This window comes from Pseudoliparis swirei, chromosome 1 (assembly GCF_029220125.1).
Source record: "Pseudoliparis swirei isolate HS2019 ecotype Mariana Trench chromosome 1, NWPU_hadal_v1, whole genome shotgun sequence".
Classification (NCBI taxonomy): Eukaryota; Metazoa; Chordata; class Actinopteri; order Perciformes; family Liparidae; genus Pseudoliparis; species Pseudoliparis swirei.
In genome coordinates, this window is record NC_079388.1 from 7588784 (window position 1) to 7710764 (window position 121981).

At 43.5% G+C, this 121981-nt stretch overlaps 8 protein-coding genes and 3 long non-coding RNA genes across 23 annotated transcripts; 5 read left to right on the top strand and 6 right to left on the bottom strand.

Moving 5' to 3' along the window:
- Positions 1-7329: 7329 nt before the first annotated feature.
- On the top strand, positions 7330-24741 carry LOC130194854 (adhesion G protein-coupled receptor B1-like). Its single transcript, XM_056416033.1, has 31 exons — positions 7330-8032; positions 8940-9089; positions 9177-9275; positions 9376-9540; positions 9653-9817; positions 10882-11046; positions 11168-11332; positions 11436-11537; positions 11651-11757; positions 11876-12070; positions 12194-12262; positions 13215-13323; positions 13779-13922; positions 14014-14083; positions 14282-14384; positions 14796-14839; positions 16927-17053; positions 20940-21043; positions 21175-21277; positions 21423-21573; positions 21685-21754; positions 21866-21932; positions 22047-22132; positions 22321-22492; positions 22614-22709; positions 22827-22866; positions 23050-23672; positions 23797-23832; positions 23947-24051; positions 24285-24335; positions 24562-24741. Exons 1-31 carry the CDS (start codon positions 7330-7332, stop codon positions 24739-24741), a joined length of 4566 nt encoding a protein of 1521 aa, XP_056272008.1.
- A 12005-nt stretch (positions 24742-36746) lies between these two features.
- Positions 36747-39153, top strand: atp5if1a (ATP synthase inhibitory factor subunit 1a). Its single transcript, XM_056438069.1, has 3 exons — positions 36747-36948; positions 37864-37976; positions 38871-39153. The coding sequence occupies exons 1-3, from the start codon at positions 36877-36879 to the stop codon at positions 39010-39012; spliced, it is 327 nt and encodes a 108-aa protein (XP_056294044.1). The 5' UTR covers positions 36747-36876; the 3' UTR covers positions 39013-39153.
- Positions 39154-39537: 384 nt separating this feature from the next.
- Positions 39538-46649, top strand: LOC130208416 (heterogeneous nuclear ribonucleoprotein R-like). 6 transcript variants are annotated; one of them, XR_008834453.1, is made up of 14 exons: positions 39539-39754; positions 40242-40402; positions 40491-40609; positions 40697-40804; positions 40919-41032; positions 41154-41330; positions 41549-41684; positions 41795-42000; positions 42272-42421; positions 42508-42629; positions 42722-43260; positions 45197-46059; positions 46203-46263; positions 46561-46649. XR_008834453.1 is itself a non-coding variant. In XM_056437836.1 (12 exons), exons 2-12 carry the CDS (start codon positions 40246-40248, stop codon positions 45229-45231), a joined length of 1863 nt encoding a protein of 620 aa, XP_056293811.1. In that variant the 5' UTR covers positions 39538-39754; positions 40242-40245; the 3' UTR covers positions 45232-45257. The 6 variants fall into 6 exon arrangements, 3 of the variants coding, with proteins under 3 accessions (XP_056293811.1, XP_056293539.1, XP_056293623.1); XR_008834444.1 differs by having other exon boundaries at positions 45197-45257; positions 45925-46263; XR_008834440.1 differs by having other exon boundaries at positions 45197-46263.
- Positions 46650-47662: 1013 nt separating this feature from the next.
- dnajc8 (DnaJ (Hsp40) homolog, subfamily C, member 8) lies at positions 47663-51446 on the top strand. The gene is made up of 9 exons (XM_056437950.1): positions 47663-47762; positions 48291-48392; positions 48895-48951; positions 49071-49137; positions 49333-49427; positions 49551-49622; positions 50122-50213; positions 50823-50898; positions 50998-51446. Exons 1-9 carry the CDS (start codon positions 47691-47693, stop codon positions 51118-51120), a joined length of 756 nt encoding a protein of 251 aa, XP_056293925.1. The 5' UTR covers positions 47663-47690; the 3' UTR covers positions 51121-51446.
- Positions 51447-55104: 3658 nt separating this feature from the next.
- clk2a (CDC-like kinase 2a) lies at positions 55105-65530 on the bottom strand. Of its 6 annotated transcripts, none has more exons than XM_056414175.1 (13): positions 65389-65525; positions 64112-64326; positions 63657-63942; positions 62435-62525; positions 61529-61595; positions 60862-60978; positions 60523-60689; positions 60004-60098; positions 59584-59710; positions 56993-57075; positions 56740-56819; positions 56566-56656; positions 55105-56405 (listed from the first exon to the last, which is right to left on the bottom strand). In XM_056414175.1, exons 2-13 carry the CDS (start codon positions 64321-64323, stop codon positions 56217-56219), a joined length of 1605 nt encoding a protein of 534 aa, XP_056270150.1. In that variant the 5' UTR covers positions 64324-64326; positions 65389-65525; the 3' UTR covers positions 55105-56216. The 6 variants fall into 6 exon arrangements, with proteins under 6 accessions (XP_056270150.1, XP_056270138.1, XP_056270128.1 ...); XM_056414163.1 differs by having other exon boundaries at positions 59584-59713; positions 64112-64323; positions 65389-65521; XM_056414153.1 differs by having other exon boundaries at positions 59584-59713; positions 65389-65520.
- Positions 65531-66448: 918 nt separating this feature from the next.
- On the bottom strand, positions 66449-67327 carry LOC130195967 (uncharacterized). The gene is made up of 3 exons (XR_008832140.1): positions 67099-67327; positions 66857-66978; positions 66449-66762 (listed from the first exon to the last, which is right to left on the bottom strand). It is a non-coding gene; the product is annotated as an uncharacterized LOC130195967 (long non-coding RNA).
- Positions 67328-73782: 6455 nt separating this feature from the next.
- LOC130192620 (histone-lysine N-methyltransferase SETDB1-B-like) lies at positions 73783-78712 on the bottom strand. Its single transcript, XM_056412716.1, has 8 exons — positions 78424-78712; positions 77642-77746; positions 77028-77372; positions 76742-76909; positions 76103-76304; positions 75916-75989; positions 74984-75174; positions 73783-74894 (listed from the first exon to the last, which is right to left on the bottom strand). Exons 2-8 carry the CDS (start codon positions 77739-77741, stop codon positions 74787-74789), a joined length of 1188 nt encoding a protein of 395 aa, XP_056268691.1. The 5' UTR covers positions 77742-77746; positions 78424-78712; the 3' UTR covers positions 73783-74786.
- A 207-nt stretch (positions 78713-78919) lies between these two features.
- Positions 78920-80792, bottom strand: LOC130195680 (uncharacterized). The gene is made up of 2 exons (XR_008832109.1): positions 80488-80792; positions 78920-79915 (listed from the first exon to the last, which is right to left on the bottom strand). It is a non-coding gene; the product is annotated as an uncharacterized LOC130195680 (long non-coding RNA).
- A 469-nt stretch (positions 80793-81261) lies between these two features.
- cers2a (ceramide synthase 2a) lies at positions 81262-94492 on the bottom strand. 3 transcript variants are annotated; one of them, XM_056415352.1, is made up of 11 exons: positions 94115-94492; positions 88228-88401; positions 87980-88097; positions 87640-87758; positions 86591-86648; positions 86268-86318; positions 85995-86087; positions 85098-85226; positions 84756-84862; positions 83888-84041; positions 81262-83794 (listed from the first exon to the last, which is right to left on the bottom strand). In XM_056415352.1, the coding sequence occupies exons 2-11, from the start codon at positions 88398-88400 to the stop codon at positions 83648-83650; spliced, it is 1149 nt and encodes a 382-aa protein (XP_056271327.1). In that variant the 5' UTR covers position 88401; positions 94115-94492; the 3' UTR covers positions 81262-83647. The 3 variants fall into 3 exon arrangements, with proteins under 3 accessions (XP_056271327.1, XP_056271253.1, XP_056271411.1); XM_056415278.1 differs by having other exon boundaries at positions 94105-94492; XM_056415436.1 differs by lacking the exon at positions 94115-94492 and adding an exon at positions 93151-93317.
- On the top strand, positions 88409-96772 carry LOC130194457 (uncharacterized). Its single transcript, XR_008831848.1, has 2 exons — positions 88409-91554; positions 95387-96772. It is a non-coding gene; the product is annotated as an uncharacterized LOC130194457 (long non-coding RNA).
- celf3a (cugbp, Elav-like family member 3a) lies at positions 96387-121383 on the bottom strand. The gene is given in 15 exon segments (XM_056415159.1): positions 96387-97596; positions 99686-99818; positions 99973-100116; positions 101397-101501; positions 102069-102128; positions 102389-102538; positions 104305-104449; positions 105553-105605; positions 105608-105695; positions 106171-106250; positions 107449-107577; positions 109140-109188; positions 118446-118528; positions 120164-120316; positions 121190-121383. Coding segments are annotated over 13 exon segments (1359 nt in total). The 5' UTR covers positions 120309-120316; positions 121190-121383; the 3' UTR covers positions 96387-97596; positions 99686-99690.
- Between the last annotated feature and the right edge of the window lie 598 nt (positions 121384-121981).

Sequence of the window (121981 nt, forward strand, 5' to 3'; positions counted from 1 at the left end):
ATTGGATGTCACACAAAGACCTTTTATTTTGCAAAAATGTCTATACAATGAGGAGGCTGTGGTTAATTTGATTAATGTCATTAAATATGAATGAGAGGCTGAGAAATGAAACTTTTCTCCCAGGTTAGTTTCCTCGGTGACTCAGAAGGTTGATGAGCTGCTGCAGTTGTTCTTTATGTGCTGGACTGAGCCCTCCTAACCGAGTGGAGCTCTGCCTTGTTGGTGAACAGTGATTTGCAGACACAGGTCATGGTAATTACTTCTTGGAGAAGCACCAACTCTACCGTGTTTGCTCAATTTCTGCTATATACTGTTGGAAAGTGAGAGAGAATCGAAGCCACCAACAGAAGGAAAAACAAATTTAATTCAAAAAATCCTCTGGATCACTCTTCCGGTGACTCTCCCTCTTTCTTCCTCTTGCAGATTACTCATCATATTAAAGCGGCAGCAGGTGTCCAGTATGAAACAGTTGGATTTTAAACACCTGCTTCTTGCACAATACATAACAGGGATGCAACATACTGACACAGTTGACTCGGTTATACAAGCACCTGTAGAATACACACTTTGCTACCGTCGATGTTCTACCATTAAGTTGACGCCAAATGGAAAAAGGTAAGTGCAGACGACAAGCTGAACATCAGTCACTTCAAACTAGGCGTCAAAATGTAAGCTTAAGCTTCTTCAAGCCTCTTTGTGTTCCCTTAAACTGCAGCAGATCGCGCTCTGTAACACCTACAGCCTTCAGATTGTGAAACACATGTACCCTCGCACTACACTCACCATGCAAATGACTTAGAATCTGCATATAAAAGGGAATTAGTACATCTCATTATTTTAATATCCGTCTCCATACTTAACAGTGTATGTGAGGTGAACAGCCAACTGTGTGTTTAAAGTAAATGTGACTATAACAGTCTGATTATAAAAAGTGCGCATATTTATTAATTGTTTACAATAATTTATTTCCATATCCTATATATTGGTGTCTCTCTCTGATGAATAAACTGTCCTCTCTTCTCTGCTGGTTTACACATGAGAACACAGGCACACAGTGTCTCTAAACAGCACCATCTAGGGCCCCGGTACCAGCATTGCTGCAAGGAACATGAAGGAAAAAGAAGATTCAGATATTGTATCACTTAATTTTGTGTAACTCAAGCATGACCCGTTCTGATGGAGTCCCAAACCCAACACCATTGGCCCATTGTCGAAAAAAGAAAAGAGCTGAAATGATGGAGAAACCCCTTTTCATCGTCACCGATATGATCATCTGAGCCTGTTGCAGTTTTTACACCAACATCGAACAATCCCAGAAAGTCTCTCCCACCCCAGTGAGCAACCTACATGCTGTGATACAGCACGTTGCGGGGATTTGCCTTTTTTTGGGCACTTGAGTGCTTCATCCTGCCTCCGAAACACTCGCGTAGTGAGAGGGCTGTCCTGGCTGCCGTGGAGTGGAGTGCGGAGGCGAGAGGGTCAGTGGTGATTCCTTGAAACGTTCTCTCTCTCTCACTTATGTGGGCATTTGTTTATGTAACTGCCTGCGGCGGCCTACGCCTCCCTCTAAAGGGAGCCCTGAACAAACCAGCAGGCGTTCAATGTTCAAATAAGCAGGTGCAACTACTTGGGTGTAGGTTTTATTGGAATTACATGTATAAGCATGTTGTGTGTATTTTATGGTTACAGCCACTTTAGCTGTGTGCATAACATGCTCACACTCTGGTTCAGTTGGAGGTGAAATGAACTGAAGTTTAGCAGTAGACAAATGAGCAAAGAGACTCTCGTATGTGTAGTCTCATTTTTACACTGTGAGACAAATATTTTAGGGACATGAACCAGTTTATAGGGGTCGTCTCTTACTGGATTACACATGGTAAGAGACATTAACCCGGTTCTTAAGGCTGGTTGGGTTTAGGGTATGCGTTGATAGATCATTCAACGAGCTACAAGAAACACCCAGCTCACTAACAGAGATGGTAATGTACATTCATGACTAATATCAAATAAAAGCAGGGTAAAAGCAAGGTTAGAATAAACTCAAAAGGATTGTAATACAGAATATCCTTCGATGTAGTCTACATCTCTACGAAGTGTGATAATGTCTTTTAAGGGAACTGACCAGTGTGATGAGACAGTACGAATGTGTGGGATCAATTCATAGTGTGTGACACGCAGCTCTACGTATGTACGACATTACTTACTGTGGACGTTTTATCGTGACACATTTCACCGTGAGGCTGTACACGAGCGTGAAGCACAGCCCGTTCATTGTTCTCTCGTGGTGCCAACGTCACAACCCTGCTTGTTGACTACAAATGACAAATGCAATTTATCAGCAGCTGTTCTCACAACTCATAACCGAGCAACTCACTGAGGGGATTTGGGTTGTCTCTCTGCACGCTGATATATCCGCGCTGCGGGGATGACAATAGGAAAACAAGACGGCGTAATAACTACAAGACACATGTTCTGCACCAGCATCCTTGTAAAAGACTTTCACATGACTTGTCATTGCATGAAGTGACAGTGACAGTTTCGATGATTAGATTGAGTTATACCATTAATTGTTGAGAAAAGTATCCTAACAATTATGACTTTTATAGGCTTTGTTATATCAAGTAGTCTATGTTTTTCCCAAGAATAGATGTAAAGGTTTTTTGGGAAATAAATAATGTGTATGTGTTGACCTAGTTGGCCGTTGTGTCTCTGTAACAGCAACCTGACACTGCGCGTTCAACTCTGGATACATGTGCTGAAAATGAAGCATAATTTCCAGCCCCGCAGGTCACCGTAACCACTGAGCTATAAGGGGACGAACGCTCAGCCCAGGACCGATGCATACTCTGAATCTAAAAGTGTCTTAAATTGATGCACCAGGCAAAATGGAAATTACTTTTTCATGTTGATGTTACCTAATTTCCCAATAAGTAGGATCTAAAAATTACCATGCCACCACAGACGCCTCCCTCCCACCAGGCTCAGTTTGCTTCATGAGACTGTGGGACAATAATAAGGAGAAAGAGCAAAGACTGACGATCACTCATCATCTGTTTCTCTGTTTTCCTGACTTGTTGTTTTGACAGTGATTTGTTCATTCTAGATATCTCTCTCTTTCTCTCTCTGAAGAAGCCCATTGGTGTAATGTCCTTCCTTTCACACTTTGAGAACCCAGATCTGCCCACATCCCCTGGGGGGGGGGGGGGGAGAGAGAGAGAGAGAGAGCTTCACCTTAATTCCTGTGTGCACATGGTTGTTTGTGTATGTGTGTGTGTGTGTGTTTCTTTTTGAGAAGCGGGGGGGGGGGGGGGGGGGGTGCAGCCAGACGGATGGAGTGTGCTTGCTCTCCTGCATTACTGAACCGTCTGCGCCTCGCCTCTACTTTCTATTGGATGAGGAGATACTGTCGGCGATGACAACCGCCGGAACAGGCATGCTCTGTGCACACCGACACCCCAACGTGACTACACAATTACTCCGATTGCCTTTGAATTAACCCTGAGGAGATAAACCCCTTAGTACTTCAAGTAACCTGTAGCCTGAATACATTACGTGTCTCAAAGTATATGTGTATTACATGAAAATGCGTTGGAGATATACAACTGTTGCTTTTCAATGAACAAATAAGCTATAATATTAATATTTCATTTTCACTAATATATCCTCCCGTTGCCAGGGCTAAGCCAAACGACACGTGCAATGTTTGCAAACATGTGCATCTCACATGTCCCCTGACCCATGAGCATCACCCTTTTCCATCCTGCACACCGATCCCGCTGATCCTCCTTCCGGTGCCTTTGGCTCTACGTTGATATCTGCGTAGTCTGCTCTTCGTAATCGTTTGTCTCTGTCTCCATGCACAGATCCCTCCCTTCTCCTCACATTCAAAGCCCCTCCCCTTCCTCCTCCGCGTGCGCTTACATAGTCATTCTCACACTTTGCACACGCGCGCGCGCTCGCGTGCACGCCGACACTTCTCCCCCGCACACTCCCCCCGTTGGTCGGTGCTGGCTCATTCGCTTCAGTACGCCATCCACGCACATGACTCGGACTCCAGGCAGGGGGGGGGCGGGGTAGGATATATACCTCGGAGAGGAGGCCACAAGCTTCACTGAGAAAGGACCCACTTGCAGTGCAAGGACCACAAGCGAGAAGACTCCGAAGCCGGGAGTAGAAGTACCAACATTTATTTTGGAGCCTAGAGAGAAAAGACAATCGATACCACATCTTTTTGGTTCGAGGGACTGTCTGCTGGAGCTCCGATACAACCAATTCGACATTTCGCTTTACGCCAGTTTCTCTGGACATAGCAGCTAAACAAAGTTGGTAGTAAACTCTTTGGAGTTTGGTTAGAGTCACTATTATTTCTTCGCTTGTGAGAGTGGACTGCACTGAAACTTGGGATCGACCCGTCTGGGGTCGGGCTTGGACCTGGCGCATCCTTTTTTGCAGCTTTTGAACACAGATCTGAAGACTTCCGAGTCGAGTCAGACTTTTGAGGACAAGCTGCGCGGCTGCCACCGGAGCCCAGCTCCAACACACCGGCGCGACCGGACAGAGACGTCCTAGACACGTGTTCAAGGTAAGGAAAGACCACGAGCCTTTCTTTTGGTGGCTTTTCCCTGTATCTGTGCATGTCTGGTTCCTGAGAAACAAAGTGAGGATGACGCGCGCTGCAGCTTCGGACTTGGTTTCTGTCGCTGTCCGTGGTGCTGAAGCTCTCTATTGCATCGCTCTGAGCTCTCTGGTCGCCATAACGTCTGTTTCTTTTCAGATTTTATTTTTTTATTGATGGTTACAACAGCACATCGTACCATTACGGTAGTGATGCCGATCCCACAGCTCAGCAGCAGAGAGTTGGAGACAGCAGCAACAGGTTGCTGCTGTCTCCAACTTTCTGATTTTCCTCACTCAAATTACTTGACGTGTTGGGCAGTGGTTGTGGAGGATGCTGCAACGTAATGACCTGCATGATGTGAATCCATACAGTTTCATGTCAGGCGTCTGCTGTTCAACGAGGATGCTTCTGCAGCGATGTCTTCACACCCTCGAACATTCTCCTCGTATAGGCAGTTAAATGAAACCCTGCTTTGATCATAGTGTTGATCAACTTGCAAGGAAGGAAATATTCCTGCATTGTAGAATACCCCATAGAGCTACACCATGGTTCATTTATATGGCTTTGTAAAGAAATCTGAATCTGAACAAACACACATAATCTTTAAGTGATCTGCAGTGATGTTTTGCTGCTCATTGTTTTTGCTGTCATATTTATTTGCAGTAAAGCTGCCAAGTCGTCCAGTTTCTTGCACACATGTGCAAGTAACGGCACCGGGCACAGCAGAAGAGAGAGCGATTAATTAGTGGATGATGGATGACCTGTAATGGCTGTACACTTTTATTCAGTTCACTCAATCAGGTCATTCAAACAGAAAAGCTTGTCACAATTTACCAGACTGGCTGCAAAATCAGATGTTCAGATGCATTAATAGTTATCAGTCTGTGTACTTCAACTGCAGGTTGTTGTATATTTTCACAGCGTTCTGGTTCAGTCAGGATTAATTACTTAACCATCTGCACACAGTTAACTGCAGCCAGTAGAAAATCCCACATCTCATCAAATTCATCACATTTCTAATGTGCAACTTGTTTCTGTTAGTTATACACAGAATATGAACTGTGTTTCTGTGCTCCTGCACGACTGTGCACGGCTTAAATGGAAAGCATGCCGCTGATGGCAATATCGCAGTTATTTACTGCTTATCAAACCAAATCTGCAACAAAAAGAAACTGTCTCCGGATACAAACAGCCCACTTTTTGTGTTGCCTGCTTTGCTGAATTGTTGTTGACAACCGCAAATCAAGAGAAGGGGAGAGAAAGGTCGGGAAGGAGGGAGGGAAAAAGTGAGAGACCGTGAAAAAGAGTTCTCCTACGACAGCTGGACCTCTTTCTTTTCACTGCGTGCCTCATCGTATGCCCATTCATGGAGCTTCCGGTTGTTGGGAGGCGGGAGAGATACACCCACCTGCACAAAGCAGAGGTCTCTGCTGCGTTGCTCACCGAGAGGGAGGGAGCCATGTGAGGAATGTAATTATGAGTTATGTTCCGGAAAAGTGCAGGTGCATCTCACAGTGACTGTCGCTGTAGGCATCAGTTGTTCTGCAATGCCCCTTCTTTGGGATCAACCCCCCAGTCGTGTACAGAACACGCAGCCATGTGTTTTACGTATTAAATAACATCTTCCTTCATACGGACATTACTGTCTGTTCCACTCACAGCAAAAGTGACAGTGACAAAAGAAAAGAATGAAACAGAAAAATCGAGAAGGAAAATAAATCCTGAATGCCTGGGAAAGATGTTGCTGAGCAACAGTGTTTCCTCCTCTCCTCTGTGCTCCAAGGAGCCTCCAACATCATTTCAGTCAGTCAGTTCAGGTACTGAGACCTCACTATGGACTCTCTCTCTCTCCAGGGAGGGTCAGTCACTCAGAGTGTAGGTGAAAACCACATGAAGTTTGCAGGATTAATTTTGTGCATAGAAATTATTAGAGTTTTAAGAATTAAATTGTAGTTGAATTTAGTGATGCATTTTTGTTCACGTGCATGCATTCGAATGAATATGCACGAGTGACATGTGTCACTCTAGATGCATATTTAATTTAACTGCACTCTGGTATGCAATGCATGAAACATTTCCAAAGCAATTTGAGGCGCCACAGCGTGGATGCAAAGTAACCATTTCTCTTGTTTACTGCTCAATAGGAGGAACGCTTTGCACAAATAGTGGAACTAATGGGCATCTCTGGTTGCTAGTGGCAATGCTTCTACGGACGTCAGACTGACGCACATGGGTTGCAGTGCAGTTCGGTGTGTGGGAGGAAAGAGCTTGGAAATACCAGCCTGCTGTGAAGGACTGTAATTGCAGTGTCGGAGCAATCATGTCCTGAAGAACTGGGCATTTTAAATCACTGAATCTGCCTCGGCTATGATACTGATCAGCGGCAAATCCATGATGCATAAATACCAGCTCAACAATAGGTCCAATTAAAATGCATCTCTTAAATATTGTGAGGAAAAAATGCTTTTCATTTGCAGAGCTCTCATCCTGCATACTGATGTGTATGTGGGGTGTTTTGGGGGTATTATTGAGAAGTTGGAGCACTCTGACAGATGTTTTCCTCTTTTTCATTCCCTGTTTCTCTGCAGCTCCTTTATTGATTCCCTAAAGTCTGCGAATCCAACAGTTCTTCAAAGGAGTTTCACAGATTCCGCAAAATATCTAAAGTGTAGGAATTTTACATTAAAAAAGTAGTCATCTGAGCTGACCCAATGGCGTGGTCACCTCTTACCGGCCCCTGCGTGGCCCTCGTACTCGTCTTCTTCGGTTTGACCTCCTGCACTCCCTCCGGCCCAGCTTCTGCCACCTGTGCCACGCTGGAACAGAGTCGCTTCTTTGGTGTGTTTTCCTCGACGACCGTCCTGCACTCCACGCCGTGCTCGTGGACCCTGCAGAACCCCGATCCCCGCCGCTACACCGTCTACATGAAGATCACCAAGCCAACCGACTCCTGCGTGCCGCGTCAAATCAAGACCTTCCAGTTTGACTCCTTCATCGAGACCTCCCGCACCTATCTGGGCATGGAGAGCTTCGACGAGGTCGTCCGGCTGTGCGACGCGTCGACCACTGTCACCTACCTGGAGTCCACCAAGCAGTTCCTGCAGATCCGCAAGGTGACCACGAGGAACGGCGTGGAGATGGTGGAGGGGCAGAATGATGTCAGTGAGTTCAAGCCTGAGTTTCTGGTCGTGGGGAAAAGGAACCCAAGCATGCCCGCCTGCCAGATGCTGTGCCAGTGGCTGGAGAAGTGCCTGTCCAGTAGCACCCATGATTATCCCTGTGGCATCATGAACACACCATGCCAGTGCTGGGAGGCCCCGAAGAGGAAGCCAGGGAGCTGCTACAGAGGCGGCGTCTACGTTGAGAAATGCTTTTCTGTTTCCCGTGACAGCATCCGCGAAACTGAGATCATCAGTAAGTTTGTAACATCTTTGGTTATTTACTTCTAGAGTGAATTGAAGTGAAATGTTAAAAAAAAAAAATGAAAGAAAAAAAACTAAATTCTCCAAAAATCGAGCCTTTAAAGAAACAAACAGAAAGTATGTTCCCCCCCGTCTGCTGTGTTGTCTTGTAATGACATCCATCAGGCAGGATCGGGGGGGATCATGTTCTCCGAGACACCACGGCTCTGCAGGCGGTCTCCAGACCTGTTGTCTCTCCCTGTTTGAGTGTTAGGAGATGCTGAGGCTAATGATCCATGTCTGTAGAGCAAGGGCACATGTTTAGGATGTGCACTTCGCCGCCACAAAGTAATGAGAAGTAAATCAAAGGTGTTAGACTAACTGTGCGTCTTCGAGCCTCATTGGCAAGACGGCCTGAACCGCACACATCTCCAGCTCGCCATTTTGTACAAGGAATGCATCTAACGCTTGGCAAGGAGTCTGGGCTGTGGGGAGGGATAGAGGGCATGTGTGTGTGTTAGGGTGGGGGGGGGGGGGGTTTGAAGAGAGCACAAAGACCTCACAGTCAGCTGGTAGCGGAAATGTAAGTGCAGCACTTGTGGTCGTCATAGCAACGCACCTGTCATCCATACACACCACTCTGCACCGGTTCACACAAATTGGTAAAAAGCAAACTATCACCATTTCAAAATGCATCATCTGTCGGGCTGAGTGCTCGGTTCTGCTCACAAAGTCTCGTCCTCGCTCCTTCTCGGCAAATAGGACAATTATACTCCCTGTTTCTGTATTTTAAGCTTTACGAGGGAGGATATTTCACTCTTTTTTGTGTTTACTTTTTAACTGGGGTAACTGTAATTGCTCGCAAAACAATATTTGTTTCCAACCTTGCTCAAAATCTCTCCTCTTATCTCTTCCCGCAGAAGGCTGGGCTGGGTGGGGCCGCTGGTCAGCATGCAGCCAGGAATGCGATGGTGGAGTTCAGGTGCGCAGCCGAGCCTGTCAGCCCGAGGACCGCGTGTGCGAAGGAACCGTTGAAGAGGGACGGGCCTGCAACCCTCAGCCCTGCATTGGTAAGGCCACCTGTCCTTTAGTCATTAGGGTGTGAGCACTCGGCTCCCATTCAATGCAATAATCATGCAATTGTCTAATTCTCTCAGGCAAAGAGCGCAACAGGAGCCAGGGTCTGCGAGCCATCGTCGGTTTGAAGAGAGACAATGCTGATGATTCTCACCATGGAGTCGTTGCAACCCAAACAGGTGAGAAGAAGTTCTTGTAAATGGACGTTTGAAACACTCTCTGCATTGCAATTGTTGAGGGCTTGGTGGGCTGACCCTCTAATTCATGTGTTTTTCTAAGTAGATTCTAAGACAGATGAGTGGTCCCCCTGGAGCGCTTGTTCAATCACCTGCGGAGAAGGGTGGCAGAGCCGCACCCGCGTCTGCGCCACTTCCTCCTTCATCACACAGTGCACCGGCCCGCTGCGTGAGAACCGGCCCTGCAACAACACCGCCGTCTGCCCCGGTGAGCGCCCGGTTTTTGTTTCACTCGTTATCTTGAACATTCCGACCCTGTAGCGGGTTTGCGATGCTGAACTTCCATCGTCATATCATGGCTCTGTGTTACCCCTGTGTAGTGGACGGTGCTTGGGACGAGTGGACCCCCTGGAGCCTGTGCTCATCCACATGCGGCCGTGGTTATCGTGATCGTACCCGCACGTGCAAGCAGCCCCAGAATGGAGGAGAGCCTTGCCGCGGCCCCACAAGACAAACCAAGTTCTGCAACATCGCTGTCTGCCCAGGTGAGTCATGGAACTCTTCTTATTGCACACTTGTGGTTTGATGTTATACAGTATGAGGCGTACAAATACAAATAAATGTTTTTAAAAAACAGATACTATTTCTTAATAAAACAACAGTATTATTATTGTGCCAGTTTGTTCTTGTATTACCATGTTTAAAAACCCATGACAACGGGTCTGGCTGACACACCGCTTACTGAGTCCTCGATGAGCGATAATTAAGCAACTCATTGGCATCCCCATCATCACACATGCAGTAGCAGGTTGACATTACATCTGACGCATTTACAGAATAAAAGCCTCTTTGGGGATGAGTCAGTGGCTTTATGTGAACCGAATGTGACTCATGCTGTGCTCATGGTCACCCAATTTATGAGAAGTCTTCTTTATTCTGCCACCTACTTGAGTGCATTCAAGATTTGACTCATTTTAAAGTCGCTGCTGCAGTTTTTTATGTTAGTTTTTGCCAACTTTTGTGGTAGTTACTATTAACACGCTAGTGGGAAGGGATTTCTTTATCTATTCAAAAGTAAAAGTCTGTGTTGCAATTCCATGTTACCATCAGCAGATGTCTCCCTGCGCAACAGCTGAATTACTAGTGTCTCAAAGGGAGGCTCTGCAGTCATTACTGAGGGATGATTACGCTTCCCATTTGAAACTGAACGGCTTACACAATTGAGTCGTCCATAATGGCCCTTTCAGCACAATGTTTTCCATTTGGACCAATTTAACTTTTATTAAGACTTTGCACTTTATTTCATCTAATTTACTCAACAGTGTTAGAAGTTTTGTTTTACTATTTAAGGCTTTTATTCCACCAAAATAAATCTGGAATATGAAAAGTGTTTGCATGTGGCCAATCGGTATTCCTTTACATGTATGTTCCTATGCCTTTCATTTAAAAAATAGCCACTTTAGAGTTGTTTTTTACAGCGGCATTGCTTCTCAGGGAGATTGGTATATTGGTCCAACAGTATAATGTCTGTGGCCTGAAGGTCCATCTTCTCCTCGGGCTCGCTGTAACTCTATGCGTCTCTTTTTGTGTATCCTCTACCGCCCTCTAGTGGACGGATCCTGGAATGAGTGGTCTGTGTGGAGCGCATGCACCACGTCTTGCTCCAATGGCACCATGCAGAGAATCCGGGAGTGCAACGGGCCGTCCTACGGGGGCTCCGAGTGCCACGGCAGCTGGAAAGATTCAGACACATGCTTCCTGAAAGAATGCCCTGGTAAAATAAACAACAACAACAACAACATAAACAAATGCACTTCTGTTTCAGTCACTCTCCAAATAAAAGATCAATAAAGTGTGCATGTCTAGAGTTCATGGAGTGAAATGTTCTTTTTTAGTTGATGGACGCTGGCATGCATGGAGCTCTTGGAGCAGCTGCAGCAAGACTTGCGGTGGCGGCGCCCAGCAGAGACAGAGAGTCTGTGAGGGGCCCTTCTTTGGTGGAGAGCCTTGCCCTGGGGAAAAGGGAGAGCAGAAGCGTTGCAATGAGAAGAGATGCCCTGGTGAGTGCCTCCATCACAATGCACAAAGATGGCCACACCGCATGACTGTCCAATTAGGAAGAAGAGAGTACTTATCCTTCTACTTATCCGTGGTACTTTATAGAGCCCCATGAGATCTGCCCTGAGCAGAACACCGGAGATGTCGTGTGGAAGAAAACCCCCGCCGGAGACATGGCTGCCATCGCCTGCCCCGCTGATGCTTCAGGTACAGACACAGCGAGAATCGCGCCACGCTTTGTCTGTTCTCCTTGTACGTGTTATTCTGTTTATCATACCCCATTATGTCAACTACAAGTTTGTATTTTCTCTCGTACACAGGTCTGATTTTGCGCCGGTGCACTCTGGACGCTGTAGGTCTCGCCTCCTGGGAGAGCCCGACTCACATCAAGTGTGTCTCCAGGAACTACGAGAACATTCAGATGATGGTACGCCCCACATATGGACCCTAATTCAAATCGGTTGTGTCCTCACACACAGCGTATTTCCCAGTCAAACCAGCGAATGTCAAAGATTCAGATTAACCTCTTGACCTTTCTTCTGCAGTCGAGGGACTACAACTCCAAAGCGCAGACGGGACAGAGCATCGACGGGGTCAGCGAGGTGATTTCACGCCTGAGAGTCTCCTCCGATGAGGGCGCCCAGTACAGCGGAGACCTCTTGGCTGTCATGGAGATCCTGAAGAACACCACTGAACAGTACAAGGCCACCGGCCTGAGATTGAGTAACGCTGACATTGAGGTAAGCCAAAGCCTGTTCATATCAGTGAATAATATAATGCAGCAGTCTTTGACCAACAATAGTTTCTAATGAAGCGAGACGTGGTACCTTCTCACACTTCTGCCTCCATTTAATGATCTGCAGAACTACGTCCAGACAATCAGCAACTTACTGAAGGAGGAACATCGTGACAAATGGGAAGAGGCACAACTGGTACGTGTTTAGAGAGTGTGTGTGTGTGTGTGTGTGTGTGTGTGATCCAGAGTGAATGTGAGCAGGGGAGAAAATAAGTCTGTTATTGCTAATGTTCCTGCGGTGACAAGTAAAGCATTAAAAGCATTAAATTACACGTCTGGAGCGCAACTTATCATCTAGTTTGACCTTTTTATTTCGATTTGTTCATTACAAGCAACATAAACCCAGATGTACTTTCTTCAAATCAAATTAGTGTTAAGTTCAGTAGTAACTACTATAATGGAGTTCCCTGAGAAGATAAGCAAGTGTAGAAAAGTTACACAAATTAAAGACTCCCACTGGCGGGTAAGTGCATATTTGTGTTTAAATTGGAAACTGGATTTCGAGTTTCAAAGGCCACTGCGACAAGAGAACGCTTCAAGGTGAAAGGGGAGGGAGGGAGAGAAAGAGATAAAGAGTGAGATTGAATCACGGAGAATCACGACTCCCACTTTGCAATCTGTGAGTCTTTATGCCAGCCTACGTACCGATGGTCGTTAAGAGGAGCCACGGACAGCACATCGCATACAAGAACACACCTTGCGCCCACATCGCTGCAGCTCTGCGTCAGAGACACGCACGTCAGGCAGCCCTCCCTTCCACCGAGCGAGAAGGAGAAGACAAGAAGAAAAAAACCACAGTATGAATCAACAGTCTGCCCATTTATGGCCTTAAGGAAGTTCCTAGGTTGCATAGCAGCAAGCAGTGTTTCTTTTTTTCTGTCCAGCGCTTAGTGCTCTGAAAGAATAAGTACAGGCTGCACTGACATAAGAGTAGGACATCCAGATATGGGCATGTTATCAATAAGCGGTGGCCAATTAATGCTAATTGTGTAAATTGCATATAATGAATGAGCACCCTCCCCTTTTTACCCATTGTCCCTCTTTCTGACTTTTCCTCCGTTCCTTTTCTTTTTTTCTCTTTCATCCAGATGGGCGCCAACATGAAGGAGTTCCTCCGCCTTGTCGAGGACTCTGTGAACATGATCGGTATGCAAATGAGCGGCTTTCAGGACATCTACGAAGTCACCGAGAATTTAGGTGAGCCCTAATTTCCCACTGCCAGCTGCTCTCTGCTCGTGTCTCATCAGGATGATGTGTCCCATATAGGCAGCCGCATGCATCAGTTATCCCTGTGACAGTGTCCAGGCCATCAGCTTTACCATATTATATTATTGCCATCTCCAAAACGTTAAGCAGGCATCTTTTGCATTGCACACATTTGGCTTCTACACGAATATCAATCTGTCAAACACTGAAAATAACTGTAAACTTTACATTCTTCAGTCACTCTCTGTGACTGTGGTCTCAGTGAAGCCGACATTCTCACAGGATGTCGTTGAGTGACTACTGCGCTCAGACACACGTGACGCATCAGACCAAAATGTCCTTGGCGTTCGTCGACTGTTCATCCAACACAGTGTCCAACAAAGCTGTGACCTCTAAGTGCTGCTCACTAACCAAGCCCTCAATTTCTCAATCTCTGTCCTCCTCAGTGCTGAGCATCCACAAGCGCCCGACGACCGCCAACTCCAACTTTACCTTCCCCGTGAAAGGCTGGAGGGGCATGCTGGACTGGGTCAGGACCTCTGAGGAGAAGATCTCCGTGTCCCGTGACGCCCTGCCCATTGGACAAGCTGGTAAGACGAGACAGACGTCGACGTTTTCTGCGCCAACCAATGTGCAGTCTTGTGAATTTGAGAGTAATCCGGCCCTTTTCGCTCTTTCCAGATGGCAACGATGCTTTTGTGACCGGCATCGTCCTTTACAGAAACCTTGCCTCTATTCTGTCCTTCCAGAGGTAATTTGATTACTTTTACTGCTTTTACATGTATCCAACTGGCCCTTTTTGAAATACATGTTATCATCACCAGATGGCGCCTCACTCCCTGCACATTCACTCCCCGTGTTCTCACTTGCACCTTCATTGTGCGACCCTGACCATATGCAGTCAACCATAAGGACGACACTGACTGTGCAATGTTCTCCTCCTCCACAGCAACACCACCCTCATCAACTCCAAGGTGGTGACAGTGATCGTCAACCCCAGCCCGTCTCACCTGTCCACCCCCATTGAGATCGAGTTCCCCCACCTCCACAATGTAAGTCCCTAATGCTTACCCAATCTAATGGAGCCCTACGAAAAATACCCCCCCCCCCCCCACCCCTCCCTCTCTGGGTGTTTGCTCGCCGCGGTGCACAGAGCCTGACATTCTGTTGACATTTGCAGTGACACTGTGACTTTTACTTATACTTGTGTCGTTTGAAACCCGGCAAAGATCACAGCTAAACCAAACAGCCAGTTGGCGATGCTGAAAAATTCATGCGCAATAATTAGTTCCTGCAAGAAGCTGTTTTTAGTTGTGCGTGTGCATTACGGCAGAGGGTGCAGAGAAATGTGGGCAGGTGGCTGGCAGCAAGTTGTTGCATCTCACACGTCTAGAGTATGCCACCCCATCCTACACATTTCCAAAGACTCCTCACACTGACTCTCTTTTTTCTTTCTTTTTTAGGGCACCATGAATGAGACGTGCCTCTCATGGGACGAGAGTGAAACGTAAGTGTTGACCGCAGTGGTTTTTCTTTGTGCGTCCAACCATCGCTCACATCTATTGTGTGTCCCGGGTGGCCATGTGAGCCACTCTGGCGCTTGTTGTTGTTTGTCTCCTCGCTTGTCGCCGACGTCAGTCCCGCATCTGTCACTGCATAAGATCATGCACCCCACCTTAGAATCACCGGAGAGAGGGAGCACTCGTGTTTCATCCTTTTTTCATATCAATGGTTGCCGACCAGGAGGACAAAGCAATGCCACAACATGGTGACCCCATCTCTCCTAGCCAGAAGGCTTCCCCTCGGCAGTCTGACATTCTCTCCTGCATGAGGCATATATAACAACCTCAGTGGATCTAGTTGAGTGACACTTCATTCTGCTGAAGGAAAAGCTCACAGGCATCACTTGGCACCTCATTACATTCACCAGTGAGTGAACCCATCGCAGCGTCCTCACAGGTCACGCTGCAGTGTCAATCTAAAGACAACGACAGCCATCCCTTCGCCTCCGAGTCCTGTTCACATGTCACCGCTGGGGTTAATGACTTTGGCGCGTAGAGAGGAGAGTTTATGAAGATGCTCAGATGCATTTGAACAACTTATAACAGGAGCTGCTGCTAGCCCGGATCAGTCAGCCACAGGCCCACTTTGCCCTCCTGAAGAATACACTGGTGGACCATTAGCATTTAGATAGTTGTGTACACTTGTGGACGACAGATAAGAAATGGAAATGCAGCTGAATACCCCCCACACCTTCTTATATAACTAGTCCAAGCAATAGCAAAAGCAAAAATGACGTGAAGGAGAATCTATGATACCTCTGGATGGAGGGCAAAGTGCCTCTGGTCAAATTAGATTATTTTTTGATAGAGGATGTGATTAATGGGGGGGATCGAGACAGTCAGATGGCAGTTTGGGGTCAATGCTTCTTTGCAGAGCTGCATATGTCTGATAACAGGAAATACTCCATTAGCTCATCCACCAATTAACTTTAATCAGATGGATACAGATAAAATGCTCCGCAGCTTTTTGTGACGCAATATAGGAGCAAATTATAGGGCCACACTCGCTTCTTTTGGCTGTCTTTGCATCACGCAACATTAAACCCGTCTGCATGATACGACAGCTCAAACACGGCGCACATTAAACTGTTCAGCCAAGCCTGCTTGGACACCATTCCAGTTAACCGCCATGATGACTTTGCCCCGCGGCCGAGTAGGTCCACCAGGCTGGACCTACTGGCTCCTCTGCCTTCACCAGTCAGTCGCAGCCTGAGGGCGCCGCTCGTGGCCTCGGCCTCCTCTGGGCTCACTAGGGTCTGAACCCAAACACACAAAGGCAGATCTCAGCACAAGTTGTGTGCAAAATGTTGGGGATTCAGGGATTTGGAGAAGTTAATTTGTCATCAGACTATGAGTGCATCTCATTTACTCAGATGGCCTCAATGAAGCACTTATTGATTTTAGTTTTTGCTTGTACGGTGATCATTTCGGCAAAGTATTATTAAAGCTGATCACTGCAGATACTTTAGATGTATTATGTGAAAAGTAATTTATATTATTAAGTGTTAGACTGCATAAATACCAACAGGAATCAGTGAAGTGTAGACTGTGGAAGACCTATGGGAATTACACTATCTTCACATTCCCCTCCATCTTTGTCAAAAGAGGGAACATGTTGTCTTTTGTCCCCCCCCCCCCCCCCCAGTGCACAGGCCAAGTGTTGCCAATCATCTCATGTCTGCTGAGGAAAGATTGCCCACAATAAGAAATTATCCAGATTATGCTAATAATGAGATTTATGAAGACCGATCATCATTAATCACGGTGCAGGTGGCTGTTAATCATTACATGTGAATATACATCATCATGCTTTTCCTGTGGGTCATTGGACATGATATGTATTACTCTCATACTGGATCACACATATTTAAGTATTATAATGGAACATAGCGATGGTTATGTGTGTGGATTAACATGCGACTCCGATTGGCCATGTTCTAAAAACCATATGATGAGAATGTGACATTCACATGAGAGCGTTGTCAGAGCGCTCCTCTCACAGCCCGTCCTTTCCCTCTCCTTCCCTCTACAGTTCCTCTCTGCTCGGCTCTTGGTCTGCTCGGAGCTGCAGAGCGGTCCCCGTTCATTCATTCAGAACCAAATGCGTGTGTGACAGCCTCTCCACTTTCGCCATCTTAGCGCGCGTCAACTTCGACTCGGTAAGTCCTCTTGTCTTTTCACAATGTGATCGTGGGTTTTTCTCTTTTATTTAAATGTTCCGTGTGAATGCGGCGCGTGCAGTGTGGACGTGTGCAGGACTTGTTGTTTTCGTGCGCTCTGCGGTCCGCCTGCACCTCTTTGTCTCCGCGCAGTGCTCGTGCTGATCGGATGAATTACAGCATTTATACAAACAAGCGAGCAACATGTTGATGTGGAGGAATTGCCTTTCGGTTTTAAAACGGAAGACGTGATGAATTGCACATTGTCGATTGTGCATCGATTGGTGCTTCGGTGCTTGCAATCAATCAGCTGCATAATCGACTAAATATATATGATCGCCCCTTTGGGAAATAGCGTATGCGGTTGCTTGCATGACAAATATGGAAAATGGAAACCGATTTTTTCCAATCACTTTTTGATTATTGTTTAATCTGGCTTTGTATTTCATTTCCGATTATGCATGTTTTTTGTATTATGCATGTCAGATTGAGTCAACAGTTAGTGCAGGGGGGCTTGTTTGCTCTGCATTGATTACCGACATTTGTCATCACGCATCAAGATATTTCATGCGCAAAGACAATGTGTTGGCTCGAGAGCTGCTCGTTCTCCAGTTGCCGTGGCAACGCGGTTTCTGCAGCGCAAACTCGGTCTGTGTGATTCTTGATAGCTGCGATTCTGATGAAAACACACACACACACACACAGACACACAGACAGACAGAGACACAATCCCTGAACAACAGAAGAAACGGTCCATCTCCACTTTGCATCTGACTGCTGCTGCACACATATATAAACAATCAACAAATGTCTATTAGTTTGATAAAATGCACATTTAAAATGTGCATTTTGGTTAATTTTAGCCTTTTATTTAGTGTGCTTTAGTGGCCAAACAGCTCATGAATATGGACTGCAGTGTTTTTCTGCTGCTATAAGCCCATTCTCCGGCTTGCTTTCTCCCCAACCTGTTGTTTTCATGTAAGATTTTATTTGAACAGCGCCTCCCATATTTGTCATAGACTGCACATTCCCCCTCCTTTCAACCTCCCGCAACAGTAAAAAGGCAGCTGCGCCTATCACTCCAGTCTGCCAGTATCTCTGAATTCACCCGCCCTTCCTCATCCCCCTGCTTCCTCTTCAGCCACAGCGGAGAGGCTGGAAATGCCAGAGGTGGACCAATGAGAGACAGACGTCTGGTAATGCATAGATGGTTCTTTCCAGCTCTCCGGCCATCCTTTTGATGTGTGCCATGGACATTTTCAATTGCGTCTTTCTACAAGCCGTGTGAAAAACACCATCGAGAGGCAGAGAAAGAGAGAGAGAGAGAGAGAAAGGAGGTGTAAAAAACAGTCAGATACTGCAGTGTGTTAGCGCTCATTCGATATGGTCTGATTCCAGGAGTCCTGTACACTCAAAAAAACGATTCAAGCCCTTCTTAGAGGTGACACATTTAAATATTGTTTGATACATTTAAATAAATCAATTACAAAACGAAGATATTTATTTTGAATGGGTGTAACACAAAATGTATGAATACTTTCATTTATTAGATTTATTTAGGTTACACTCACAAAAACGATTCAAGCCCTTCTTCGAGGTGACACATTTAAATCTTGTTTGATACATTTAAATAAATCAATTACAAAAATAGATATTTATATTTAATGGGTGTAACACAAAATGTATGAATTCTTTCATTTGTTAGATGGTGTGCATATCAACTCAAAATAAATGTGTTTCATTGAGGACTACCCTTTGCGCATGCGCCAGCTGAAAATCAGTTGTTTACAAGGTGAAGACACTTTCAGGGCTGTACGGTGGTGTAGTGGCTAGCACTGTCGCCTCAAAGCCAAAGGTCTGTGGGTTCAATTCCCAGTTGGGGCTTTCCTTCTGTGTGGAGTTTTCTTAGTTCGTTAGTTAGTTTATATTTTGAGTTGGACAAACACAAATTAATTTAATTTAATGAATATCGTTATTTTATTTTAGATGTATTTGATACAAATGAGTTGGACTAACTTAATTACATTGTATTGCACTGATGTGCTAAATTTGAGTTGGAGTTGCATATAATTATTGGATGGAAAACCTGCCAACAATTTAATTGAGTTCATCCAATGAGTCATTTCTTTGAGTGTAGCCTCATGTGTGTTGGAAGCACGGTGGTCCAGTGGGAGCAGCCCACACAGTTATAACAGATGCCCTTGAACACTGGGTTATTCAATTAAATAAATAAAACCTGCACATTGGTTGAAAAGGAGAACATGTGATCTGGTCAAGGACAGGCAGAAGACATGCTTCATATTTAGGTCAAACTGGCTGTCACTCAGAGGCCCATGGTGCAAGCGTCAACCTAGATATCGAGATCGGGAACAGAGGGAACAGAACACACTGTATCGTCCTTGTTATTTTTCTTCTCTCCCCAGACTCAGTAAAGGCTGAAGCAAAGGGACAGCTCACCACACACTGCTATCTGCCATCTGTTTTGGGGCGCTTCTGATGTAGTTGGATAGATTTTTAAACAAATTTGCCACACTAAATTAGTCTTTGGCTGTCTGTGAGCCGGACTCCACCAGCTGTGCTTGGGTATCAGAAAAGCCTCTTCGGAGCACGTATAGAGGTGGAGAGAAACAGTCATTTGAAGATCAGTATTGCGCCCTTTAAATCAGCAATGGCAAATGCAGTTGAAACCATGCTTCACTTACGCCTGCAATATGAGGATCTACAGCCATCATAAATCAAACGAAGGCCAAAGCAGAATGTGTTCCTTCGCCCTCTATCTGCGCTAATTGGATACCTGCAGATTTATTAGATCTGAGGACATTCTCACCTTTTGGAATCCTGTCCACCCTCCATGCGTCATCACAAATATAATCACACATTTGTCAATTATCTAAAGCCTGAACCGTTTTCATCCAGCTCACACATCTTGCGGCGATGATAACTCAGAGGTGTTGGATGTAACTCAAAGTCGTATTAAAGCCACTAGAGTAGGTGTAAGATGGATAAGGATTACAGGTGCAGTGAAACCACACAATTGGCTGCTGGGAGTTTGCAGGTGTGATAGCCAGGTAGCGAGGGCTTTGTGAAGTCTCAAGGAGCTGAGATTTGTGTGTGCGGCAGTGACCCGTCTGCCCTCCAGGTGATCGAGCAGCAGGGAAGACAATCCCTCCGCGGTTTCCTCCGCCAGAGATTCGGTGCGAGGGCTGTTTGAAACATGGGACGGTCGCCGCCGCTGGCAGTGGCAGGCGCTGAACTGCTGTCAGGAATCAGAAGGCGTGGTGGTGGCAGATTAATGCTCAGGTGATAATGGTCCAGCTGTCCACTCCTGCAGAGACGGGCGAGGGGCTGCTGCTCGACCCATAAACACCAGCGGGGAAAAGATTGTAAAACACAGCTAAAGGCGAGAGAAAACGAGTAGCTGAGGATGTCCGTGAGCCATCAGAAGGCTGCTGTAGCAGCTCACACTAATAACTGACCACAGCAACCATGAGCTGCCCCCTGGGAATTGAAAAAAACCCTCCTTTGCTCAGTGGAGAGAGATATATGTGCAGTATCCTCCTCGCCTCATTTGCTGACACAAAAGCTCTCTGGAGAGACGCAGTGACCCCGACCATTTGTTTGGTTGGCCGCTCCGTCTTTCTGACACGTTCACCTTGGGGTCACCTTGCCTCAGCCGTGGCCTGATTGTGCCATTCAACTGTTTGCCTACAGGGAGCTGTCTGCTCTTCCAGATAGCGCACACCTAGAGGCTTTGAAAATGCACACGCCTTTGTTTGTGTGTGTGTGTGTGTGTGTGTGGATCTCAGTGCTGGTTTCCGCTCTGAATAAATGTGTGTTTTTTAAATCAGCTCTAAGACGCATATGTTGTCTTGTCTCCTCTCTGCAGATCATGGACAAGTCACTGCTCCCGTCCGTGACTCTCATCGTCGGCTGTGGGGTCTCGTCTCTCACCCTGCTGCTCCTCATCATCATCTACGTCTCCGTGTGGAAGTAAGTAACCCCGCCAGCAAAGTCCGCCATGTTGGCCTCAAACGTTATATACACTGCGCACTCTGGTTTGTCTCTCCTCTACGCGCTCATCTCTAAACTCGTTCTTTTCCTCTCCCTTTGAAAAACTCTAGGTACATCCGCTCCGAGCGCTCCGTTATCCTCATCAACTTCTGCCTCTCCATTATATGCTCCAATGCCCTCATTCTGATCGGACAAACTCAGACTCGCAACAAGGTACGGCACTCTTCCAACCAATTGCAACCTCTCTTTTTAAACCTCTTTGAAACTCACTGCTTTGGGGATTTTGGAAGCAGCAGCGCCATTGACACAGATTTCTCATCTTTCCTCTCCATCCCTCGTTCCCTCTGGGCTCTCACAGGTGGTGTGTACTCTCGTTGCTGCTCTCCTGCACTTCTTTTTCCTCTCCTCTTTCTGCTGGGTGCTGACAGAAGCTTGGCAGTCCTACATGGCTGTCACTGGTCGTCTGCGCAACCGCATCATCCGCAAGCGCTTCTTGTGCTTAGGCTGGGGTAAGAGCAGCTGTCTTTCTTTCTCTCCTTTTGCAGCATTTTTCTCGCAAGCTTTTTACCTTCTCAGGCTCTAACTTTCCATCTCCCCTTTGCATCATTTCTATCTTTCAGGCCTTCCTGCACTGGTGGTGGCTGTGTCTGTGGGTTTCACCAAAGCCAAGGGATACGGCACCGTCAACTAGTGAGTTCACTCTCAACCTTTCCCTTTTTTGGGGCTTTCTCTTTTCTCTTCATTTATTCTGCAACGCTCTTCTTTTCGCTCAATCATTGATGTTCTTCTTGTCTTGTGTAGCTGCTGGCTGTCTCTTGAGGGCGGACTCCTCTACTCCTTTGTTGGCCCTGCTGCAGCTGTTGTTTTGGTAAGTTTTCCGACTTTGGCATTCCCCAATCCATCACAATGCGTAGTCTGCTTGTGTAAATGCATTACCTGTTATTACATTGTCTCATCCAATTTGTTCCCCTTCCAATCCCAGGTGAACATGGTCATTGGTATTCTGGTCTTCAACAAGCTGGTATCCAAGGACGGCATCACCGACGTGAAGCTGAAGGAGAGAGCAGGGTAGGTCTTATTGATCCTCTGTGTACACCAGAGTGTTGTGCTTATCGCCCTCATCAGTGCCATTACAGGGATATTGATGATGTGCTTTGATATCAAGCCTCACAATCAAACAACAGGAGGGAATAGAGCAGAGAAACAGAAGTCCAATGCAGCTTTTCTGATTCTAATCGGTTGTTTTTCTCCTGCAGAGCGTCCCTGTGGAGCTCCTGCGTGGTTCTGCCCCTCTTGGCCCTCACCTGGATGTCTGCCGTCCTGGCCATCACCGACCGCCGCTCGGCCCTCTTCCAGATCCTCTTTGCCGTCTTCGACTCTCTGGAGGGCTTCATCATTGTCATGGTTCACTGCATCCTGCGTAGAGAGGTACGGGACAACATTTAGACAGAATAAAGGAACAGAAATGTAAAGGAATGTAGTTTCTGGATGAGGTCACATGAGTTGTGATCTGAATGCAATTTCCTGAAGTTTTCCCTTCATCCATTAGGTTCAAGAAGCTGTAAAGTGCAGAGTAGTCGACCGCAAGGACGACGGCACTGGAGATTCTGGCAGTTCCCATCACAATGCCAACCCCCAGCTTATGGTAAATGTCTTGGCTTATTGCCTTTTTAATGTCTTGAGTGCCTTTGATCATTATCCCTAAATGAATATGTGCATACATTTCATGCACTGATAGAAAATGTTATTATTCTTTTATCAGCAGTCTGACAATGAAAAGGAGAGAGATTCAAGCAGACAAGGTGAGCCCCTTTTACCTCAGCGTTTTCTCTCATGCTCTTAACCATTTTCCCATGTGCATTTAAATTTCTGTGAGCCTTGCACTTAAAACATCTGATCATGCATAAAAAGATAACACAATTTTTGTCAAGCATGTCATGGTTCTTTTATGGTTTTTAACTCTCTCGTACCATTTCTCCAAAAAGGAATGAAGAGTTCCTCTGAAGAGAAAATGCCTCCACCTCAGATGCCTCTTCCCATGGGCTCCAACTTCCACACCCTGCCATCCAACCCGAGTAAGAGCCACATGCAGGCACTCCCCGAATATTCCAGCCACACCCTCACCCTGAAGAGAGAGAAGAGCCGACTGGCGGGAGGAATCAACCCATCCTGCGGGAAACCCGTGTACGTCTGCGAGGGGGAGCTTTTCCAGCAGCTGGACGTCGATCTCGCTCGGGCTCAGGCCGAGGGAAGCATCTCCGACGGCAGCAGCTACGTCCTCATACCCAACACCACCTCCACCCTGAGGTCCAAGCCCAAGGATGACCCCACGAAATACAACATCAGCGTGGAGCAGCTGCCACAGGCCAGACTGATGCACCTCAGCGGGCCCTTTGCCGAGCCCCAGGCGGCCTTCGGGATCAAGTCCATGCCCCTGGACCAGGTCAGCGTGTCGTACTCGGAGAGAGACTCGCCCATCCAGAACATCCACAACATGTCCAGCGAGTCTCACATCACCCACAGCAGCCTGGAGAACACCTTTGAGTCCATGAACTCCATGATGTCCAAGAGTGAGACCATCTCCACCCTGTCCATGAGCTCCTTGGAGGTAAGAGGAGATGGAATAGTGTGACCTTTTGCAGAATATTTGTGTTATGCATTATGGTGCGATATATTTAACATCGATCTGAAACTAAACCAACTTTCTTTTGTCTTTCGTTATTTTTTTGCAGAGGCAGAAATCCCGTTATGCTGAGTTGGACTTTGAGGTAAATATTGTTTGGAATCTGGCTTTTAAAAACAAAATGACTGTAATGTATATTAAATGTTTTACAGTGAGCATTTATTTTGAGACTAAACATTTTTTTCATTGTCTTCCCCAGAAAATAATGCACACAAAGAAACGCCACCAGAACATGTTCCAGGACCTAAACAGGAAGCACCATCACGCTGAGAAAGACAGGGAGTCACCTGCTTCTGACAGCAAGGTAACGCATCATCATCATATGAGGCTCACCACTCATTTGCATAGGCATTCATTGTCAGGAGATGCAGAACAAAATATGGGACACACAACAAAGGCAATTATAAAGTTAAACACAATCTACTTTAATGTAATACGGACCTTATAAAACAACCAGCGATGTGTGTATTGAACTATGGTTGTCATGACTTTGAGGTCATTTGATTAAGGATGTATTCTCTTCCTTCCTTCTTGCAGTCTGTGAGATGGAGTGTGTCTTCAGGAGGAAGTGACAAAACGAACCACAGTGTGAGTGTTTATATACAAACTCACAATCTCAAATTGTACTGCCAGACAATCAGATATTACACTTGCCTCAAGGAGGAATAATTTCCCCTAATGACCACATTACTTTCATTATTAGAAAAGCACCTCTGATGTAATGAAACCCATTACATTTTGATTAAATCAGGATGTTGCTATGGGCTGATGGCTGACACCAGTGTTAAAGTGCCTCCTCTTTGTTCCTCAACAGGACAAACAGCAGGGTCCTCTGGAGAGGCCGTGGGAGGGGGTCCGGGTCATACAGCAGTCGCCCCCTGCATGGGTGCGTAAAGACCTGGAGCCCATTGTCGACTCTGTGGAGTGGGAGAAGGCCGGCACCACCATCCCTCTGGTGGGACAGGACATCATCGACCTGCAGACAGAGGTCTGAGGGAGAGGAGGGGGGCTAGAGAAGCCACCTGATTTCACCTCGTTCACCTTTTTGGTTAAAAAATGGGATCCTGTAAGGATGGAGTAATGGAAACCGAGGATGGGAGAAAGTAGGTCCCAGAATGAATGTCTTCAAACCCTCAACCAGAGCAGGAAGGAAGAGAAGGAAGGAGTGATGGAGGAGTGGTGGTGGTTGGATGTTTAATGTAGCTTCTCTATGAGGACTTAGAGCATCTTGTGTCAGAGTGCTCTGAATGCCAATGGGTTAGTGGAGCGATCGGTGGTTTCCATTGACCAGGACTGGCTATGGTTCCATTAACACTTCAATGGGGGTTTCCTGAACTCTTCAGCCTGGGCTCAGAAGATGTGGTCCACACGTCTGTGCTTCTTTTTTGCTTCAACTCAACTTTGGAGAAAAACAAGTTGCTTCTAGGGAGGAAAACGCGTAAACTCTTTGGCCGCTCCTCTTCCCACCGAGTTACCTTCCACAATAGGACGAGGCAAGAGAGCATAAGGGACCAGTTTCACGCTTGGGAGTCCAACACACTGCACTTTAGTAGAAGGGCACCCATATTCTTTTCACACCTGGAACTGCTTCAAACAGCCTGAAATGAGCCTCTTCCATGGGACTCTCTGTACTGAGAACATCTCGAGAGCAGGCTTCATCATATTGGTGGAGCTTCTCACTGCTGTTTTCACCATGGTGGTTATTACTCCAATGATTATTTTCATGATGATGAATGATTAGCATATTTTGATTCATCATCCCCTTATATTTTGATTCATCATCCCCCTCGTGACTGTGAGACACGACTTATATTGTTTTTGTGCTCCAGCATCAGGCTCTAAAATAAAAAATAAATGCAATGCAACTTGGCATGTGTTGTGAGCCCACGTGGACTCATCGGGACGAACACACATTGAGTTTGATGGAGGAGATTAGTTACCCAAAATGTCTCCAGCATTCTGATTCAATACCAGCACCAGGATAAACACAGACTCTCACCCAGGAAGAGCAGTGCACTCTGGAGAAACGCTGGGTCAAAATGTGAGGAGGTGTGGGGGCCCACACACACACCATCAGCTGGCACAAGATGCAGGCTCTTCCATGTCGTACATGTGGATTCAAGGGGTCAGCGAGACCTTTCATCAGTGCCCTTTTGTTTCTCAGCCCTGCGGGACTCCTGGAGCGAGCAGAGGCTCCTGGCGCTGATTTGACTTCCAGAGCAGCGCCGGGTCCTCGAGACTTTAACACATTTGTGTTGTCCGCCATCAGCGTGAACTAGTGCAATATGATGGGCGCTTGATGATCAAGCAACACCGAATTTTTTTCTTCACAATGTTTCGACACTTTTATACCATCTTCCTCGTATTTACAGAGCATATAGATGCATTCTGAAAATATTGTATTACAAATCTGTATTAGTAATTCAAGGAATTTATTCACTAGAGATTTGTTAGCGCAAAACTCCATATTTGGAGTTCTTTGTGACAGGTAGATAATAGTACCTATATAGAATGAATGATAGCCTATGAGTATAAACTGTGCTTCAGGATATTTGTTATTACTCTCCGCCTTGTAGCGTTGGGTAATTGAACCTCATGTCTCTGTAACATTGTGTTTTTGATAACCTTGTCAGTAACTCGATATATGTACTACCAGCTAAATTCCCTTTCCAAAAAAAGTCCCATGTTCTACCCTCAGCCCCGATCATATCTCGAGTTACTTCTCCTGAATACCCATTTGTATCTTCTTGTTAGTATTCTGTTTTACCTCCTGTCAATGCACAGTTTTCACAGCACAAAATGAATGTGACCTATTTCTAATAAAAACAAAACTATATTACATGAAGAATCAGATCCTTTATTATTGGCATGCAGACACATTATAAGGGTGAAATACAAGTTGCAGATATTTAAAGGACGAAAAACAGATCAGGACCTAAAAATGAAAGTTAAAAAGTAAAATCGCTATCATACAAGCTGAAATTATTAGATGGGCGATTTCTTTCTTTTTTTCGTTCCACCTCACAAATAAACACATTATAATGGTGAAATACAACTCTAAATTGTATACGGCGATATGCAGGAAATGAGACATTACATATAGAAATGGATTTTGAACCCATGCGGTTTTAAAAGCCTCTGGCAACCATTTGACGGTCTAAATATAGTCGTGATGTGCAGGTACAACAACAGCAATCTCTTAAGATGATAAAAGTGCAATTCTCCTCTGATCTATTTTCAAGCTTTGCAGAGAGGCAAATCATTAAAGAGGGAACAGACTGCGAAGTTGAGTAATGAGAAAACAAATAAATTTGACAGGGGCCAGAATCTGATTGTGACCTCTTTAAAAATAGGACATGTTGTCGACAGTTTAAATTTAGTTCTGCCAGCTTTGTCTGCAGTACTGCGACTCTGCTTTCTCTCTCCTCCATATAATCAGCTCTTGTTCTCCATTTTAATTGAACCAGCTGTAATTCTGCTGCAAGGCATACGCAAAATGAGATTTACATTCTCCATTTGTTAAGCGCTGCTCATTTGTGAAGTCAACTGCAGAGCAGAGCGGCTTGTGTGCAAATGATGCTTTATGATGCCATTGATCCCTGCATTTCACCGCATATATATATTATATTATATTAGTCACTGTGGCCCTTCATTATTCGTATTTTTTTATACCAATCAGTGAGCAAGAAGACAGACTAAAAATGGAAAATTTGGTACTGAGACAGACAGAATAGATAACATGCAAAAAAGGGGGAAAGTGCAAACATGTTCCTGTGTGCACATATGAAAATTATAGTATTTAAATGTTAAAGTGCATTTAAAACAATCTTTATTCAGCTATGTTTTAGTTTTTTTAAGCTTGAATATGCAGCCTGGCTCCATCATGACATACAACATCCCCTTAAGGTACAATTGGTTGCAACTGCTAATTATACTAACATTAACACACATATACAGTTTGTATGAAGCCACAAAGACACCTAGACTATTGCCTGTTTAATATCTTCAAGGATCCTCTCTCTCCTCAACAGCCATGATTAAATCCAATCCAAATCACAATAATTAGTCTCTCTCTCTCTCTCTCTGTGTGTGTGTGTGTGTGTGTGTGTGTGTGTGTGTGTGTGTGTGTGTGTGTGTGTGTGTGTGTGTGTGTGTGTGTGTGTGTGCGCCTGAAAAACAGAGTCCCAATGCTAATAACATCCTAAAGCTGTTGATGACTAACCAACCCCCATCCTCCGACACACACACACACACACACACACACAACTCTCACTTCTCATCTCAACCCCCTACCGCTCACGACGTGAAATCCAGTATCAATTAGCACCTTGCTGGCAGTAACAGCGAGGTCCTGGCTGTCTCTTAATTGAAGGCTGTTGCTATAGAAACAGCAGATGTTAATCCTAATCCTAATAAAAGCATTACAAACCACAATTCCAGCAATAGCACTATTTTTGTTTTTTTGAAAAAATTTTCTTTTAAAAATTTAAAAAAGGGAAAAGAAAAAACCCCTTTAACCCAGGAATTTTTCCCTTGGGGGTCGGGTTTTTCCCGAGGGGGCCTTCCAAAAAGGGGCCCGGGGGCCACCCCGGGGGCCCGCCCCCAAAACCCCCCCAAAAAAGGGGTTTTCCCCCAGAGGGGGGGGGGTTTGGACCCTTAGCAATTTGGGGGAAAAACCCTAATTGGGCGGGGGAAAAGAAACCCAATTTGTTCAAAAAAAACCCCCCCGGGGGGAAAAAAAAGGGGGTTTTCGGCCCTCTGGAAGTTTTTTTTCCCCTTTTGGGTTCAGTCCCTTTTTTTTTAAAAGGGGACTTTTTTAAGGGGAAAGGACTCAAAAAGGAAAAGGAAGTGGCCCAAAACCCCAAAAGAAAAAAATAAAAAAAAAAAAGGGGAAAAGGCAAATTATTTAAAACTTTAATTAAAAAAAATTTGTTTTTTTGAAAAGGCCGGGGCCCCGTTTTTCCCGGTTCCCGAAATTTGGGCCCTGGGGCAAGAACCCTTAAGGGAAACTTAAAGGGTTTTTTAAAAAAAAACCCCAAAAAAAATTTTTTAGTTTTTAACCCCTTTCCAAAATTTTTTAAAAAAAATTTTAAAAACCCTTCGGAAAGGCTTTTTGGGGTTTGGGGGGTTTTGCCCGGGGGCCCTTTTTTTACCCCCCTAAAGGGGAAAAGGCTTCTTGTGTAAATAAAGTTTTGGAGAGTTCAAAAAGAATTGTAGGGGGTAAAGAAGACCTTTTTAATTTAAAATTTTCCTTTTCGGGTTTTATTTGGGGTTTTTTTTTTTTTTTAACCATTTTTTTGGGGTAGGGGGGGGGAAATTTTTGGGGTTTGGTTTTGAAAAGGGAAATAAGGGCCTAAATTTCGTATTAAATTTTTTTTTGTTTTTTTTAAAAAACCCAAAAGGCGAAACTAAAATTTTAAAATTTTTATTTGAAATTTTTAAAAAAATTAAAACCGTGAAAAAGTTTTCTTTTCGGGGCAAATTTAAAAGGGTTTGGGTTTTTGGAGAAATTTTAACCCCTTAAATTTGGGGGAAGGGGTGGGTTCGTTTTCCGCCCAAAAAAGGGGGAAATTAGCAAAAAGGGGGAAAACCCCTTTCAATTTTCCCAAAAAGGGGGTTTTTTATCCCCCTTGGTATTTTGTTTAAATATTTCCCCCCCCCCAAGCTTTCCCAAAAAGGGGGGGCCCTTAAATTTGTTTTTTTAAATGGGGGAAATCCACAGAGAAAAAAAAGGGGGGAAAGCGGGGAAAAATTGGGAACCCCGGAGGGGGAAAGGGGGAAAGGGGGTCCGGGTTTGGCAAAAATGCCCTTTTGGGAAAAAGGGGTTTTTTTGGGGAATGGGTGTGGGGGGAAGGGATTTTAGAACCCCCCCCAAAAACCCCGAAAGGGGGGGGCCCACACTTTCCACAAAAGGGGGGGAAAAGGGGGGAACCCAATTTTTGGGGGAAATGGACCCCCCAAATTTTGGTGAAAAAACCCGGGGGGAAAAAAAAAAAACCCAAATTTTTAACCCCATTAAAAAATTTAAAGGGCCCCATTCCCCAAATTTTTCCACCTTTTAAAAAATTTTTCCTAAAAAACTCCCTGAACAGGGGCCTCCTTTTAGAACCCAAAACCCCCCGGGGTTTTTTAAAAAAGCCCTTTGGGAAACCCAAGGAAAAAAGGGTGGGTTTGGGGCCCAGGGGCCCCTTTTTCCCCCGGGGCCCTTTTTTTCCCCTGGGAGAAAAAAACCCAATGGGGTCCCGAAGGGAAAACCCCAAAAGGGGGTATTCCCGTTTGCCCCCCTTTTGTGATTTTTTTTTAAACTGGAAAAACTCCAAATTTTTTTTCCCAAAAAACCCCGGCAAAGTAAAAAAAAAATTTTGGGGAAAATTAAATTTTTTTGGTTTTAAAAAAATATTTAAAAACTCAAATTTTCTGGGGTCTTTTAGAAATTTTTTTCCAAAACTTGGGGTTTTGGGAACACAAAAACCTTTTAACTCTTTTTTCCTACCCTTTTGAAAAGTTTAAAAAAAAAAAATTTCCCTTTTTGGGACAAAATTTAAGAAATTTTCTTTTGCTTAAATTTTTAAGGTTTTTTTGGCTTTTAAATTTGGCCCCCCTATTTTGAAAAAAAACGGGGTTTTTTTTTTAAAAGGGTTTGTTTTGGGTTTTTTTTTAAACTAATTTTCCCAGTTTTTTTTTTGGGGGCGGGTTTCATGCCATTTTTTTTAAATTTAAATTTGTTTTAATAAAAATTTTAAGGGGTCAAAATTTTAAAAACTAAATTTTTATAAAACTAATTTCCCGGGGAAATTTTTTTTTCCCCCCCGGCGGCCTTGAAAGGGGGTTTGGGCAAAAACCCCCAAATTTAAATTTGAGGTGCCAGGAACCCTTTTTTTTTAAAATTAACCAAAAATTTTGTTTTTAGGAAACGGTTTTCCTTTCCAAAGTTTTTTCAAACGGGGCCTATAGGCCCCCCCTTTTTTAAGGGGCGGGGTTTCCCCTTTTTTAAGCCAAAAATAAGGGGCAAATTGGGAAAAAAGGTTTTTGGGTTAAGCTGAAGGTTTAACTGTTTTTTTCCTTTTTGTAAATGGGAATTAAAAAAAAAGGGGTTCCACTTTAACCCTTTCAAAAAATTTTTTGGGTTTAATTTTTTGGGTTTTGGGAAAAAGAACCAAACTTTTTGAAAAATCGGAAATGAAAACCCTTTTTTTGTTTTGGTTGGGGTTTTTCCCCAAAACATGCCCTTTATTTTTTTAAAAAGGTTTAAAAAACTTTTTTTTTTTGGGAAAGAAATTTTGGTTAAAACCCGAAAAAAGGGGCCCCTTCCCCCCCCCCTTTGGGGTTTGAAAGGTTTGGGGTGGGCCCTTTTTTAAGGGAAACCGGGGGAAAATCCCGGGGTTTTTTTGGACCCTTCCGTCCTTTTTTTATTTTAAAGGGAAAAATTTTTTTTTTTTTAAAGGAAATTTTAAATAAAATTGGGGGGGGTTTTTTTAATTAAAAAAGGGGGCTTTTAAGGGGTTCCCAAAAATTTCCCCTTTTTTTAGAGGAAAAACCCTCCATTTCTAAAATTTTTTTTCCCAAAGTTTTGGAAAATTTTTAAATTTTGAGGGAAATTTTTCTTTTTTTTTAAACCAGAAAGTTTTTTTTTAAAAAGGCCTTTTAAACCCCAAAAAGGTTCCCTTTTTGGGGAAAAAAAGGGGGCCCTTTTTGGGGAAATTTGTTTTTAAAGGGGGGCATTTTTTTTTTTAAATAAATAATTTGACCCGTTTTTCCCATTTTTCCCTTCCCCCCAAAATTTTTTTTTTAAAAAAAATTTTAAAAAAAGCGGTAATTTTTTATTAGAAAATAAAAACCCCCTTTTTTTTGGGTTGTCTAAAAAAAATTTGTAACCCCCCTTTCCCCCAAGGGCAAAACCTTTCGGGGTTTTTTGGACCCTTTAATTGCAGGGAAAAGCTTTTCCCCAATTAAAAAATTTTCCCATAAAGGGGGCCGGGCCCCCCCCCCTTTTTTTGGGTTAAAAAAACATTAAGTTTTTTTTTTTAAAGTTCCCTTTTTTGGCTTTTAAGGGTTTCCCTTTACCCAAAATGTTTTTTATTTAATGTTAAAATTTCCCCCCCGGGGAGACCCTTGAATTTTTTAAAATTTTTCATTTTTACAGAAATAAAGAAGTTTGTTTTTTGTTTTCCCCTTTTCCCGGTTCCCGGGCCCCTTTGGTTTACCCCGGAAGGGGGAAAAAAAGGGCCCCTGTTCCCACCCCCCCCAACCCCCGGGGTAAGGTCCCAAACAACCGGTTTACAAATTTTTTTTTTGTTTGGGGCTGGAAAGGGGGTTTTTAAAGCCTTTTTTTTTTGGGTTTCCAAAAAATTTCCCCCCTTTTTGGGGGGGGGAAAAATTTGGGTTAAAAAATGGGCCCTTGGGCCCCTTTTAATTTTGGGTTTTTCCCTTTAACCCGGGGGAAAAAAAAGATTTTGGGCCTTTTTTTATCATGAATCCCGAAGGGGGGGCCCCAAAAAGGGGGTTTTCCCCCTTTGTTTTAAATTTCCCGGGGGCCCCTTTGGGGGAATAGGGAAAGCCCTTGTTCCCCAAAGGGTCCGTCTTTGAAAATTCCCAAACCTTTTGGTCCCCCCAGGCTCCAAATGGCCAACCCAAGGGGTTTTCCCATTTTTTTGGGTGTTGGGGGAAAAAAAATTTTTTTCTTTTTTAAAAAATTTGGGATCAACCCTTCCCCAAAGGGGGGGCCCGCCTTTGGGTTTTTTTCGCCCCGTCCCAAATTTTAAAAGGGGAAAATCAACCCCTGCCAAAAATCCTTTACGGAGGTTTTTAAAAGCCAAAACCACCCCGGGGGCCCCCCGGGCCCCTTTTTTAAAGCCTTGTTTTTGTTCCAAAGAAAGACGGGGGCCTTTAAAAAAGGTGGGTTTTCCCCCCTTTCCCCAATCAACCCTTTGAGGCGGCCCCCCAAATTGGGAAAAAAGGGGTTTTTAAGGGCCCCGGTTAAAAAAAATTTTGTTTAAAAAGTTTTTAAATTTTTGGGGAGGGGCTGTTGCCCAACCCTTTTTGGGTTTTTTACCCCAGTTGTCCGGGCCCCTTCGGGGTAAAAAGGTTCCCGGGGGGAAAATTTCAAACCCCCAAAATTTTTAAAGGGGGGAAATCTTTTAAGGTAAAAACCCAAAAAATTTGGTTCCCCCCCAAAAACTTTTTTGGTTTTAAAGGGCCCGGTTTCTGGGAAACTTGGAAAACCCTTTTTTTAACCCCAAAAAGGCAAAAGGGGGAAAAAGGGTAAAAAAAAAACCCCTTTGGGCCCGGACAAAAGGGGTTTTGGGGCCCTTTTTTGGGGAAATCCAAAGGGGGGCCCCGGCTTTTTTCTAAAAATAGGGTTTGCCAAAATTTTAAATTTTTTAACGGTTTTTTAATTAATATCGCGCTTTTTTCCCAATTTGGGGTTTTGTAATGAACAAAAATGGGGTAATCCTTTCAAGGCAAAAACATTGGTTCAAGTTATAAAAGCCTGGTTGTCGTTCATTGTCACTAAAAGTTCTGACGGGGTTTCAAAGACCATGAGGGTCAAACTCTAAAATCGTTAACAAAGGTACCAAATTGATCAAGGAATTGAAAATTTCCCTTTTTCTTTAAATTTTACTTTAAATGGCAAAAAGGAACCGAAAAATTGGTCCAACCAATAAATAATGTTAGCATTTCAGGTTACCCGAACCCCCAAATAATACAAAGCTTTAAAGTATTGGTTTTAATATACTTAAGTTAATTACCCACGTATTTAGGTTTTCGTAAGAAAATTATTTTTTGGTACATGCAAAGGGAAAAAACTAGCCCTATCGTATTTTAAATTTAACGATACATTCTCGTTAAGGGGCCCTCCATTGGAGGCCCCCGGCTCAACAACCGTGAACCAAGCTGAAGTTTTGGATGCTGCTTCAGGGAAAAGGTTGTTTAAATTTTTCGCGGTTACTTTGGGGGACAGTAAAAATGGAACTTTCTTTCTTTGCAGCCGTTGAATCTGATTATTTTGTAATCAAACGCCTTGTTGTTTCAGGCCCGGCCTTCCAATAGACAAGTGGGAAAAATGAAATCAGCAGAAACCCGCAATTGAAATGCCAGGAACCGGTCAATAACTAAGTTTGTCCCAAATTTGGAGTCAGGATAACGTCTTTCTAAAATCTTAAGGTATGTGACCCTTTTATGTGTTATCAGTTGTCGAAAGTTTTGGTTTTGGGCCTAAGACTTAAACTTGAAATGTGAATGGTTGTATATTAAGTTCAAGCGTACCGTTCATATGAAACCGGGGGCCAAACAAAGGTAATTGCTCGTTTGGGGAACCCCAAAGGGAATTCCCAGGTGTTATTAAGGTAAAGCTAAACTTATGATCATTTGGGAATAAATGAACCCTGAAGTTTTTTTTCCGTGTGTTAAAACTTTGTTCTTTGTTGGTTTCTTGGACATGTAACCTTTGGTCCATGCCGCCCATTCTCGTGCCCCCTTTGGACTTTTTTTGGCCTGACTATTAAAAGTTTTTGTTTTCCTGTTGAAAATTGGGTTATTGGGTTTTTTTAAACCGAATCGCATGAAATATGGCGGGATAATTGGTTATTATCCGGGGACCATTTGATTAGATTTTGGGATCGATCGGATCAAAGGTCAAGGTCAAGGTCATGAAAAGGTCAACATCTTCTTGAATCGCATGAAATTTGGTGGGATGATTGATTATTTTACGGGGACCATTTGATTCGATTTTGGGATCAATCGGGTCAAAGGTCAAGGCCATGGAAAGGTCAAAATCTTCTTTTTACCATAGCATGGTCAATTTTTATCCAATTGGCATGCAACTAATGCCAAAATGTTCATAATTCAATGCCCACTCTTGTGATATGCGAAGGTATGCGCTCTACCGAGTGCCCATTCTAGTTCATATTGAGTCCATCCTATTTCTCTGCGCCTGTGCCTCACCCGACAAGACACTGACAGAAGAAAGGTATTAACATTTTTATAAATAGTAATAAAAAGTAATCAAAAATGTATAAAAAATAATAAATAGTAAAAAAGTAATAAAGTAATACAAATTACAAAAGTAATAAAACGTGAAGTAATAAAAACTAAAAAAGTAATAAAAAGAAGGGGGGGAAAGTAATAAAGTAGCGAGGTTCATTCTAAACTAATAGGAAAACCAAATACAAAGTAATTTAGTTGGTATGAGTCTGCATTAATCTTGCTGCATCTGGTCAGGTCACAGTCAGGAGAAAATGCGGAAAGATGCGCGAGATCTGGCACATGTGCAAAGGGTAGTGCCCAATTAAACACATTTATATTATTATTTTGCGTTGATATACACACCATCTAACCTAAATATATCTAAATGAAAGTATTCCTACATTTTGTGTTAAACCCACTAAATATAAATATCTATATTTTTGTAATTGATTTAATTAAATATATTAAACCATATTTAAATGTGTCACCTCTAAGAAGGGCTTGAATCGTTTTTTTGAATGTATGCTTCCCCTTTGAATAAAGCCTTCCGCTCATCATGGTAATTGAACTTAAACAGCTTTGACAGGATGCAACATGTCATCACTCCAGCCTCCCCCTCTGCATTTGCTCGTTGAGCATCAGCTCTACAGTATTCAGACAATGAAAGGGGAGTGTCAGGCACTAACGACTGGCTCATACGACACTGTGCTGGCCTGTGCATTGTCGGGCAGGGAGGACTCTTTATCAGTGCCATTATAACTCATCTGTACTAAACACCAATCACCTCCCTTTACTGTGCAAAGCTTCCCTTTGTGCTGCTGAGTGTGTCTCATCCAGCAGTTCACAGATGAGCACCGGGTCTCATCCTTTCAAGTTATAAGCCCACAACACTATGACGTCAGAGGTCTTCAGACAGTGCTTACAACATATTAGCATGGCATTAATTATATTGGTTTGTGCAACTTTTCAGAAGTGATCAAAATGACGGAAAACAAAAGAGGGGAAATCTGTGTATGTCGTATTGTTTAACCCTTGTGTTGCCTTTGGGTCATTTTGACCCGATTCAATGTTTCACCCTCCTGTTACCTTTATATTTACTAACATATTTTACCCTTTGGGTTCAATTTGACGCCAGCAATTAAAACCTCCAGAAAATTATTAGAATTAATATTGTTTTCCAAGTTTAAGTGTGAGGCACTTTATGTTTGTTTGTTGACTACCTTAAGAACACCGACATTAAACATTGAATGGGGTCAAATTAATCCGAAGGCGGGGGGAGGGTGTAATATTGATTCGGGTCAAAATGACCCGAAGGCAACACAAGGGTTAAGGCTTATAAGTCAAGTTAATTATGATGAGCTTGTTTTCCTACTGACACACTTATCTGGCTTGGACTTGAGACCTGGTTTGAGGATCTGTGTATGCTGCAAAGTTTTTAAACAGGAATCATTGGTTGCAAAGATGGCTGGTTGAACAGTTCTCAAGTTGTACCTATAGTGCTCCTTTATTTTAATAAAACTGCTGTGGGAGACACAATATAGGACTAAAATACTAATAATTCCCACCATGGAATATGAAACATTCATACCGTGTTAGATAGCAACAACAAAAAATAAAGTTTCCTGGAAAGATATATTTCCTTTATTGCTAATCACAGGGGAAATGGCAATGCTGAATAACCCATATACTTCAAATAAAAAATTATAACGAATTGTTTGTGATATCCAGTGAGCATTTCATTCAGAGCAGAGCATGTCAGTTAATGTATACACTGGATTTGTATTCTTTGGCCAAGCAAATTTAAAATAATAAATGTTCCAACAATAACTGAGTTACTTGGGTATGAATGTTTCATTTCAAATACAAAAATACGTAATTGTATCCAACCTGTAGCCTATGCGCGCGTGGTCTAACAGTTTGCAGCTGTTGACGCGGTTGAAGTGTAACCTTACATTTAACCCGTAGCTACAAAGGCCACTGCACATAACTCCTGCAGTTCTCCGCCCTCGCCGCCCGGCGGCAGCAACGCACCCGCAGAAGGAGCCGGTTCTCCTGCAATACATTCATGAGACATTTATTTAACATTTCCGCATTTCGAGTTGGTGCAGAAGAAACACTGAAGTGGCCTCTGCCCCGTTGCAGCTGCCCCTAACAACACGGCATCATGTCGCGGCTTCTCCTCAGAGCAGACGTACGGAGATCCGTCGCCTCTCAGATTAGAATGGCGTCTGATCAGGTAACGCAACGTGACCGTTGACTTCTTGAACGTTAGCATTAGCTCGCTGCTGTCAGTAAAGTTGTTGCTATGGGACAGGGTTAGCCCGGCTAGCGAGCTAGTCGTTAGCTCGTGCGGTCAGGGGTCCACTTAGTGTGCGCGTGCACTTGATGACCTCTCTGAGTGTCGCGCGTCACAACTGTCGCGTGTTTTGCTTACACGGCCCCCATGTGGCGTCAGACATGTTGCGAATCATCCCTCGCTGAACGCAAGAAGTGTCCGTTACTAGTAACGTTGTGGTTTTTTAAAGTTACTCCAGTAGTTGAAGCATTAGTCTGGATCTTAATGAAATGACCTCTTGTGAAATGCTCGCCGTGTTCTGACGCAGCGAAGTGTCCGCGACCGTTGAGGAGCAGTTAGACTAACAATGACGTGGATCATTAAGACATTAAATGTGTTTCATCATGTCGTCCCGGAAGGCTTGTTTTCTGTTGCTGTTGCCGAGGTTGCGTAATAAAGAGTTAACTTAGGACAACGTTGTTGTGTTTTTGATGTATCGATTTATTTGCCTAAATAAGTTGAAATACATACACATTTGTTCTATTGTAAATAATACCATGTGTCCAGCTTGATTACTTTGTTTACTTGCGCCACGAAAAAATAGTCTGGACAACTTTCGTTTAAGTACCAACAACAAATGCATTGCTTATATTTTAGGTTTGCTCAATTAGCAAAAAAAGGATAAATGATTTTTTGTGTGTGCTAATTTGTTAAATAAGTATGCTTAATGGACTGCATGTATATGACATCGTTCCACCTTATTCGACAACGTGCTTCACCTCTTCGCCTCTTATTTACCTATTCAAAAGCACATCGTACACCTGCTGGCGGTGAATTGTGAGGCTTCATTCTGCTGCTTTTTTCTGCTTCTTCCAGCTTGGCGAGTTAGGCAAAGGCGCAGGCAAAGGTGGAGGCGGAGGAGGCGCTGTGAGGGCGGCAGGGGGTGCATTTGGAAAACGAGAAGTGGCAGAGGAGGAGCGGTACTTCAGGTGAGATGGGCGCACAGGCAGGCCAACCAGGTCCCAGACCCTTTCCCAAAACATTAGAAAAGGGTCCCCCATCGCCACTCATTGGCATGTTTCTTTAATGACACAGGCACTACACAGTGCACCAGCACCCACCCCACACACACACACACACAACCACCGTACTCTGTATGACAGCTAGACATATATAAAGAGGTTTTTATTGTTATACAACGACATTTCGTTTGATGGCCCACAGCCAGCTAGTAGCAGCAAACAACAGAGATAGACAAATACAAGATACAAATACACAAGGATAAATATGTACAGATACAAATTGACAAGAGGAATAAAACATTTAAAAAATGTTACCAAGTAAAAAAAGATAGATGTGTGCGTTTGTTTTCAAAGTGCACTTGTGTAAAATGTCATGTTTCTCAGTAATGTTGTTATATTTTAGCAGATATATATATATATACACACACACACGTGCCTTTTTAAGGTCGTCAGATAGCTATTGTCGTCATACATACGTCCTCATATGTTCACGGCTGTGGTTCAGCAAGTCGATTAGGTTGTTTACTATCTTCAAATCGTCCGTTCAGTTTCCTCCAGTCCCCATGTGGATGTGTCCTTGGGCCAGACACTGAACTCCCAATTGCTCCAAGCGTTGTTCTGCGCCATCGGTGTGTTGATGTTGATGAGATTAGTATCAGATGTGCAGGTGGCACCTCCTCGGCTTTGCGAATAAAGTGGTCACAAGATTTGAAAGTCACTCTATAAATGCAAGTCGATTTACCATTCAAACTACTGGCCTCCACGGAGCCCCGCCAGAGTCTAAAATTGGCACTAAGGAAAAGCATGAGATTATGAGTAACCTGATGAGCCCAATTTTGTCATCACTGTTTGCACCTGTAGGCAGAAGGAGAAGGAGCAGACGGAGGCGCTGAGGAAGCATCACATGGAGGAGATTGACCACCACAAAAAGGAGATTGAGCGCCTACAAAAGGAGATTGACCGTCACATTGGGAAAATCAGAAAGCTGAAGCATGATGACTAAAGCTGATGTGATTTCTTTTTCCGACCGTCTGATTGCCAATTTAATCGTTATGCAATAATGATGTATTCACTGCTTGTCAAGGCAGGTCCTGAGTGACACTGGCGTCATAAATACCAATAAAGCCCTTAATTTTTGACATTTCATGAACGCTTTTGAACATGTGCATCTTTGTATACCTCTTTATTGTTTTCAAATGCCAGGTGTGTATTGGGATTTGAGTAACTCTAGTTGTTGGAATAATTAGTCTGGCCCTGAACATCGACTGCATCATGTAGTTTAATAGTTGATGAAGCGCTCGCTTTGATTCACAGCGCTTCCCGATTAGTTTGATTGTGGAAGACATTTAGCTGGGATGCAACTCTTCTCCAGGACTGTTCAAATAAATCAAATCTACTTCGTAAAGTAAGCGTATGTCTTACATTAGGGTCGGGGTTGTGTTGTCTTTGCATTGTATACGTGCTCAACATAAAGGCTCACGAGTCAGACTCGAGCACTGCGCGGTTGAGTGAAAACAAGTCAAACCCAGCACACCCGCCCCTCGGCGCGCTGATCACATCTCGCGATGATTGCGCGGCAGTTGCGTTGTTCGGGCGAGCCGACGACGAGACTATAGCTGTCTGGAAATTTGTCTCGTGGTTTAGACTAAAAGGTATTATTCATATTGGACATTTTGTATACCCGCGACCAGATACTCGTAACCGCATTTTACCGCGCGCCACTGTCCGTGTCCCGAATCAGAGCGGTGAGTGTTGCTAGCTATCTGTTTGCAGCTCATAGCAGCATGTTTGTGTGTCTGAGCGCTGCACGGCGAGGCCTAAGTACAAGCCAGCCAGCCTGCTCGGCAATGTTATTCTTAGCTCGAGATGAATTTTAAAAAATGCTCGGGGTTTTGTTCTGAAATCTGTTAAAAAAAAAATATATGCATCCGACTGTTGTGAGCTGCGCGCGGCAAAAGAGCGCGTGCACGTAAATGTGAAAATAAAATGTGTCAACCTCGTTAGCTCGCTGCATGTGAAGGGGGCGGGACGGTAACGCTAGCTGTCGGCGTGTTGTGTTACCTACAAGTCAGATCGCATCCATACTTTTGAAGAATATTTGCAGAAAAATGAATTTAAACATGTTTGGAGAGTGACAATAAAAAAAAATCAGTATCTGACCTCATGAAGAAGACAACCCTGTGTGCAACTTTCAGTGAATGCGGTGTGTGTTTCTTCGTTGCTGTTGCACAGGACGATGTCTGATGCTGAGGTGAACGGCAGCTCCGCTCCGGTGAAAGAGGAAGAGGAGCCCATGGATGTGGCCACCACGCACACAGAGAACTACCAGACGCTGGTGGATGCCGGGCTGCCCCAGAAAGTAGCTGAAAGTCTAGATAACATCTTCCAGACAGGTGGGCGGTGGTTGTTTGTTGACTCAAAGAGCTTTGAGGTGTCACTACTGTAGCCGAGCCTGGTAAGAAACACGCTTTGTAATTGTAGGCTTGGTGGAGTATGTTGACCTGGACGAAAGGGCCATTGATGCACTGCGTGAATTCAATGAGGAGGGAGCGCTTACTGTGCTGCAACAATTCAAGGAGAGTGACCTGTCCCACGTACAGGTAACTACCTGGAGCAATTGCGTCCCTGTTTGTCTTTGATTGGCTTTTCCTATCAAGTAACCTGATTCTTTTGTTTTATTTATGTAGAATAAAAGTGCTTTCCTTTGTGGAGTGATGAAGACTTACAGACAGAGAGAAAAACAAGGAAGTAAAGTACAAGAGTCCACTAAGGGCCCAGATGAAGCAAAAATAAAGGTAAACAAAGTCATGTGACTGAGCTTTTTGTGTGCAGAAGGTCATAATTAATGTCATATGAACATGTCTGCAGCCATTCAATCCAGTTAATGTTGTTTTTTCTGTGCTTTTCAGGCTCTGTTGGAGAGGACCAGATATACCCTGGATGTCACCACAGGGCAGAGGAAATATGGAGGTCCCCCGCCTGATGATGTGTTCAAAGGAATACAACCAGGGATTGGAACTGAGGTAGATCAATTATTGATATGTATATATCTATCTGTGCTGCAGTGTTATTCAGAATCCTCCAGAACATGCTGCATATTGGACTTAACAAATCCTTCAACTTCCCTTTTCTCTTCTTCATCAGGTGTTTGTTGGAAAAATCCCAAGGGATTTATATGAAGATGAGCTGGTGCCTCTGTTTGAGTCTGCTGGTCCCATCTGGGACCTGAGGCTCATGATGGACCCTCTCTCTGGTCAGAATAGAGGCTATGCCTTCATTACCTACTGCAATAAGGACGATGCACAAAAGGCTGTAAAGCTTGTAAGTAGAATAGCACGACTTTGGAAGAAGCATCTCACACCACATAACAACAGAGTTAGTTTTAAAGGAAAACTCTATCGACGTTTTGAAATGAATTGATCTCTGGAGTGTAACTTTAAAAACATGAACATAATTAAAGCTTCAAATTGCTAAGTGCTTTATGTTGCTGTTCATGTAGAATGGATTTCACAGTTTGTGGCTCCCCGTTTTATTTTCAGTGTGATAACCATGAAATCCGCTCTGGCAAGTACTTGGGAGTGTGTATATCTGTTGCAAACAATCGCCTGTTTGTTGGATCAATTCCAAAGAACAAGACAAGGGAAAGTATATTGGAAGACTTTGGAAAAGTTACAGGTCAGTTAATAAAAAGCCAAATTTGTCTCAGAAACTCATTTAAAACAAATCCTCAGTCATAAAGGACGATATACATGCCAAGTTAGAGATAATGTTGTTTTATTGCACAGAGGGTCTCCAAGAGGTGATATTGTACCACCAGCCAGATGACAAGAAGAAAAACCGTGGCTTCTGCTTCCTGGAGTACGAGGATCACAAGTCCGCAGCACAGGCTCGCCGCCGCCTCATGAGTGGCAAGGTCAAGGTGTGGGGGAACCCCGTCACTGTGGAGTGGGCCGATCCTGTGGCCGAGCCAGACGCTGAGGTCATGGCCAAGGTTAGTCTTCTGTCTTTCTCTTTCAGGGCTGTATTCATGTCAGCTGAGCAGAGGATGAAGTTGTTCTCCCTCTGTAATCCGAGCTTTCCTTGCTGTCTGGACATAGCGGGCGGTGTGCCTATTTTAGTGCACGTCGGGGACCGTTGGTGACTTTTGGTCACCCAGTGGCGACCTCACATCCGCCGCTCTGCAACGCCGTCCCGACTGACTGTCGTTGCACAAGCGTAGCACCCCCTCTCCGTCAGCACTTACACCACTTGTCTTTTTATAGGTCAAGGTGCTTTTTGTGAGGAAACTGGCCACAGCAGTGACTGAAGAGCTCCTTGAAAAAACCTTCTCTCAGTTTGGAAAGCTGGAGCGAGTTAAGAAATTGAAAGACTACGCTTTTGTCCATTTTGAGGAAAGGGATGCTGCCGTAAAGGTGGGTTGTTCATGTTTTGGACGAGATATTTTGCACCTCTGTTGATTCTGCGTATTTTACAGTTATGGATTGTTTTATTTGGTTAGGCAATGGATGAGATGAATGGAAAAGAGCTAGGAGGAGAGGAAATTGAGATAGTTCTGGCAAAGCCTCCAGACAAGAAGAGGAAAGAGCGCCAAGCAGCTCGGCAGACCACCAGGAATTCGGGGTGAGGGACAGAGACATGTGGCTGGCAACTGCCCGACATCTCTCATAGGGAACGCATTAAATGTGAGTCTATCTCCCCTCCCCCCTCTACAGGTATGATGACTACTACTACTACCCACCTCCACGCATGCCGCCACCCGGCCGAGGCAGGGGTCGTGGTGGCCGGGGGGGGTATGCCTATCCACCAGATTACTATGGCTATGATGACTACTATGATGACTACTATGGCTATGACTATCATGACTACCGTGGTGGCTATGAAGACCCTTACTACAGCTACGAAGAAGTGTACACCATGAGGGGCCGTGGCGCTCGTCCCAGCAGGGGGGGGCCTCCTCCACCTAGATCCCGTGGAGCACCCCCGGCACGAGGTCGGGGTGGCTACGCCCAAAGAGGGCCCCCCATCGGTGGTCCAAGAGGTGGCCGAGGAGGGCGTGGTACCCCTTTCCAGCAACAGAGGGGTCGCGGTCCTCGCGGGGCCAGGGGAAATCGCGGCGGTAACGTGGGCGGAAAGAGGAAGGCCGACGTGTTCAACCAGCCTGACTCCAAGCGCCGCCAGACCAACAACCAACAGAACTGGGGGTCCCAGCCCATCGCCCAGCAGCCTCTGCAGCAAGGGGCCGACTATTCCGGTAACTATGGTTACAGTAATGACGTGGAGTTTTCACAGGATTCTTATGGGCAGCAGTGGAAGTAGATGCTCCCAAAGGTATTTGGCAAGTGGCAACAACAACAACAACAAAAGAGAAAAACAACAGTAAAAAAAAAAAAAAAAAGTGATTGGCCACAATTTTTTGATTGACTTTTTATCCTTCACCCCTCATGAAAAAAAAATCTGTATATATCTGAAAAAACGGACAGACTCCAGAATTGGCTCAAGATGATTGGCTGCAAAGCCTTTTGGCTGAAGAACGGAACGTAACCGTTGTGAATCATTTCTTACTCCTACGGTAACATTGGGACACGTGTCTTTAAAAAAAAAGAACACACACAAAACACTTTTATTCTTACGTTTTGTTCCTGATTCTCTTAAAGCCAACAATGAACATTTACTAAAAAAGTGGACATTCATTCTCAAAAGTCTGAGAGGACGTTAAATAGTGGTATTGCCTAGCAGGACGTTTTTGCCCATGCCCCTTTCCTCCTTCCCCTTCTTGTACTCCCCTTTATTTGTGGTTTCTCATAGTTGCTTAGAGACTTGCTTGTAAATAAATGCATATGGTTAGAGCTTCATACTTCATTATTTGCAATGGTGGAGAAAAGAATCCACAGGAAGGAAGACATCGAAGTTTTGTAATGTTCAAAGTGTATGCCTAGCATTTCTAGAGATAGACAAATTGTGTTGTTTTTTTTAAACTGATACCATAACTTCCTATGTTTTCTTTAAACTTGCCCAATAGAATTTGGTTTGGCTTACCTTAAGAGCCATAGCAGTTTGTCCTGATGTTCTTTGTATTTATAACTTTTACGTTTGTTTCGTTTCAATAAAACTAAGCTGAGCATCAGTCACATGTCAGATACTCAAATTCAGTGTTGTCATTCGGTATTTGACTATCAATTCCCGTATATCTGGATGAAGATCTTCTTTTCCAAGTCAAATTTCTTTTGTCTCAAAGACTGACATTGCACAAGAGAATTTGATGGTTTTGGATGAACACAGGATTTTAACCCTTTTAATTTTCAGTGCACGTTGCATCAGACTTCAGTCATTTCCTGCACTCAGAATTTAAATTGTGAAGATTAAAGCAATACAAATGACTGTTAAAGGACCAAACATTTGGCAATTTTGACAATTACTCAAGATTGTACCTGTCTATCAACATGTGTGTGTGCACAGGTGAACAGTGTATGCTTTAGTAGATTTGAGCTTCCCCTCACTAAATGCTATTCATGAAGAAAAGGAAAACAGAGAGCTCCTCTCAGTGATTTTTTGTTTAAATTGATTCTGTTTCTAAAATACCAGCCAGAGAAACATTATTGGGACGCAGCCAAAGAAACTAATTTGTTGTGCAGAAGCATAGAAATGTGTTTAACAGATGATTATGGGATGCCGTTGGTGCAGTAGAAGTGATTCAGTAGAAGAAAGCATGGATTCTTTTCACAGGTGTGAATTTGCTGTGCCTTGCAACTCCAGACTTTGTTTATTGTTTCACACCTTTTCTAACCTGAAAGGTGTTTATGAAGGCAGGCTGACATTTACTGAAGCATATACTATGTTTACCTGTTAACACAAACTTTCCAGGCATGGACAGTCCTGTATAATTGGTGAAATGTCCCTGGTGTGGTCCTGGTACTGACAACCCTAACAACAGTTCGAACACATTTGAATGGATTTGTATTTGTGTGCCGAGTTGTTCCCAATTCATCTCTTTGATTTTTTTTCTAAAACAATCTGGACATCGTCTCAACCATCTGCGCTCCTTTTCGAGGATACCAAGGATCTGACCATCCAAGGGGTTAAAATTCTAAAACATGCCATATAGCAAGCCACCACCACCTGTGAGAATGTGTTGACTTTATTGGTGCCTTTTGTTTCATGTGTCTGTCCTCTTATTCCAACCTGCCTAGGTGGAGAAGCATTGAGAGCGGCACCACTAGAATGAGGAACTCACCTGAACGGTACTCAAGGGTGAGCTAGCCTTGCACAGAGTACTGTCTCCTCTCCTGTAGCCATTTGTAATCACTGGAGAAACACTAGCCTTAATTCTACTTTGTTCTTTACCTTGTTTCCTGACTAATGTAATGCACTACAAATCAAGCTTAGCAGTGGGAGTGTGATTGTGTGTGTGTTTTTTCCAGGATATGAAGAACACAGCTCACTAAAGTTGACTAGAATCATTGGAAATGTTCAAATTCATTGTTCCAGCATGCTTCTAGGTTTTTAGAGAACACAGGAGCCGTGCATATTTCCTTCACAGCAGTGCTTATTTTTCCCTGAATGCCAATTGAAAAGTTGTGTAAAAATTTAGAGCCAAATGGCTGCTTCTTTTGACTGAATTAAACAGCCAGGGGGCATACAGTCAAGGATTTGGTAAGCGCTATAAAACCCTGCAAAACATGTGTTGCCCGTCTTTGCTCAATGCACCAAAGCCACGCCTCAGTTGTCTGCACACATTCTGTGAATGGAGGGTGGTGGTGGGCATTTCCCCTCCAATGCCACTAGAGGTAGCACCGCGAGAGATCCATTGTTCCTTTTATGCGACGCTGCTTTCACTGTCCATTTTCTGAGCTGAAACTGTGCTAATTAATACACATGTATCAAGTAGATGAGCTGCAATTGTAATTTATTCAAATAGCTGGACGGATCCTCAATGAAAAACTGATTGGATTGGCCGGCCGATGTTTGAATGGCTGTGCCTCCAAAACAGATGTCTGTACCCTTGAACGCCACCAGATGGCAGTAGTAGTCCTCCAGTGTTCATAATGCACAGGTAAGACTGAAATAGGAAGCAGTGTTGTGTAAGAAAGCTCATTGTATCACACATTTTGGTATGTATTGCAGTGCCATCATTGCGTTTCCTTTCCAGTTTCTCATGTCAGAACTGTGTCTTTATATGTTGCCTCTTGTCACCAGGCAGTAAAGCAGCTGCCCGCATCCATGTGAATGAGTTCACACAAATGGAAGTGACTGATTGGTAAGATTGTTCATTATCTGTACTCATGCTCAGAAGGTCTCAACATGTTTCTTCTTTTACCTTTTGATATAATTTGGAACGTAATATTCAATGTTCTGACCCGTTTACTTCCCAGAGACAATGTGTTCTGTAAGGTTTACATTTAGTTTTTCAGAATATTAACTCCGCATCCGGTCAACTCTTTTTCCGTGATAGATGCATTGCATCATGTTAAAGATGATACCGTCTGTCTCTCTGTTCATGTTGATGCTGAGAAGCTGATTGACCAAGACATGCCCTCATCTGTCCCTCTTCTAGCTCAGTCACGAGACCGTCCTCATCAAACTCGTTGCAGGGTTTCTCGTCCCTCCGAGTGAACTCCTTACTGGACACTTGAGGTCACGGGAACACAAACGGGCGTCCCTGTTCCCAGCTTGGCAGACTGCACAGGTGAGGAATACCTTAGTGCAGCTACTCTTGTATAGCAGAACGGGCTTGTATAAGAGTTTGGGCTTGTTTTTGTGTTGCTCGGACCAACTTCTTAAGTCGCAATTGATGTAAATGTCACATTAAAAAGTTTTATTTGTTTGATTTTCCAACAAAAGTGGTCACCTCTATAATCTGGGATTCATTAGAGGTGTGAAGAGGAGTGCATTAGACTTGGACGTCCTAAAAATGCCTTTTTATTGTTATGGTTAATGTCTTTCCACCTGCTCCAAAAGTGTAGGAGCTCCAGTTGATGGACATTTCATAATAAATGACATGTTGCTCTTGATTGTTTAATACATGTTAATACCCAAGTAAATGTGTGTTTGTGTATGTATGTTTCAATAATCACACGGACCTTGTTATAAATCATCTAACTGTGTTCAACTTTTATCAGGGAAGTCATTTTGGTTTGGTGCACCGTCATGGAGTTCAGTCGTGGTTTCTATCCAAGTGATGAACACGTTGCTTTTTGCAAACTACACCAGCCTAACCTACTGTACCTGTCAGTGGACTCCAGTACCGATCCGGTTCCAATCACAATCCTGGTTTTACATTTTTATTTTATTTTGAAAAATGCAGCAGTGAATGTATGATGTAGGAAACTCAAAGCAAGCCTCTGTTGTTCTTCTGGTTGGTCTCTAAAAGAAAAATGTGGATCCAACCAAACTTCTCCAAGTAGAGCAATCTGCCATTTCTCCCGACAAGTGATAAGAGACGCACCCTTTATGTGCACGATAACTGCTATTATCCCGCAATATTTATCCCTTTAACCCCATGAAACGAAAACAACGAGTCATTCTAACGTCACGTTGAGTTTTTGTGATCTAATGACGTAACGATAACGTTCAACGCGTCCGTGAAGCTCGTCTTCCCTCCGGCGGCTCCGTGGAGCGATTTGCATTAAGTAGACCGCATGGTCACGTGATGCTGCGACGTCACATGTAAATCGGGGGGGGAAGATGGCGGCCGCCGGCGGAGAACCGTCTGCCGAAAATGTGTCGGATGAATTATTTCAAAAGTTTTACACGGAGGTACGATACGCCTTGTGTGTGTTCTTACGGTGTCGCTCGCGCGCCATGCGTTAGCCGAAGTTGCGCAACAGCGCTCGCGCTGCTTCCTTCACAGGCCTCGCAGACGTTACCGTCGGCTAACGTCCACAAGCTAACGGCTAGCGACATGTTCTGTGGGCAGTCGCGTCCGTCGGGTGCGTTCAGGGCACCGCGGAAGAGCGCCGGTGTGTTTCTACTGGTCCTTTTTTTCTCGACTCCCACGAGTCACGTACTCGTCTCCGGGCCGGGGAGGGGGGGAGGGGCTCAGCCCGCGTCGCTAGCAGCTTCTGCTCGTCGCTGTGTGTCCGGGGCTCGAGCAGCTCGGCGGGTCTCATGCTTCTCGAATGAATGCGGTCGGATCCCCAGAAGAGCTGCAGAGCCGCCTCCTGCTTCATCGCATGAGCGAGGACGTCGCCAGAAGAAAGACCGAGTAGCACACCAGCAGCTTCAGGTGGACCCTGCACGCAGACTCTGCTTGTGTTTTGAAAGTTGCCATTGTGTGTCTACCAGGTGAAGCAGATCGAGAGGAGAGACTCTGTGCTCACCAACAAGCAGCAGATCGAGAGGCTGCTCAGACCCGGCTCGTCCTACTTCAACCTCAACCCCTTTGAGGTACGAGCCCCACCAAGTTGTCTATTAAGAGCCATTATTCATGTTGGATGCCAGTCAGAGTGGTTGGACCCAATGGCAACTTTGATATAACTAAGTAATGATGTTAAATGTCTCAAAAGTAATAATATAAATATATCATTACTTGATAACCGACTAGCATGATTGATCAATGCAGTGGGCGTTCAATTCTTGACTTAATGGGTCAGACGTTCGTCTTCGTTTTGTTAACATTGCAACCATCTAGAATTCCCAAAATGGTGTCAGTAAAAGGGAAGAACTCCACCCATCAAAAGCTGCAAAACAAATACCCTGTGTTGATCTATTTTGGATGAATTGTTTTTACAATAGGCCGACAAATACGCTGAAGTCAAGCACTCATAAAAGTACCAGTCACCAGTGCTCTCGTAAAACGATTTGATTCCCTAAAGATAATGATCGTAGATTCTCTTTGGATAAACATACCTATGTTGAATACACTTCCCAATCTTCACATCATGTCCAGGTGCTGCAAATTGATGCTGAGGCAACAGACGATGAATTGAAGAAAAGATTTCGGGCGGTGAGCTGAAAAGATAAATAATTACATTTGATCAGTTTCCTCTGTGAACACCTGATTTGGTGATGGAGCCGTACTGTTTGTTCTCTAATTCCTAATATTTTGTATTTTTTTACCTGCAGTTGTCCATTTTGGTGCATCCAGACAAAAATCAGGATGATCAAATCAGATCACAGAAAGCCTTTGAAGGTACATTACCTACATCCCGGACTATTTTTAATGTTGTGAATATACATCTGCTGAACTTGTGTATTTTCCCAATTTGTGTTTTTTGCTGACGTTGATAGACACCGTCAATAGGACGTCCAGCGTCTTCCTCTTGCGCATGCTGTCGGTAGGTGGACAGCAAAGCTTTAGTTTCACCTGAATGTCTCACTGTTCTAGCGGTGGACAAGGCATACAAGCTCCTCCTGGAGCCGGATCAGAGGAAGAGGGCCATGGATGTGGTCAATGCGGGACAAGAATACGTGGAGCACAACGTGAGACGCCACGCGCTTCCTCACCGTTCACGTGTTCAGGGCCTTTGGCCTCCACGTTACTCGGCTCTCTTAACTTTGTTCGTCTTATAACTTAATATTCTGCCGACGTGTGCTCCCAAACAGGTAAAGGAGAAAAAGAAACAGTTAAAGAAGGATGGGAAGTCGACTAATATCGAGGAGGACGACCCTGACATGGTGAGTCAAGGTTATAGAAAGACGTACCTGGATATTAGTGGGGGGTTTTTATGTGATCAAATCTTTGATTGGTTTTCGAGATATGCACATGCAAAGCAAACAATGTACACATTGTACGTATACAAAGGTACAAGAAAGGGAAAAAATATATATATATGGATAGACATGCAAAAACCTGCACACATATTAACATATATATGCACATACCTGCACACCCTAATACATACACACACATAAATACTGTTAATGTACCCCCCTCCCACTGTTGGCGACGCCCACCCCCTCATACATATCCAGATGTTATATAAGTGAATGTTTTATATTATGTTAGACATTAGTGGTTTAAAAAAAGATTTATTATAGTTTCAGTCAAGATGGTATTTGGTGTTTTTGGTGATCACTGTAAAAACATTAAAGCATTGTGTCTTATCAGTTGAATATTTTGACCGGTACTATAGTGAATACTTTTAAGGGTTCTAAACGACTTGTACTTTTCCAGTTCAAGCAAGCCGTGTACAAACAGACCATGAAGCTGTTCGCAGAGCTCGAAATCAAGAGGAAGGAAAGGGAAGCAAAGGACATGCACGAAAGGTAAATGACTCTCACTGTGTGTTTACAATGGATTCAAAAGACTAACTTTGTTCTTTTTCACGTCTGAATCATGTAAATTGTGACTAATATCTGAAACGCCGTTAATTCGTGTTCATGCCGTACCGCTGTTGTCCGTAGCATTATGTGTTTGGGTTGTTCGTCTCTTCGTACGCACACTCGTGAACCCGATGCCGCTGGAATGCCGGGTGGCCGTTTCTTCAAGTTTGCCGCAAACATCTGCTTGGAGTCGAGAATGAATCGATTCTGCCGTCAAACGTCAAGGTCACTGTGACCTCTATGCATCCCAGGCTCGAGACTTTCTTCAAATGTGGTGCTAATGTCCCCGTGCACTCAAGGACAAACTGATTCAATTTGAAGTCAACGGGCGAGGTCACCGTGACATCATGAAACGCGTTTTGGGCCATAATTCAACAATTTGTATGTTTTGTTTTTTTATCTGGGAATTTAACACAAATGTCTACTTAATAGGTAAACGGAGTATTTTTGGACAGATGAATGTAACCTGCAACTTGACTGGTTGGAGGCGGCATCCATACAACTGAGGTGGTAACTTAGTTTATTCTTTTTTTCCCCCACTTAATTTACCAGGAAAAGGGCAAGAGAGGAAGAAATAGAGACGGCAGAGAAAGCGAAGCGGGACAGAGAATGGCAGAAAAACTTTGAGGTGTGTTTCTCCACAACCGCGGTGACCTTTTTAAATTGAGACATGATTGCTTTTTGTCATTTTCTGAAATGACCATGCTTTGGTACCACATTTTGCCAGGAAACGAGAGATGGGCGTGTGGACAGTTGGAGGTCCTTCCAGGCCAAAGGCAAAAAGACCAAGGAAAAAAAGAACCGGTCCTTCCTCAAGCCCCCGAAAGTCAAGATGGAACAGCGGGAATGATGCCGCGAAGCGGGACTTTTAGAGTAAACCCACCGTTATGAAACACCCAGTTCTGTGTCCTCACCGCCTCGCCTTGTCTGCAATCAGCTGTGAAGTCATCACAGTCATCGGGATACTTGTCGTACGAAAACTTCCTCATCCTGACAAACGTAGTTTTGTACTTGGTTTTCTAATGTACAGATCTGTGATCTGGACCCAAAGATCATACCTGCCTCATGTAAGAAAGTCAAATGATGGATCCTCCTCTTCCGTAACTGAAAAAATGTGGTTTGTCATTGTTTTTTGTTTTGTTTTTTTAACTAAATAAAGCTTGGTGTTAAAAAGCCTACCTTACATTGTTCTTCAAAACTGAGTCTAAAATGTGCAGGAGCTAAACCGGTAAGTTTGACTGATTGGGAGTTGTTACCCAAAAGGTATGCAGCATTGGTCTTCAGGATCTGGTTGTCATAGATACGACGCAGATACACAACTTGGAAATATGCTATCGGAGCAGAACAGGAACATTTCTGGACCGTCGTGCAGTTAAAATACGGCTACAGTACAAATGCAGGTTTTGCATTGTGTGTCTTAGTTCTGCATGTCTTGGATGTGTTTTCAATATGTCTGAAAACATCTGACTGGTATGTTGCACATTTCTTATTTATGTTGAATAAAATCAAATGACCTGTTTAGTTTCTGCTTTGGATTTTAAATTATAATAAATAATGGAAGCCGCTCAGGAGAGAGCAATCACTAAAACTCAATGATCTGCAACAAAGAAGAACATGAACACACACACAGCAATATGTTCTCATGTTGCCTTCATTTCTTTTTCTAAATGTCAATGAAGTAAAAAAAAAAAACCTGAATATCATCGACCAACATTTACAGTTAGCACATTAAATCAACTTTTAGTCTTCTACAAAACGGTCTCATTTCTGTCCAAATGAGCACAATTCACTGTACAAAGACACAAGGACTCACCTGCGTGCCGGATCTCCTGTCGACGCAATCGGCTGAGCGCGTTGCTTCCAGTACATGTGGAGAAACACCGGTCACCGGCTTGGTCTTATGGGGATTTGACTGGCGACTCCCTGATCCTCAAACAGGATTAGCTGAAGACGTAAGAGTTCATCTCATTAGCGGCGGTCCAGTTTGTTTCATAACATAAGGACACTGGGAACCAGTTTGAAAGAGGTCAATAACAGCTGTACCCATAGTCTGTTTTTTTAAAAGTATTTCACAATGAAATAGCCCTCTGTTTAATACTATCACTTTTTGCCAGGAAGGAGATAGTTTAGTATGTCACTAAAAGATCAAAAAGTTGTGAAACCACAGTACAGTTGGCCACATATTTAATAATATGCCATTAAAAGTCAGTTTATGACAGAAAAGTCATAATGAAGTTGTCATTGAAGTCTCAGTATAGTATGTCACTAAAGAAAAATCAGTCGCGTATGTCGAGTACAGCACGTTATAGGAATGACAACAACAAAAAGTATTGCATGTCAAAAGCCATGTCAATGTCTAAGGTCATGAAAAAAGCATAAAGTAGCGTGTATATGTAACATGTATAAGTAGCATGGATAAGTAACATGTATATGTAACATGTATATGTAACATGTATAAGTAGCATGTATATGTAACATGTATAAGTAGCATGTATATGTAACATGTATATGTAACATGTATATGCAACATGTATATATATCATGTATATATAGCATGTATATATAACATGTATATGTAGCATGTATATGTAACATGTATATGTAACATGTATATATAGCATGTATATGTAACATGTATATGCAACATGTATATATATCATGTATATATAGCATGTATATATAACATGTATATGTAACATGTATAAGTAGCATGTATATGTAACATGTATATATAGCATGTATATGTAACATGTATATATAGCATGTATATGTGACATGTATATGTAAAGTATGCCAAAAAAGTGGATGTGGATGTGAAAATTGGAAGATTTCCTCCAGACGTTCCCGAGATATCACGTTCACAAAATGGGATGAAAGTACCGAGAACTTCAACACAGAAGGCCTTCAGTTAGTATGTTAATATAATATAGCATTACATAAATATAGTCTAGTTTCAAATAGAAAAGTATAGTATATAATATATAGTATGTCATAAGTCTGTCCCAGACCACTGAGCCTCACGGAGCCCAGCATGACGATGTCTTAAGGACACTTGGTGTCCTTTGCCAATATCTGGTCTCGACGCCGACAGCCGCAGATCATATTTAGTGTGTCAGAAACATTCCTTGACAGAAAGAATGAAGACCGGGAGGTCAACATAGCGGCAGATGGGAAGGCTTATGTGACGACACCTGTTGCAGATCTTGTTTTTGGGTTTCCACTCTTCCTGTCCCGAGACGGCTTAACTTAAGTTTTGGAAGCAAGTGAGAAAGAGAGATTAGTTCCCAACCGTAATTACCTCTCGATAAATGAAGGAGAAGATGAAGCATACAATCAGTGTTGGGCAAGTTACTGAAAATTAGTAATTAGTTACAGTTACTAGTTACTTCTTTTAAAAGTAATTTAATTACTTTACTAGTTACTGTATATCAAAAGTAATTAGTTACTAGGGAAAGTAACTTTTAAGTTACTTTTGTCTGCTTTTTTAATGTAATGAACAGTACTGAACAGTCAAACACAATAAACATATGTTGTAGACCTATTTATTGCAATCAACAGGGCAACAGGCCTTCAAATCAAGCAGTAGTACAAAAGTCCCTTTTAATACTTAACTTAATACAAAATAACTGTCTCAGTCATTTAACAGTGTTTTTTTTACCACATTAGGCCCAATGAAATAAAAGTGATTGGCCTACAGTATTAACACTAATTAAAAGAGAAAACAAAGGTGCCTTGAGGTGCTGCATATAATTGAGGGGGGGGGGGGGGTGCTAGTGAGAGTGTGCTCACCTGTGTGCGCGGATGTGTCGACGTGTACGTGCTGATCTGGAGTCAGTTTGGTAGGATAAATAAATTATTTCATTTTAAAATATGGATTTTTATTTAAAGATATTCATGTAATTTGCATGCAAAATAGGTCTACCCGAACCAGCGGACAAAAAATTCAACCCGCGGCAACACTTCAAAAGTAGCCCAATTCCGCGGGAAAACCGCGGACCTGGCAACACTGGAAGTGGCTGTCAATCACAGTGTGGCACCGTGCGTGCTGGTCGAGGGGGCGTGCCTGTGATTGGCGGAGTAGAGGGGAGGCGGGGTTAACCTGCCGGAAAACGGGAGTTAAGGGTGGTTGACGGGAACCGTTGTTGTTGATGTTCGCGCTGCTGAGCCGAGAGGAGCAGCTGTCTGTGTTGGTGGATGCCCAATAAAGGGAGGAATAATAACGTCGTCCCGTCTCCGTGTCATCAGTCCATAACGTCCGAGACGTTACAATATCATTGCGCCACCAAGGTCCTGCGATGTCACATCAGAAGCAGCTAAAGTAGCCTAGCTTGTCTTCTTGTCTGCAAGTGTTCATTTTTCACAAAAGAGAGTAACGCGAGTAACGAACTCATTTAAATTTCAGTAATTGTAACTGCGTTAGTTGATTAAAAAAATACTTCGTTACATACTCGTTACCGCTAAAAGTAGTGGAATTACAGTAACGCGTTACTTTGCGTTACTCCCAACACTGCATACAATACCTTCACACGTGAGCAGCTGGGGGACTCGTCGGCAAAATAAAAAATAGTTTGACGGACAAAGATTGTGAGACCCGTCAGAAAACACCAGCGAGACATGAACCCCGTCACCCAACCGTCTGCTGTCTGAGCATGAGCTACTTCTACAACCACAAGTTATAACCTCTTTTTGTCAATACTATTCAAGCAATATATTTCTCTGCATTCATTTTAAAGACCGATGACTGAGTTCACTTTAAATAGAACGATGAAGAGACCCCGTTACACGTGTTTGGACACCCGGCCGGTGAGATCAGAGACGGACTCGGACACAGTGGTGTAAAGACAGAGCGCCTCCCTTCCGCTACCAGAGGCCAACCCCGATACTGAGCACCATAAGCCTTTGGTCAGGAGGACTTTACTTTAATTCTACACAATCGTACATATATACAGTTGTATACGCTTTTAATTTCATACAAAAAAACCAGACAAGGCATGTACAGGTGTGTGGGGGGGGGGTGTTGGGGTTTATGACCTATAAGAACGTAAATAAATACCGGCAACAGGAGTCACGTGCGGCTCGTCATCTACAACCAGGAGTTGTGTGTGTGTGTGTGCTTCACCTAAATAAGAGACCTCGGGTCGGACGCAATGACACGCGGGGAAAAAAAGGCAGTTCATGTTTTGTGTGTTTAAAAGTACGCAAGAATATCCCCATGACTAACGCCGGGCCATTCAGTGAGCAAAACATCAACGCCTCACTCGCCCAAAAGCATTGAATAAAGAAAGAAACAGAACTATCAATAAGACAGACCACAAAGGCCTGTGTGTGTGTGTGTGTGTGTCACCATCATCATCTCATTGGCAAATAACAGACCCATCGACCCACGATTAAGGGCAAGACTCCATATAAGGGAGAATCCTTTTCCACATACAGGCAGAAACATGAGAAAAGAACAAAACGTAAACAAGCCGCGTACAGCTCCATCTCCTTTCCGTGGACTTCAGAGCAGGAAGACTTCTCCCAAACCGAGCTGTGGTTTCGTAGTGCTTATTTCCTTATGAAGGGGGATTATTTTGCTTCATGCTGATGAACGTGATAGTCGGACGGACGGAAGGTCGTCTGGGAGTCAAAAGGAAGACGGCCGCTGCATAGAGGGCTACTTTGGGTACAAACATTCTTCCATATAATCGTCCTCTATTCAGGCGGCGACGGCTATAAAATACTTTCCAACTCTTCCAGTCATTTTTATTATTTTTGGTCTCTGCTGCAGAAGCATCCGTCTCGCGGCTGCAGAGGTGGACGTCAGAGGAGCGAGGAGTCAAGGTGTCCATGCTTTAACGACAAACGACAGAAAACACCGGCGGCTCCGTTTAATTCGACGGTTCACCAGCTCCTGATAGAAAAGACTTCATCTCCCCCGTCGTTCAGTCTCTGGAGGCTCGTGGGTCACCGGCTGATGTCCCGGTTGCCTTCCCAGTTTTTGCTGCTTCCCGCCTCGCTTATCGTCCCGCTCTCGAAGAAAGGGTGCTTGAGGGAGTCGGCCAGCGCCAGCCTCTTGGAGGGCTCGTACTCCAGCATGCCCTCGATGAGGTCAAACAGCTGGTGGTGGTTCTCCGCCTCCGACAGCAAGTACCTCTGACGGCGGAGCAAGAGGAAGAAACGAGAGAGTAAGAGGAATGCCGAGATACTCGTGGAAAGAACTGCAGAGCAAAAAAATTTTAACGTTTCCGTTCCTACAGCACAAAGCACTATTTTGTTATTTCATTCTCTTCCGCTTTAAAACCATCAATCTTACCCGCAGCGGTTTGCAGTTTTCTCTGACGTATTTCCCCGCTGAGGAGATCTCGTCCCAGTCCAGGCGGCCTCGGTAAAAATACTTCTGCTTTCTGAGACGGTTCGGAGGAAGAGAAGTTGTATTAATGTGCGTCGCAGGCTCCTTTAGTACTTTGCCGAGTTTGCGTGTTCTCACCTCGTCTTACGAATCATCCTCGAGGGCACTGGTCCCAGGATTCTCTCCATCATGGCCAAATGCTCCCTGTTGTCATGAGTCTGAAAGCAATGTGAAGATTGGTGGAGAAGTTAATCGGGGGTTAACTACAGCTGGTGCATACCGCTCAAAGACAGTCAGAGCGAACGCATATCAGAGTAGAGAGGTGGCCTCAGAGGGCCAAAGGGTTCTCAGTGAGGTCTGACGGAGGCCGAAGCCTCGGCTGCGTGCGTACCTGAAACAAGGTGAAGCCCAGGTAGAACTCAAACAGGATGCAGCCGATGCTCCACACGTCACAGGGATGGCTCCAGCCCAGCTCTGAGGGACGACCACATGCAGTGAATAAATGACATCTACAACGAGAATAACCACGTTGAGGAGGTACGCCTCGGCCAGCCGGTCAAGACACAGTTTGCATCCCTGTCTGTCCGGTACGTCACCAGATCTTATCCCACTGGACATTTGAGTTCAATTGTCATCACGGCTCACGACGATCTTTTGTTCGCCTCCCTGAACCGCCCCGAAATGAATGTGGACCGCCCCGACATTTCAGATCCGGTTTTTTCTACATTGTCATATTTTTAAAATCATACATCAACCACCATCGTCGTCAGTAGGTAGTCACATGGTGTTGCTGCTGCCGAGTTTTGACTCCTCAGATTAACGTTATGGTTCAACCCTGTAAACCCGTCGGCTGCTGTCATGTTACCGTCAGTCGAACATTAGCGAACTGGTAACGTTTCCGTTAATACCAGCACGCGCCAGAGTCCCATTGACCTGGTGCGTCTGCTCATGCTGTCAAAGAAGGTTCATGGAGATGGTGTGCTGCAGCTAACAGAACTTTTATTGCCATTTATTAACTTTTTCAACTCTTGTTTGAGATGTCAATTTCATTTCAAAATTGAATCTTGTATCATTCCTGGTCCTTTTTTCTGGCACCGGGACCACAGGAGGTCCTTAAACCGAGCTCAGATGGTCATAAATAGCGCATCGGTTCCAAACAAAGGACGAGCGGACAACCTGAATACATAACGCCTCTGGCTGCCGCCGGCGTGGAGGCCGGACGCCGCGTCAGATGAGCAGACGACTGCAGCCTGGAGTCGATGCGTGAAAACTAGGGCTGTCAGCGATAACGCGTTAATCTATGAGATTAATTTGGCCGCGATTAACGCACTAAAATATTTTAACGCAATTAACGCAACTTTGTTTTCTTCCGGTGTCGTTGAAGTTTTTGCACTCCTCTGAGTGTCAAGCCGCGGCAGTCCGCCTCCTTCCTCCCGTCTGCTCCTCGATATTCACAGAGAAGCAGAGGGCGACGTGTCGGTGACGCGGGGCGGAAGGTGCAGGGGACTTCTTTTTTTTGTTGCTCCGCCCCGATGCGCGCGCACACACGCCGGCATGGAGCTCTGCGGCGCGCGAGACGGAGAGCCGAGTAGAGTGACCGACACGTGGAGACAGAATGACATGCTGCTGTAGAGACGACAAACAACAGATGTTTAGTTTAATAAAAGAAGAAAGACGTCTTTAAGGAAAGAACCTTACATTACTTCTACTGTAATCTGGCGCTATAGAGAACATGACAGGGCGGCGGGGCCTCACCCTGATAGAATGGTGGGGGGAACACTGGCATGTGTCACACGCAAAAGCCTTTAAAAGGTGAATTTACATTGTTTTGTAAAATCGCGAAAATGAGCCCAGACTCCAGAGGGTTAACGTGACATATTTGTCAGTTTACCAAGGCCACTGGTTCTGCTGTTCAGTGTTAAAGATGACAGGACCAACGGGGTCTCTAATACACCTTGTTTACTAATCTGATGTTTTACTGAAGAAACAATTTATCATCCACGATATTAAATACCTCACTGGCACTTTATAGGTAGGAGCCTCTTTGAAAACACAGCTCTGTGTGAAGTTTTGTCTTTAAAAAAGAATACAATTAAACAAGTGTCTAAAATACACGCTGTCTGAAGGGATTACTCGTTCATTTAGAAGATTTAGTCTGTAGAAGAAAAAAAAACTTTTAATCGCGATTAATGAATTTCAAAATGTGCGATTAATTAGTTAAATTTTTTTAATCGATTGACAGCCCTAGTGAAAACATCATACAAAACTATTCCAAGAAAAGATTACAACCTAGAGGGCATTATGTCATAGGCTAGTACTGTTGTGTCAATTGGTACGCCTTTCATTAACTGGGCCAAATACTTTAGATATTTATATTTTTTTCTCTTAACATTGCCCAAAAGAAAGAAAGACAATATTTTAATGACCTACTTAACGTGCACTCAACGACGACGCCGAGACCTCCCTACCCTATCGTAGTCGGGACGACACACATCTCCCATCAGGACCGAGGGGTTGGTTAAGTTTGCTGTTTTCTTTTCCAAAAAGCAAATATTACATCCGTTGGCATTTGTAATGTGCAGCGCGTCCCTGCATAGTGAGGGCTAGTGCACTCTGCTGGAGGAACCCTGTGATGACGTCATTTCAGAATTCCTCAAGCAGCACTTTCTGAATTTTATTCTTTAAAATCGGCAGAGCTAATGATCGATGCAAAGAGCCGACTGACTTTTCAGCAGAGATATACTGTGCGTGTTTCAACTTGTGGCGCGCAGCTCGTTTCGACAGGAACCTGCAGGTAAGTCGACGGAGCAAAGCAGGAACGACAACTGACTTGTGCCGACTAAAACGAATCGTTTCCCCGTTGAATGTCTGGGAATATTTCAATTGGAACTGAGACCGTGGAGCGAGGTTGACACAATCAGAAAATAATCAGGAAATCCATTCTAAAAATGTGTGTCTGCAACTATTTCTGCACATCCTTACCTAGGATGACCTCGGGGGCCCGGTAATGCCGCGTGGACACGATGGTGCTGTGGTGCTCGTGGTCAAAAGTCGCACTGCCAAAGTCCACCACGCGTACTGCCGTGATCTTGACCATCCGCTCTTCTCGCTTCTGACCGGAAGAACACAGCAGTTCTCAGAACAGTTTTGATGGACTTTCCCACCGAGCATTATGCAAAACATCGTCTGTACGTAAGCGCGTTTCTGGGAAAATGTTTGAACGCCTGCGGCTGGGTGAGAGGAGACCTTCGAGCCATTTATATTAGCAACGTTTGCACAACGGTTCAACAAAGTTCAGTAGCGTAGTAAAAGCGGTATTCTTCAGTTTGCAACCGAGCTGCCGTGCCCAAACACAAGAATGTCTTTCACCTTTTTTCCCCTTTGTCGTCTATCGTTTCTTACCTTCTCGACGTCGAAGGACATCGTAAAGTCTGAGTTGACGAATAGGATGTTCTCCGGCTTTAAGTCTGTGTGCGTCAGCTTATTGTCGTGGAGAACTAAACAGAAGGAGCATGAGTAAAGGGGTTATTCATGCAGTGTGCCGATCCGAATTTCTTTCAGATTAGACGATGTATAATGATGATAATAATAAAGATATGGTGTCATAAATAAAACGGGGTATGACTATGATTAAAAACATCTGGCATAGTACAAATCCACATCATATTTGAGAGGTTAATTCTTAAGACACCCACTCTCGCCGTGCAATGTGTCGGTAACTGATGAAGACGCAGCATTAGAGTAACGGTGTGTTTGTTCTACACTCATCAAGACAGAAATACTTGAATGCAAAAAGACACAAGTTTAAGTTACTCTCTTTGTCTACACTGAATAATACAATACATTTGTACACAAGTTGTCTTTGTACTAAAAACCAGGACATACACAAATTTAAAAGGACATTAAAAACGAAGAACTTACACTTCACAGCAAGACAGATTTGGTAGGCCATATGTCGGACCTGGCCAATCGAATAGGGCAGGTAGTTGTTTTCCTTTAGGAAGTCGAAGGTGCTGAGCGCTAGCAGCTCAAAGGAGATACACATGTGACCGTGGTAGTCGAACCAGTCATACATCTGTACACACAGGCTGCAAGACAAACAGACACAGAGGGTTTACAGGGATCTAGTGGATCATTTAGGTTCAGCTGAATCAAATCACATTTTCGCAGAGTAAAATCTGGCCCAATAGTCCTTGGTAAGTGATGAAAGCTGCCAGGAAAGTTAAAGGGTTGAAAGTTTATTTAGAATTCAGAACTCACAATTTGTTATCAGGGTCCTTTTCATTGATCTTCTCGAGCACATTTATCTCTAGGCGAGCTGCTTCCTTGTACTTCTCCACATTTTTGATAATTTTCAGAGCTACAGAGGCTCCGCCCCTGTGGAACACACAATAGTATGAGGCCAAAAACAGGAAATACCTCACTTTGAGTCCTAGAAAAGGGCTTTACTGAATTCCAGATATAAAAGTGAAATAATTCAACTTTACAGTAAACACATACAACTTAATAACATGACCCGTGACAGCAACGTGTCTGATATTATAGTTACAGTATAAGACGGGAACATGAGAAGTCCCTGCTTTGAAAAGCATCTTGATAATGCAGCTCCAGTCATGAACAAAGTATCTGAAAGTGTAACTTTCTGAAGGCCATGTTCCATAATGAATCCAACAGTCACATGAGGCCAGGAAACAACAGAGCTGTGGCGCCTGCAGTGGACTGCACCGTGTTATCAACAGAGGGAGCCTCCAAAGCTGTAGAAATCGGCTATTTTCAAATTTAGGTTAAAAATAAGGGTTGCATTTTATTTTCCTGAACTTATTCGGCTAAATTCCTACTCACAAGTCACGACACAAATAAATGTGTTTCTAAAAAAAAACAAGCACGGTGAGCAGATGACAGCGTTTCCGTGTCAACCGATGCGTACCTGCGATGGTCTATGCACTGCATCACCCTCCCAAAGGTGCCTTCCCCCAAAGTGCTGACAATCTCATCTGCAACACAGAGACAAAGGGAAGAGAAGGAGGGCGGGGACAGAGAGAACCAAAGCATTAGACATGTGGACTTAAGCAGTTAGACAGTAGGCCAAAATGCAGACAGGCGTATCAATTCTAGCACCCGTCCCTTTTTCAAATGGCTGCCTGTCCAATCGGGCAGGCTAGAGACAAGGTGAAATAATCTAGGGGAAGGATGTGCATTGCACTATGATACATGTGAAGAAAATAAGGGAGCAAATGTAAATATGACCAATTTGCAGTCAGCGGAAATAAGATGTGGCTGTTTTTGCCCCAAAGGACAAAAGTGGTGTTGTGCAAAACAGAAACAATGATTAGACTTTCTACTGAACATTGCATGACACTGAAAATGACAAACGTGTCACACCCACTGTCTAGATGTGCGCTGGTTGTACGAGGAAGATATTAAAAGTGATGTGCATGTTAGATGTCTACAAAACAAATAAAAGAAAGAAGAAAATCCCCGAAACCCTCGTAGTGCAAAAATAGCTATTTTACGCCACAGATATAGAACTGTAACTGAGTTTTAATCTGCAACGCGACAGAGACGATGTCTGGAAATGGGATTCTACGTTTGGGAGAGTCGAGTAACCTGTGAAACACAGAAAATGCTCCAAAGCGTAAAATCCTAGGACAAAAAGGAGACGGTATCTAGTCCCTCTCAAATTCTTCGACACTCTTGCAATCCACCCTGCTGTTTCAGCTAGAGCGAAGAGCATTCTAGCACGGCATCATCAGGCACTCCCATGTCATGTAAATGCTCTATGCTTTAAAACTCATATGGAGAATGGTTACGATAGAGTAGTGGCAGTGAGTACATCTCTCTTGCAGGACGTCCCCACTCCGACAGATCAGGTGCCCTTCCTCGTCGTCCCTCACACTCAGTGCCCGCGTCTGGCTGTCGCTCCGCTGTTTTCACACCCAAACCGCCATCAGCCGGCCGAGACACGACCGGAGGGAACAGGGGATTTTCAGGGGCAGCCGCAGCAATGGCGTCAGGCCGCACAGGTAGACGAGGAGGGAAGAGGAGGGTGTTGGTGGTAGTTGTGGTTGTAGGTGGGTTTGGTGGTCATGGGGCGATTCACGCATGACACCACGTGAAGCAAATATATATAACGATAGGGATATAGTGCAAGGGAACAAGTCAAAGATTACATGTTGTCCTCTGATCCTCCCCTCCCTCTATCGTAAACCACAGCTGCTTACAAACAGGGAAGCAACTGGCATATCTATTCATCAACGCAAAAACCAATAAAAACAGTAATATAACTAAAGCAAACTTATGAGGTTGACTTTTCAGAGCAAATAAGATGGGGAAAAAATGAGAACCATATGTTATCAAGCAGGTACTATTTAAAGATAACCCCCAGCATATAGACTACATAAAATTCAACCCCTTCCTAACTTAAATGTATATTACTTATTACACGTGTGGTCAAATTTAACCTAGACCAAAAAATTGACAAATCAGACATGTCACATGTCAATAAGTTCTAAGAAAAGCCTGCATGTTATTTCAACCTAAATGTTGCAGTGTTTGGTAGAACATTTTCACTTTTTTCAGGCTTTCTGCACTAAAGTTCACAAGTGGCCAACCGACTGTTACCACTATTAGGCCTTTTACAAAAGAAGTGACAACACACACTTCCTTATGAAAGGTAGGGCCGCTGGCACGAATGAAGTGTGACTAGGTGTAACTAGGCTTCCAAAGAAAAAGTACGAAAAAATGGGATGAGCATGTGTCTGAAGAGCATTAAGAATTAGTGCTCGATCATCAATGAACTACTGAAAAAGTGTCTATAAAAATGAAAATGCTCTGCCAAAAAGAAATGCCAATTTCAGCAAAAACCCACCGATACAAAAAAACCTCCGAAAGGATGAAGACAAATCATAAAGATTTTACTACTTACCAATTCCTGGGGCTGTGGGGAGGAAATGGTTAGAGAAAGACAGAGACAGAAAGAGCTGATTGGAAGAGACAGATGGAAGGAGAGAGGATGAGGAGAGTTAAAGCACAAGCTCAGGACTGGCTGTACTCACCGAGGAGGATGGGCTATAGGACCTGGTTCTACGCCGCCTTCGTTTGTGCTTACGCCTGCTGCCTTTCCGCCGGTACGACTCGTCTCGTTCGCGCACCCTCTCGCGGCCGCGGCGGTAGTCGAACAGGTTTGGGGAGAAGTCGCGTGGATAGTAACTTTCAGTGGCTCCATGTGGCTCCCTTTCTCTTTCGCGGTCTGGATCACGGTTCTGATCCAAGCGCCTGTATCCCTCGCAGTATCTTCGGTCAAATGGCCGTTGCTCCGTTGAGCGTTTATCATAGCTACGACTGCAAGATTGGACAGAGGCCGACATTGTAAGACTGACAACCAACCGAAGCACCCCCAAACCAAAACATATATGCAGTTGGTACTTGTGGAAGAGAATTATTACCGTGGTATGTCAAAGTATAGTGTATCAGTTCGACCAAATGTGTCTCGCTATCCACAGAAACATACCTCCTCGAGTGCACAAAGCTTCCTTCCTGTCTGTGTCCCCGTCCTCTTCTGTCCCGGTCCCGGTCTCTGTCCCGGTCTCTGTCTCTGTCACTGCTGGAGGAGTAAGACGGCGATCTTCTGTGCCGGTGTCTTCGCCCTCTGTCTCTGTAGCGGTCTTGGTAGCTGTTGCGGCTGTCTCTGTCCGAAGACGAGTACCGTCGAGTGTGAGGCATCTGCTGGATTGTTGTGACAAACAAAACATTCTTGAGAATTTTAAAAAAACCTGCCATTTAAAGTCCATTAAATGCTTGTAGAATTAAAAACTACAGGGAACAACCGAAGATCCCTTTTCGTATTTACTCCCGTTTCCATTTTGCTTCCTCAGAAATATTCCCATCAGTGGGACAGCTATACCCAGTCAGACACCAAGTGACTTGTGGTGGGCCATTGCCAGAAACAAGAACAGATTTAGCCAGCCGGAAACACACCTTGTAAAACATACGCATACATTCGTAGGAGAAGCGTTACCGACATTGTTCGTGACAGCTAAACTCGGATCCCTCGGGCTGATCGACGACACGAGCTTGGTTCACCGAGCATTGGTGCAAGCCCTGGTTGTGTGACGATACGTTTGAACACAGCCAAGCGCAGAACCACAACAACTTTTACGAGCGTACAGATGAAGCATGCAGCCGACCCAACTGAGCACGAATAGCTGCAGCGAGAGGCATCGGAAGTATGTGCACAGAGAAGAGAGATGCATTTTAATAACCCTGTTGCATGATCACAGTGGACGTTAACTGTTCACTCCCCGCGGGTTAGCGTGAACACCGCGTTACGGCAAACAAGTGTTCGTATCACTCGACTACTTTCACCGTCATGACACCTCCAGCTCAGCTTAAATAAGCCTCAGCCATAACTACACAGCATCGTTTTGCGGTTCATAATACGCGTCTAATAACGTGAGTTGCTAACGTTGAAAGCGAGTCTCCTACCGTGTAGCGCCAAGACGTCGAAGACACTAACGCCCGTTCATGTCCGTGAACACGGGAGACACGAAGACCGAGTCACGTCCCCTCTTTTAAACACTAACAAACTCCCAACTAACTGACAAACGAGAGCCGCTCGCTGGCTCGTTAGCTCGCTCCGCTAACGCGAGCTAACGTAAATACCCGCCATCTTAGCTTAGCTGCGTTCCTCCGCGAGCAAAACAAGACTTTCGCTCGCCGTCGCACCGAGCGCGCGCTCGTGATGCGGCTCGCGTTAACGGCTCTTAACGGCTCGCTGGTCGCGGTTACCGTTTTAGCAGCGAGGCCTGTGCGTTTGTCCCACAAGAAATCCGTGATTGCGGTCCAGTTTTCTCTTTTTATCTTGTCGCCGGCTCGGCGTTGAGAGCTCTAGCAGCCAGTGGTGTAGCTGTTCGCTCGTTCTGGTTCAGACTGGTGGGAACGCCTCCGAGCGGCCGACATGTCATTCACCGACACATGACCGGCGAGCGCCACACGCAGAGCCCGCAGGAGCCGCCAGGAGCCGCCGGTCATTCACTAGCGGACCGGTCACTGCGCGAACTTACCTGAGCCTTTCCCTACAATGTGTAGAGTTTGGACTCATCCAAGACATTTGCATAACAATATGTTTACTATATCTATACTTTTATATTTGGCACGTTCACTTATGTTTTACTTATCTAACATGTTTACTAAGTTTGTTGACTTTTTAAATCGTTTTTTATTGACTTTTTCATCATTTTGACTTTCCAAGAGTGATATTATTTTCATCATGTCAGAATCAGAAATGTATTTATTGCCAAGTAGGTTTACACCTACCTGGAATTTGTTCTGGTGTATAGGTGCATAGTGAACATAAAATGAACATAAAACATACAAACACAATAAGTACTATACAAACACAATAAGTACTACAATACAAAAAGCAGGGCAGGAGTGTAAAAGTGCATTTGCAATGTTCAGTGTGCAAAGTAGTGTGTGCATAACACAGGCTTGAGGCGGGATAAGTGACCACGTCAGGTGGGGGTCCGAGCCTTGTTCATGAGGCCCGGACCCCCACCGGTCCAGCATTGTTATCTAATTATTTCTTCCATGCTTTGGATTTATGTATACTCATGTCATACATGTTGTTTGTTACATGACATGTCATTTAGCAGACGCTTTTATCCAAAGCAACTTACAATAAGTGCATCAACCGATAGTACAAACTCAGGACTACAAGAATCCATACATTTATTCAAGGAAGGCAAAGTGCCATTTCAGTGCCACTGAAGTGCTAATGTGTTTTTTAATCCAGATATCCAGATATGTTTTTAGTTTCCGTCTTAGTTAATGGATCAAATAAACGTGATGAAAATTCGACAACTCATTTTTATTTCAGAAAACAAACAACAATAAAAACATTCATGTTTAAAAGAACAATGCACACTCAGCCATATACACTGTATTTACACTGTATATGACTGATTATGGCTGATATAACGCTAAAATGCTCTCAACCAAGCTTGGCCAGAAGACAACTGATGTGTGGATTCCCTCTGGCCCTAAAAGACCTAAAAATCATTTTTAGTGTATTCTTGGTGAGCAACTGTGAATCGATGAGACACCATCTTGGAACGCAGCATCCACTTCTCATCCCATCCCAGTGTGCCGACTTGGATGACTCTGATGTTTACAAGACAGGGAAATACAGAAGCGATAAATAAGATCGTAGAAGTAACTTAAATAATGATTTTATGAGTGTTAGAATTTAATTTACCATCAACTTGGAGATGTATTCTTCTGCCCCTTATCGTTTTTCAACTCCACAGGATCCTTCATAGTATTCATCTGTTCCAAGCATGGGGACCCTCGATAGATCCACTCCTTATTTTCATCCGTCTAAGATTGATGACACAAACACTAATAAGAGTCACGCAGTCCGAATAAATATAACAGGGACAAATAACACCAAGAATCCAGTTGGAAAGAGTTTAAAGAATGATTTTCTTGTATACTGACCGACACAACAACCTGTATCAGGCTGCAGTCCATGAGCCGCACCACACAACTCTGCGGGACTCCTTCAAGTTCCACATTAATTGTCTGTCCAACCCTGAAGTGGGTCTGGGGTGGGTAAGGCCAGTTCTTCATATACCCATTGATGAAATCCTTGTGGAAGCCATCTGGAATATCGTCCAAAGGGTTTTTTACTGCGGGAGGGAAAAGTAAAGAACGGTCAGTCACTCCGCTTATTGGCGTTATAATAGTACTTACTTAGTCTAAAATGTCCAGAGTTGATCATTTCTATTGAGGAAAAAACAATTTAGGGTAAAAAAATTTCCTCCAAAATTCAAAAACCGGGGAGGGATCCAAAAGGGGGAATTAGACTTTTTATTTTTCCAGGAAAAGGGAAAAGGGGTAAAAAGGGGGAAAAGGGGAAAGGGGGCAAGATGGGCAAAAAAGGGGTTTTTTCCCCCAAAAAACCTCCCCCCTTTTTAAAAAGGAAAAATGGGGTTTTAATTTTCCCCCAAAAAAACCAGGGCCCCCTTTTTCCCCCCCCGGGGAAACCCAGGAAAGGGGTTTTTCCCATTAAAAATTTTTTTCAGCCGGCCCCAAAAAACCCCAAGGGAAAAAAAGGGTTTTCCTAACCCGAAAAAGTTTTGAGGGTTTTTTTTTTTTAAAAAAACCCCGGGGAAAATAAATTGGTTCCCCCGGGGGTTTGTTTTGTTTTTTTTTAAAAAAAACTTTTTAAGCTTTAAAATCTTAAAAAAAACTATCGGACAAACGGAAATTTTGGGATTTTTTCTTTCAATCGGTTTTTACCCAAAAATTGTTTAAAGGAAATTTCCCGGGGGGTTTTTTTGAAAAACTTTTTTTTTTTTTTTTTTTTTTTTTTTAATTTTAAAAAATAAAAGTTTTAAAAGCCCCTTTTTTTTTTGGTTTTAAAAAATATTAAAAGGAACAAAGGGGAATTTGACAAAGGGAGCCCCCAAAAAAAAGCAAAGGCTCTGGTTTTCATTTTTTTCCCAAAAAAAACGGTTTCCCTTTCCCCCAAAAAAAATTTCCCCGGGGCTTTAAAAATTTTTTAAAAAATTCAAAAAAAAGGTTTTCCTCTTTTGGGTTTTTTAAAAAAAACCTGGGCCGTTTAAAATTTAAAAAAACTTTTTAGTTTTAAAAAAAATACCCCGTTTTATTTCCTTTTGGGGGAAAAAAAAAAAAATAATAAAAGGAAAAAATTACTAAAAAATTTAATTAAAAAGAAAACAAAAACCCAAAAATAGTTTATTTTTAAAATTTTTTAAAAAATCAAAATTTTTTTAAAAAAAAAAATTTTTAAAACCCAAAAAGTTGAAAAATTTAAATAAATTTTATTTAAAAAAAAGGGTTTTTGGGAAAAAAAAGGAATTTCAAAAAGAAAAAACCGGTTTTAACTTTGGTAAACAATCGGGAAAAAAAAACGTTTTCAAAATACATTTTTGGGAAGAACATGTTTAAAGGTTTTTGGTTTTTAAAGTAAAAGAAATTCTGATTTAAAAATTATAGAAAAAAATTTTTTTTTAAAAATTTTTTTTACGTAAAATTTTTTTAACATTTTAAGGAAAATGAAAAATTTTTAAAGTATAAAAAATTTTTAAATTGTTTTAAAGTATAATAAATTTTGTAAAAAAAACCCTTTTGGGAAATATTAATTAAAAATTAAAATTTCAAGAAGTTAAATATTTAAAAAAATGATAAAAAAGGGTTTTAGGGCCCCAAAAGAAAAATTGAATTTGGTTGAAGCCTAATTTTGGGTTTTAAAAACTTAAAAAAAAAGGGAGTCAAATAGAAAGAAGGATAAAAAAAGTTTTGTCCCAAACCCCGCCCCGGGAAATGGGAAAAAAAAAGGGAAAGGGGGTTTTCCCCAAAAAAAAAAGGGAAAACATTTTTAAAAAAATGAAAGGGATTAGAATTTAATTATTAACTTTTTAGATTTTTGTTTACTTTAAAAATTAAATTTTTAGCCAAGAAAAAAAATTAAAATAAAAAGGAAAATTTAAAAAAAAAATTAAGTTTAAAAATTTTTTTAAAAAATTTTTAAATTTTTTTACTTTTAATTTTTTTAAAAATTAAAAAAATTATTTCCCTTTTTAATAAAAAACAAATTTAAATAAAATAATTCTTTTTTGGGAAAAGGGTTTTTAAAAACAGTTTTAAAATTAAATTTTTAATTAAAAAATTGTTTTTTTTAAAGTTTTTTAAATTTAAATGAAAATATTCCCCCAGGGCCAAAAAAAAACCCCAAAAAAGGGGAAAAAAGGGGTCCCGGAAGGGGCCCCTTCGTTGTTGGGGGAAAATTTTTTAAAAAAATTTTTTAAAAGAAATTTTAAAATTTTTATTCCCCCCAAAACGCCCCCGGGGACCCAAAAAGGGGAAAAAGGCCCCCCCATTTCTCCAAAGGGCCGGGGCCCCGGTCCCATTGGGTAGAAAAATTCCTTTCGAAAAGGGAAAACGGGGGGTGGGGGAACCCAAAAAGACTGTTGGTTTGTTTTGGGGAAAAATCTTTTTCCCCCGGTTTTAAAAATTAAAAGTAAAAAGGAAATTTTCCCCCAAGATTAAACCCCCAAAATGGGGGGAAAATAAAAAAATTTTAAAAGTTTAACCCAAAAAAAAATTTAGTAAAAGTTCTTTTGTTTTTTAAAAAATAAATTTTTAAAATTTCCAAAATATTTTAATTAAATAAAAGGTTCTAAAATTTAAAAAAAAAAGGGGCCCATGTTTGGGGTTAAAAGGCAAAAAAAAAAAAAGGGAGCCCCCCCCTTTTTTTAAAACAGGCCCCCAAACCCAAAAAACTTTTTAAAAAACCCCTTTAAAATTTTTTTTAATTATAAAAAAAACGTTCATTTTAAAAAATTTTTTACCCCCAAAAACCCCGGGGATAAAAGGGGGGGGGGCCCCCCCAAAAACCCAAAAAGGGAAAAAAAGGGTTTTTTGGGAGGGCCAAAAATTTAAAGGGGCTTATAATTTTCCTTTTTTTAAAAAAGGCGGCAAAGGGGGGGGTTTTGGGGGGGTTTTTTAAATAAAAAAAAGGAAAATTTTTGGGGTCTTAAATCTCAAAAAGGCGGGGGAAAAAAATAAAAGCCCGGCCCCAAATCCCCCGGGAAAAGGGTTTCAAAGGGGTTTTTAAAAAAAATTCCTGGGGTTTTGGGGGGGTGGCATTCAGGGAAACGGGGAAATAAAAGGGAAAAAAAGGGGTTTAAAGAAACCTTTTGGGGTTTTCCAAACCTTCTTTGGGGAGCCCAAAAAAAATTTAATCTTTCCCTTTTTAAAAAAGGGCCCCAAACCCCCTGGGGACCCCCGGGTCAGACGGGGGCCCCAAAAACCGGGGTTTTTTTAAAAGGGTTTTTCCCAGGATAAAAAGAACTATTTTTTAAAAATTGGGGGGGGGCCCGGTTTTAAATTTTTGTTTTCCCCGCCCTAAAAGGGGGTTAATCCCAAAACCCCTTTTTTATAAATCCCTCCCAAAATTTCCCCGGGGGCGCCCGGGGGGTCCCTTTCGGGCAAAAAAAAAAGGGGCCCAAAAAGCCCGAGAAAAAACCCCTCCCCTCACCAAAGCCCTTTTTTTTATTTCTTCCCCCTTTTTTCCTAATCTTACCCGGGGATTTTTTGACATTTTAAAAAGTTGGTTTCCCCCAAACCCCCCTTCGGGGGAAAAAACCCGGGGAGACGGCGGGGAAAAATTTTGCGAGCCCCCTTCCGTTTTACCCGCCAAACCCAATTTTTTTAATTTTCCCCCCTTTAAACCCTTTCTTTTTTTAAAAATTAAATTTAAAGTTTCGGGGTTTCCCTAAAAAAAGAAAAACTGGGCGGGGGGGGGGTTTGGGGTAGGGGTTTTGAGTTTTCCCCCCCCGGGTACCTGCGGCCCGGGCTCCCCCAAAAACTGTTGGGTTTGGCTACCCAAATTGAGGGGAAAAGGGGGAAAACCCAAAACCCGGGAAAAAAAGGTTCGGGGGGGGAAAAAGGGTTTTGGGGGGGGCCCCCGCTTTGGGGCCAAACAAGGTGAGCCCCCCAAGCCCCAAATTTGGGGCCCCCGCTTAAAAAAAAAATCAAATTAAAAAACCAAGGGGGTTTGGGGGTTTGCCCCAACCCTTTTGGTCAAACCCTACCCCGGATTTTAAAAAGCCCTAAGGGCCCCCCCCCCATAAGGGAGGGAACAAAAGGGTTTTACAAAGCTTTTTAAAAACCCCCCCGTGATTAACAAAAATCTAAAAGGTTTTTGGGGCCCGGGGTTTTAAACCCCCAGAAAGGGGTTAAAAGCCGCCAAAAACGGGGGGCCCCAATTGCGGGGGGGGGGGGGGCGGGGGTAATTTTTCAACCTTTTTATCCTTTAAAAAAAGGGGGGGTTTTTTAAAAAAACCCCAATTTTTTTAAATTTTTTCCCGGCGAAGGGACCCCGCCGGCGCCGCCCCTGGCGCCCCGGGGGAGAAAGGGGCGTTTCGGGAGGGCGAAAACACCCCCTTTTTTCTTGGGGGCCATTCCCTTTTAAACCAAAACCGGGGTAAAGGGGGGGGCCCCATTGGCTGCCCCCTTTTCGCCCCGTTTTTAAAAAAAAAGGGCCCAAGGGGAAAATTTTGGGGTTTTTTTGGGGGCCCCACCCAAAAGGGTGGGGTTCCCCAAGCCAAAAAAATTTTTTAAAAAGGAGAAAATAAGGGGGGCCCGAAAAGGGGTTTTTTTTTAAAAAAAAATTTTGCTTTTTTGTTTCCCGGGCCAAAAACATTGTTTCTTTTCCCGGTTTAAAAATTTAATTTTTTCCCCACCCTTTAAGTTTTTGAAACCAAATTTTGGTTTTTAAAAAGGGGTTTAAAAAACTTTTTTTCCCTGGAAAAATTTTTTAAAAAAGGAAAGGAAAAATTTTTCCCCCGGGGTTTTGTTTTAAAAATTTTGTTAAATGTTTAAGGGAACCCTTTGAAAATTAAACTTAAGAAAAAACCCTTTAAGGTTAAAAAATTTAAAAGGGGAATTTGTTTATTAACTGGGCATCTAAAAATTTTAAAAAAAAACCCAAGAAAAAAAAGGGCCCAAGGCACTAAAGGCCAAACCCCCTTTATTTTCCCAAAACCCAAAGGGAAAAAAAAAAGGGTCCCAATTTAATCCGGGGACCCCGCCCCCTAGGGGGACCCCCCTCGGGGGAATTTTCTCTTTCAAAGAAAAAAACCCCGGTTTTGAATTTTTAAACGGCCAAGTTTGGGACCCTGGCCCCCAAATTTTTTTAAATTTCCCATTTCTGATTTAATTTTAAAAGGGGAAAACTTTTTTGGCCCCAAAAAAATTTTGGAAATTTGGGTTTTAAAGGGCCCACTTTAAAAAATTTAAAAAAAAATTTTTTCAAAACCCAACCCCCCCGGGTAAAACTGGGGGGGCCCAAATATAAAAAATTTTTAAATTTGGGTTTCCCTTTTTGCCCCCGGGCCTCCTTTAGGCCCAAAAGGTTTGGGTTTTGTTTCAAAAACCCCCGGGGAAATTTACCCCGGTCCTGCCTTTTTTGCCCCTTCCCAAAAAAGAAAAAGGGGGGCCAAAATTTGAAAAAATTTTTACCCTTTTTCCTTTGTTTAGGTTTTTTTAAAAATGAACTGGGGTTAAAACCCGGCCTTTTTAAATTTTTTTAAACCCAAACCAGAGGGCTTAAAAGGGTTTTTGGGGCCAAACCAAAAAACCCCTTTTTAGTTTTTTGGGCTAAAAGGGGAAAGAAAAATTGGGAAAAAAATTTTTGGTTTTAAAACGGGCCCCAAACTGGGCCAAAAAGGAAGGTTTTGGGTTAATTTGGTTGCCAAAAAAATTTTTTTCGAAATTTCCCAAAAGTTTTTTTGGGTTCTTTAAAAATTGACTTATTAAAAACTTTTTTCCCTCCTCAATTAAGGGAAAGGGCCGAAGTTGGGGAAAACCAAAAAGGGAAATTTTTTGCTTTCCCCCCCGAACACGAACCGGGGAAAACCCACCGGGAAAAAATTTTTACAAAAGTCAAAAAAACGGTCCTTTAAAAGGGAAAAAAAAAAAAAGGGTTTTTTAATTAAAAAAAAGGGCTTTCTTCAGAGGCGTCCGATAACACACAAACATTCACAGAAAGTGAGTATAGTATGTAAGGGAGGGGGAGAAAAGTGACTCCATTGCATTATGGTATGTTTGAATTAGAGAAGGCTGACTTACAAATAAGGTGGCTATAAGGTTCTGGGTCTCATCGGCAGATTCATAAGCAGAAGGCCGCAGGAGGCCGATAAGAGCTCGATAAACCTTGTACCACGAACACCTCTTTTCGTCTTGCATATAACATGCAGCAGAATGCAGTATCAGTACATTTTTTCAATTCGGCTTCTGAAAGTCTCCAGGCTTCCTAGGTGCCTGTTTTTGACCTGCACCTTTTAGAATAACCTGTATATTCTTATAAAGTGCTGTGTCTCTCGAAGTTCCTTCTTCATCAATTTCTTCAGCATTCTGCGGTCGACGAGAAGAAACTACACTTGCTTAAAAACTAACGTATCTTATTTAGTTCCATCATGTGTACGTCTGGGTGACGTGGCATTATGACAATATGATAGTGATAATTACAGATAATAGTGGGTTTACAATAACCTGCATGTTGTCATGACATCAACAGTGTTTAGTTATGAATGTGTGACGGAGCAGGATCGGGACACAAAGGTTTGTAAAGCATTCATGAAGATACACAAATGACTTTCTAACAGTTCCTGATGTTTATTATTCCTGTTTTGACTTACGCCAAATCATCAACATTATAAACTGGTACACGGTTATTCATGTATGAAAAACCAGAGCTAAACAATGAGAGTTTAAAAAAGAATTATTGCTGAAAAAGGTCAAAACGTTTTGCCGTCTTGGCTCCACGAGGTGGAACCAGCTCCATCACCGAGGAGAACGCCCCCGCTCGCTGCACTACGGCCCATCAAATAAAACATTGAAAACATATTTGAGGAAGTTGATTAACCTGCATATTGTTTGAGCACCTTTTGTTGTTGTCCCCACATGGGGAAATGTACCGGTCTGGAAAAATGTGTCAGCGTATCAATTTGTATTTAATGTAATTAGGACATATCCAAATAAAATTAAACTGAAGAATATGTTGCAAACATATTTACTGTGACAGCTTCCCAGCACTCAACATCCACAAAACAAATAAATGCACAATTTAAATTGTGGGTCCGAGTGTCACGCTGTGAAAAAGTGAAATAAAGATTAAACAGGAAGCCAATATTCTTGTCTTCGACATGCAAAGTTGCTCGTTTAAATTTCAAGGTGTGGTGTGCAGGATGTGGCCTCATCTTGAGTTCCTGGGTGCCAACCGTAGAGGAGAACTATGGCGGATCGTCCTCCCCTAAATATAACAAACTGGTCTTAAGATTAATTCCTATTTCTGGAAAAAAAACTTGTTCACCATGTCATAATGGTGTACAACTTCAGCTCGAAGTGCAACAACCCACCAAACAGCTATATGAGAAGCACAGAAGCAAAGCAGATTGGATTAAATAACCGTCTCGAGTCATTCATGTGCGCTTAACTCATTATTTGCACATCTTATTATGAGCGGATATTGTTTAGTTATTAACCTTTCCTAAAGAAAATCCAATGGCACATATTAGGGAAAATGTAGTACATTTTTCTATTCATGGTTTGTATTCCAAAGTCATTTCATGATACGTTTCTGTGTCCCTGGGCTTTCAGTCCGAATCATTCTCGCGCTCTTCCGCTCCTTTCATTTCCAAAAATCTTGCCATGTGTTCCAGCCTCATGGAGCCTCGATGGATCCACTCCTTATGTTGAGTATCCTGAGAGTGACAAAAACAACTACATTTTACCAGAGAGGTTGAAACAAATACAACACCAATACTTTAAACAAGTGCTATCTGATACTGACCTTAAAAACAACCTGCATCAAGCTGCAGTCGAGCATTTGCACCTGGCACCTCTGCTGGGCTCCATGTAGTTCGGCGTTGAGGCTCTGTCCAGCCCGGTACTGGGTTAAATGGGGGAACGGCCAGTCCTTCAGATATTGCGTCATGAAGGACTTGTGAGGACTTTCTGGAATGTCATCCAGAGCAACTTCCACTGTCAGGAAAACAAACAAAGAGTCTGAAATACTAACACTGCAGTGGGAACGGTTACAATCTGCATTCAGTTCAGGCTCTACTGTAGTCACAGGTATTCCTCAACATGACACCCTCTCTCTTGAAGAGCTTGAAGAGACCGAATGAGAAACAGATATTAAACAAAGTAACCCCCTTGTCTTTCTTCACTGGCCTCCATGCTGCTTTTTACTGTTTAGTAGCTCTGCTTGGCGACTTTTTATACTTGCAAGGTTAAAGGAGGCTATTCCCCTTCTTTTGTAACCCCCAAGTTGAATATATATATATATCTATAAATATGATGTTTATTTTGGTGGGGAAAGGGTATTACTGAAATGTCTAAAAGGATCCATCTGCAGTCTTGCAGGCTACTACACGACACACCTCCGGAGATCTTTCAGGGTTAACACATTTATTTGAACCTAAACGAAGTATTTTATTGCTTCAACCTAACAAAGCAGTTTTGCACCAATTTTAAATGCCATTAGATTCAGCCATATACATATATATATATACACACATATATATATAAAATGGATACGTAAAACAAAATAAGGAAATAGAAATTAATGGTGCATCTCTAATCAGTTTTAGATAAGTCTTGTTCTCTCTGTAGTAGAGATAATAGTAAAGGCCGTGAACAGGATATGAGAATTCACAGTAACGCACGGCACAGTTGTATTTGGGTGTGGAAAAAAAGTGAGTGTGAAACCGCCAAACTTACGTGGTCTGCACACCAGGTGAAATAAAGGTAAGCCCACATAGACTGGCATGTGACCATCCAAAAAGACCAAGAACCTAGAAAATGTAAGTAAATTACACTCAATCAAACCGTACCTAAAGCATTTAGATCGTGGGGAGGTCATAGGTTCTCCAATATGATGAACATGAACACTCATTCAATCACACACCGTAAGCGGTTCTTTCTGCTGGGGAGCTCCGCCAAAATACCCGGCCGGAACTGGAGCTTGTTGTCCTGACAGCGGACCACCACGCGGGCGCCGACAAACAGCTGCTCCAGCTGCGGTGTGGTGTCGAAGGCGATGTGGTGGCCGGACACGAGGCTCTTCCCCTTTTCGTCAAAACTAACTTTGTACTTCACCCGTCCATCTTCTGCAAATAACAAAAAGGTTGATGAGTTAAATCCCCATTGTTTCATACTTTACGTCAAGGTTCTTCAAATTATTTACCCAACTGTTCTCCCTGATCTTACAGTGCTGCATGTAAAACATATGTGGTGGCTACATTTGCATGTACATTTATTTTAGTTTAGACCCCACCACATTTACCCAAATCTCCTTTTAATGTCTTCAAAATATAATTTGGAAGAGTCCAAAACAAATCATCAATTTTTTGTCAACTAACCAGTTAATTAACTATTTATTTCAGCACAAATAATTATACACCAGCCTTCACAAAGTTTGTTTATAATAAGTTCAACCAACAGTAAGTATATCAAATAATACTTAAGTAAAAGCTCAGATGTTAAATAAATACATACTGAATAAAAAGGCACAATTTACTGCCAAAAAGATGCATATTATTCTTACCCTTTGTTATTATATCTAATATTTTCCCACGTTGCCATCTCATGGATCTCTTCCTGCCCAGGACCACAGTGTTCACTGTGACCTCTTCTTCTGGCAAGTTGGGCCGGCTCTTTGTGGTTTCATTGGAGCAATGGGCAAAAGCCGATGATATTATTACAGGGGGCCCTCCTGACAATGTGGAAAAACACAAAATATTCATCTTGAAATGTATAAACTTGAGCGATTGTAACGAACGAATGACTGGTCATGAGCGATAGGGATGTTCATGTTCAGATCATAGCATTACCATTGAGGTTGTTGTGGTTGATGACCATCCTGCCCGTGTGTGATGGAGCAATGCGTTTTAAAGATTTCCTTTTGTTTTGTGAAAGCGAAAAATCAGAATCACAAGAATCATCTTCTGGTTCCAACTGCATATCGGAATCAGAGCTGCTGAGGGAGTCGTCTTCGCTGTAGAACTGCTGAGGCGTCGGTGGTCGCAGAGCGCTGATCTTATATTCAGGGAGCCGGGTCAAGACCACCACTGCTTTTTTTACATTGAGCAAGTCTGAACCGTCCTTCAATTGCGTCTCCTTGATGGGAGTTACATTTGTGGAGTGAACAGACGTGCATGGGAAATCTGACATATAATCTGCAAAGAAAAAAGCATTGGTGAAATTGTGGCTTGCAAAGAAAAACAGAACAAAGAACCTCCAGGCAACTATCTTGAAAACCGATGCATTGCTTGAATAATTTGTTTGCTTTTTAAATATGAGAATTTGGAGCTCGTTTCAAAGCTCAGATATATTGTTTACAACTTTTTCATTACAATTTAAGGACAACACTTTTTTTTATAAATGAGACAATTAATTACCAAGAATGTTATGTTATTGTATGTCAATTAAAACCATTATGTTTTACCTTCATCCTCTCTTTCTTCATCTCTCTTTGTCTCGTTTTCTACCCTCATGTTGAACATCTGGAGCTCCGGTATGCTTGTCTCCATCTCGTCAACTTCCATAATCACTGTAACACACACACGGTTAAAATAAGGGTTTGAACTCCAGCATATAACTCAGGTGTAAGGACACAAATTGCACAATGCATGCCCACACTAGTGTTGGCATGGACACTAAGCGGTCTGATGTCATCTTATAGCTCTTCAGTCAATATGTGCAAGTATCTGCATGTATGTTAATACATTAATCCATCAAATAGATTAATATAATTACCTTTACATATAAATTACAATCCAGTATTACCGAAATAAACCACAAAACAATTGTTTAGCTGCCATTTCCTGACACTTCAACTTGCTCTGGATGACGACTTTTATTTTCAAAGTAAAACCCAAATAGTTGTCAACCTTTGTTTGTCGTGACGTTAACTAACAGCATAAAGAGGTGCGTTGACAGCCTGTAGACACGAGGTCAGTTACGGTGAGGACAGGTTGACGTTATCGCAGGAGAGGACTGACATTACAGGAGCTTTGGTGTGTTCGGCCGTCTTTATTTTGACATTTCACCAGATGATTAATGTAGGTGATTAGATGACCACATATTAGAAGACCAGTCATGCAACGCTACTTAATAATAATAATAATAAGAAATAAAATTTCTATAGCGCTTTTCATAGTACTCAAAGACGCTTAGTCTCGTTTCATGCTGACGGTTGGTCAATACTAAACTATCAACTGACCCTACCTGACGTGTCCTTCCTGCCACAGTGCAGGCAAGCCAGCCTTTGTTGATGATCTTCCGCACCACCGGAAGCCAGCCTAGCCGTCAGGATAGCAACGATGGCAAACAGCACGAGCTGCCGCTAGAAATACGATAGCTTTAACTGTCGGGTTTGTGTCACGAATATAAAAGAAAAAATAAGCGAACATTTCTTCAAAACTGATTATTATAATACACTGAACGGCACATAATTCGTATTATAAAAGCTTTCTCCATTTTGGACTTCTGTTGTTATGCAGTTAGCTAGGTTGCATCCGCGATGTGGTGCTCGTACTTCTTCTTCTTCGCTGGTGTTGTTGCTGATGCTTCTTCTTCTTCTTCTTCTTTAAAGTGGGAGCACACATGGCTCAATGCCGCCACCAGCTGGTATGAAGTGGATGGATGGCTTCGGGTAATAAACCAGAGGGTGTCTTTCTGATTTATAAGGGACGCTCAAAAATAATACTCACACATTCAGAGGTGAGCTGACATGCAAACAGTTTATTGTAAAGCTTTCCAAATGTAATTTATGTTTTTGCCGTTTTAATGTCCTCTTTAAACAAAGGATTGGTGCGATGTGCCGGGTAGCTGTGAGCCGACTGGAGAGGGTTCAGGTCTCTTCAGAGAAGAACATGAAGTAGTCTCTGCTATTCTATGGACAGATTTACAGTGAGTGGTCACAGACATGTACATGTTGTAACTTATTTTAAGAATGCTCACTATGTATTTGTTTTATATATTCTATTATATGACATATTTAAAAAATAAAGAAATGTGTAATAATATAAATAGAAATATGCTCTTAAGATTGGCTTGTTATTAACAGATCATTATCAGGAACAAACAAACGGGACAAGGACACTGTTGTTTTGACGGACTTCTTTGAATTTCTGTCTGGTTCAGGTCTCGGTCCCCTGGGAGGTCCATGGAGTGATCCACCCATTGGTTATTTGAAATGTATTTAAGACAGAAGCACTCACACACACCCCGATACATGTCCTGTCACTTCCATGAGAGTGTAGCCCAACGACAACTTCTTTTTGTTCAGAAGTGGTCCGTCTCATGTGTGATGTGGACTTCGAATCCATTCAAAACTGCCTGGTCTAAAACTATAATACAGCAGTGAGAGTGAGTCCTGCATAGTTACTGGTTGATGCCCCCCCCCACCCCTCTTCTCTCTTAGGTGATCTGCTCCTCCTGGTAGGTGGAGGTGGAGATGGAGCCGTAGGGATCCAATACAGTCTGGGCACAGCGCACCACCTTCACCAGCAGGAAGAAAAATAGCAGGAAGAGGAAGAAGATGGCGAAGCCCAGGTCCACGTCGACCTCAAACTGTGGAGCGGGACGAGGAGCCTGGTCCATGTGGGCGATGAGGATCCTCCTTTCACTGTTTTCCATGTAAGCTCAGCACCACCACTCTCGGAGAAGGACAGGCGTGGGCATGGCTGCTCTGGAGGTGATGGGGTTTAGGCTACACCTGATGCCAGGAATACAAAGCAGAAAAACATACAGAGAAATTACAGCTTCTGAATGCCGATACATGAATCCTGTTATTTAAAGCATGTCTGCATTGTTCCTTGTTTAATTATGATACCTTAACATGTCATCTCTGGTTTTTTTTGTTTTTTGTTGAGGCCTGCAATTATATTAATTACACATTCCAGATAATTTTTTCAGTAACATGATCATCACACTATGCTGGAAAGATATTCTCTATAAATTGTTTGTTTGGTCAACAGTCCAAACCCCAAATATACTTGGTTCACCATCACATTAAACAAATACAAATGTTAAATTTTATAGGATCTGGAACCAGAGAAAGTTTGATATGTTAACTTCAGGTTTCAATAAAACAGATTAGGTGACATCAATTATGGAAACTTGATAAAAAACAAATATCGACTTTTAAAAAACGTGTCCAAAGACATTCAGCTTCACCACAAGCTCACGAAGTTGTCATCAGTGTAAAATCTGACAGCAGCACATGCCTTCAGAGAACCGCGATGATCAAAAACCTAATGAAAGACGTTCCCTTCATTTAAAACTCACCAGTCTGCGTCGTCACCAGCGGCGTGTCGCCGCGTCTCTCCGACCCCAAAGCTTTTAAACGCGCTCATCGCGTCTTCACCTCGGCTCCCTCCGAGCTTCCTCCTGACTCCAGTTACATAAGACGGGCATCCGTTACAGAAGACTTCGTTGCCCCGCCCCTCTCATGATCATCACAGGAAAAATGAGCACAGACGCGCGAGACACCCAAGCATGCAGTTGGGCCTCGCGACCTCCCCCTGGCATGTAAAGCCTTTATTAATACTTAAGCAGGAATTGAATAACAGTCGACAAGGCTCACGAGTGAATCAAACACCCCGCCGTCTTTGTTCTCCTGTCACGTGGACCTTCACACCTGTCGCCAATTAAGACTTCACGCCACTAGAACTCAAGCGCCTGAGATGACACCGAGCTGCTTTCTCATTACGCACGGCCGACGAAGGCAACTAGGGAAGGAGGGGAAGCGTGAATGTGAAAGGAAAAGATTTACAGACGACGACGAGCGTGGGGTGGGGAGGGGGTCGTGTTAAGGAAATCCCAGACGCCGGAACAGTAGAAACAGGAGACGCATTTGCAATTAAATGGCGGAGCCAGATGGAAATGGACCCCGCCGCTTTAGGGCGCAGATCGTTACAGCGAGGCGGCCATGACAAGAGCAGCGTGGAGGCTCCTCGGTAAAGTGATCCCGCTCCATGTGCAATTAGTCAAGAAGGACTTGGAGGCCGAAGCCAAACATGCCGGAGGGGAAAGTGGCAGAGAAAGGAGGAAGACACGAGAAGCGGTTTATTTTTCATTTTATTTTTAGAGGCAGATGGAAAAAACAAAACAATATTGATCAACAACACGTTCAAGCTGGATGAATTGCAACGCTTCTACTCGGGAGTGTTATGAAAACATTAGAGACGTGTTGTGGCAATAGTGGGACTCCCAAAAGTGAGCCGGCCAGGTGCCGCCACACTGTCATCTGATAGTGTCGCTTCTTGGTGCCTTCAGGGCACCGGGGGAAGCTGATGGATGGCGCGCCGTTCGACACCCAACATGACTCGTGCTACTAAAGAGATAGTTAGAATAAAAAGCCTACTTTATGACCTTTTCTGGTTTAAAAAAGTTATTGCTATGATTATAGAATAAAGTAGTTAGTTAATTGACGAACAAGTAGGAAACAAATTTGACACTTAACTCTAATTAACTATTGTAGTCATCTCAATCAACTTATTCTGGTTCCAGCTTTTTTTTTTTTTATCGTTTGTTTTATACCATTGTGAATTTGTATCTTTGGATTTTGGGCTGGTATTTAGACAAAACAAGCAATTTAAGAAGCACAAAAATCAATTAAACATAATTATTTCAAATAAAAACAAAAAAATCACCAGTACCATGTCTCGACTACGATTGCATCCCTTTCATTATTAAAGGGGGAATCATCACTGTCTTCATTATTTTCTTATTAGTTCCTGTAGCCCTAATAATGAGTTGGAACATAAAATTGCAATTTCAGATTTTGATGGAGAAAATAAAAATAAAACTGTTAAAGGACAAGATAGTTATCCTCAATTATCTTTATCATCATTGTCATTATGATTTTACATCTCAGCAACATATAATGCAGATTAAAAACCATTACTGTAGAAACAAAGCTCTTCAGAGGGAGCTGCAGGTGATTGGTTGTTGTGAGCCGAGGCAGGAGCGTTAAGAGGCGTTACAGTGCTGGAGTGTTGGTGGTGACGGGGCACAAAGACAGCACAAATAGACAAATGGGACAGAAATAACATTTCTTTTTTACAATCAAACACTTGAAATGATGAAGGCACTTGCAAATGACACGGTAGTACAAATGTAAACCATACTTTGGTGTTTCATTTTTACCTCTTTACTTAAGATGTTGTTTTTTTTCCTTTACAAAATGTACCAAAACACTGGCGACGAGGAACATCATGGGTAGATAATGACAAGAATAAATATGAAAGAAATTTAAATCATACCCTCTAAAATAAAAAGGCAATCTGGTTTGAAATGTCATCAAACACTATTACTAAGCTTGTTTACAAGGTATGTAGCCACGGCTGGTCGAGAGAGGGAACCATAAAGTGCATCTTTGGATGGATGGGAAAAACAACACTGAATGGAAATGCGATCGACTCTTTCAGCACAAAGAATTCACAAACAGTTACGGATTCGTTTGGGACACACTCAACCAAATTGCTCCCAAATTTTAACCAATGACTGGACTGAAAACAAATAAAACAAAATAAAAATAAAAATCATGACTAAAACGATATTAAACACAAACAAAACATTAAAAAATGATCAATGCGCATTTTCCTTCCCAAAAAAAAAAAATGCAGAAGCATTCAGGACAAACTTCCACTCAAGGCCCATTTCAACAAGCGATGCAGATGTAGCACCTCAACACACGTTTTTCAGACTGTTAAAAACATTATTTACCTCCCAATTATTATTTTTGTTTTAAACATTGAAACAAAATAAAAGTTAGACAAAACAAAGTGACAAACTGGCAGCTGCAATAACTGAATCGCACAAATGTGTTATCAACCGATACTTCAAGAAAGAGACTTTAAATCAGCTTATGGTCCATGAAAAGAAATCCGCTTGGATCTCCTCACCACGCCACTGGCTTCATTGTGGTCACTCGGACCAGAACTCAGTCAGGTTTAAGGGCGGTAATACTCGGGAGAGTTTTAACCGACTGTGCAGGAAGGGAGAGCCCGTCCTAACCACAGCGTCTCTTTAAAACACTCCCATGGACAAAACATGAAGCTTGATTTGGCATGTGGCAACTTGGTCAACAGCACAAAATCTTAGCATGAAGCAAAGGAGACGAGAGGTGAGAAAAGAGGAGGAGGTGCGTGTCATGAAATAACCACTCGGCTGCTTAGGTGCTAAGCAGATCATTGTGGTTCTCCACCAGTCTTCCTCCCCCATTTAAGTTAATGTAACCCACAGAGAGGGGAAAGTATCCCCTTTGGACTACTGGAGTTTCAGAAAGGAGGGTAAAGAAATGTGTGTGTGTGTGTGTACGTGTTGCCGCCCGTTGCCGCTCTCAACATGCCACGCTCCCGTTCTTTGGCTTCCAGGTGAGGGCCACGTGTGAGGGCCCATCGTCCCTCCTCACACAGCCTCATCTCCAGCTCTCTCAGTCCAATCAGTCCACCTTACTGTGGTTGTTGTTCAGGAGAGTGTGGCCGTTCTGCACGTGGCCGTTCTGAAACTTTCCCCTCTGCTCGCGACCAACGTCTTCGTCTTCCGACTCGGTCTCCTCTCTATCGCTCCGTTCGTCCTCGACGATGTCCTGCGTGGTAAAACGAGACACGGCATCTGTACAGTTGCTCCTTTGCAGGTGAACGTGTTGTGTGGTGGGAAAGCTGAACGCGCCAGTTCGTACGTTGCCTGGCAGGAACTTGATGACCATGCGCACGATGAGCACGGCCCAGAAGATGTGCAGAGCCTGCAGCACGAGCATTAGCCCGTTGAAGAAGTAGAAGCCGAGGAAGGGGGGATAGAGGGTCAGGGGGTACACCCACGTCGTATATATGATCCTGGACGAGAGGACAAAGACAGAGAGTCCAGTCAGAGCCACCTACAGCCGGCATCAAAAGCCCATTGAGAGGAGCCAGAACTGTACAATGTGTCTGTTGTTACATTTCAATTAAATTGTTGCCCGGGATTTAAGCAAATTCACGACATTTCTGCAAAAAGAATCTGTGAGTTTCCATCAGAAACCTGTATGCAAACATATTCAAAAGGCCATGTTTCAAATTACATAACTAAAATAGAGCGCATGTAAATCATTTCATCGCAGCTGATTTTGTCTCCTATGAGCTGCCATTGTGATCGAGTTCATCTTAAGAATTATAGGATGATGCTGGCATTATTACTATGACTATTTGGGAGTATTTTCAGGCTGGACTAAAACCCACTTGATTCATTGTAAGTGTCATAGTCTCTAAATAAACTAAAGTGTCCATGTTTATCAACAGCAGAGGAAATAGCGATATCAGACAACACTTATGTTGGGATGAATTCATAGTTTGACCTTTTTGTGAGATGTATTCACAATCAGTCTTTATCACATTTTCTTTTTATATACACACACCAGACTTTTCAGTCAAGAATAAATACCTTTTTTTCACAAATTGCAAAATGCCCTTAAAAACTAATTTGATAAAAACGTGTCATCGTTGTACAAATGTCTCAACTGATCATCCAGTCAACTCAGTGACTCAGAGTGAATCTTGTATACTTGGTCTTACCAGAAGGGGAGGATTACGAGGCGGGTGAAAATGAAAACTGCAGCAAATATGATGAAGATGAAGTTGCAGCTTTTCCTCCAACCTGCATAGTTGAACATTTTGGCTGACTGCAAAGAAAGGCAGAGATCAGCTTTTCACCTTTTCCTACATTCGCCTCTAGAGGGCAGCACATGTGTTGCTTTTATGATGTTTACTGCCGGAATTAAATTCAAAATTACAGACAGTTTCCCTATAATTAGCATGCGGAAACTAGCAATGTTTTACATTTTTCTCTTACAAATTCAGGCCAAATTTTATCAGCGAAACAGACCTTTTTTCTGACATATTAGCACGTTGTCATACCTCCATTAAATAGTCGGAGGAATCATGCACCAACATGATCAAAGTCCCTGCCCGGATGTAGTTGACCAACCAGGAGAAACTAATAAGCGAAATGGTTGCCACATGGTGAATTATCTGCTCTTTGAAATCCTGGGAAACAAAACAAAAAGGGACAGGGAGAGATGGTTTAGAGACAACATGAAGAGACGTTTGGTCACTTATTGATTGAGCTGTAAAGATTGGTCACCGATGGACAGTGCGTGTTCCGATTGATTGGTCCTGGATTTACAAATGATTAACTCTCTGCACATAGCAGATTATATGGCTAAATCCACATGCAGAGGCAAATCTTCACATTTCAACACAGGTCAGTAACATCACAGTTTTCTGGACTTTTCCAGTTTTGGTTTAACAGATTAGTTTTATTTTGTGCCAGTATTTGTGAGCTGGAGCTACAAAACAAGAGCCGGCACAGAGCTGGCGAGCTCGAAGGTCCGCCACAACAGCGTTCAGACCTGTGGACAAACCGATCCCTTTGTCTCTCCACAGAGAGATTTCACCACAGAGCTCCGGTCACACATTATATCGCGGCGCACCCCTGATGCAACATCCGACTGGAGAGACAGTTGAGTTTTGTTGCTACCTCACTGACTTCTCCAAAGTGACACAGTGGAACGGGTGCGTGGCGTTGCACATCATCTATAATGTTCTGAATGCCGACAGCTCCACTCAATAAAGTTCATAAAGTCAGGACATCTTAATGCAGAAATCAATATCCAACCTCAAAGTACACTAACAACGCAACAGATCATTCCCATCGTGTCATGCACTCAGAGCAATCTGTCCCGATGGAAGGTTTCTGAGGGGCTTTATGGATGTAAACACAGGAAGACAACGCTTAGGAGGCAGCTCACTTACCTTACGTTTAACATCCGATGCTACGCTGAAAAGCAGCGAGACATAGAAGCCGAGTTCGATCATGTAGTACCAGTACTGTGAAGGCAACAGTGGCTGGAAGGAGAGAAAAGCCGTTAGGTAATGCAACCAATGACTGTATCTGTTAGTTCGTCAAGTAATTTTGGGAAACAACATCAAGTTCTCTCTCAGCTTATTTTAATTTAAAATAAAACTGACAATATTAAAATGTAAAGTTAATGAAGTGAGAGGTGCCAGATTATTGTACCGACATACCATTTTCGGGAAGCCATCCCACATCTGCTTCATATCGTACAACCATGGTTTCTGAGGAGAAATGGAAAGTTAATATTAATGAGAGTTTAAATGTCCCACAAAACACCAGGAGCACGAGAACTAGAACAAAGTAGAAAACAGTGTTTCTGTGGTCGAGTGACAATGTCAGCACAACACTTCCTACATTTCTGTACTTTTGTTTGCATGTCACAACTTCCGTGTGCGAAGAAGCAACAAGTCAGGGAGACAAAAGTTGCCGGTAGAACCATAAATGATTGTTTCAAGTTGTGACTGTTACAGGGCCAGATTCTGACAGTACTCACGTCAACAAGGACTGCCAGGCCAGCAAAGAAAGCAATAAGGTAAAACGTAAATCTCCAACTGTAAGACAATACACAGCGGTCTCAGAAATAAAATTTGGGGTTATAGGACACAGGTGGAAAATGTGTAAAGTTTAAACAGTAGTTTTCAATGTAAATCATAAAGGAAATGATAAATGGGATAATATTATGAAACCACATTGCAGACAAAATAAAAAAACAATCTCAAGCACACGAGTCACTGGAGTTTGAACCTCAAACTTAATACTGATACGCATTCGGCAGAAAAATTTCCCAGTGTTTGTTTCTGCTTGAAAAGTCTGCATTCTCCTTGCTTTGTGCAATTGAGGTGATGCCAGAAGTGTAAAATGCAAAGAAAACATATATGCTGAAATCTATTTTCATACTTTGCTCTCTTGTAAATCACCTCATGACCCCTGAACTCTGTTGAACTAGGTTGCGAAACGCTGCTTGAAATAATCTGGTTATTGTGATAGCAGGTCATGACAATCATTGTTAATAATTAACCCTTTAATCATTCACCGACCAAAATAATTCTGAACCATTAATGCTAGCCATTAAAAAAATATGTCCGACTACGATCACAATGTCCGAATAGAAACCCAGAGTTGTGCCATGAAACCTTCCAGCTGAACTAATTGATGCATGAAAGACAAAGCTGCTTATTCTACCGGACGGGGAGACTGGGGACTGCCTTGTTAGGCACATGAACCACAGCTCCCGCGAACGCTCGGCACCGATCCGGTCCGTTAACGGTTAATGATCGGTCAACGAGGGTTAGAAAAAACAATCTACATTAGCATCCCTAGCCACGACCTCTGCACGACCTCGTCTGAACCGAGAACACACTAAACGACAGAGGGGAAACCCTTCTTCATTGTGACTTCCCGGTTCCGGGTCTCATGCGTTTTCAATCCAAACAATTTAGAAGAAAATCGCCTTCAAGACTTGAATCAGGCACACAGATTATAATGAAATACAGACGATGGGTCGGAGGTGTATTTGATGTGTGGTTGAGGAGGTGTAGTTACCATGCTTCCCGAAACTTTTTGAGCTTGCTGGGTCTGTCCTGGTTTCTCCGCCGCCTGAACCACCTCTGGACCTGTCGCACTGAACAGCCCGTCTGTTTACTTAAACTCTCTATGGAGCTCTGACAACAAAAGCAGGCGAAGGAAAGAGAAACAAATTAGTCAGTACCATCTTTAATGTCTGGAGTTAGAAAACTGTACTGAAGATTTATGGTTATTTCCATCATGTTGTCTCCCTCATTCATCCTCAAACATCTCTGGATTCTATGACGAGGCTCACGCTGTGCCATTACCAGAGGAGAATTAAGCAGTGCTAGTTTCCTGAAGTATGCAGGATCATTACCTGTGTGGGATTTTTTGATGTGCTGCAGAAAAAGGACTCCAGGGTGGGATTTGGGGGAGCGCGGACACGCTGCTTGTCACACACTCCCAACAGGGAAGCGAGAGGAGTCGCCACAAACCTGGAAAGAGAAAAACATAATCTCACATTTGTCAGGAAGAAACATGCAAATCCGAAAGGTAGAGGCAGATTAATAGGCAAATGACAATGTGAAAGAAGAAAAAAAACAGTCCCCGCTGGAAATGACTCGCCTCTCGAATATCTGCCTGCATACGAGGAAGAACAGTGCGATGGGTAGAGTAACCCACAGGTCCTGTGTTTTAGGAAAGACTTGGCCATCATGGTCCGTCAGGTCCGCCCAGCCGTGACCTTCAGGAAACCAGATCCAGTCCGCCCATATCTTCTCACCAAGCCGAGACAACATCCTGGAGGATGAAACAAAGGGAGAAAAGGATTTGTGCTGGTTGTATCGTATCATGTGGAAGGAAATGAAGAGCGGTAATAAAAAGGTTTTGTCTGCTTGGTGATCTCCATTCAGATTTCCCATTTGATAAATATAGCAACTCAGTCAGCTGTGACAATATCCTGAGAGAAAGGAAAGGAAACAGAGAGGAATGAGTATTGATTGGAGGTGATGAATCTCACTGGGCATCTGCAACAGGCACCGTATCTTGGCACTTCTGGGAATCACGACGTCTTTTTGTGGCTATGCTGCACTCAATGTAATCAGATTACCTATGAGCATTTTATTAGGCCCATTGACCCAGAATGCAGTTTGGCACCAATTCCCATTTCTTGAAAAACTATTTCTAGAGGGGGAGGGGGGTTCAGATTACGGTGCCGAGGCGAGGTCTAATCGGCATCAGCTGATTGATTATCAGTTGATCAATCAGCCCCAGGTGTAATTAACCTATCTGTGTTTGTGCATATCGCTTCCCGATAAAGAGCAGCAGGAACCGAGACGCGGGAGAAGGCTCTCGGGCGAGAGCTCCCGTCCGATCGCCAGCGTTATATGTGAAATAAAAAGGTTTGTTAAAACATAACAATCCGTGTTGCTGCCTCCATATTCAGTCCGATACTCACGGGGTACCAGAGAAAGCCGTTGGACACTTTGCATCATCGGGTCAAAACTCAAGTTTGCCCAATACTTCTATTTATGACAGAATACCGATCAGCTGCACTTTGGGTTTACTGCTAATTAGCTAACCTAATCTCTTAGGGTAATTTAAGGCCTTAAATTGCCCCAAGTACAGCTTCATGGACTTTTTTACTGCTTTGTTCAAACAACCCAAGATGCCAATAGGGATGCTATAATCACTGACAAGTCCTCAATTTAACAATAAGTCACATGTCGGATTAGCTGATTTTGATTTTGAGTTGGATCATGGGATTACCTCATGACCGCTTCACCGTTGTTTTTCCAGTAAAAGCGTTGTGTTTTTAGTGTGGGCAAATCATTTAACCCTTGTGTTGCCTTAGGGTCATTTTGACCCGAATCAATATTACACCCTCCCCCCGCTTTAGGATTAATTTGACCCCATTCAATGTTTAATGTCGGTGTTCTTTCGGTAGTCAACAAACAAACATAAAGTGCCTCACACTTAAACTTGGAAAACAATATTAATTCTAATAATTTTCTGGAGGTTTTAATTGCTGGCGTCAAATTGAACACAAAGGGTAAAATATGTTAGTAAATATAAAGGTAACAGGAGGGTGAAACATTGAATCGGGTCAAAATGACCCAAAGGCGGGGGGAGGGTGTAATATTGATTCGGGTCAAAATGACCCTAAGGCAACACAAGGGTTCAGGAGGGAAATTCCAGTTGACACACAATTCCTTCATAATGACTGTGTGTGTGTGTGTGAGTGGACTTTAACCGGTTATAATCCAACTGTGAATGCCCAGTCACTCATGCAGTTTCTCTTCATAAGAATCGATATGTGAACTTATCCTATTGTTTAAAGTAGGGATGCACCGATCTGATCGGCCGATATTCCCATTATCGGTTTTGATCGGCGTTCTCAAAACGGCCGATCAGATGACGTAACATCTGCGAGAACTATCAGACGGGGGCCGCAGAGTGAGAGGTCCACGAGGGGATCCTCACCACCGAGCGGCGTCCCCGTCCCCCGAGTTGAATCTCTGGGTCAACTCAGCCGACTCTCACATGTCTGAGCCCCTATACACTGTCGCTCACGGTTAACGCATTCCATCGGGAGCGCGAGGGTTTTGATAAAGTTAGCGGAAGGATTTAAGTGACAACATCCGGTTTTGCAAAGTTAGCGGAAAGAACCACGTGAAACAACATCCGTTTATCAAAATAAGATGTCGACAAATCATACACGAACATATAAAAGCAAACAATGAACTGATTTTGTATCTTTATAGATCTTTTCTGAGATTTAGCTTAAATTATGCTAACATTAAAACATTTTTACTGTACCAAGGAAGAGTTTATAAAAATAAGTCAGACTTTTGTATGTTAAAAGTAGTCCTGTATATAGATTTCCCCAAGAGTTCCAGGAAATGAATGATGCAGATGTGTTCCATACATATCTGAAATCCCCTACAATAGCAATCAAACAATTTTAATGTATCAATTAGGACATTTTTCAAAGTAAAAGTCCTAAATGTTTAAAGAAATCGGTAATTTCTTTAGTGTTTGAGTTGCTTTATATATGTATTTCCTCATAGTCCTAGGCAATAATGCTACACAATAAATAGAATGCTTCAATCGACACCGTGATCGGTATTATCGGATCGGCAGATACTGATTTCAGTGATGGGCACCAAAAACCTGATCGGTGCATCTCTAGTTTAAAGTTCATTAGCGTGGGGATGTTGGTCAACATGTGGTTCACCTCTCACTTCCATTCCATCAAAAAACATAAAAGTGAACATGTCCAACTTCACTTTAGCTTCTCTGTCAACAGATTCAAAGAGAATGGGCTCTCGTGTTAAAATATGTTAATGAGGGAAAGTTTTGTATTTAGTGCTGAAGTGAATTATGTTATTTGGGTAAACAAAATAGAGATTATTTTCTGTCTACCAGGGTAAACTGGAACCAACCATGGGGCTGCAAAAGCTGTCAGGTGTTCATCCTACTTCTTACATGCAAAGTACTCATTTGTCTGAGCTGATCTAAGCTAAACCGCTCACCATCATTGCAGATGAAGATTCACAAGCTGGCAATGCTACAAGAAGTGAGCACAGGTTGTACACAGTAAATATCACGGTGTTCCGATATATTTCTGCAGCATGAGCCAGAAATGTACACAATCTAAAAGAGTTTTACAGTTGCTCCTGCTGGTGTGTGATTTCCTCCAGAGTGTACAGAAGAACAGGTCAGGCACCCAACGGCTGCAAGCTAAAGTACACATACATTTATTTGAGTTAACTAAAGCTATGTTGACTTGTCTTCCAGTATGACGTGTAACGATGAGTAGGGCTGCCTCCCTCATAGTCGATCGCTTTGGACTCAATAGACCAAGATTTCTTTGGTCAATGACACTTTTTTTATTGCTTTTTTTTCATGCTGAATGATTTATTTAAAAGAAACCTTTGAGGAAAATTGCAGGTAAACACAAGATTTATAATTGGTGCTCGTGTGTGATTCTTTATTGAGAAACTCGTTTCACAGATCTGTTGATTCCATCAACTAATTGATTAGTCTGTCGAGTAAGCAATTTACTTTGTCGGGCCACAAGACCAGCAGACTGGTGTATACAGCTTCACAAAGGCCTTCAAATTAATCACGTTTTCGATTTTATCAAAAGAAAAAAAATGTAACATGTATGCTCTTCCACTTGGAAACTAAACATCGGGCATGTGCAAATTGTAAGAGTGAACTTATTACTGCACTCTGTAATAATTGGTTTGTTGTATTGTCCTCCATCTGTTTTCTGGCATCAGCTCATCCAGTTTCATAACTCTCCACTCAGCTGGTGAATGCACATTTCCATGTCGGTGTTTGGAGAGACCAAAGTGCACTGTGCCAAACTGGCACCGATGGTTTATTGCCCAAATGGTGATTTTAGACAGTTACCAAGAAGAGTGACTTTGTCTCCACTAAATTATAATGTTAATTCACATTTATTTTCTCAAATCTCAGCAACAGTATGTGCAGTACTATAGATACAGTTAATATACTAACTGCTGCTCATTGACAGTCTATCCTTGACTGATTACTATGCTTTTAAATATTTTTAAAATCTATTTAGTTGAAGGACTAACAAGACAGCGCTTTAAAAATAAAGGGTCAAATGTTGTGCACGGAAGCCGTGATATCCTGACTTTTAGTCCCTACTATGACTCCAAAAACATTAGAGCCGACTCTTCCCATACTGCAACTCAATAGCCTCCATCATTAGACCCCTCATGGCAAAAATATAGAGATCATCAAAGTCATTGGGTGTTTGATTATTTGCCGGAAATAAGGTACGTGGTTAACACAAGCTTAAGAGATTTTAACGATTTTCTTCTCAGACATAAAACGTGTCAGTAAAAATCGTTCTCATTAATTTTGAAGTGTTAACGCGACGTTAAAAAATAAGTTGTTAACAAGTGTGTAAATGAGACTAAAACTTATCAGCTAGTCGAGTCCGTCTTTGCGGCCTTGTTGTGGACCATCGTGCTCATGAGTTAGTTTATAGCATAACGTTATACAACGCTTTGTACTTTGGCCAATTCCCACTTTAAGGTAAAGAAAACATGCAAGTATCATTAACTTGTGTTTGCTTGTGCTTATTTCCTGCAATAACCCAACCTCCAAGGGCAACGTCCAATTTACTTTGTCAAGGGAACTAATATGATGCCAACTACTGTGGCTGGCCTACAAACATGTCATTCCTGCAGCACTTTAGTTCCACTTCTTCTCTACACCTCCAGTTCCTGGTTAAATAGTATAATTTGTGGTTGTGCAAGAATGAACGAGCCAAAATGATTTTGGATTAAATATAGATGTAAACTGCACACGTAAAAAAAAAAGCCAAATTACAAGACACGCCTTTAAAGTTGTAATGCCTCAAGCCCAGGCAAGATAGACAAAGCCTGTCATTTTCAGAGTTTGGTATGCTCTCCCCGAGGCACAGACAACACGAGTCCTCCTCAGGAGAGCTTCACTCAATCATGAGGGGAAATGAAAGGCATGGTGCTTTAAAAAAAGAAACCCTACCTTTGTGGAGTTTTTTTTTCTTCTTCAATAAAACCTTGAAAGACGGATTATACCTCCTGTTTTACAGACTGCTAAATCCTTGAAGGTTAAAAGGATAATACTGACTTGACTACAGCAGGACACACACGCATGACTCGCATCTAATATATTAAACAATGTCAGACAGACAACGTCCTTCAACGTTTAGTGACGCCGCAGGCTCTCGTTTGATTTCAACATGCAGTTTGTGAGCCACACAGCCCTCTACGCTGTTTGCGTAAACTCGTGCAGGGAGTGGCAGTGTGCGCATGAATGGCGCAAGCGGGGAGTCTCCCGGACATAGCGGAACAGACTGCCCGAGTCAGTGAGATGGAGCCTTTAAAAAGTTTACCCAACACTGTCCAAAGCATCGTCAGCTAACTTAGGTTGCACGCTTTATAGTTTCCCCCTTCACACGGGAGGGACTCGCACTCGTTCCGTTACGTTGCCCATGTAATAACGTAACGCAGTGGGCAACTCTAGGCGAGATCTGCAGTTTACGTTCAGAAACTTTGCGACGCATTCACAACTCCCACCACAAACGACCCACACGCTGGAAGCCACTTCTCCGTCGCCTCAGGGGCCGACCCCGTTGAGCTCCGTCGGTCTCGACCGCCTTCGTGACCTTCTGTTGCCGCGGTGTTGCTAAACAAACACCCCCGACACCAAGACGAGGCCTGTTAGCTCAACTTTAACGAGCACGTCCCGTTTGACGTCTCCCGACGGCTGAATCCGACGGTTAACGTTCAGAGCATGTCCGTGAAGATTAACGCGTAACGTTAAACGTCAGGTGAACCTTCGAGAGAGGAAGACTCTCCCGTTAGCGTAACGCATATCCGATGTTAGTCTTCTACGTGTACTCGCGCTGGCGGAGCGTTTCCGACCCTCATTGACACGTCCTCCGTGTAACGTTAGCTAACGGTGCGGCCAGCTTACCTCTCCTCACCTCACTGTATCCGGGCAGGTAACGTCGCCACTCTTAAAATGTCTCCTCTCGTCTGCAGCTGCCGCTCGTCCTCTGTTCCTGCTGCCGCGTTGGGGGTTTCATGTAGCGTTAGTTCTGGACATAAAAAAATAAAAAAACACCGCAACTTGTCGGTTGCTAAATAAACCGCAACCCCCCCACCCCCCCTCCTGTTTTTTTTATTCTTCTTCTCCGCAATCTCAGGTTTGCCACATTCTCAAACGGACAAACTGTGTCGCACTTCCTCCCGAAAACTGTCCGACGAGGACAAAAAAAAAGGCTTTTAGCTTGTCACTTTTCCGTCTTCCCAAAGTAACGTCAGTGGGCCTCGGCGTGTAGCCGTGTAGCCGGGTGGTTCAATTGGTCGGATGGAGCGGTTATCACCGTTGTATGTTAGGATAGGACCGGGAGGGGAGGGGCGGAGGGGGTTAAAGTGACGTGGGCCTTCACTCTGTATGAGGGGTGGTTAGTGCCACAAGAGGGAGGCTGGCGAGGAGAGACATGTCCTCCAGACATACATGCGTATAATTTACCTCAATATCACTGCAGACGTAATCAAATTGTATTAATGTATATCGGAGATGATATAATTAGTTGAAATACAATTAGTGAGAATAATTGTGTCATTTTATTGTGAGCTATTCCTTTTTTTAATTGCTTATCGTAGCATATTTTTGCTGCAGGTGATGGCAGAATGTTTTGTTGGAGCGATTTTGTTGTAACTATATAATTTAATTAAACTTAATGAAGGGTGTGTCCAACGTATTGTAAAGCACTGAGGGTTGAGCATATTATTAAAATAACACATTGGATATGCAGGTTGCAGCGGGTCTGATGATAGATGGCACAGAGGACATGTTCATGTATTATAAGCACAATCATCCAATCTTTTTGGAAAGCTGCCCAGTCCAAATGCATATGAACTTACCTAGATGGCCTAATGAATTTGGCTCTGAAGAAGAAGTAACACGTAAAGCAGGCCTCGCGTGTTTACAATACATTTGAGGGGAAATGTATTGTAAACACGCGAGGCCTGCTTTACGTGTTACTTCTTCTTTTTGTTTATGTCAGCATCATTGTGATTGTATAAGGTGGACATACAATGTGATAAATAACAACAATAACACAAGTGTCTTTTCTGCCATTCCCATTGTGTGTATGCTCTGTTCTTTCTGTCTTCTTCTTGCTCTGCTGGACTCTGTTGTATCCCCACTGAGTGTCTCTTAAGTACTTGACCTAACCTACACATTACAGCAGCTCTAGACAAGATTGGCGTCGTACCGATTGCCTCTCAACAGATCTCAACATGGCGACGGCCGAGCCAGTGGCTGCAGCTCACGATGCTCCCAGTGCAAAGCTTCCCGGTAACTCAGTCGTCCAGGACGGCGTTATCAGCTGTAACCACTGTGTAACCTTCGGGGCAAGCTCACGTGCACTGACATGCACTAAAAGCAAGCATGGCCAGCGCGGCTATATAAACAATGAAGGGAGATGCTCGGATTACAACAAACACAGAGGGAGGGGGAGACTTCATGCTCGGCTCAGGTCGACATTACTCCACTACATCCATGCTCCTGCTTGCTTTGGACGCCACGGTTTTCCACATGGCAGCCGGGTGAACAGGAAATAAGCAAGGCAGTAACGGAGTATTTATTTAAAAAAAATTCTGGACTCTATAGTTGTTCTGTATGATCCGTGTATGATGGACACGCTGTATTTGGATAAAGTGGGGGTCAAGTCAACACTATGCAAATCCAGGCATGACAAATGGTCAGTCAGTCGTCACGTTGTAGGTCGTGCAGCACGGGGACGGCTCTCCTGCTCTCCAGAGAGATGAATAGGATCTGTCAGCTCCACACACAGCAGCGGTGTTGGTTATCTCCACCCGGTCATGGTCATGTATCGGGTTTATATTCCTCAACACATGTTATAATAGCACATCATTAAACTGCAGTCGTTTGAGGCTGTATTTCTCATCAGATAACAGATTACGTCATCCTGGTATGGCATTAATCACCCTTCATACATGCAGGCACGCCATAGGAGGCCGAGACGTGTTTGGTCGCGTCGGACCAGAACCAGAGCCGCGGTCGGCGAAGCGTGAACGTGTGTACACACACACACACACACACACCTCAGCCTTTCCATCCTCTCCATACCTGACCTGGATATTTATGCCTGAAGGGTCATAAATAACTCATGGCTGCGGTTGGGTTATCAATGATTTAACATACTTGGGTGCAATTATAATGGCCATTGTGTACAGACTTGTATTTATTTTGCATTTGCCAAACACAGCTACATTTTTTTCTTCCAGGTCCTTGAGAGGCTGGTCCACAGTTTCTCAGGCAACTGTCACAGGAGGCCAGATGTTTTCCACTTGGCTCAATACTTCCTCCGGCCTATAGAGAGCAGCACACTCCCCTGGATATGTCATAAATGAGCTATAACATCCATACTGAGTCTATCCCTTCATCTTCTGATGTATCATGCAGAGGAAAGGTGGGATATTTGGGGGGTAAATCACATTACGTGAACAGTTAAGCAGACAAACATTTTAATTCTAAATTGTACTTTATTTTCTTTTAAAGACATAATGTTTTAAAACAGCGATTGTAGAGAATAAATAAAGAAACATTATGTTTTTGTTTTTTTACTTCCATAGGTACATTTATGCAATTAAAAACTCTATAATAAGTGTGTTCATTGTCTTGAAGACCACAGAATTCCTCTTTTTTTCTTCTTCTTCTTAAATTAAAAAAGAAATTGTCACATACCCCCCCGAACCCGCCCCACCCTGATCAAATTGATTACCAAATAAATTAAACGTAAAAAATCAAGATAGAAAAATTCCCTGCCATTCCTTCAGCTTTGTTAATTTGAAAAGTAGTGGCAGCAGAGAATCTTAACGCATGAAGTCCTTAAACTCCACTTCCAAACAAAGGTATGTACAGTGAGAGGAAATTCAAATCTCTTCCAGTTTAATTACCCCATGTTTTTTTTAAATTTACGTATAAATAATAAAACTAACTCTACATAACAGTATTACCAATGGTAATAATACAGAATAGTATTTTCTTTTCGCCTCCGACTGTGTTGACGGGCCTTCTGTTAATGCCGTAGACCACAAATCACACTATACAGTAGAACCCTGTTCAGAAGAATAACATCAGTGATATGCTTTTTCTTAACATGTAGATCTTGTTGCTGACAATAGAGTATGTACATAATATAAATGAATCCAGCTGTGGAATGATAGGAAATCTGGAGCACTTCTGATATTGCGGATGCGGATTCTGTAGATGTCTTAGCTGATATTACTGCTGCCGTCTGTTGTTTCTGAAAGCGCATACACGTGATACTGCTTTTTGTGAAGTGTTGCTCCTGTGCTATACGGTTGGTCAAACAACCAAAAAAGGCTGGGACATCCCAAGTGGTTTTCTTGATTGAACTCTTAGGTTTTCCTGGAGGCAAATAAGAGAGAAAAGGGGGGGAAAGAACAGAGCATTTTAAACCAAATCGCACACACACATCAAACACATAGAGTTGAGACTTTGGAAGTGGAATGGTGTCTGCAATACACACTGCTTGCACTGATTCCTCAGGGGAGCCTCTGTAATCAACTAGTGTCCATGCAACTCACATAGTGACGGTCGTACTGCTGCAAGTATGTGCACGTTCTTAGGAAATAGTTGGTCATCTCTTTTGGCAAATTAATTCAGAACATGCACAGCGGGAATTCTGGTGGGGATAACTATAACCTCCACATTTTTAGAAAACAGTTGGAGCTCATTTTACATTTATTCTAATGGTATTCAGAACCATCGATTCACCAAACTGTAGTTTCTCAAGGGGGTAATGCAGGTTGCTGCAAACAAGGCATCTGCAGGTGCCAGAACTATCTATTTGTGACATTTTAAGACCTTACTATAATGCCAGTTTATCTAAAGGAACAGTTTAACTTGAATCTGTCCCTGAGAAATATTGACAAAATTAAAAAAAATCATTAACACTCAGACGTTGTTGAACACTTCTTACATTTCTATAAATTATAATTCTGATTTATTTCTGGTCAATAGCTAACCTTTTGAAACTTGGCCAATCTTCTGCAGAAACCCTGTGCACAAGACACTTTGTGTGTTTTGGGTTCTTAGAAATGTGAAGTGGACATTTCTGGACGTACTTTTTGAATACTGTAACACTTTGAGTGTTGTATATCATGGTATGGGGTTTTTTTCTACAGAGGAATGCAGTTCCTCAGCCAGCAGCACGTGTCACAGGAACCAAACAGCTTTACCCCAAACCTTCTAAAGTAAGGTTAGTGTCTCAGTTACAACAAACACACACACACACACACACATTTATTTTCACATCTAGCCAATACAAAACACCCCCACAGATATAAATGCACGCACCTTCCGTGGTCCCACGCTCGGGCCTCCCACAAACGCACCATCACTCACACACAACATGTTGTCAACCATTTACAGGGGCACGTTCAGTACATTTCAAATCTCACAAAAAAACAACAAAGTTCAGGCACAAAGTCACTTGGAGTTGAGTTACAACCAAACAAAAACCCCGCACTCACCGAAAACTACCACACCAACCAACTAAACAGAGGGAATATGTAAGAATGATAATCATGACAGAGAAAAAGGAAACTAATCAAAAACCAAAAAGTCTAAAAGTAAAATAAAATGTAATATATCCATATTTGATGGACAACAGGCAAATTTAGCTCTTAGCGTTGAAGCTTTTAGAGGTCTTGGGAAAAAAACAGCATGTCATGATAATCAATTACTTACAAATGCTGAGGTAAAGTGACAGTTATTGATCACTGTTTGCAAGGATTAAAACCAGGACAAAATAATAAGAGGAAACTCACAACGCACCAAACACAGTTCATGGTCGCCACAGTAACCCGCCATGCAGTTGGAGCATGGTGAATCAAGGCAACGGCCCAAAATAAAAAATTGCTAATGGCAACCATCACAGGCGATATCGCCACAGCAACCAACACAGGCCAATTAACTTACAACGCAGCGAGAAGGAAGGGGGGGAGGTTTTTAGCGGTTGCTAGGCAACCGTAGCCATAGCGACGCACGTCTCCACGATATATGTATGGACGGGACAGTCTTGAGAGTGGTGTGATGTTTTTTTCAGGAAAAATGGCATATGGCACAGCACAAAAACAATAAATGAAAAGTAAAACAAAAATTAATGACGAACAGTAGTTGCATTCAAGCCTGCGACAGAACACTGGTTAGACAGAACATTTGAACCGAGTAAAGCTCGACTTCTCAATCAAACTGTCCCTCGACGTCCTGAGCAATGTATTTCAAATTGATGAGTGCTGCCACCTCATTAAAGTTAATCTACTGCAGGGTTATTGACTTCTTCAGTTCCACATGAAAGACAGCCATTTAAGCTCTGAGCCCCCCAATTACATCCACTCTGTCTCTTAAACCTCCAGTCACATTTTCAGCTGCCTATCAATCCCTGGCCGAGCCCGCCCCATCTCCTCATGTATGTCAATACACAATAACTCACCTCCTTCAGTAAGGCCTGTTGGCATCCTTGGGCCTCTTCAGCTGCACCTTCAGTCTCTTCATGCCGATCTGGAAGCCGTTCATGGCCTGGATGGCAGTCTGGGCGCTGGAGGGGTTGTCAAAACTCACAAAACCTGAGGGGGGAAGTAACAGAATGAAGGAAATCAAACACAAACATCAGCCAACAGCTGCATAATTCATGGGGAGGAAAAAGGTCAAAGTAGACGAAGCTGAACTGACGCGAAAGCACGTCTTTCTTTATATAAGAAGAACCACAAGGTGACTCACCAAAGCATTTACTCTGGTTGGTGGCGCGGTCCACAAACACCTTTGCAGAGATGACGTTTCCGAAGGGAATGAACATCTGCAATATCTCAGAGTCAGTGAACTCCTGTGGCAGGTGGTAGATGAAGATGTTGCAGCCCTCTGGACCTGGACACAAATAGAGCCACGCAGACACAGACATGACAAGACAAGTGAGGCCAGCAGTGTCGACTGCAGTGGTGGTGCTAGTAACTCAATGTGCAACAATAATAATACACTTTATTTGTATAGTACTTTTCTAGATCATCAGAGATGCTTTTCGTGACTTGAAAACCATGAATTTGAAGTGCTTTCAAGGAATAGTTGGACATTTTTGGAAATGCATTTATTTGTTTTTCCCTCCTGCAATTGAACAACATCAATAAACCTTTCACCGCATTCACTTTACATACACTTTATTATTGAATTTTTCCAGGATGGACAGATGTGCAATAGTGTGGACATAATAATAATAATAATAATAATAATAATGATGATCATGTACAGAAAATAGAACATTTATGAAGAAAAACTAACCAGAGTGAAAGTTCCCAGCGGCTCTGAGCGGCTGCACTCTGGCACAGCGGTGCTTTGAGCTAATTGCTAGCATCAGCTCGTGTGCTCACAGTGACGAGGCTAACATGCTGACGTTAACGGCACCCTGCGGAGGTCTTGACCTATAGTGCTATGGAGCAAATTTATTTTTAATGGCGCACGCGAGAGAAGTGATATGTGCTCCTGCCAAGGGGTTCACAGCACGAGCTACAGGTGGCTGCAGAGGAACACAGCTATCCTCCAATAAAGGCAGAAGAAATGTAGCTATTTTTAGAAATGTTATAGACGAAACAGCAACAAAATAATCAAAATAATACTGTATGGATTTGTTCGTAATGTAAATACTCAGCGGGTTCAGTCTTTATCTTCACTGTGGTAAATCACATAATTCAAATAAGTTGTAAAAGTCTGCCAAACATTTCCATATCATAAAAACCATGAATGAAAACCAACAGATATCCTAGAATGACTCTCTGTGACATTACATGTGTTATTTGTGGTCAAGGGGCTCAAGAAAGTTCTGAAGAAATTATTATCCATATTGGATAACCCGGACCAGACCCTCCTTCAATTGAACAACATCAATAAACCTTTCACCGCTTTCACTTTATACATGCTTTATTATATAATTTGTCTTACATTTAATATATCTTACTCTGCTATTTTATTGCATTGTATATATTGGGCATTTTTTCATACTTAATATTAATATTTTATGTTTACTCTGTAACCTTGCTACTGCTACAACCAAATTCCCCCCTGATGAATAAAGTATCTATCTGTCTATCTATCTATCTATCTATCTAAAACATGCAAAACCACTGTAATGTTCCTCTGAGATATGAATATTTTACCTTCTCGCTGCTGCAGCTGCTGCGGCTGCTGCGGCTGCTGAGCCACCAGTGTGGGCTGGTGGGGGAACGGCTGTCCCACCAGGCTGTAGGCAGCAGGGTAGGTGGCTGATGGGGAGGAGGAACAGGTGGACAGGTGAGCAGAGAGCAGCGGTGAGGCAGGACAGAGACGGCAAACTCATCACCTCAAAACAACATCTGCCAGAGCTGCATTCAGATTTACGAAAACACGGAGATGCTCTGCTTTTAGTTTGTGGTGTGCGAATCAGATATAAGTCTGCAGGTATATACATGTTTAATATATGTGGATGTTTTGTTTTTGGATGTACATTTGTACTTTACACATGCAGTGTTGGGTAGTCGAGGGTCGCAACGGTGATGTAGCTGCATCCCATTATGTTACATAAAACTCTTCCACAGACTGGAAGTTGATCTCTCGGAATTTAAACTCCAACGTCCGTCCAGTCAAATGTATGCAAAATCCCCATTTGTGAGATTATTTTTTATTAAACGGATATTCTTTTCCTACAAATATTGATACTTCAAACATTAAATGGAAACTCATTATCAGTAGCAGCGAGAACACAGTGATACATTCATATGAATAAATGACAATGTATGTCGCTTTTTTATGTCACTTTATCTCACACAGTCCATACTGACAGTGAGGCTCACCTGTGTAGTGCTGCATGCCTGTATAAGCTTGCTGCATCGGGTCCAGGACAGGACTCTGGGCTGTAGCAGAGTAAACACATCGTCACCAACTGATATATGCACACACACACACACACACACACACAAGTATGCTATTTGGGGCACATCAGCATGCTCCAAATAACATGTACTGCTTTGATGTAATGTCCTCTTGATTAGACCCTCGTGGTTGCACATCAAAACGAGAAGCCTGCGTATCTGTGGAGGAATATCATCTTCACAGCAGCAGAGTGGTTCTTTACTTTCTTGTGTCGCTGCTGTGAAGGACGCCGTGGCCGTACCTTGGTAGGCATGAATCCCGTTGGTGAACAGGGCCTCAGTTGCTGATTGGCCGTTGGCCAGACCTGGCAGAGAGGCGTAGCTGTTCAGTGTGAGCGGTGGAGGCAGAGCCGGAACAGGTGTGCCCGCCATGGAGGGTGGAGTGTTGGTACCTGCAGGAGACATTTTCCTTTTCATTCAAATAGGTTCAATCAACAGCAGAAATGTAGAAGGAAAGAGCCTGACAGAAAGGAGATGTGTGCTGGGGGTCAAGGGGATTTATCAATCAACAGAACAATTATTTGATTTTCATTTCTGAAGATTGTTTCTTTTAGTCATTTATTGTATTTCCAGTCAAGTCAATTTATTTATCGAGTGTAATATCCCAATTCACACGTTTGGCTCGATGAGCTTTGCAATCTGTAGCCGACACCACACGGCACCCGCCTTCCTTCTACCCATCGACTCAAAGGGTCAAGGGGCTAAAGAAATTGCTGAAGAAATTACTATCCATATTGGATAACTCGGACCAGACCCTCCTCCAATTGAACATCAATAAACCTTGCACCACATTCACTTTATGTACACTTCATTATTGGATTTTTCTTAAATGTAATATGTCCTGCTCTGCTATTTTATTGTATACGCCCTCTTTTCTTCTACGCAGAGGAAAACTGATTTAAAACTGAACTGGGAAAAAATAAATGAAACCTCTGGAAGAGCAACTGAAGAGGGATTCCTCTCCCAGGACGGACATATGTGCAATAGATACCAAAATAATAAGAAGAGGAAGAAGAAGAAGAAGAAGAAGAAGAAGAAGAAGAAGTAGTAGTAGAAGAAGAAGTATTATCATGTACAGACAATAAAACATTTAAAAACATTTATGAAGAAAAACTAACCAGAGTGAACGTTCCCAGCGGCTCTGAGCGGCTGCACTCTGGCACAGCGGTGCTTTGAGCTAATTGCTAGCATCAGCTCGTGTGCTCACAGTGACGAGGCTAACATGCTGACGTTAACGGCACCCTGCGGAGGTCTTGACCTATAGTGCTATGGAGCGAATTTATTTTTAATGGCGCACGCGAGAGAAGTGATATGTGCTCCTGCCAACGGGTTCACAGCACGAGCTACAGGTGGCTGCAGAGGAACACAGCTATCCTCCAATAAAGGCCGAAGAAACCTGCAAGCTACTAAACACGGATGTAAACAATGCAGGATCAAAAAAAACTTGTACAAGTTTCTTCTTTCGAACAATCTAATGTTTTATAGGAAAGGAAATGCAGACGACACGTTTTGTGCATTTCGGTGAGCAACAATCATTCTCAATATGACTTCTGCTGGTTGACAAGAAACCTCCTCAGGGAGCAGGCGATGTTTATCGTGATCATCATCTTAGTCCAACATGCTAACATTTGCTAAAATACAGGCAAAGCAAGGTATTTGGTCATGAATCAAAGTATTGTACGCACTAAGGTTTTGACATGATGATGGCACTAAATTAATTAGCTAAGGGATCACCAAAGTTATTACCATACATCCTGCGGGGGACATCAATGTCTTTACTTTCACTGTTTACAGTTTCATTAGTTGGAAGTTGCTGCTTATGTCTGTTTCGTATCATTTTGTCCTGAGTTGTTGTTCTTTTCAAAATCTCTGAGCTCAACATTGTATGTTAGTCAGCGTTGATCTGGCTACAACACAGGCGCTCCAAGTATTTACAGGATGTAGGTACTCAAACTCTCCGTTTTACTGCCTTTTCCTATTAAATGTAAAAGCTAACATGGCTAACCTCATGCAGACTGAGGGAGGTGGGAAAAACAACAACATAGATGTTTGTTATTTGGTCCTCTTCGGTCCACCTCTCTTTGTGTAGCCGTGCTCATATTTCAGGCAGAGATCTAATCAGGGCCGGCCGGGGCCAGACATCGCTGCCTCTCATTACCTGAAGAGGGGGTGATGGATGAGATCGGCGTGGCAATGATGCCGCTGTGGTTGAGGGCGGCGAGTTGCTGCATGTGAACCGCCGCCACGGTGGCAACAGGAGAGAGGTAGGTCGACTGCGCCACCAGGGCCTGCTGCTGCATCAACTGGAGGGAGGGAGAGAGAGAGAGAGAGGAGGGGGATTGATGATGTGAAGGATCTGACAGTGTTGTTGTGTGTCCAGTGCAGACGTAGGTGTGTGTTCCCCGAGTGTAATCTCAGGCTTATAAAGTAGAGAAATTAAACCAGGAGACTTTATAAAAGCCAATAAATTGAAAAGAAAAGAAATAAAAATGGCTCAACACCAGACATTTGGTGAGTGATTTCTGTAGATTAGAATTGCATCATCATAAAAGTCATAAAAGTCGAAACATATTTAATATAATTGCCGTGGCTCCAGTCTGAACCTCAATCAGGAGTCGGTGTGTTTGAAGGCCTCGTCTCATAATATTAAAGTTATGTTAAAATAAAACGTCTTTGGTGTCTCGCTCTGTTTTTTCATGCCGGACGCTTCACGATATTCCTAATCAGTCAGTGTGCTGAACCAGGATTGAATTGGTATTATATTAAACATTATATATATAATATATATTGAATCCTGCCTGCTTTACATGTACCAGCACTTTTCAGAAAGAACTTTTATTTGGAGTTTTAGTTTAACTCTTTTATTGAACAAAAGAATATCACTATAAATTTAGCACATCCATTACAGGCGGGGGAAAAAAAGAAGAAGAAAAGAAAAGCGTCGTCAGGCCTCCTTAAGCATCGCACACTGAGCGGCTGTAAATGAGCCAAATCTGAAACCATTTGCAGTAAACGGTCAATTAACAACAAGAGCGGTAACGTGGCTTTACTCGAAATCTCCTCGTACGACATTAAAACGCTCGTATTAGAATCGCAAGGAACAAACCGAGTAGAGTTTGCGGTCCAGAACGTTCGGTAGATTTTTACATCAGCTTTTACTGCAGTGCCGGACTTCAATCGCGTCATTGTTCTTCACAGACCAGCAGTCAGCACAGAGGACATTACACGTCATCTTCACTGTGTTCCACTGTGGATATTTACTAAATAAAAGAGTACAAAGACCCCTCAGCAACACTCATGTCTAGTGTTCTCTTGAAAGGCGAAGTGTGTGTCCCTCGAGTGTCTATCTTTGTGTGTGGCAGAAGGGGACACGGTGGGGGGGGAGACGATAGGGGGTCTTACTCACAGCATGTGTGTAAGCGTTGTAGGCCCCGAGGTGCAGGGTCATGGGACTGATGACCCCAGCTGAGAGGCCACCTGCTGCATCCGCCGGAGCCCTCGCTCCTTCTCTGAATCGGCAAACTTCACCACCAGGCTGGACGAGGCGCCCTGCGGAGGAAACGAGACACTTCAACACAACTGGACCTCCCGGTGGTCTCGGGATCCGAGAGTCATTTCTCCTCCATCTCCCCTCGTTTTGGTTCTTTAGTGTCAGGCATCCAATGAATGCAAATATGTATGTTCACTGTTTTCATATTTTTTGTCTTGACTGAATTAAATATATTTGTTACATGCAGATTATTTTTTTGATTTAGTTGATTCGGTTTAGTGGTTTTACAACAAGTTACCAGAAAAAAAAGCTGAGTGTGTGTGTATGAAGAGGAGGGGGACAGAAATGAGGAGTGGTGACTGTTAGCTGAGTCACCACGTTGAGTGTCTAAATGACTGGATTTGGAGCGTCTAAAAGCGTGCACAGTGTATTTGAGCACACGTGTGACCATGTGTTTCTCTGCACGTGCGTGTGTGTGTGTTCGTGTGTATGTGTGAGTGAGTGTGTGTGTGTGCGTAGGGGCGGGGGACTCACGGGTAAAGTGCGACTCCCGTGCAAAGCGTTGATGGCGGCCTGGGCCTCTGCGTTGCTCTGGTACTTTACAAATGCACAGCCTGCATGAAATGACACAGCGTTAAACAAGGCCTCACACAGACACTCACTCACACACTCGCTCGCTCACTCGCTCACTCACTCGCTCACTCGCTCACTCAGTCACTCACTCGCGGTGTACAGAAAGTACTTCCCTTTAAAAATACATTAGTAGCCATCTTACATCCAGCGTTTCATCAGTTACCGTGGCATCATTAAACATGGTCCACAAAACATTCATTGCTTCATCAATCACAGTCCGTAAACCACCAAACGCATCATTAGCCATGACCCATAAAACCTATTGCACCATTAGTCACGCTTCATGCACCAGACGCAGAAAGAAATCTAGCATCTGTGTTTGAACTGTCGCCGGACTTTGATTTACACGGCAAATATCATTAGCTTTGTTGTTAGCGACAATAATAATTAACATTCGCGTAGTGGTGAAGTGCTGAAGGCTTGATTCTCAAGACGGGATAAAAACACAAAGTTTGTTTCACTGAGTTTGACGTTAACGGTCGTGATCGGTTCATCTCAGAGATCTGTAAACGCAAAGGGAGTTAAAGGTGTTTTGGAAATAGTGGCAGGTAGCTTCACTGGGGCAAATATGAATGTGGGATTTAAGCTAGTCACACATTTAGAGACAGTAACACGTTTACATTTCAGTCTAGGATATTTCACTGTAATGCTAAAACATTGCAAACATTGTTCAGTCCAGTGTATATAATGGCATGTATAATACTCGTTAAAATACATACACGTGGCTCTTTTGAATCTAAATGCACTTCATGTTTTTGTAAACATGACTTCCACATAAAGTCTGCAATGTAACCGAGGCCCAGCAGTCTGTTGTCATCTGGAAACAAGTTATCTTATTACAGCTTTTATTCTGTGTCATACGCTTTATTATATATATCCACAACAATTACTGTGTGTTATGTGCCTGTTATAGTCAGATGTGTGTGTGTGTGTGTGTGTGTGTGTGTTGCCCCATGTTCCACGCTGGATGGAACCTACTTAGTGCATTTATTTGTGTTATATAATATATATATATATATAATATTTTAGTGACTATAATATATATATATACATATACATTATATAATATTATATATATATGTATATATAATATATATACATATATATATATATATATATATATTATATTCATGTGTGTGTGTGTGTGTTGCCACATGTTCCCACGCACACTGGCGCTACCTTTGCTGGTGCCGTCGGGCCCGCGCAGCACCGTGCACTCCTCGATGCTGCCGAACGCCTCGAACATCTTCCTCACGTCGGTGTCCGTCTGCTGCTTCCCCAGCATGCCCACGAATAGCTTCCTGTCTTCTATGGGGAAGGAGGTCGCCGGGATTGGGAGTGAGGTTACAGAGGGAATAAAAGGGGGAGCAGATGTTTTATGGGAGAGGTGTTTTACAGGCGGTGAACAATGGGGGTAAAGTGGTAGTGGGGGGAGGGGGGGGGGAGGGAGGGAGAAGTGCCATGTCACCGTACATGCATAAATAATAAAAGACAACGACAGAGGAGGCAGCAAGGACAGAGGAGGGATCGGCCTGCTATGCTCCACATGGCCGCCAGGGTGCAGCAGCAGGAACATCACAACAAACAAACAGCATCTGGCGGTGACTCAAATGTTTGTCGCCCTCCGTGTTGTGAGAGAAGCGGCTCCGTCTGTGCCGGATCAGACCTGCATGTTCTAGACCAGCATGTTCTAGACCATTATGTTCTAGACCTGCATGTTCCAGACCAGCATGTTCTAGACCTGCATGTTCCAGACCAGCATGTTCTAGACCTGCATGTTCTAGACCAGCATGTTCTAGACCAGCATGTTCCAGACCACCATGTTCTAGACCTGCATGTTCTAGACCAGCATGTTCCAGACCAGCATGTTCTAGACCTGCATGTTCTAGACCAGCATGTTCTAGACCTGCATGTTCTAGACCAGCATGTTCCAGACCAGCATGTTCTAGACCAGCATGTTCTAGACCTGCATGTTCTAGACCAGCATGTTCCAGACCAGCATGTTCTAGACGTGCATGTTCTAGACCAGCATGTTCTAGACCAGCATGTTCCAGACCTGCATGTTCTAGACCAGCATGTTCTAGACCTGCATGTTCTAGACCAGCATGTTCTACATGCAGGTAGAACATGCACACTTGCACACTAGAACATGCACACTAGAACACTTTTGGGGGCGGCTTTAGCTCAGTGGGGTAAGAGGGCCGTCCTGCAACCGCAGGGTTGTGGGTTCGATCCCCGCTCTCCCCATTAGTTGCAAGTCGAAGTGTCCTTGAGCAAGGCACTGAACCCCCAGTTGCTTCCCGGGCGCTTCACCGCAGCCCACTGCTCCTTAATAACTTAGGATGGGTTAAATGCAGAGAACTAATTTCCCCTTGGGGATTAATAAAAGTGTATATTCTATTCTATTCTTGTCTAGAACATGCAGGTCTAGAACATGCAGGAACACTGGTCTAGAATCTAGCCCAATGTTCCTACATGTTCTAGACTATAGTGTTCCTGCATGTTCTAGACCTGCGTGTTCTAGACCTGCATGTTCTAGACCAGTGTTCCTGCATGTTTTATAGCCCATTGACTGTCAATCATGTGTGCGTTGCGTCCCTGCATCCCTTTCTCCAAAACAGGGCCAATAGATTTATAGATCTTGTGATTATTTTTTATTTTCCTTAACATCAGGTCATTCACTGGAATTGGCTCAGTTCTGATGGCGTCGTTTCGGAGATTGTCCCAATCTCCAGGACCGGACACGGACGACACTGCATGTTGGTTGTTGCGAGTGCGGACCCAAGACTAAACGTCCTGTTGGTGGTGTGCAGGTGGAGCGGTTGTGTGAACAGGTGCTGTGTTTCTCGGCGGGGGCGGGTGTCTCTTACCCCCTCTGCTCTCGCTGTCTGCCGGCTTCACTTGGATCGGACGGTTCATCTGGAATGAAAGAAGTCGCGTGGCGTGGTCAGTTTTAAAACAGCACAGTGAACATTGACAGCAAGAAAACAAACAAACCATGTACTCCTGGAACTTCATCACATTGTGGCCGGTAAACTAAGAAAGATGACATCTATGTACCGACGTCCTGTCGCCCTCTATAAATGTTATTCATGCTTTAGTATGATGTGGTGCTGGCACATGCCTGCAGGTAGGGATGTTAGAGAATTAGGCCTGAGCTCCAGTTTCCTACAACCCCTCACTAATTTCTAATGGCTATGACACCGATATCTCTCTCTCTCTCTCTCTCCCCAAGTCTCTCTCAGAATCTGTTCTAATCCTGCCGTCTATCGTTCCCTCTCCCCCTATCCCACGAAGCCATGGAAAAGCACACACCCACGCAGGATTGGAGAAGTGATGAGATTAAGAACGCTCGCCGGCTAATCTGGATTACAGGAGCACGCGGCATCAGAATAGCGAGAGATTCTGAGGCCAACGGAGAGAGACAGAGATGAGGGTATACAGGGTTAGAGAGGAAGGAATCATAAGTGGAAAAACAACCGAGAATAAAAGAATGACAAAGTAAAAAGAGAGCACACGGGACTCTTAGAGGGATTAAGCGACCTTTTCATAATGCATTCAAAAGACAAGCTGCTGAGATGCCACTTTATAATTATCCTCCCCACTATTTAACAAAACCCCCCCATATGGAATCGTGCACACATCAGGGCCTCGTCTTTCAAAATGTACCGAGCATGGGCAAAAGAGGGTTTGAGTGGAAATGAAGAAAAGAACAAACAAGAGAGGGCAAACGGGAGAAGGGTGGGATTGAGAGGTAAGGAAGGAGCATATGGAGGAAAGGATGGAGGTGGGGGATGTGAGTGCGTGTGAAGGGGAGGAGGAGGAGGAGGATGAAGGAGGGAGGGAGGGGCTGACGTTGGTGAGAGCAACAGAGTGACACTCTGTTAGCTGTGGCTTAATGAAGGTCTTAATTATGGAGCTGGTGACATTCTAGCCAGTCACTGATCCCGTGGCACTGATTGATCCGCTGTGATCGGTCACCAGGAGACGCGATCGACCGGGGGCCGCGGCTGCGCTGCTGCCGCCAGGACCCGCATGCACAAACACCGTCGCCTCCACGCCACCGTGGAACCCAACCGCCGGCTGAAATACCACCACCGACTGCTGCAGAGGGCCCCCGCGTCCCCACACCGAGCGCCTTCAATTGATTGCACCAATTAACGCGATGATAGAGGAGACAGAAGGGCAACGTCTCAAAACCATCTTCCAATCAGTCAAGCAATTGTGGGCATCTGCCGCTGCGGTCGCTGAATAGTAATTTCTGTTTAAATTCAGAGTTTTTTCATTCGCAGTGAAGATAACTTCACCGCGACGCGGCCCACGCGCCACGGGGCCGGTACTCCTGGCGTTGCCGGGTGCTTTGGAGAAAAGCACTTCACAGAAATGACTTGTGCTGTTTTAAAAGGGTCCATTCGTTGTCTCTAGTCATTTACACCGATACCCATCTTTATTATGCTATTTGCACTCGTAAGCAAACATGCAGTGTTGTATATTTGCACAGTTTTATCTTATTGTGGAGTTTTGTACACATGGATATCACGCCAACTATTAAGATGGTTTTCTTTAAAGGATCGTCAACAAGAGGTTGCAGTAGCTGAGGGTGAATTCCACATTTTATGAAAAGACAAAGAGGGAATAGCTTTAAACAAATACTATTAAATCAAAGCTGGTGGTTCAGGATGCAGGAAACGGGGTCAATTCTGTGAACCACAGCAAAAGATTCATGATCGATGGTGCATGGTCAGATATGACGATAAGATGTGACATACAGTAAATTTAAATATTTATTCGTGTTTTTCCCCTTTAAATTGAACTTTGAGGAATACGATGTTATTCCTCAAAGTTACATTAAAAGCTAGTGTAGGTTATGTATTTTAGAAACCTCTTTTGTTATATTTGTTTATTTTACATCCCAACAGCTATGAATTAATCAAATACTCTGACGAATAAGCAAAATAAATCAATTTGTTCACCTGTCTGCCTCACCGCTCGTCTTCCTGCTACTTTAATTGGAAAGAGTCACTGGGCGGGTTTTATCGCATGGATAACTTTTATAATCTAGCTTTCTCTTGCTGGCACAACCGTCACAAATATGACACGGACAAGACCCGAGTGTCGTCTGTGCTCCTGCCCCACATGCTGTACACTAACAACACACACACACACACACACACACACACACACACACACACACACGTTGTCTTTTCATAACAAATACAGCCTGTGGACTATAAAACTGAGATTAGATGGATCACTTCTCGGTGTGGCATCGTGTCTGACCGGCGGGTTAAGATCCGGGCTCAAAGCGGATGCTCCAACCACATGGCAGGATGTGTGTGTGACATCTTTGATTGATTCTGTGTTTGAGCGATGTCGGTACTTTTCACTGCAGGAGGAAACAGCGACGGCGGTGATGGAGAGAAGCGCAGCAGATGGCCCAGGAGAATATATACGAGAGGGAAAACAGTGAGAAGTGGAGGCCATCGAGGCTGTGCCACTTCAGATCGGCACGGCAACCGGCCCCAGTTTCTCTGACGAAGACGGCGCTCGCATGGCCGTCGCCATGACAACCCCAGTGATGAGAACTCTCCACATCAGGTAAACAAGGTTGCCCCGAATGACGTGCGCGAAAGAGACGGCTGACAAAACAAATGAGGAGGACAAAGGGTGCTTCTAGGTCGCGAGATAGAGGGATTAGGTGTGTGCGTGGAGGAGGGGTGGGACGAGGAGGAGAGGAAAAATGAAAGACACCGCAAACAAACAAAAAAGAAAAAAAGGATGATGGAGGGAGCGCTCGTGCCTGTTGAATGTTGGCGCTGCCTCGAGAGCAGATGCAGGAGCAGGAGAAAAATATCTCCCTCTAAGCCTAAACCACGAACGCACACTTTACAGTCATTTGCTCTCTCTCCTCCCCTCCTCCTTCTCCTCATCCTCCTCCTGTTGCTCCTCCTCCCCTTTCTCTCTCCGGCTTGTTTACAAAAACAGTCCCATAAGCACAGACCAGGCAAAACCTGCTCACAGCCATTTATACCAGTGTGCTATCTGATTTGTTTCTCCCCCTCGTGCTCCATCTCCAAACGCACACATATTACATACAATCATCCGACGACACACACACACACACACACACACACACACGCTCTGTATGCTCCTGTCGCTCACAGCAACATCGACACACACTTAATCTGATCTCTCTGCGATGCCGCGGGGGATTTTTCTGGGATTATGAGATATTAAATCCATAGGTCATTCAATCAAATCACAGGCCGACCCCTTCGCCATCGCGCATGACCCCCCATATCGTCTACGCCCGTCACGAGCGCGTTTACATCCACCACGACAACGTAGACGTAGACAGAGCATCGTTTACGGTCGGAGCGAGTGAGGCATATTGATGATGATATTTTTCTCTGAGCAGATGATAATCTCTCCGCTCTCTGCTCAACGCAGCCCGTGTGGTTAAGTCTACAGCAGCTGTGTGTGTGTGTGTGTGTGTGTGTTTGTGTGTGTGTGTGTGTGTGACACATTTCTGTCGCCTGTTTTCTCTCCAATTTCAATCCATTGGGCCTGAACAGCAGCCACTCTGAATGGCAAATGCATCAGCAGAGAGCATCTCGCTCTCTCAAGAACATGTACAGCAGGGAGGCTGTACATGAGTTGGAGGTGGAGGGTGGGGGTAGTGGGTAGTTGGGTGGGGCGGGGGGGGGGGGGGCACAAAGAAAATGTTCTGTCTTTGCCTCCCCTCCGCTCCATCACACAGAGCTGGTCATTGCATCGTGCCGGTCGCCTAGCAACCTGGCAGCCCTCGTCCCCACCATCTCCAGGCAACGAGACCTGCGACCGTAATCAACCTGCCAGCTCCCGTCACCCCCCCCCATCCCCTCCCCCTTCCCCTCCCCCTCCCCTCCCTGCTCTGTTCCTCTCCCGTCTCTGCTGCTCTTGCTCCCTCGCTTCTCCTCCATCCACCTCCTCGCCACAAATGCACTTACGCTGGGACGCACTTGTGAATTCACCCGGGGGGAAAGAACAAGCACAGGTGGAAATTGGTATATTCACAGGCAAAAAAAGAAAAGAAAAGGGAGAACAATAAATAAAAAAGGGGAGTAGAGATTAAGAGACGCAGATGATTGTGAGCGTGCACAAAGAGTTGGAACAAAGCAACAGAGGCAGGGCCGAACATAAATAAATAAATCAGAGATGCATAAGTACGGTCTGTTAATGATTCCACACGTGGATGAACACACAGATGCGCACACACATGGGCGGGCAGGCAGGGAGGAAGCAGGGAGAACGCCTCCCTTCAGCCGGTCGCTAAGTCAGTCAAACACAAAGAGACGGACAGCTCAACGCCTGCACAGTTCAATAATATTCAATCAATGAGCCGGTCTTCAGTGTCAAAGCTGCTTCCCAGCGCCGTCTCCTTCCCCTGCAGGGTTCACTAGTCGGTCCAGCACCACGGCGGATGTGACAGCTATTGGAGCTGACATCCAGCCCACAAAAGTGCCTCAAAGTGTAGAGACTGAATCTCAAAGAGTACATTTCTAACAACACTCAGGTTGACTCTCAATTGTTTTGTCTCTCCTGACTGTTAAATATTCATGTCAAGTGTTGTTTGACTCGACTCAGTGGAGCAGAAGGGAAAAAGAACTGAGTCGTGGACACATTTGTGTGTGTGTGTGTGTGTGTGGGTGTGTTTGGGTGGAGGGGGGGGGGGTACAGATAGGGTCCATATCCTACTTTCTTTTTGTTTTTTTGTTAACTGTACGGTAGTCCAGTGTATGTGTAGTTCAAAGAGCCTAATGAGCTTTGAGACAAAAGCCTCTTTCCACTCGTGTGTGTTCGTACCACGCACACTCCTTAACCCCCAAAACACACTATTCCCAGTAACAGATGTCTGTATTTAAGCTGATAAACACACTGCCTCAATGCACCTCCAACCCCCTCCACCCGGACAGCCACCCACTGTTCATTATCTCAAACTTTCATTCATCTCTTCCTCCCCTCCCCCCCAGCATCCCTTATTGCCTCCCCCCCCCCTGCCCCCCCCCCCACCCTTCATTTATCCAATTTCACCCATTTACCACCTCTATAAATCCAATCTGCATTCATCATAACAGTCGCCCCACAGTGACGTGCAGAGGACGTGCCCTTTCTGTTGTCTGTCAGTCAGCGCCGCCTGTCCTGCGTATTGATATGCATGCTTATGTAAATGAATCAACGCCTGGATGCACACTCAACTCCAGATAGATTCATCAAGTGAACACATTCTCTCCGAGGCCGCGCTAATTGCTATCATCATCATCACCATCATCATCATCGTCGTCGTCGTCGTCGCCGCAACCCCCTGACACCAGGACGGAGCCACATATGGAGGCTTTATCTGCTTATCAGAATCAGAATCAGAATCAGAATCAGAAACAGTTTTATTGCCAGGAATGTTTACACAAACGAGGAATTTTTTTTGGCGGAAGGTGCAACATTTGGACATGACAAACAAATCGTCAGATACGTGAACTGACATGTGAGCAGGTTCACGCGCTCGTGCTCACCATCGTCACGTCTCATGGCCGCGGCGGAACTAATACACTCTGTGCCTTCGATGTGCGGACGCGTGTCAGTTTCTACCTCGTTAGCCGTTGTTGCTATCAAACAAGAGACACTGACAGATGTATAAGAGACTGTGAACATCACCCTGCAACTGTTCCTGGCCCACATGGTCTCCACAGCAGCGCGATGGCTCAGACATTAAGAACACAACGTTCTGGCTCCACCACTTCCCATCTCATATCCTGCAAAAGCTGGAGCTATATTTAGCGTATGCATTTATTTCAGACTATTGATAAAACCTCTCTGTCTGCTCCGCCTGAGTCCTTACGGCTGAGTAAATGTCAGGCTTAGTCAGATGTTCCACTCAAAGAGGGCTCTCTCCTCTCGTATGGGCAGCTTAAACACAGAAGGCCTCGCAGCTCGCATCCTAAACACACGCACACGCACACGCACACGCACACGCGTGGCTGATAATGAATGAAGAAACCTGAGGGGAGCGTATAATAAACCCAACAACTTCCATCCATATCTTTTGATGTGCACTCCACCATGGAAACACGCGCACACAAAGACAAACAGACACGTACACACACACACAGCCGCGCGTGCACGCACACAAAAGCACACACACCCTTCATTAAACCGCGTTAGTGCGAACACCTGCCCTCCCTTCCCCCGCTGCACATGCAAATATACACCAAAACACACACACACGCGCGCAGCTACTTTCTCACTTGGGCACAGTGGCACGATTAAATACTTATTGCATTTAAAATGAACTGTGAGGTATTGTTGCAAATATTAATTCAAGGCAGTGAGTGTTGATGAGGATTTAATATATTGTATCTCTGCTGATGCAGATATGAGCTTCAGGGCTGCAACTGACTATTATTTCCCTTATCGATCACATGACAGGTTTGACATTTTGGGAAATGCACTAATTTGTTTTCATGCCAAGAGATAAAAGAATAAACCTCTAAATCTGAATGCTAAATAGGAAGCTAAAGTCCGTTAGCTCAGAATAAAGACTGGAAACACAATATTATGTGTTGATTAGCGAGTTGGTAGTGTGTTGGTACCCGTGGACAGAGCCAACTGTTTCCAGTCTTCATGCTATGCTAAGCTAACTGCTGCTTCATATTTACTGGACATACATTTGAACAGGCAAATGAGCGAAAATCCCCAAATGTCTAACTTTTCTATTAACCTACTGAAAATGTTTGTTTCCAAAAACGCCCAAAATGGTTAAGGGGACATCTTGAAAACCCAAAGAGGAAACCCAGGAAACAATTCCTTCTAAAAAGCTGGAAACAGTCTCTATTTGACATGTTTTCTTGAAAAATGTACTTGAATGTTTATTAATAAATAATGCAAATAAAGATCTTTGTGTCTGAGGACCGTTAAAAACAAAAAGCAACACGGTCTGGAGGATGCTGTGTAAAATGGCTTCTTTTTAACATGGATGTTATTGTCTCTGCGAGCCTCACACCAGCTGAGCCCAACGTGGCCGGAGATGAAGCGATAAGAACAGAAGGGACCAAAGTACAAGATGTCCAAACAGGATTGGATGTGAGCACCTCCCACCTCCATTTTCACACTTCCCCTCAGAGTGAATCTGATTTATTGCTCCTGCCTTTTTTCTTTCTTTTTCTCCTCCCTGGTCCAACTGCACCTTTCTCTCACTTTCCGCTCAATGTTCTTTTGACACTCTTCCTCCCCCTCTCACTTAGAGATGGACTCTCTCACCTGAAATTAAACACAAGGCCAGGTGCCACTCCGAGACTACCATCTGTTCGCCCCTGCCTGACGTCTTTCTTTTTCTTTCTTTCTTCTTTTTTCATTGTTAGCGGAGAGAGAAAAAAATCTGGACAAAAATAAAATAAAATAAAACCTTCAGACCGAGACTTACTTTCCAGAGAGAACTGCGAACAAAAAAAGCCGCACTGAGTGTTAATGACATCCTTCAGCTTTCTCTTCATTCAGGTGAGCTTTCATTCTCCTCTCAGTCCAATAATTGCTTTCATGTTATTTCTTTTGTATCGCCCGGACCATGAGATGCCAAAGTTAATTATTCTTTGCCAGTGCAGGTGCAATTAGATGACAATTACACCACAGCTGTTAGCAGGGGTGGGAAGCAGTTCTTGTCCGCGTGGGCGTGTGTGGAGCTAATAATATGGTTTTCGCCTTTTTTCCTTCCTCTTCTTCTTTCAGCGAGGGAGGGGAGAGGGCAGAGACGGATTGAGAGAACACAGGGGGGTTTCAGCTTGTTCCACACGGCTTAGAGGTAAGAGGTTGTGAGGAGGAGAGCCGCAGGGTTGAATCACAGGGGGGAAGAGGGCTTTAGCCATGGGGCATTGGGCCCGGCTGATCCCCTACGAGAGGTCAGGAAGGTCACGCTACTGTCACGCTAACAATGGGATTTCTTTTGTTGCCACACTAGTACCAGCCTGCTCCTTCAACTGTCCCCCAAAAACCTCCTGTTCGCCATTACCACAGTGTTCTGCTGAAACAATCAATAAGTCACTTTTTTTTTTTTTTTAATGACCGTTTTATTTATTTATTTGTCTTTTTATTGCGTTGTCTATAAAATGTCTTAAAAAATGGTGTAAAATGCCCATCGATGATATTCAGTTCATGTCACATGAGACAAAGAACAGCAGCTCACGTTTCCCAGAGCCAGAGACGTCTCGCATGTTTTCGCTTGACAAATTACCAAAATGAATACCAATGGGGGGTTTGGACTGTTTGTAAGATTAAAACGAGCAATTTGATCGCATCACAAAGCTAAATGAATGATTCATCGGATAAATCAATACTGAAATGAATCGTTAGGTGCAGCCCTACACTGCACTCCTCCTCTTTCCTCCAAAACTATGGTCACGCGCTGCCATTTGAGAGAGAGAGAAAAAAAGAAAAGAGGAAAAAGAAGGGGCGAATGATGTCGATTTCAACAGAAATAACCAAAAGGAAACAGGGGTGAGGCCTTGTTAGTGAAAGAGGAAGCAGCCGCGAGTCTGGGAGCGCACTCTGTCTCTGTAATGCCTTGCCTTGTCGCCGTGTCTCTCGTGGAGTCGGTTATTATAGAGACGCGGCTGTCATGTCATATTTAGCTCTTGAAATGTCATTTGGCAGCACACCTGCTGCCTGGCTATGCTAATAAAGCCAGGTTTAACTTTGATTAGAATTCAGGGGGAGAGATGGATGGGAAGGGGGAGGGAAAGAGAGAGGAGGGGGGGGGGACGGAGACCCATAAAGGAAGAAGAAACATCAGAGAGAATAAAGAACCGGAATAGTCACTCCAGCAGCGAGCCTCATGGCTGTCTCTCTCGACCCGTGACATGTAGCGAGATGACTCATGCCTTGACTGGATGGATGTGTCTGGATGCATCACATATGAAACATAAGAGAGAGAGAGAGAGAGCAGCCTCTGACCTTTATTGGAGCATATCAGCTAAAGGGGGAAGTCAGGCCTGCATGTCAAACTCTGTTAATTCTCTGGCATCGCTGTGTGTCTGTGTGGTGCGTTCAGATAGCCTGCATGCCAGATTTTTTCTGCTCCCTCTCTCTCTCTCTCTCTCTTTTTATATATATATTTACATGTCAGGATCTCAAAAAGAAGACGCACTCACCCCTGGTAGTGTCTTCTGCTCGTGCAGTGCATTCTGGGCTTTGAGGGCGGACTCCCGTGCACAATATGTCAGGAAGGCACAACCTGGAGACGAGAGGGAGAAGATCAGAGCGTCGATGTTTTCTGAATGTCAGATTCATGCGCTGCACATAATGTCTGGAGCTGGCAGTGCGATGTTATTGTGACTTCATCTTAATTGGCCATTTGCCCCTGAATGCCTGGAGGCAGAAACATGCTGCCGGAGTTTATTGTGTTCTTATTAATCATTTGATATATGTGCGTTGCTTTTATCTAAGCAACAGTTCTAGGTCAACACGCCTTAAACATTTCTAAAAATGCCTCCCGCCTTTAGTCAGCCGGCCGGGATTAAAATCTATTTCAATCGTCATGAAACTGAGACGAGAATTCAAATAAAACAACGCACATTTAACATTTTGCTAAATAGTTCTCCCAGCAGCACTGGAGAGCGATGGGATTATTAAATCACAATACCTGGAGACCGTTCAGACACAAACAGTCTGAATGGGTATTTAATATCACACTGCTAAGGCCAAATGTATGCAGACCCGCATAATAGAGAAAGGCCTTCATTAACCTTTAGGGCTCCCACAAATCATGAATATGCAAATGTATGCATAATAGGTGTTATAGGTGTTAGAGGACTGATGCCACCTGGCCTATACGTCTCCCAAATGGCTGACGGTTGATGTGGATTTATAAAAGTCTTTGTTTTCTGTGCTCAGATTTGCATTAGAATTGACAGGCCGGATAATTGTTGAGCTTCGATCGCGGTGACCAGCGTCAGTCCATCTGTCGAGCGGGATCGGGAAGGTGCCGAGGCCGCACTCGGCACCGGGTGCGATTAAAACTCTTAGAAATGGACTGACATCACCACGTGAGGCCAATTATGTACTGGCAAAATACTTTGTGTGAGATTGATCTCTGACGGCGAGCTTCCTGGTCTGAGTGTGTGGAAGGTTTTTAATAGCAACGCCCTGAAAATTCCTCTTTTTTTCATGCATTTTTAAAACAATTTTGGTATCCAAAGGTATCAGCTTGGAGGGAAAACTCCCAGCATGCATCAGGGGGTCTCGTGAACATAATCCTCACGTGTTTTATTTGTGTTTTACACTGTGCCAAACAATGTTTCCACGTTTCAGTTGTTTTCATAGTTTTCTCCACGATGTGAGAGACGAGTGGCTCAAGCTGCAGTGGATTGTGTGTTAATCTACAGCAAAAGCCAGTGGCTCCGCCTCTGGTCCTCAGGCAGGGCGCTGAACTTTAAACTCTTGATAATAAAAGTATGACAGTGTGAAAATATAATACAGCATATAATATAATACTCTGATATATGGTTACAATGACCAATCCCAGAGTTAGTCCATTTCTACTGAAATACTTTGCATTGACGTGGACTGAAACACAACGTGACAGTATTTAGTGTAACTCCTTTAAAAAACGGTTGAATATTAAATCTTTTAGTCCATTAAACATGAAGGTGTAAACTCATCCCCAACTGTGAATCAGTTTGTTTTTTAAATCAATAGTGTTAAACTGAATCAGGGTCCTGGAGGGGCTGAATGAGGACTGCTGGTATTTACTGAGAATTCAACCCAAACTAGGACATACATACGATTAATAGGCTTAGCTCTCATGGTGACTAACACTAAATTAACAATCTGTTCCCCATATGGGAGGTCTGGGCCCTCCGGTCCTCACCTTTGTGCATCCCTGTGTATTTGTCCTTTATCACCGTCAACTCATAGATCTTGCCAAACTGCTCGAAGATGGGCTTCAGGTCCTTCTCCTCCAGGTTTCGGGGTATTTGCCCGATGAAGAGCTTGATTGCGTCAGGCTCCTTCATTGAGAAGTCTGGGGAGGAATAATAACACACACACACACACACACACAGATTGGAGGAGGCGATCAGGAGGACCAGACAGGAGCCTGCGGGCTTGAATTCACACTGCACAGGAGGTGCAAACAGGAGGCCGGGGATGGAGGTGCAGATGGGAGCGCTCAGTGGGAATGGGGGGAAATAATAGTTTCTCCACCCTTGGAGGCATGGCAGTAATCTGGTTGGAGATTTTTGTGGAGTTTTCAACATAGATATCCCAATAAAACCCACATGACTCTCATGTAGGGCAACACATTAACATATTGATGTGTAAATTATTACAAATGAACCAGAGGGCCACGATGACTTCACTGTTTACCATTGTCAGAGCTAAGCAGAATACTATGGTGATTGAAGTGAGAGTGATGTCAATCTATTTATGGGGATTCTTTGCAATTAAACATCTTTTTTTCCACCAGATGGAGCCGACATGGGGTGTACCATTTGCATAGAAGACTAAATAAAAACATATCAGTAAACAGAAAAATGTCATTATAATCTCATGACGTTCATATTATTGGCAGGATGACAACATTATGGATCAATAATCACGATTCAAGACAACAGAGCGAAGAGATATCTTTGCTTGGCATAAAAATCATTAAAAGTAGAGTAAATAATAGTACACACAGTCCCTGATGCTCAGATATTCTAGGCCGCCTACATTCAAGCCCCGTGTAGAAACATGACAGCATGTCTGTCAACACAGCTGGAGACCTGCGCTCTCCTTGAGACTGACAACCAGCACGACCCCACAGGATGCCACACATTTAACCACAAAACACAAAACAACAAAGAGTTGTAAAAAAACATTTTTTTAAACGAAGAATAAAAAACCTCCATCATACCTGTGGTGCTGCTCGTGGCAAAGAATCGGCGCGATGAGTGGATCCCTTTATCCTCCCCCCCTCCCCCCCGCTGTTATGTAGTTGTTCAATTTAAATTAGTCAGTTCATTTGTCTGCGCGAGCGCTTTTGGATCCTGTAACAAGTTAGGCCTGCACCTCTACTATAACAACACAAGGAACATCCAGCGGCCGTCCTTTATTCGGCATGAGCGTGTTTTCCTCGACCTGCTTGTTGCCCCCCCCCCCCCCCCCCTGGCAGATGCTCCGAGATTTCCCCCCTTTTGAAATAAATCTGATACAAAAATAAACAAATCTCTCTGAATCCGTCTCGCTAAGCTGCGGGTGCAGGTGAATGTCGGCTTCCTTCGGCAGCCCGTGGGGAGTTGGCAGTCTGGCTGCTCGTCCTCTCCTCTCTCCCTCTGCCAGTGTGTGTGTCTGTACTCCTTTGACGTCGTAAGCCGGTGTCTCCCTCTCTGTCCATCTCAGCTCCATCCCTCCTCCCCTGGGCTGAACGAGCCGTGATGTCTGCCGCCAGGGACCGTCGCTAAACTACCAGCCCTGTGTGGGGCGGAGAGGAGGAGGTGAAGGAGGTATGAAACACAGCTGTGGCGGCAAAAATAGGCTGTTGAATGTTCATGTGTACATTAGCCACCACCACCACCACCACCACCACCAAGCTTTTTCACATTACGGTAAATGTTTGTTCTTCATAACTGTCCTACGGATTTGGAGATTGTGCAATGTTTTTATAACTTTTGATGACCCAATATCCCCAAAAAATATTATAATAATT

What these genes read in the sequence shown, in the direction of transcription:
- cers2a (XM_056415352.1), bottom strand. Translation starts at nt 88,400, where the DNA reads ATGTTGTCTCGGCTTGGTGAGAAGATATGGGCGGACTGGATCTGGTTT. An exon ending in CTCGTAATCCTCCCCTTCTG is followed by an intron (nt 84,042 to 84,755) that starts GTAAGACCAAGT and finishes CCTCTCGTCCAG; the next exon opens with GATCATATATACGACGTGGG. An exon ending in TCAAGTTCCTGCCAGGCAAC is followed by an intron (nt 83,795 to 83,887) that starts GTACGAACTGGC and finishes TTTACCACGCAG; the next exon opens with GACATCGTCGAGGACGAACG.
- clk2a (XM_056414163.1), bottom strand. Translation starts at nt 64,323, where the DNA reads ATGCCTCACACTCGACGGTACTCGTCTTCGGACAGAGACAGCCGCAAC. An exon ending in GGCCCCCGAGGTCATCCTAG is followed by an intron (nt 57,076 to 59,583) that starts GTAAGGATGTGC and finishes GTCGTCCCTCAG; the next exon opens with AGCTGGGCTGGAGCCATCCC. An exon ending in AAAACTGCAAACCGCTGCGG is followed by an intron (nt 56,406 to 56,565) that starts GTAAGATTGATG and finishes CTCCGCCGTCAG; the next exon opens with AGGTACTTGCTGTCGGAGGC.
- dnajc8 (XM_056437950.1), top strand. Translation starts at nt 47,691, where the DNA reads ATGGCGGCCGCCGGCGGAGAACCGTCTGCCGAAAATGTGTCGGATGAA. An exon ending in TGAAGAAAAGATTTCGGGCG is followed by an intron (nt 48,952 to 49,070) that starts GTGAGCTGAAAA and finishes TTTTACCTGCAG; the next exon opens with TTGTCCATTTTGGTGCATCC. An exon ending in ATCACAGAAAGCCTTTGAAG is followed by an intron (nt 49,138 to 49,332) that starts GTACATTACCTA and finishes TCACTGTTCTAG; the next exon opens with CGGTGGACAAGGCATACAAG.
- LOC130208416 (XM_056437564.1), top strand. Translation starts at nt 40,246, where the DNA reads ATGTCTGATGCTGAGGTGAACGGCAGCTCCGCTCCGGTGAAAGAGGAA. An exon ending in AGATAACATCTTCCAGACAG is followed by an intron (nt 40,403 to 40,490) that starts GTGGGCGGTGGT and finishes TTGTAATTGTAG; the next exon opens with GCTTGGTGGAGTATGTTGAC. An exon ending in CAGATGAAGCAAAAATAAAG is followed by an intron (nt 40,805 to 40,918) that starts GTAAACAAAGTC and finishes TGTGCTTTTCAG; the next exon opens with GCTCTGTTGGAGAGGACCAG.
- atp5if1a (XM_056438069.1), top strand. Translation starts at nt 36,877, where the DNA reads ATGTCGCGGCTTCTCCTCAGAGCAGACGTACGGAGATCCGTCGCCTCT. An exon ending in TTAGAATGGCGTCTGATCAG is followed by an intron (nt 36,949 to 37,863) that starts GTAACGCAACGT and finishes TGCTTCTTCCAG; the next exon opens with CTTGGCGAGTTAGGCAAAGG. An exon ending in GAGGAGGAGCGGTACTTCAG is followed by an intron (nt 37,977 to 38,870) that starts GTGAGATGGGCG and finishes TTGCACCTGTAG; the next exon opens with GCAGAAGGAGAAGGAGCAGA.
- LOC130194854 (XM_056416033.1), top strand. Translation starts at nt 7,330, where the DNA reads ATGGCGTGGTCACCTCTTACCGGCCCCTGCGTGGCCCTCGTACTCGTC. An exon ending in CAATGAGAAGAGATGCCCTG is followed by an intron (nt 11,333 to 11,435) that starts GTGAGTGCCTCC and finishes GGTACTTTATAG; the next exon opens with AGCCCCATGAGATCTGCCCT. An exon ending in TCTATTCTGTCCTTCCAGAG is followed by an intron (nt 14,084 to 14,281) that starts GTAATTTGATTA and finishes CCTCCTCCACAG; the next exon opens with CAACACCACCCTCATCAACT.
- LOC130192620 (XM_056412716.1), bottom strand. Translation starts at nt 77,741, where the DNA reads ATGGAAGTTGACGAGATGGAGACAAGCATACCGGAGCTCCAGATGTTC. An exon ending in CAACCACAACAACCTCAATG is followed by an intron (nt 76,910 to 77,027) that starts GTAATGCTATGA and finishes CCACATTGTCAG; the next exon opens with GAGGGCCCCCTGTAATAATA. An exon ending in TGATGCAGGTTGTTTTTAAG is followed by an intron (nt 74,895 to 74,983) that starts GTCAGTATCAGA and finishes TGTCACTCTCAG; the next exon opens with GATACTCAACATAAGGAGTG.